We start from the raw sequence: 144,179 nt of genomic DNA on the forward strand, positions 1-144,179 counted from the left end.
CAACAAGCGAAAATATGCTTCTTTTTCTACTTCTATGGCTTATGACTGGACTGCAACCTTAAAATAAATGTTAGATATTCCTCCTGCCAGATTCAGACTCCCCAGGGGCAACAAGGCAGGATTTAAAATGGAAAGATCATCTCAAACCCTTTGAGGAAACAGCACAGCAAACCTCTTCCATCTCTCTTGGACACACACAAAATTTAGAAATAGTCAGCTAAAATGATGCCAAATAATAATCCCCAAAAACTGGAAAGGTTTGAGGGAAAGCAGGGAGGAGAGAGACATTTATTTGCTGTGAATAAGATTAGCATCTGCAGGCAGCCACGCCAGAATAAACTGCAAATCACTCTCAGGATTTTAACTGGAAAAGTTCATTGCCTATCTGTCTATCAGTATCCCAGCCTTTTCAGATTGAAACTGTTGGAGATAAAGACAAACACATTAATTAATAGCCATAGTTATATCTTGGACATATGCACTGGAAATGTTGGTCTCCAAGCATAAGCAGTTGTATTTGTACCCAGCCACAGAGGAAAGGCCCCATCCAACACTTGCAAAGAAAAATGTAATTCTGTACCTGCTGGTGTTCTTTCAGAGTATGTGCGCTGTTCTTCTCCTGGACATCCCAATTCATCTCTTTTCAGTCCTCTCCATTACTGTGCCCAACAACTCACCACCACCTAAAACCTACAGCTACTTCTGGTACAGGGTGCAAGAGAGGCATCCCAACGAGTAGCTTGGCATAACATCAGCATAGTGTTTCTGAGTTTAGATAATCACTTTTATTTTTCACTCCTGTCCTGTAATGAATATTGAACAGGCAGAGCATTGCTCTGTTCAGTAAAGCAATTTGCAAAATGCCACTGCAGAGTTCCACAGTTTGTCTTTTCAGACAGCAGGTAATGTAAAGTATTTATGAAATTGGTCATGGATGATCACCCACAGTTTCCAGCCAGGCTGAGCAAGTAGTGCTATTAAATACTGCAAGCCAAGTTTAATAAACTTACTCAAATAGAAGAAATACTTGCACATTTAATGAACAAAACCTGTTACTGCAGCCAAGAGCTTGAGGAGACCCTGGAGAATCTGAAAGGTACTTCAGCAGGACTCAGACCAGCTGTTAAACATCTGTGGCCCCTTCTTGGCCAGTGCAACAAGCTGGCCATAGACAGTTCAAGCCAATCACCCATACACAGCAGCATTCTCTTGCCTGAGATGACAGCAGCCAATCTCAATGCATGGTGCACTATACTGATTTTAGAAGCTGCTTTTTTGAACAAAAAAGCTCCCCTGGCCTGGGGCAAGTACACACAAACACAAACCAAGCACAGACATTCAAGTGGGCTCAGTGGCTGCCAGCAACAGCTTTCTGTTGCTCATGTGTGAGAAGTAAAACAAATTCAGGAACATTTTCCCACAGGCCAGCGTATATGATCTGTTTCTCATGACTTTCCCAGTAGCATCACCACCACATTTCAATCTAGAGTGGTGGTTCAGCAGTTCAGTGGTAAATCATGGATCATGAACAGCTTGCAGGCACTGGGAGGGACTCTTCCCTGATTGCTTCCCCAAAGAGCAGCCTGCAGGGCTGATGACCAGACTCCCTCTGAGCAAGGGAGAGCAGGTGTCAAATACAGCCAGGCTGCAAGGGAGCTGGCCTGCCACAGCCCAAACCCCAGGGAGCTGGAAATGCTGTCTTGCATCCCTGTGGGTGGGACCCTGCCTCATGCTTGTGCATCAGGTTTAAGCACCAGACATGCCAGACCCTACTCTTCTCCCCATGTGCTCACCCTACCTGCTGTCTCATTGGTTTTATGGCCCCTGGTCCCAGCCAGCTCTGCTTCTGTGCTGCAAATAACCAAATGGTTTTTTTGCTACCTGAAAGGAGAAAATGCAGAAAGGGAGTGAGAAAGAATTTCCTCTGTTTCTTTCTGAACAATGAGGAGCTATTTATAACACAGTGAGGCTCACTGTTGCACAAAAGCAGTGCCCTTTCCCAGCTGGCAGAGCCTCTCTAGCAAGGACAGCCTCGCAGTAGCCTGCAGGATTTCTTTTTGCCTGAGGTAGCTTAACCCAGTTTTTCATGTGGATAATGAAAATCCACAGTGGATGAGATTTGATGTGGCTGCTGTTCTCTGGGGCTCTACGCAAAGGCTGAAGCACCAGGAATGTATGAGCAGCTCCACCTTCTTAGGGCAGATTTCTGTTAAAATGGGTGGTTGCAGGACTCCCTTCCATCACTGAAAGCAAACACTTTATCTGAAGTCAAGGGAAGTTATACTTGAGGTTCAAAAGTTGCCCTTCTCTCCTGTCAGCACCTCAGGCCTGTGTGATAGAGGCAGTCAGCAGAGCATGAACTGCTCCCTAGGCAGGTGACCTAAATCCTGCTTTGCCTGAGGATGCTGAAGGACACTGACAGGGTTTGTGTGCTGCCTTCCCTCCCCTCCCCACCAGCTTAGGTGCTCCAGGGCATCCATCCCCTCAAGCTGGAGCAGTGCAACTGCTCCACAGTCCCTGGGGCTGACTAGAAATCTCCCCTAGAGAGGGACAGCCTTCAGAGGCTCTGGTGACAGGGCCACTGTCACACACACCAGATCTGTATCCCCATGGGTGCACATCTACACTGGATGGCTGAAGAGCCCAACTCTGCCCTTCCAGCAGGAGCATCTCTGGCCACACAGTGCACGAGTGTCCCAAAGAAGTGGAAAGAACCGCAGAGCTGTCGGACTCTGAGCTGCTCAAAGCAGTGGGGAGAAGATGGAATCAGGAGTGTTTTAGGAAAGAAGCATAAAGGGTCACCACAGGGGGATATTTAGGCACCTTCACACAGGCCTTGACTTTCACAGGAGGTTCCTTGGATGGACCCAAGCCTCCAAGCCAAGCTGTGGCCAAAGAACTTCACTGTAACATTGCAGCAGTGGTTGGGAAAAGGCTCAGGCTGCCAAAAGTTGGCATGGCTGCCAAAAGTTAATTAAAACAACAAAAACAAACTGGGGAAAGGGCTGTGCATATGACAGGGTTCAGCAGTCAAATCAGGTAGAGCTTGTGCTTATTACATGCGTCAGACCAAACTCCCCACAGCGACTCCTCTACCTTTCCACCTCCTCAGGGCTAATTTAAGAGCTGTTCCTCGCAGCCCATAATAATAGCGAGAAAGAAAATCAAATCCTGCTCTGCCAAAAGGAGGAAACTGGAACAAGGGAACTGGCAGTAAACTTGTCCTGCTGCCATCTCTGGCTTTCCTAAGGAAATTCATGCTCCAGGGCACCCAGTCAAAGAAAGCAGAGCTGCCAACAGGATGCACGACTCTGATCCTACCCACAAGGAAAGCCAAGTCCATCTGCTGGGAAAGGGAAGGACATTTCCCACAGATCCAACAGCAGTGGGGTGGGATGCATAGATGGACACAGAAATAGCCATCCTGCACAGACAAGCATTTTCTCTGGGAATACCTTGGGCTCAGACTGCGTCTTTTGTATGCACAATTCCCCCCACCAGAATCTTTCCTGTGAGGAGCAGGTAACCTCCCCTGCTCCACCGGAGAGCACCAGTACAATAGCAGAGCTCTTCACACAACAACAGGAGCAGTAACTCTGTTTGTGACTATCCCTGCTCTGCCTGTGCGGGCACAGGGAGCCAGGCTGACTCAATGCCTCCTCCAATACAAGTACTCAGGCAAAGCCAGAATTGAAGCAAGCAGGCTAAAGGGTCACATAGATTTGGGTTCATCCTTTGTGTCCCCATGAAATTACTTTTTATTTACCCAAATCTATATAAGTTAATGCTTTTCTTTTTCCTTTCTTTTTTTTTTTTTTTTTTTTATTCTTCCTGGAAAGTCATCCAATGGTCATTGCTACAAGGGCATTGCACACTCCTGCCAGGCTCAGCTCTGCTCCACACAGGCTGGGCACATCTTCAGCTTCACTACCAGGAAGCGTTTAATCCATACAAAGGAGCTCACAGAAGTACATTGGTACTGGCACGAGCCAAAACAGCAGCGCTGGTTCCAATTCCATAGTACAGGTGTTCCCAGGGGTAAAAGCCACCTGCCCTTTTTGTCATAATTTCTCTAACAATGGAGCCCAGGGTGCCCCACCTAGAACCAGGACCTCCTTTGTGCCAGGTGAGGATATCCAGAAGCTCTTACAAGCCCAGGCCCTGCTAATGAAGGTCAAAATGTAAATGCAGCACAAAGACTTTTGCATCCAGGCTAATTGTGAATCCCATGGCATGCTTTCAGAACTCCATATAACTTGTTTTCTTCAGAAGCTCTCAAAGACTGTCCTTAGGGACTCATGCAATGAAAACCACCAGAATGTCAAAAATGCCATCCTCTACCTAAGAGACTATTGAAAATGCAAATTCTATGGGCAGACTTCTGTGGCAGTTTTGGATAGGAATAAAATTCTTAAAATGTAGAATTTGGTCCCCAAAGATATTAAACTGCTATTCACAATAAAATACAAAATTAATTTACTAATCCTTTCTAGACTAATTTCTTCCCCATATTTCCTCAGTGTGAAAGTCTGAAATTTAAAAACTGTCTGCAGCCATTTTCCATTGTAATATAAAAATCAGCCAGAAACATATTCACATTTTATGTGAGAGGTTGAGGACACCATTTTGTAAGCAGCAAGAAAAGTAATTTGAGATGAGAGCTGGAGATGGGATTCTCCACCCAGCACATTAAATACCAGCTGCTGGCTCACTCCTTCTAGATGTGCTCACCTGAGCCATCCCAGGTATGTTCCTGGTGCTGCATTGTCTTCTCTTGCCTGCTGTGCTCCAAAGGTGTTCAGTGCATCCATGTGTTTGTCCAGCCTCAGGACACTTCAGGTGGAAAACGTGAGCCAGCATGGGCCAAAGGATTTAAGACCCCAGTAGCCAATTGCCTAAGGGAAGACAAAAGGAATGGAATTAAACCAAATAGTATTACCTCCATATGCCCTTCAAGCTCCCATCAATCTCTGGGGTAGAGACTTCCCAGGGCACATTTATACGTGTGCATGTTTTACAGCCCTGTTTCCACTGAAAGGGCTGTCATATTCATGGAGTAATTTTCAACAATATGAAGATCTGTTGTCCTAAACCTGGTACCTAGAAACATCTTTTTTTTCCTTTTTTGTCTTTTCACTCACTACTTGTAAAGAGCAGGCATGAATTAACTCCCTATCCATGTACTCCTTACTCTTCATGATCTAACCTCTTCTTGTACAGGCACCCTGCCTTTCTAGCTCAGAATGGGACAATTCTTGCTCCTTGCTGATAAAGGACTTCAGATTTAGCAGGGAAAGAAGTGGCCCCTGCCATCCACTTTGTGCCACTTGTCTTGTAATTGAGCTATGTCTGTCTTGTCTCACTTATTCCATTTCCCCCTCCTAACATTTAACCAGTATGATGTGCAAATACTTTGATTCATTCCAGCACCTAATACTGCTCTGCAAAATGGAAACCACGGAGATTCCCAGGTGGACAACCAATTTTTGGGATGTTCCCTGAGTGAATTGACAGGCCCTCGAGAGCATCAGTTCTGACCAGCTGCCTGCAAGCACTGCTTGTGGACATCTAGCAGTGTTCTCTTTGCTGATTTCATGCAGAAAAAGAAACAGCTATAGGCCCAACACTGATTTGCCTTGCCACACTGGATTTGCTGGAAGCTGAGGAAGATGTAACAGCCCTCAGGATCATTCAGAGCACTGCCTGGCTGTCCTTCTTACAAAGCCCCAAGAACAATGTGAGTGAGAAACACCAGTGGGAATCTTACACAAGTAACAATCACAGGGGTCCCATCCTATTTTTCTGGAGTTGAGAGGAGAACCTTTACCCCTCACCATCCCTCTTGTCACCCTTGAGGACAGCTCAGGGAAGAGCTGTAGCAATGTGTGAGCTGAAAAACCTGCTTTGCACCTAGTTTAAAGGCTCATTCTATAAGGGCAAAAGTAAAGAAATGACAGAATCATATTCCAGGAGCTCTGATTCTATGGTTTAAGGAGTTAAACATAATCAGCAGAGAAATGGCTGGCAGTTGAAGCTAGACATTCAGCCTGGAAGCAATTATTCATTATAAAAAACTTATTGGAAGAGCTGGCAAAAGGAGAATTAGTTCAGCTGAAGATTTACTAATTCTCAAATTCATCTGTTTCTCAAGATGTTTAAACTTCCTAAATTTTATTTTTAAAACAGAATTGTCCTAAAAACTTCTGAAAATTCAGCCAGCCTTTTACATCTGAGCTCTTGCCAGAGGTCACATCCAGACAGAAGCTGAGCACCTGGAACAGATTCCATTGCTGAAGATGGTACAGCTGATGCTGTAGGATAGCCTGATCACATCTTTCCTTAAACTATGAATTACTGACTTTGAAATACATTCTAAGCTGCAGCTCTGCATCTGCTTCTCCACACCCTCTCACTTTGCACTTCTTTCTCTTCTGCTTCACTTCTTTTTTAGATCTTTTCTACAGAGACACCAAGAAGACAGTGTGTGTGTGTGTTTTCTTTCTTTTTCTTTCAAAGCTCCTCCCATGACAGAAGCTCTGATCCTCACCAACGACCTAAAGATGTCCCCCTCTCCCAAATAACTCATTCAACAGGAAAAGTAAAATGAATGTCTTCATACAATTCTGAAACCAGCTGGGAGAGAGCCTGACACTCATCAGTATGATGAGCTCCAAAGCACAAACTTGCACACAAACCACAACCTACATGCAGGGTGCAGCATTTTCTTTCTCCAGACTGTCTTGGCCAAAGTATTACATCCTTTTCTATAGGAAAATAGGAAAAGCCCTGTCAAACACTGGCTTTATGTTGAAATCAAAACCTTGATGCAAAGCTTAAAATAGTTTTGTCTCTCTCACCCTTGTTCCTCCTCTCTTGATACTACAAGTGCTGCTGGCTTTAGATTCTCGATACTACAGGTGCTGCTGGCTTTAGATATAGCAATAAGGCTGTTTTGGCATAAGTTATTATTATTATTGTTACAATAGGCATCTCAACTGGAAGACAAACCAGAGCATCCCTTAACCTCAGTCTCTCATACAAAAATATAAGGCTTGATTTTATGGTCTAGTTAAGCCAAGCTCAAAGGGCTTTCAGCTACCAAGAGTGACAACACTTTCTATGTTTGGCTTGTTGGTAATTTTCTTTGTTTGTTTTTGCCAGCCTTCCCTATATTGTCTTATGGAAGGGGCAGAAATGCTATCCCAAGGGAGGAGAGGATCAGAATTCCTTTCCCTGCCAGCAGCAACAAATAGGCTGGTCCAGCTGAGCACAGAGCTGCCACCAGGAATCGACCCCTGATCATTTCAGAAACAACCTGCTGGACAGGGAGAGAGGTGGCATAGAAGTTGAGAAAAGTATTTTACAGGAGTGATGCTGATCACACTACCAGAGCACAACAGACCCTTCATAGTGATTTTCTAACCTTGTTTTCACCAGACTACCAAAGGTGACCTTTAATTAATATAGGTTTGACAGAAAGCTATTTGCTACTCCCGGATCCTTTTTAATTAAAGAATACCTCAAAAAGTCCTTGTATTAAAACATCTTCTGGGTAGAAATAGGAACTTGAAATCAAGCAGAAACCTCTTCCTGCATACAGAGCAGCAATCTGCTGCTGTGCTGCAAGAAATCAAGCCAAATCAAAAGGGTATTTTGCACCCATTCAGACCTCTTGGAGGGCTGTAGAGAGAACATCTGTGGACTGACTTTATTCTCAATTTTTAAGCTTGATTACTAGCAGATCTTAAAATAGCTACTGGAAGCTAAGCTGCAAATAAAATGCGCAGACTAACAAAAGCTGCAACCCTGACATTTGTGCTCATTCTGTAATCATGGCTTATTATCCCAGAGTTTTTTTCAGTGGCTTCATTCACTTGAAATGTTTCTTGAGAGGAACAAGCCTCTTGCTAGAGCAATCTGTAAGAAGCTATTGCTATGAAATTATTTGCTGTGTTTCATGCTTGAAGGAGGATACAGGTGATGCCTGTGTGCCACTCATGGCATGTAAATTCATACAGCATCTACATTTAAAATAAACCTAAGTAAGGCAAAGTGGATGTTGGTATTTGTTTTCAAAAATTAAACATCTTTAAATAAGTAAGGTTATGGCAGTAACACCCCAGAATGGAACCAGACAGTGCTCTACAGACAGTGCTCAAACAAGACAATAGTCTTTACTTCAAGAAGGTTGCAGCCTTTTTATCTCTCCCAAAATGTATCTTCCTTGCAAATACAGAAAGGCATCTTTTTGAAAAATCAGGATTTTAAATGCTTTTGTTAATCCACAAAGAGTAAAGTTTAAACATTCCCTTATAAAACCAGTATAAAGACATCTCCTTTTATGCACAGTGACAAGCAAGCAGAGAAAACCCATGCATAAAAAAATGCTAAAAAGCATGACCTGAATTTCCAGACAATGATTGGGAAACTTTTTTTCAGATCTATGCACTCAGGTAACATGGTAACAAGGGAGTTCTTGGTCAGCAGCAACGCAGAAACTTGCTGGATGTTTCATTCAGTCCTGCTTCTCGCACTAAGAAGTGAACTGAGAACTGTACACACAGGAAACATGGAAGACTCCAGGCAGAGATGTAACAGACTCCTACATTTAACACTAGATTAGATTAAAAGCTTCTATTGCCAGAAGCCCATTGTAATTATATTTAGGTAGCACCTGCCAGCTCCCAGGTGTTAAAGGCCATTTAAGATAGAGAATCTTCATTTGAATTCTCAAATTTAATCTGCAGATGGAAAACTGTTCCTTTTGTTTACTGCAGCTTGACAAGGCCTTTTTGGTTTTTGCCATTAATATTAAAGACTTCTTTCCTTGATTTAATTTAGATTTTGAAAGTCACTGACTTCTACTACACAAGAAAGTCTGTACTCTCGACTTCTTTCCCACAGGCTGTTGGGCAAAACTCTTCCCATCAGTACAATTAAAAGAGTGGAAATGTTTCATTGTTTCCTATAGATTCTCCTGCAGGTTCCACAGGCTGATCCTGCCCTTGGGGCTGACTGCAAAGCTGAGTTTCTTAGACCAGGAGCAAAGAACCCAGCCCTGTATGCTATGGAGTGAGAAAGAATGATGTACCCCAAAAGCTGACCTGTGGCATCTCGAAGGCTGCACAGAAGGTTGCAGATGAGATTTTTGGTCCCATCTCCAGCCCACTTAGCTTGCACCCCAGCTCTGCCAAGGGGATGCCAGGCCATGCCCTGTTGGCATCCCCATTTCCCCTTACGGCAGCAGGAAAACTCTCCTTTCACATCTCCTGAGTGGAATTTGCTCCCTCCCCAGCTGTCCTGATGCAGGTTCATTTGCAAACTCTCTATAAACTGGATGGTGGAGTGTTTGCCCCTTAAAAAACCTTTATCTTTAAAAAAAAGTATTTTTTGGTTTAAATACTTACAATAGGTCATCTGGTGCAGCACAGGCAGCGGAGTGCCCACCCTGCACAAGAGAGCAGGGACACCACAGGAGCCCATGAGCACAGGCACGCCGAGGGGCTGAGAGCTCAGCTGCACCAGCCCCTGGCACAGGGATTGCTGGCAGCAAAGAGGGGCTCAGCAGGAATCTCCAGAAGCTCAGGTCTAGAGGGGCAGGAGGGGGACAATATATATATGCCTTGACAATATATTTTCAGGTGACTATAGAGTCAGCATTAACTCTCTTCTCAGTGTAACACAGCTTCTAAAATAAGACAATTTCCTCAAAATTACAGTATTAAACACAAAATCTTTTCATAAATACAAATATACACCCACATATACACACTTATAGGAACTTTATGAAGCAACCAAGTGAAATGAAGTGTTTGAAAACTACTTCAACCTACAAGCTCCAGGCAGACTTTTACTGGCTTTACTCAGTTCTATTAACCAGCAGACACTTTTCTATAAAGCGTTCTTCTTTATTTAAGTTAAACAAATTTTCAAGGATGGTTTCCATCTATAAAATGAACAAGTACAAGCTCTGTACAGCAGACTTTTCAAACCAACTGAAAAAAACAGTTTCCAAACTATGTTTTGAAAATCTGCAAAATAAACAGTATCATCATTCTTGTTCTGAAGACGGTAAGAAAAGTTCTCAGGAGACTCCATCACAATTTGCTTCAAGGGCTCTTAATTTATCTTTCAAATGGATGAATTTCTTCAGCATTAAAAACCCCTAAAATCACAGTAAGTAACTTTGGCACACTGTCATGTAAACATAACAAAAGGATACCACTTCTTGTCCATTCTCTCGAAGAAAAGCACACGGCTCCTACATTAAAACCCTATGCACAACATCCATGGGGAATTACTGAAAATATATTCCAACTTTATGAATATTGTAGTCATTAATGACTGAAGCAATGGAATATGGACTTTTTTTTTTTCAATTTATTTTTACTAGAAATTCTGATTCAGAGATAAGAGGCAGGTCAATATTCAGAGTTGCAGCTGCTGATTTCAATTAGTACCACCCTCAATTAGATGAAAGCTATGAATGGAAATACCTCCATGGTTGAAGCTAAGTGGTTGGATTTTTTAACTTCCTTTTAAATTCTTTTTTCCAAAGCCCCAAACAACTGGTTTGCTGCTGAGCTCATATTTCAGCCTTTATTTCCCAAAACATGAAGGCATCTATTGCTATGTTTATAAAATATGTTCTTCAAGTTCTCAGCTAGGTTAAAAGGCTACAGGGAGAGACTAAAAGCTGAAAATAGTTTATCCACTGGCCTTTAAAACAGGCAAGTTTTGGAGAAAGTGGATTGTGGATAAGCAGAGAAAAAGTATTAATTATTTATTTAAAAAGTTAGATGATGATGGATGGGTAAAACTGGATTTGAGGGCCCCATCCAAAAGGTAAGGTACCTGCAGATCATAAATTCAGACACACCAGGTATCTGTGGGCACGGTGAAGCCACTTTGCCCATGAGAGTACCATCTCTACACCTGATGTATAGGTACAGCCAAGGGAAAATAAAAAATCAGGAATCTACTTCCAGGACAAAGAAAGAGGGGAACTGTACCAGCATACTACCGTACAGCAGATGTTTTCATCTCCTTATGATCAACCCTTATATTTTCCCAAGATCCATTTTTCCAAAACCACTTCCTGGCATTCCATGTCTGCACTAATTTTTGTCAATGCTGTCTCACTTATTAATACTTTTTTTACCTTCCTTCTCATTTTAAAAGCTCATTGAAGCATTTGCTTTTAATAAAAAAGTATATAGTCTATGCAAACATAAGAAAGGACAGGTCAAAGTTGGGGTTACCTTTGACAGCATTGTTTATAAAAATGACATCAGCTGGACTGAAGCTGCAAAATGCACAAGTTCTATGGTTAAAAACGCATAGGCTATGCAGGTATCCAGGCTGATTCCCAGAGTCAAGCCTGAATACATTCAAAAGCTACATTTAAAGAAACAAAACGGACGAAAATTCCCAGTAGGTTTATAAATTAAGCAAGTGCAATTCAGAGATATTACATAGCCACTCATCCTTGCTAATTAAAATTCAGATCTTATGCTGTTGTCAGTGGTGTTTCAATTCTAACTTATTTCTAAAACTCAAAAGGGGAGTTTGAGACAATTTTTTCCTCATCAGGGCCCAGAATAAAACTCTGCTGAACCAGTATACCTGCACAAAAGCTCTGTGCAGTTTATATAATTTTGTAACAAAGGAAGAAATATTTTAAAGACAAAGTACAGCAGAAATGATCAACACAAATATAAAGCACAGATTTAACATTATCCAGAGCACAGGTGATGAATTCCCGAGCTGGAGTAAACAATCCAAGCAATCATCTGGGCAGACGCATTGACTTCCTCTGCTATTTTTTTTTTTCTCCTCCTGAGTTTCATGATCTCCAGCAAGGGCGAAGTGTTAAGAAGTAGATCCAGTTTGCAAAGCAAAAGCATCCAGTGTTAGCATGGACATCACACCCAGCAGCATAAAATCCTCACCCTCAGAGTTTCTCTCTCCTAACACTCCAATCCAATTTCTGGTTATACATATGTCAATCACTTTGTTGATAATTATAGGATGATGAAAACTGATACAAATCATTGGGAGCTGACAATATATATACTTTCATATATTTATATTTAGAGTCCATCATAGAAAAGTTCATATTCAAATTACCAAGTACACACAGGAGAAAAAAAAAAAACTTCAAAATTACACTTCTGGTTCTGGAAATGATAAACCATGACTTCTATTCCAATGGAGTTTTCAAATAACCTTCTCCTAGTAATTTTTCCCACTCTCCCTCCCACACTGTTCCCCACAGATGTTTCTTCAGATCCTTTTGTTTACAATACGTCAGTTGTTCCTAGAGTTAGTTATCTGCTGTGCAAGTAGTAGCTGAAGACAGAAAGGAACAGCTGAAGTCTGCAGCACAATTCCTTTTTCCTGTGAAGTAATGCTCAGTGACATCTTTGCAGAGCTCCGAGTCCCCTGGATCCCTGGTGTCTGCTTCAGCACTCTGCTTTCAGATAAAGGTGGAATACTGAGGTATATAAGTTCCGTGGAAAGTTTTAAGAAATACATCAGTAAGTCAATCAAAACTTTGCCCAATGTTTTTCAGTTGAAACAGCATTTTGCTTTTAAGTCCTTCTACTGCTGCAGATTGAGTGTAAATTTCCACTGCTGTGACAAAGAAGGATTGCAGATCTCAACGGTGAGACCACCATTTTTGGCATTTCGGCTGTCTAGACAGAGGTTGCTGCCAACGTGCCTCAGTTTAGAATTGCTTTCAATTTGTTCCCATTTCTGGAAGAGAAAATACAGTTATCGACCTGGAAAAGCAGGAAAAGGAAGAATTCTACATCATGTCATTTGAAGTCTTCATAAGCTCCCCTGGTTTGTGACCAGAAATGTGTACAAACTGCAATAATAGGAGCAGTTTAGATGATTCTTGAGTATGAGCATGTAAGTTCTGGCAAGCCTTGCCAAGACAGCTGTTTTTTCTGCTAACTCTCTGCAAGACACAGAATACACCAACACATTTCCCTCTAGTTCAGAACTTCTCAAATACACTGTTCCACCCTGTTACCTGTGTGACACCTTCGATCTGAAGACAAAAATGAGAATCAAAACCCATCCACATACCACTACAATACTGAGCATAGAGAAGCAAGAAGTACATTCACTATACACAACTCTACAGAAATCCATAAATTTGTCAGACACCTTTTAATTCTACAGAAGATAAACAACCTGTGCTGTCAAAAGTTCTTTGTCCAAGATGATGTCAAGGACAGAATAAATCCCAAATACAGGATTTAAAAGAAAAAAAAGGGAGGGGGGGGGGTGGGGTGGTTTCTCTTGTATGTCTACCATATAATGCCTGTAAACCTCATCAAGAAAATCTTGCTTCCTTAGTTTCCCTCTCTGAAGAGTGGCAAGAAAATTCCTTCCTTCATCAATAAACAGTGTTTCAGTTACCTGTCTGCAAAAACAGAGATAGAGAAGCAAGGAATCTGGCAGATGATCAGAACTAATGAATAAGCAGACAGAAATTATTTGTTTTATGACTAGATCAGAAAAATGGCATGACTTTGCAAATGTGATTTTCCTCAGGCATGGGAAATAGTTACAATACCGCATTGATAAAAATGAATTTAAGGATTTCTGGTGCTGGTATAAACAGGCCACAACTGAAAAGGAGAGCCAAACCACATTCTTCTGAGAAACAGAATGCATAATATTCTAACTTCACTGAGTGAGACCTTTCAAAAAGACATTCTGGAACATACAAACTCTTTCAGAAGACACAAGAAGTAGTTAAGCACTGTTACATATCAATGGGTGAAATCTTTACATAAGTCTCTGTTGGGATAAAGCTTACTCTGCCTTTATGACATCATGAATCCTAGCTTCACACACAGACAACAGTAAAAGTCGAGCCTATAGAAGATATGACAGATCACCAGTGCATTGTTTATTCACCGCCCTTGTTTTCCACACTGTTTGCAGAGTGCAATCATGACATACTAACCTGTCTGCTGTCGTTTTCCCTACAGCCCTGAAGTTTTATTAGTGAACCAGGAGCTCTGTCCACAACAGTAAGGCACAAATCCATGTGTTTCACTGACTTGTCCTTTGTTAAGGCCCATTCCTACAAAAAGGAAGAAACAAAAAATGTACAAAATAGTGTATGTTAACAAGTGCTACCTCTGCATATACAGCACAGGTTAAAATCCTGCAAACAGCTGTGTACGAGCATTAGAACAGTTCATAGTTTCCCACAGGGTAGGAGATGAAAAGTCCTTTTCAAACAGTAATTCGAATTGCTTTGGTGTCCCCGCATCAGCTCAGGGCTGAGCTGGCTGTTTGCTCCCTCTGCTGGCTTGGCACAGCTGCTGCGGGCAGTCACACAGGGCCTCGTGCAAGATATTCCTCCAAATGCTTATTTAGTTAGATATTTGTTTTTGTATGTGTGTGTGTATTTAACTTTTCTCTTTCTTCTCTGTGAAAGGATTTTTACATTTGTAAATAGATGTATAAAAAATTATATACATAAAAACCCTAAAAACTTTGTCTGCACACCACTGGCCACTCTGCCCATACACTCAACAAAGCACATGGACCACAGTGAGGAAACCAGCAGTTCTTAATACAATAAAGACCACCAGAAAGCAATACACAAAAGGGATAGAGAGGATGTTCCTTCCCATCCAAGGCATGATGTACAACAATCTCTGTTAAATGTCTTTAAATATGCCACTCTAAAATAGAGAGCAAAGAGAAGCCGTTCTGTATGTACTGCTGCCCAGCTTGTTTGATCTCAGCATCTTTTCACACAGAGCCTGATCTTGCACTGATGTTCACTCTCTCCATATGCCCCTCTCCTTTCAAGTTCAGTCTCCAGGGTCCACACTGGTCTCCATTTGTCTAACTATACTTTGAGGAAAGAAGGCACTTGATTAAAGCCAGGCTAATGATCCAAATCATACTTATAAACTACTTAAAATGGCATTAGCTTCTCTCAAGCAACTAAAAGAGGATTTAGAGTTGTATAATACAAAACCTTAGACATACAGGGCCAAGACTGTATGTTAAGTAACATTTAAATGTTATTTTGCATGTAATTAGTGTTTCAGAAATAAAATAAATGTATAATTACTGTTAAACTCAGCAGATTTAAAAATTATTAAATCTCTTTGGGAAGAGATGTTCAGAACACTATCTGAATTTTCAACCCAAGAGATTACAAGTAATCACAATCATAGAGGTCCCAAGCCACTGGATGAGTACTATATTCTGCAAGTACCAGAACGATGACAACTGTGGAAAACAAAGCAAAGCCAGGACAAATCTGTGAATCCCTTTATTTGTCTTCCAAACTCTTAAGCTGATAACGTCTCCTTTTACTCTCAGTATGTTAAACTAAGATGACAGTGAAATTACTTGTCTTCTCAGTTCTGTCCAGTTTGTAAGATGTCAACAAGAACCGTTAATATATAATAAAATATTAATAGCCACCTTTTTTAGCCACAACTAAAGGAATTAAGGAATTACAAATAGCCCCAAACTCTTCCCTGATAAGATCTATAGTGAAAACTGACAGTTGAAAATACTACCAGGGATGTAGTGAAACTTGCATCTAAGAACCCTGTAGTCAGAGCCTTGAAATGATTGCTTTTATACATCTTCACCCTTCTTCAAAAGGCTGTATGTGCCCCAGCCTCAACAGAAATTATGCAAGAAGTTAAAATAAGTCACAGTACAGCTGCTTCATAAAAGCTCCAAGCTCTGTTGCTGAAAACATCTACATTATGCTCCTTCACGTTACAAGACAGTGTATAGATACTTTCCTCCACTGATCAGTAACTATTTCTATAATGGAGATAAGATGGAACAAGTTCCACTACACCAGAGGAGAAGAAAAATTGCAAGCAGTGTATATGCTCAGGGCACAGGCTGGAAATTGGATAGCTTTATGCAAAAATCGAAATATCTGAGAAAAATCTGTGTCAAATCAGAAATAAAAAGTTAGTAGATAAACTAACCTGAAACCTTCCCCTTGAACCTAAGTGCATTTGGTTTTATCTTTAGCTCTTTATCACAACCCTGCATATTTGCATATTCTCAAGAACACCACAAGCACACCTCAGCCCTCTGGAGGTGCACAACTATCACTGAGTTCTACCAACCTGGGGGAGGGGAGAGCAGGAAGGGGGCAGAAATCCCATTTTTACTTAGGTTTTGCATTTTATGTTGTGTTGAACACAAGACAGAGTACAATCTTCAAGTTATAGAAAATTTCCACAGACTATAATATCAGAGTGCCTTTAACTCCCAAAAAAAACTCCTGGTAAGAATAAGGTGCAAAACACGAAGGACAGATCTAAAGATTATGGTTTGTTCCTTGTCCTTCTCCTCCCATGCTGTTATTTCTTTTCAACCCTATATGAGTTCTGCTTGGACATAAAACCTGGTTTTGACCCATTCTGCCTCTTAACCTGTCAGAACATCCTCCCAAATGTATTTGTTCAGAGCAAGTACATAGTGGCTTGTCAAGTCAGTGCCACAGAAAAAACCACATACTTAGAAATAAGAGGGTCAGCTTCAGGGGAGGGGAGTCTGAAAGAGGAAGATAACTGTGTATCTACAAAGAATACACAACATCAGCAGAAAATTCTAAGATTTGTCCTCCAAGGCACTTGTGACACATCCACCCTTTCTCCCAAAAACCCAACTGTGGTTTCTGAAAAGACGAGGGTACTTTCATAAGGTAATTTAACAAGCCTCCACAGATAAACTCTCGTTATTGACAGGAAAAGCAGGCATTTCTCACATCTTGATTTGAATGAATTGTTATCATACATCTTCCAGGAAATTACTTCATTTTAGGCTTTATCTTATTTTAGGTTTTTCCCCTTCTAATTTATATTAGAGCAAACTTCTGACACTCATTTGAGTGTAGTTTTTAACTGGTCAGCTTTCTATTATATCAGCTGTACTTGACACATTAATATTACATTTAATTTAAAGTCAGGTTTAATCTGACAAGGATTTAGTGACAAAGCAGCACACAAAGCAGTGAGAACCTCTGTGTGTATTTCATTAATGATAACTAAGTCACAACTGCATAAATAGATTCTTTGAAATAATTAATGCTCTCATTTAAAGATCTGACACATTTACAATTAGCTTAGGAGTAGGATTAAAAAGGATTTGTTAAAATACTCCCTTTACTGTGAGTGAACGCTTAGGTACTGCTGTTTTCTAGAAGAGCCAAATGGGGATTTATGACAGATTTTTTTTATACTCCACTATTGCAAACTGTAAATGACTAACAGTGCAGCACAGCAAAGCATTCCTTTATTTTGCTGACCTTAGGACATATGCTTAATGCAACACAAATATATTTGTAAGTAAAAATTGCCCCCCAAAAAATAAAACACACCATTTCATTGAAAAAAAAGCTTTCTATGCAAGTACAAAACCCCTGGGAAGGAAGCTATAGCCTCTAGTGCAAAGGCAAATATTAATAGTGACAAAGGAAGGGGATAACATGATGCTCACTGAATGAATTTCTGGGCTCAGATTCTAATCCTGAAAATGCAAAATTATATTTGAGGGAGAAGCTTTTTAGAGCCTATCTGTAACAATAACTGATGTGCTGGTTTAGCTGCATCTTTCCCTTATCAATACACAGTAACTGCTTGAGTTTAAAACTTTAGCTTCACTTTCCTTGGTTTAAGACTTACTATAGAAAACAAAATGAATGGCATACAGACCTGGTTTCCCCCGGCATTATGACATTCATAAACTCCAACAACACCATCTGCAAAATGGCCCAAAGTGTCAAGGCAATTGGTACCCTGCTGCAAAGCCCCAAAGGCTATATCTTGATGATCAGGTACCCTAAAACAAAACCAAAAATATCTGCTTGATTCAGTTCAGGGTTTGTTTGGGAGGTTTTTCTTTTTTTTTTTTAACTCCCCATTTATAAAAATACTCAGTATTTTTAAGATGAGAGGTTAAGAATGAGTGATGACTCTCATCTGGAAATCTCAATCATCTTTTGAGGGGAGGCAATTATCTAATCATGAACTGATCAAGCATGAGTAAACTTGCAAGCTTACCACACACAGTACCAGAAGACTTGTACCAGAGAAGGAGGATGAACATGCAAACTTGGCACAAAAATCAAAGATTACTTATCATTTAAAGTGACTCAAAGCTTAATGTTATCAATTAGCTCATCAAATCCTTTTGTCTTTTCAGGCAACTTAGCTTGAGGCAGAAATAGGACACACTACATGTTTCTCAGACTGTTTTTACTGAAATGCTAAAAAGGGGTTAGGAATTTGAAAAAAAATATCCAAGTTTTTCTGATATCTATTATCTAATGGTTGCACATAAAGTACACTCCTAGCATGGTAACACCTAGGCAAGTCCATTCAGCAAAGTACATTTATGGGTAGAGCCCATGAGTTCATGTTGAACAGTAAAACAAGAGCATATCAGAGCCTTTAAAAACTTCAGACTATGAGTATCATAATTCAACCCAGCAGAATGAACACATGAGGTATGACAGAACAAGACAGCATTACATATAAGTAATGCTTACAGTAGCACACTTTCCAGGCGAGACATTTTTTCTCACAGATTAAACAAAACCAAATATCCCTGTTACTTTTAAGAGAAAATAAAGGAAAAATTACTTCCTCAGTATCATCCTGGTTTATGAGACTCATTAGTAGGTATGGTTTTTCACATGTTGCACTGGGGTTGTAGTAGCTGGTGCTGCTTTTGCATCTCAAGCCTGTATGTCACTAGCAGTTACTTGGCACCACTGACATGAAGTGGCCCCAGCAAAAAAAAACCTCAAGTATTTTTACACCACTAGACCACCAATATTAGGTTAACAGGTTAGTCAGATCTGACCAACATACTTCTTAATGGATTATTTAACCAAAATCTTTCTATCCTTTCAAAAGGTATTTCTTTTTGAGGATTTCTCATTAGCTAGGATGTGTTCACGTTACAAAAACTGTTATCAGTGTCATCCCTTGCTTTCCCCTTCCCAGAAGTCAGTGATTAGTCAGTGACAAGAAAAAAGGAGACAAGAAAGGAGACTCAGTTCCTCAGAGCCTTAGACATCTACCCTTGTCTGCCAAACACACAAGACCCTCTTGTCTTGGCTGAATGTCATCATTTGCACCACAATGAGATTCACTCTCCTCACTTAACTAGGCATGTGCTTAGGTATAGGCGAAAGTTTTAAAGGGATGACAACAGGATACAGAATATGTGCTTTTGAGCAAATGGCTTGTGTAGGAGACTAACTTCAAGCTCACATAAGTTCAGTCCTTTGGACACTGTTCTCTAAAATCCTGCATCTGTAGTTGCTGTAAGTAGAAAAAGCAGCTAAGTAGGCAAAAATTCCTCTTTAGGAACAGAATTAATTAAAAAAGCAAATAAACCTGCATGAGGCATTGAATTCACAGATAAAGTAAAATGCATCCTTTACATCCAAGGATGGAGAAAGAGAAATCAATGATTTCTGGGGAGGGCAAAAAAGAAAACTCCATATGAACTCTGTTTCAGCCAAAACTCACCGTAACTCAGGATAAACATTTTCAAGATACCACTTAAAGGGTTTGCAGCTAAGTCTCTTTCTGAGCTCCATTCGGCTTTGAATACTAGAGGAGAAAAAAAGGAGTTTTCAGAGTCAGGCTGTTGTCTTCATATATTTTATAGAATACACAGAAAACTCAAGAACAGTAGAACTGTAGAAATGTACATTAAAGAGACAACATCAGATTTAGCACTGCTTTCACCTCAGAAGGTGCTATGTCATGAAGAATAAATAATTATTAGGCAAAGAAGCACTTGTGACTTACTTGCCATAAGGTACATTCCTGGCTGAAGGCACTGCTGCGTAATAGAAATTTTTATATTCATCCATCCAGACTTCTGCTGCCCTGCGTGTATTTCTAGGGATAATCACATGAAACACATGGGTTATATTTTCTCTAGGTGCAATTAAGCCATCCAATTTTTCTCAGATTGATTTTAACCCTTCCCAGTATTACACAGTCAGTTGCCTCAAGTCAGGCAGCAGACTCCCTATGAAAGACCCAAGTAGTAGAAAACCATTAGAGTAACATAACAGAAATCAATGCATTTATAATGAAATTTATATCTTTTCCACATTCATCACAATTTATATCTCATCCACATTCTGGTTTACATCCAGAATTTAACATATCTTTCGGTTCTTTCTACAAACTTCATGGAATTTATTAGGCAGATGTTTGGTTGATCTTTTTATAAGAGTAAATTAACAGAAGATAAAGTCAGTGAGTGCTGACCTAGATAAAGCAAGCTAATTGGAAACAAAATCTTAACAACTAGCAATATTTAAAAATGTCTTTTACATTTTTGAGAACAAATATGCTAACACCGACAAGATATTTTCACTCTTCATCCTATTCCTACCAGTAAATCATTCAAAGTTCTGAAAAGACACAAGTTGTTAAAATACTTAAGGCTATGAAACAAACAAGTCTTCTGTAGCAGAGGTAAAAGGAAAGGTTTTAAAATCTGAGAGAGATTGATTATTCTAATAAATGTGTAAAAAACCCTAATCCAAATGTTTTCCTTCTAATCATACATCTCTAACTAAAATTCCTGTATTTATGTAACTGGTGTCTTTAAATTTTTTTTGGACTGCAACAGGGTCCAATGGCTCTTTCCCTCCCCTGGCTTCCATGTAAATCTCATTTACTTCTATTGTTCATCATTTTATGTTTTGAAAAGTAACTCTTATTTCACTTGCAACTGCCATGCTCTGAAGCTTATTTTATATTCGGCAGAAAGTTCACCCAAAGCAACTGGAATGAACTCATTAAGCCAATAACCTCTCTAATATGACTTTCCAATTCAAAAGACAAAGCATAATCAGGATTAAGTCAGGAGGCTTGACAGACCTGAATAATTTTTTGTTTGAGGACTGATTTTTTTCTTGCAAAGATTCCTTTAATTTTTTTGTAAGCAAATTCCTACTAGATTCATATTAGGAGCTACATGAGTATATCTTCACCTGCAGTCTCTCAGGCCTATATGAATATCAGTCACTCAGTCCCTCCTGTCTGCTCAGCAACCAGCTTGGCTGCCCACAGGCCAAACAGATTTTGGTGGTGAGACAGGAACTACGTGGTTACCAGGGTTTAATGACTCCAAAGGCACTTTAAAAGCCAGAATGCTTGCTTGTATCTGACTGCCTATACTCATGGATGAAGAACAGCTCAGGCTTCGTGTCACACCAATATGGGCACTGTGTAGATGCTGGGAACTGCCTGAATTAGCAAGGCCCCAAAGAACTCAGGGTGCTGGGGAACACAGCATGGGGTGCACTTAATGTCGAGCCAATTATGAAACAGAGCACTGAGAGGTGAGAGGCAGCTTTGCTTGGAGCAGAATGGAGCCTGCAAGGCTCACTGGCTCGCTGGAGTGCTGTGTTACGGCAGCACTGGTCACACAAATCCTGGCAGACACAACCTGTCCCTGCCCACAGCACACAGCCAGTGTGATGTGGTCTCCCCTCTCACAAAACAGGACTGCCAGTCTCTCATCCAAAATGACAACCTGTTTGGGCTGCCAAAAGGCAGTGCATACTGACTAGCCAGCTAAAATAGAGGAGTCCAGAACAAGCTGCCTACAGCCAAGAGACAGACTATGGCATAAGCCAACACGTCCCAACTGCACCACCAGCACAGATTCCTTGCACCAAGTTCCTTAGCATCATGGTCCCACACACACGTCTATTATAACACCTGTATTACAAGGATATCCTACTACCTAAGGTTTCTCATTCTCTCATTGTTAAAATTGATTTTAAGGCATCCCATTATAGGCATCCCATTATATTGATTTGACATCCAAGAAAGCTATTTACAGTACAAGAAAAACAGTATCTTGGCAACACCCCAAAGATGGAAAAGCTTCAGGAGCAGGCAAACTGCACAGTATATTCATACATCTATTCACTTTTATTAACCATAGTTCTTGTTATGACACTGTCATTTCAAAACCTCATTAAACTACACCAGTTGCATTCTAAGCTTACATAATGCAGTTTAAAAGGTAAAGCTTTCAATCCTCCTGATGCGTGCTATAAATGTTGGAACAGAGATGTGATGTAGTGAGGACATTTCATTGCCAGCTTTTGTTTTCACATAAGTACTATTATTCATTTTTCACTGCAGCATAAAATATGTATTTCAAAGAATGGGAAAAAAGAGAAAAAATACTGGAGTGCTTACTATACTGAAAAAAAAAAACAGGACAGTGACTTTATTTTAGCAGATAGTAAATTCATTAAAGTCACCTTGGTGGCATAACCAGTACGGAAGGGAAGAACTACATCCTAAGGAGATTCCTCAGTTTAAAGTGAATCGCAAGTCCAAAAATATCAGCAGCTTAAAACATTCTTATGAATTTAAGTACATCTGCACTCTGTGTTGCTTCATGTTACAGTTTGGGCTCCACATCCCTCCAAGTGTAAATAAACAATTTTATTTCCAGCCCTTGGCCCACAGAACCTTTCTCCAAGACTTGTACTTCTGAGCACTTGTACTCCAGCCCTCTGAGCACCAAGTTCAAACCTCTAAACCAAAATCTAAAATGAACCTTCAGCTACAACTGATACAGCCTTGCTCAGAATGCCCTCAGTACATTCAGGCAATACTTCCATCCATATTAAGTCAAAAACTACTATGACCATGCTGTCCATAACACTTCATAGAAGAGAAACTGAGGAAAAGCTCAGTATTTCATGGCTACCAACAGAAAAATTAACATGCATATAAATCTAAGCCTCTAAAACTGCAATTTTTTAGGTCTATTGAAAATGTATTTTTAAACATAGCACAGGAAAGGCAAATATTATAGAGGATCAAGTTGCCAACAGACAGGCATAAATACTGAAATCAGTCTCTGTAATCATTTGTGTCTCACATGCTGATCATGTATTAATGAAAAGCAAGCAAAGCATATTTATAACTTAAGTCTATTCTGGCTATTAGTGAACAATGGAACTGTTTATACAAAATAAAGCTTTACAGTTTTGAAAATAAAAGCTTCTTTAAAATCAAAAACACACAATATTGATGAAATGCCAAGCAAAGCATTTCCTTATTTTCCAGATTGTCAGATTCTGTGTCCACCAAAAGTTTCCCCTCTTTCAGCTCTCAGGTTCTTCTCTCAACCTACATAGCTGACTCAAAGTCATTAGTTTGTTCTTAACTAATATTTTACCATGATAGATAATACTGCAATATTTTTTAAAGACAAGATCCCTAAAATGAAATTACTGCCACCTGCTGATCATCTGAGGAAATCCAAACCATTACTATTCAGCACTTACCTTGCAAACACAGTACCACTCCCTCCGGGAAACGTGTAAGGATGTTGTTTACGGAATACATGACCCACTCTGCTGCAAGGGATGATTTCTAGGCTCCCACCACATTGCCAAACTCTGAATGAGATCTCTGAAATAAAAACAGGAATGAAAGACCAACATCATAAAATACTGTTAGCTTGTATTATATTTACAGAGAAGGCTTTTAGTGATTGTTGTTGAGAAGATCAAGCATGACAGTTTTTTAAAATAAATTCTAGGATAAGCAAAGGCATACATCTAAAGCATTTAAGATTCTACAAGCCTAACAGAAATAAACATACTATCTTGGAAGTAAAATGTGTCTCTTATCTTAAGTTACCAGTGTTGCCCAAATCCATAATTCCTCCTGCAATTTGCCAGTGAGTTACGTATATGCGCTTTATCTGAACAGCAAACAATAGTAGGTACATTTAACAAATAAATTAATGACCTAGTTTGTAACAAAAATTTTCAGCTGAAAATAGAATAACTGAAGATAAGTGAAATCAAGGCAAACTAAAATAACCAATAGATTTGAGCTGTTAACTTATTACATCAGATATACAAACACTCCCAAACAGTGGAAGGAGTTATATCAAATCAATGTTGACTTGAGGATAGACCAAATAAAAACATAGCTTCTGTAAATGGAAGGTTATGGACAGTACACCTCTAAGCCAAACTAATGATATGAGACAGCTAGTGATGAGACAAAGGTCTAAAACTTTTCTCAACTGACTTCTGATGGCAGAAGTCACCTGGAGACATAACTTTTCCACAATAATTCCAAGTCAGTGCAGTGAGAAAGGTGTTTCCAGCAGCACTGTTTGAATTTTGATGATTCCCCCTTTAGTGCAACAGCTGCTACAAAATAGCCTTAGTTTCAAGCCTCTTCATAACCATGTGTCTTCATAACCAGTGTCTTTACATAGGTTTAAAAAAAAAAAAAAGCAGCTCTAAATTAAAGTCAATGTCTATCTTTTATGACAAACTAAGTGGCGTGCCTTCTTCCCTCAGAAGCTGTCCTCCACATACACAGAATACATAGAAGTAATAACAGTAGAATTACTTCAAAAACTAAATATGAAAAACATAGAACAAACATAAAACTCCACAACCACAAGTTAGAGAACATGTTGTCTTGATTGCATGTCCAGCAAAAACTTTAAAAAGTATAGAAGTGTTGCAGAGGATAGATAGATATGATTGTTATCTTAGCTAGCCGAATGTCACTTCTACCCTTGGATGAATCCTGGAGTGAAATGGACTGTTCCATCCCACCCTGCAAAAGATTGTGGCTCATCCCGCACCTCTGTACCTGCCCCTAAAACAGAGTCTGTAACCCCAATGGCCCATGCCTTGTCCCAGCCCACCTGGGAGCCCCTGATAGAGCTATACTTGAGAGTAAAGAGGCCTGACAAGCATGCACATTGAATTTTAAACTGCACATCACAGATTTCCAGTTATCTGGTGCATGTGTCATTTATTGCCAATTAAATCATATTTTTACTCATCTTCAATTAGTCTGACAGCTAGGAAGAAACCATTAGCTGCCTTCTGCCTGTTTTTCAGGCACCCCTAAGTCTCCATCTTCTTCCCAAGGGGAAGGAACTGAATACAGCAGGAACAACACAAACATCTCTTGGCATCCTTGAGAGAGGAGCTGTTGTTTGTGCCCTTTCCTGCTATCAAGGCCTCAATTATCAAAGCATAAAAGTAGTTGCTAAGTGTTCAGAAAAAAACTCAGTAGCTTAAGAACATGCTTGTAACTAATCAAGTATTTAAGCGCTCAAGTGGCAAAAGTGGTTTTCAGAGTGAAAAGAGTATTGCTGCATTAAATTTATCCAATGACTTTCCAGGACATTTAAAAAATGAAAAATTATTATGTTTACATAAATACAATTTAGCAATATACAGTCAAAGAAGCAAGACAACAGACATAGAATGGAACTGCTCAAAATACCCATAGGGTTTCTTTGAGTACTGCACAGGATGGCCAGAGACAGGACTGTAGGAACGCCACTTCCAACTTTTCAGTGTGTTACAGCAGCGTTAAACATTTGCTTACTTTGTCTCCACACAGCAGACATTTCCTTGTAGGCCAAGCATATGCTTAATGCATATGCAGGTTTCAGTAACTCAAAATACTCGTGGGTTTTTACAAGTTCAAGGTATTTCAGGATTTTGCAGCTAGCATGTGCAGTAGAGAAGCTTCTATACTTAGAAGCATAAAACACACTACTTGGAATGTCTGAGATGCATCTCTACCCCGAAAAACTAGACTAATGACAAACTGGAATTCTTGAGGAGGTGTAAAATTCTGTTCTTTTCAAATATTTCTTGTTTTAAAACAAGTATACTGGCCTTAACTAGAGAAAGCCTTTGCATAATGCTGTAATGCAAATAGCCAGAAAAACCTACTAATGACAGATTTAACCACCAGGTCAAAGGAGAATGGCTAAAGCACAAGTTTCTCAGCCCCTTCTCCCTCTTGCCTAAATCCCACTCATGTCAACATCTGAAAATAAGGACTTACAGAAAAATGCCTTCTCAATCATTAATATCTCATAGGGCTAAAGAAGGTATATAAAACTACAAAATTTACTAAGTTTAGATGCCAGGCAGAATACTTCTGGCAAAAGTTGAGAAACACATAATTCTTCAGCCAGCTAAGTTAATTGATTTATTAAGGTGTATGTAATAACATTGAATTCATTCTCCTGCATTCCACTTTTCATGATTAAATTAAGCAACATCTAAAAAACATGCCTTCAACTGTCAACATTTAAACATTATTATATTTAATTGTCTATCTACAGCCTGCAATTTTTTCACCAGCCAACTTCCATTACAAAAAAAGTCACTGCTCAATGAGCCAATACTTTTATTCCCTCATAGTTAGCATATAATTTTTTGTTTGTTATAATTCTTTAATTTAAATATATGTTTTGGATTTTGCCAATAAAGTGTATGAAATTTAAATGCTATTTTTAACCCTCTTTGTACAAAATCAGGAAAACCATGACTCCTTGACAATAAATGAAATTATGAGAACTGCTTTCTTTCAAGGTTGATCAGAAGGTAAATAATACACATACCTAGGTTTTCACCACCCCAAACATCCATCATCATGTCATATTTCCCTAGTTCTTCAAAATAGGATTTGTCCATCACAAATAATCCACCAGCTATCATGGGTGTCCTAAAAAAAACAAGAAAAATTAAATTAGTTACATGAACATGGGGGTAATTATTATTTGTACATCAAGATTAATACTTCTTGAAAAAACTGGCGATGTTTTTGAATGCAACTTATTTTGCATCTATCACTTCAGATGTTGTTTGCACACATTCCTATAGCCATGACCACCTTCTGAGGCAGCTTCCAAATTTCTGTTTGGCTCACAAGTCACATAAAGGGTAGCAATTTGTGCCAGCAATAGAACATTAAAACTGATGATGTATTTTTAGCCCTCAAAACTTACCAACTTTAAACAGAGTGACATCTACTTTTTCTTAAGGATAAGCAATTAACTAGTGTGTTTTAAATGATTTTTTAAATACCATTTACTTCTGAGAATCTCATAATGCTCCATAGATATTAATGAAATTTCCATTTTGATGTAAGATATAGTGAAGATATTCTTTCAGACTCAAGATGATTTCTAACTTTGTTTAGTTGTAAACTACAACCAATTTGAGAAATGGTGGTACAGACATACTTTATGGGAGCAACTGGATTTCCTTGTCGTGCTCTTCTTTGCTCTGGTGTCATGTAATCCCACTTGAATACAAGATTCCAGTCAAAGCCTTCAAGAAGAAAAGTAGGATGTTAAAATTACTGTGGTCATCATTCAAGTTGTAGTAACAATATTTACTAAAAACACCAGGAATTGTAATTAAAATTAAAAACTTAAACTTGTGCACAATTCTGAGTAGAAAGTAAACAAGGAGGAGTCCAGATGAAAGGTAGAGAAAAAAGAGTAAATATCAACCACCAAATAACTTCAGCTCTCATCTTCATCTATTTCATGAAATCGGAAACCCAAGTGGCTTCCTTACATCAAATAGAAAAGATCATATTATGATCTTCCAGCCATTACAAATGCTCCCAACAATCATTACTGAATAACTACATTTCCACTCTTTAGCAGTGATCTCATATTTACATTTACACAGGCTTTATGCAGTATTCTTGGAGGTACTCTAACAGCAAGAGCTCTCCAACATCAAGGTCACAACAAGTTATGCAGGTTCCACTATTCTTGTAAACATTCATTGAATTTCATACTAGAGCACCAAAATCTTAATTTCCTTATGCATATACATGTGAGTGTGAATACACATTAACAACTGGTCTGGGCCTGTTGTGAGTTAAGCACAGAAGCACAAAGATCACTAGAACAGACAAGATCAATAGGTCACCTATAGCAGCTTTCTACGTTAGAGCCATTAAATTACCTCTTTTAGGCAATGATACAGAGCTGGTAGGACAAACTTCCTATAGGAAACACTTCCATGACAATTTTTGTGCTGGGTTATGCTCACAATCATGAGCATCTATTAAAAAACTGCACAAGACCCATACTGCACCTAGCAAATCAGCCTAGTACACTCTGCCTGCTGCCAAACACATTTAGAGCCTATGAGGTCATGTAATGAATGATTTCCAGATTTCTGGTGCACAGATGTCAACAGTTTTCATTCTCCAGTATAAAGATAAACCGATTACTTTGCAGAGAAGTGGAGAAAAAAGGTAATGTAAACAGACAACAATTACAGCCCTACAAACTGCCTGTCTGCAACCATAAAGGTACATAGCAATGACTGATGTAGGAAGTTAAAAACTCTGCAGTTTTCACTTTAACTCACGAGATACAAATCACACACAATACAGAAATTACCCTGAACAGTCTTTACAGCATGTATGGCAGATCCTTCTCTCCATGTTAGAGTATTTCATGAAGCACTGCACTGTAAAAATGAAAGACTGTCAAACTACTCTAAAACTCCAAGTAGCAAAACTGAAAAATGGCTACAACCCACAGTACTGCAAAGCCTCCAGCATGAAGAGTAAAATGAGTTCCAATAATTCCAAGCAGTTAAAAAGCCACATTTCATCCTAGATAGCCAGCAAAATTACATGCATCTGGGAGAAGTTGAAAAACGCACTGTTCTCCAGCAGCAGCAGCGCGAGAGAGACAGTTACTGTGTACTCCAGTGAACACAAGGGGTCTCTTTCGGAACACAGCACTCTCACAAACTGAACAAGTGTATAAAGTCTCTACCTATTCAAAACTGGTTTTCCGTCTCCATTTTCACAGACTCTGGGAAAAATCTGCACTCAATGAGATAGCATCAGTAACTCTGTTAAAAGGAGTATTTTTAAACACAGAGCATGTCCAGTATGAAACTCTATCCGGTATAAACTGCATCACAGGCATGCTCTAAATTATTAGCTCTCAGTTAACTACAGCTTGTTCCAGTAATTGTGGCGTTTCTCAGGGTGGCATAAACAGTTTTGGAAACCCTCCCTTAAAAAAACAACAACAACAAAAAACAACAACAACAAAAAAAACCCAAACCAACAACAAAACAAAAAAAAAACCAACATAACCAAATAAAGAACCTGTAACATTAAATGCATAGATTTAGTTTTGGCCAGACTTGAGAATTACTTTAGACTCATCCACTTAGGAAAAAAGGGTGTACCATTTGCAAAGTTGCTTGTCTTGGGCAATTAAGTTATTTCAAGACAGACCAGGCACAAATGCTGTGCCAGCTGTTTCAACTCTCCATGCTTCAGCCACACAGACACTGTACCTAAAGTTGAAAGCATAGCTCGCTTTCCATGTTTAGACTTGGCCCCAGTGAAAGTGTCCTGTGGTGCCAAATGCTTTATTGCCTCTAACATGGCAGTCTGCCTTTGGGAACTGACAAGAAATATATTATTTATATTTTAACTAACGCTCAAATAGCTTGGCACATTAATATCTGTAAATTTCTATTAAAGCTAAAAAAAAGACAGTTTCTCAGTCCTCAATCAGAAGCATGCAGGATTTGTGCACCTTAAAAAAATTGAAAAACCTCAATTTCTCATTGTGTACAAAAGGAAAAAATGAGTACTAAAAAGTAATAGATAAATGAATGAATTAGGAAACAGATTCAAAAAAGCATGAAGGGCAGTAGTGAGACTCAATCCTCTCCCACTTCACTTGGGAAGAATTTAGCATGAACCCAGCAGCAACCAATCTAAGGCTTCAAAGAAAGTATTCCTCCTCCTCCTGCAGACAAAAATAAAAACCATATAATGGTATCAGGATTTCTGCAGTTAGTATTTAATGAATAGATTGGGTAAAGGCCTTAAGGTTTAATAATGCTGGCACACACAATAGCGCAGAACTATACATTAGCACACTGTGAATATATGCACCATAGGTGTCATTTCAAAACATTAATTAAAAGGATATAAAATCTCTCACCTCCAGGTTGCTGGTGAACTTGTAGCATATGCAACATTATGCAAATATTGTTTTTATTTTAGTTCACTGCAACAACCTAGGTGACCAGTCAGAGACTAGAATCTAAAAGAATAGACTGGAAACTACTTTTTCCTTCCTCACTCCAGGAAATCCATTCAGAAAAAGATAGGACACTGTGAGAACAGCACTCTAATTTCTATATTGTGGCTCATTTTACATCTTTTATGCAGCCAGTTCGGTTTCCAGGGTTTTGGGAACAATTATTTGCAAATAATACTTTAAAAAAGGGGATAAGTGGGTAGAGAATATCTATTTTAAATATTAGAGTCTTGTTAGCACTGAAAAAAGTTGTAAAAATCTGTAATAAGTAAAGAGTTTAGCATGTATTTTCCCCCTGAGAATAACTGAGAATAAGAATTTTTTAATTTATTCTTATTTAGGGCTTTAAAAGTCTTTTTTTTGCTATTTGCTGTCAATACTATACACTTCCCAGACATATTGAAACTGTAGTACTTCTCAGTTTAACAGGGGATATTTTTAATTGCAAAGTTATAAGCACTACTAATGTTCACAGCCACATGTGTTTTCACAATTACAGATCATGGCTAACAAACACTAAATTTTTTTAAACACATTCCAAAGCCTTCTGCTTATTCAGAAGAGTTTATTTTTTTTAAGGAAACCAGCATCTTGAAAAAAAACTCATAGACACTGCATTGTTGATGGACTTCTAAACTAGTGAGCAATTAAAGCCTGTGTTATCTAAAAAGAGAACCATAAGCTCTAGCTATTAGCTTTTTCTGACATATTTACACAACCCTAAAACCTTGGAGCAAGTCTTGCATATTGGTAAAAGGCAGCATAAACTCATAAGAATTAGTATAATAAAGACGAACTTTTAAAGCAGAGAACAATAAGGGCAATTAAAACCCAAGCCAAGAAGCAAGTGACGTATGGAACTTGAAACTATCTAGGAAAAGGAAGAACAGTATGTTAATTGCCCATTCCACAACTGCAGTGATTATGAGCTTTGATTCTTGATGGGTTTTTTAAAGTCTGAATTCCAGTACAGGTACATACCGCCTTTTAAATCAGCTGACGCCCCCACGTACTGGAAGTTGTCCATATTAATTACATCAATAATAGGAGACACAACTCTGGTCTTGTCCTAAAATAAACGTTAGAAAGTAATATTGAAATAATGAAATCAATATATAAAGGTTCAGGCAGGATGTGATGTTGAACAGTTCAGCAGGATTTCATTAGCATGTCTCCCCAGCTCTCCCCCTACATCCAAAGAGCCCGTGTTGTGAATAGCACTGCTCTGCACTATTTCAGAGAGCAGAAACCTTACGATATGACTGGAAATCCTCTTTCTATTCTAGACTACTTTCATTCAGTAACCCCTGTCGTCTGACTTGCTCTTGAAGAGGGCAGCAAACTTGTGGTTCTAAAGGCAGTCAAGCAAACAGCCCTTCCATGCTTACTTTTAAACCCAATGCAAAGAAAAGCATCCAGACAATTCATGTTTTTCACAGCAAGTCTCCAGCCATGCAGTGGACTACAGCCTTCTTATTGCAACCTTTAAAGGACACTTAGGCTCTTCTGCAATCAGAAAGGTCTTAGGTTAATGCCAATCCATTTCACACCAGAAGAATCACACTTCAATTACTGATACTCAGATAAGAAAGAGAACCTAAAAAACACCTCATGGATACTATTAATCTCCAGCAGTTAAGATACCAGTGGTACAGATAAATACAGTCCTCTATCCAACCATGGTCTCGTATACTATTCTGAGCAATGTTAATTATTTTAGTTGATGTTTTTGCCAAAATAGTTTAAGAACAAAAATCTTTCCAACAACTCTACATGCATTATCCAGCAGAATCACAAGACCTCAGTGTTCTAAAATAAGACTCATCTACTGTTAGAAATGAAGTATGATGGTTAAGCCAGTCTGTCTCCATGACTGATTGCTTGAATTCAAAATAAAAGTTTGGAGCTGCACAATTTAATATCATTCGGAGAACAGATAACTTCAGAACAACATATCATCAAATCTGTGAATATTAAAAAAAAATGTTTTGAACAAACAGGAGATATTTTGGTAACTCCCATTCTAGAGAAACTGTTCTCATGGTTAAAAGAAATACAGCCTAAACATCTGAATTTTAGGAATTTATTTTATAAGTATGTCTTGAAACAACACCACATATATTCTAAACAGTGGTTCAAGCAATGTATCCCCCTTACTAACCTATTATACAGAACAGATTGGAACCAAATTAGTATGAAAATAGCTTGAGGTCATAAGAAGAGACTTAAAAGCAGCTTAGACAAATGCTTTGCTTGGTCCAATAAGAACCTTTAACACCCATTTTCTTTTTATTGAATCTTAACTATTCAATCTCTGCTGATTTTAAATAAGCCCTAATTACATAAATGGCATCTACTACGTCATTCTGCCTGAGTGAGCAAAAGGTCATGAATTTCTGTATCATCCAAAAGGAGAATTCAAGCAAACCCAAGAGAATTCAAGCTGAAGACTAAGTGAAAAGCTGAAGACACACTGCTTTTCCCATTTCCTTTATTATCACTGCAGCTATGCCACGCAGGCCAAAAATCTGCTTTTATGAGAAATGTAATATAACACCTAATCTGGTGTCCTACTAAGAATTCATTTGTTTGGTCTAAAGCAAACTAGAAATATAAACAAAACAAAGGCAAACCTGCCATATTCTCCCTTCAATCACATCTTTAGCTCCTGTTTCTGCTAGTGATAGCCTCAAGCCCATGTTTGCAACAGCAAGCAAGGCACAGTTTTGCTAACTGTGTAGTACTTGGGAGGCAGTTACAATTTACTGCACCTTCACTGCAAAGTCCTGTGTGTGTGTACACCTTCCTACATCACTGAAATGCTTTAGATGTACCCATGCCCTTATTTTAGGCATTCTATATATAGTTATAGAATTAGGAAACTCCCTTAAATAACGACTGATGAGACCAAAGGTAGACCTGTCCAGTTATTCACAGTATACCTATGAGCATAAAATACAAAAATGAAAACAGCCTTCCTTTCTTTCTCATTTATTCCTTAGCTGAAATGGAGACAGCTTATACATCCATGCCCCTCTCTAAAAGTATTTTTGAAGAAGATCTGTTTTTTTCAAATGGCTCTACTTAGCCAGGTTGAACCTAGTAATAAGAGCTGCCCAAGTTATCAGGCACATTAGGCAGAGCTTCATGTAGGCTTCAGTTTATCTCCACCAAGCTGCATAAGCAGGTAGCATGTTGTCTCTATACATCTGGCCTTTTACTGCTGGTCTGATTATTTCTATCAATATCAGTGCAACACCACACTAACACTACTTACTAAAACTAAAATATTTACACAACTTCCAGTTGTTTCTCTGACAGCCAAATACCCAGGCAAAAGGCAATCAGTCCGATATATAACCCTCACACTGTTGGCTTGGAAATGTGCTGCCCTTCTGTGACTTGAAATTACAGGATTTGCTCAACAGCAAAGCAGAAAAAGGCTTTGTACATTCTTGAGGTGATGCTTTGCAGAGCATTAGAAAGTTGTTAATGCACAGACTGCTGAAAGAGAGCTTGTGGGACTCCAAATTACAGAGTTCACTCATTTAAAAGACTAAGAAGCAGCTGGTCCCTTTAATCACACCATGGATAAATAAGTACCTTGCTTTAGAATAATTTAATGTAGAAAATCTTTTGCCTTCTAATGGAAGGCACCACTGGAAAGCCATGTATTTCTTGGTGAAGATAATGAAAAGAAATAGCCTGCAAACACTGCAAGTCTCTAGCACCTGAAAATTTGTAGCAAACCACAATCTTGACAACTTATAAGGAAGTTATGAATACTCTAGAGAGTTAGACTGTATATATTGTTCTCATAAACAATGAAAAATTATCCTCGAGATTCTGTGTTCATTGCTCCCCCCTTCTAAAGTCTCAAGATACTTCAAAGATTCAATTTCACAACACTCTCTTAGGAGAAAATATAAATATTTTCCTTTTAGCATTGTGTCAGTTAAAAGTGGACTCAAAGTAAAAAAAAAAAAAAAAAATTGAGACAGACATGGAAAAGCAAATCTCACTTAATCTTAGTTATTTCTTCCTTTTAAGATCATCCTTCCTAAAAAAAGTACCTTCCTAAATGTGATAGAGAATTCACTGCAACACTATGAAAACAGATTAGTTCAGTTCTGCACCAGAATCTTTCAATTTATTTTTCTCATACAATTGCTGAATTCTAAGAACAGAATGTCAAAGTGTTAAGAAATTTGAAAAGGAAAAAGCCAAGCAGACGAATGCCTATAAAATTGCTTGTAGTTATAGATGCTTTCAGGACTGTGTGTACTTATTACTATGCTGACATTTTTGAGGAATCAAAGGGTTAACCTCCACTCTCTCATTTAATCACATTCACACACAAAACAAGTCTAGAGGGCATGAAAGGTAGCCTTAAGAATCAAGCAGAAAACCACTCTCCAGGAAGGAGCAAAAGCTAACCAGCTCTAGTATCTATAGGAGTGTATATATACTCATGTAACCAGCTCTAGGTTACATGAGTATCTATACACATTCTGAACTCTAAAGCAGTCACCTTGTGTGTAGGTTGCTTCTGCATTGAGCTTTTGATCAAATTGCTGTAGGAAAGCCCCTAGAAGAATCAGACCCCCTCCAGAAATGCTAAGCAAACATGGCTCCTGAAAAAAGGAAGATATCCTAACCAGGAAACCATCTTATAGAAGAAAACCATGGGATGGATCATGCTTCAGTTCAGGAGCAAAGCTGGGTATCTCAGGTGTCAGAGGCAGAGCTTTCTAAAGTGGCTATAGCCCATCGGATAGAGTACTGCAGAACTGACTTGATTCAGACCATTTCTTGGAAGCTGTAAATTCTTATATTGTAACACACAAAACTAATCTCCTAAAAATCCAAGAGACATAAATACCAAGTGGGCAATTCTGGAACAGAAAGAAAAGAAAAAAGAACAAAACACACTTTCCACCAGATATATAATAGATGCTGCTGCCCATCAGAAAACACAGTATTCATGAACAGGAGCCCAGACCTGAAAAAAGTTACCAGTGAGGCCAGCGCAGAAAAGAGTTCATGTCTATTCAGCTTCTTGTCACTGAGACTATCAAAAAATGCTGCCAATTAACATTAACTAACATATACTGTCTGCCCTGTGAGCTGAATTAATCCATTTAGAATAACAAAAAGCTATCATATACAATATATAAACACTAACCTGGCCTTAATTATTTGGACAACCAGAAAACTTAAAAGCTGCTTTTTCAATACCCATAGCTGTTGGCTGGGAATCTTTGCAGATGAGAGTTAAATGGAATTCTATATTCATTATTTATTTAACAGTACATCAATCTTAAGAATAGAAACATATATTCATACAGCTGAAAACTATTCAGTGGCACACAATTAGTGTGTACTATGGTGACAATTGGAAGCAGCGAGTTTTGAAGGATCTAATAATTCACATGCCACTAAAATGTAGCTGCTGCAAAAAGCAAAATATGCACCAGCTTCTCCAACTTAATACACTCCATGCAATGATGGATCTTCACAAAAGTGCCAGCAATTTAATAAGAGGTTTTACATTCTGTTACAATGAAAAGGGTAACACTTTTTCAAATTCCATATCAGTTTCAGAAAGATAAATGAGTATGCCCAGCAAAGAGTCATGCAGAAGAGAAATGGGAAAATTACCAAGTAACTGTCTTACCAAATGTAGGGTTTTACTGACCAAAATGACCACTTCACTTCTTATTTCTTGAATAAATAGATGCTTCAAATTGTTTACACAAAAGGCCTGAAAACAGTTCCCATGTCCTAGAATTCATTAGTGCTTTAGCTGCAAGCATTCTCCACTTCTTTTAGAGATATATTTTATGCTTTCAAGTTTATTTTCCTAGTTAATAATTACAGAGAAATTTCCCCAACCCTTCTGAAGCTGCAACACTTTAAATGGGTAAATAAAATATAAGGAAGTGCTATGGTACCCGTGCTCAAGGGCTTTGTAGGCTCTAGGTACTTTAACAGTGTCTAGGTTTGAGCTGATTACTTATTTCTACTCCAAAACAGGATTTCAACTGCTGATGTGTCCTGGGCAACTTGCAGCATTTCTGGAACACCCAGTAAATATAACAGGTTATGGCCAATTTTATGAGGTTCAACAAGGCAAAGTGCCATGTTCTGCACTCGGGTCACAATTTCATGCAATACCATGGACTGGGGATGCTGATTGACATCAGCTGAATGTGACCCAGCATGTGCCCAGGAGGCCAAGGTCAATTGCATCCTGGCCTGGATCAGCAACAGTGTGGCCATCAGGACCAGGGAAGTGATCATCCCTTTGTATTTGGCACTGCTGGCCACACCCCGAATCTTGCATCCCATTCTGGGCTCCTCACTCCAAGATGTAGAGGTGCTGGCATGTGTCCAAAGAAGAGTAATGGGGAGCTATGAAGGGGCTGGAACACAAGCCTTCTGAGGAGGAGCTGAGAGTGTTTAGCCTGGAGAGAGGAGGCTCAGGGGAGAGTTTATGAGTCTGTACAATTACCTCACAAAAGGTTGCAGCAAGGTGGGGATCAGTCTCTTCTTAGCATAGGGAAGAGGAAGTAGCCTCAAGTTACATCACAGAGATTTGCATTGGGTATTAGGAAAAATTTATTCACTGAAAGAGTGGTCACGCATGGGAACAGACTATGCAGGGAAGTGGAGTGGTCACAGTCCCTGGAGATATTTATTTAAGAGATGTGTAGATGTGGCACTTCAGGGACATGATTCAATAATGGGCTTGGGTAACAGCTGGACTCAATGATCTTAAATGTCATTTCCAACCTATATGATTTTATGATTCTAAATGCACCATAGAGCCAAACGGAATAAAGAAAATCAGTCATCAATTGATAGCTTCTTCATTGGCATGCTGAGTGTACGGGGTTTACTTCCTCCTCTCTCCCCCTTTTTGGGGAATGCAAAGGAAAGCATAAGGCAGATAAGTGAAGAACTGGACATTAACCAGAGTACCTTAGCAAAACCATTTTGATCAGAAGCATTTTGGAACCAAACCTTTCCTGGAAGACTAGCTTTCCAGAAAGGGAATGCAATTAAGAAAGAATAAAAACCCTGTTGTCTTGAGTGTTTCTCAGTGCTTTTCTGGAATCACACTTCATTTAATTTCCACTTCAACCGAGTTCTTCCAGAGCAAGTTAAGAAGTATAACCAACCCCTGGAGAAAACAGTATAGTTTCACTCTCAATCTTCTCAATTGCTTTTCCAGGACAGAGACTAAGCATCATTTTCATAGATGCTGAGAGCCTCTAGTTCCTGCTAGTTTCCATGAGAATTTTGGTTTCACAAGTCATCTGCTCTCCTATTATCACACTGAATCTTAATGAGGTATAAAGATTCAGATAAACTCAATCACATCAAGATGATACTGGTAGAGGAGAATCATACTCTGCTCTAAAGATTTTCAGCTTACTGAGGCATCCCCAAAGAACTAAGGAAGCACATATATGAATTACTTGCAAAGATAATAAATACTCACATTTTATGTTCCTGTGTTCACAGATTAAATGAACAAAAATATGTTTTAATCAGAGAACACTCCAATCATCTCCATCATCTTAAATCAGGGAAAAAGCTTCCTTAGGAAAATGAATAAAATTAATCTAGTATAAACCAGATGGCTTTAAAATTTAAAAGCTGCTTCTTCAGGAAATTACTTTACAACTCTTTACTAACCTCAGCTACTCTTTCCAAAAGCGGTTCCAGCCAGTGTTCATTGCACTCACAGTGACTATCCAGGAAGGTCAACACTTTGGCTTGTGCTGCATCTGCCCCTCTGACACGGGAGCGCATGAGGCCTGAGAAGTAAAGATAAACTGTTTTGAGTACTTCCTGGGGAAAACAATCAACAGTAGCGAGAAACTACTGCATTCTAAGTTAGTAATTAGTTAAATTACTCGGACAGAGCAAATATACATGCTCCATTATCCAAATCAGACACTTGTTAAGAATTCAGTGAAATGACTTCACACCAAACAGCCGGCAAGCGCCCAACCTACTGACTCTACAGGTTTCCATCCAATTTAAGCAGAAGAAGCAAAGTGCCTTTTTCAAAACAAGTGATACACAAATACAGATGAGTCTGCATTACTCTAAGTGGTTGACACCAACAAATCTTAGTTAAAATTGGACCTGAAAACATGTCTCCTGAAGTTTTACTATACAACTAAGGAAAGCACCATCGTTAATTAACTTACCCTCCCCACCTTTTTGCCATCCCCCCATCTTAGTACCTACCAGAGTCTGTACACTCTTCTATGAACTTCAAGAAATAACCATGCTTCATTAATTCCCATCTGAGAGCCTTACCCCAACCCACTTCTCTTTCCTCTGTGACTACAGCCATTCTCTTGTTTTGCTGTTTGTTTGGGGTTTGTCTGTTCTGAACAGATATCTTTAGGATGAAACTTCTGACAAAACCAAAAGGTTCTTCTCTTCTCTTCTCTTCTCTTCTCTTCTCTTCTCTTCTCTTCTCTTCTCTTCTCTTCTCTTCTCTTCTCTTCTCTTCTCTTCTCTTCTCTTCTCTTCGTCTTGATTACATAGATACCCTCACTGATTTACCCTGTTCCTTTCCTTCCTTTTCTTTTACTATTTATTCACTGGATGACCTCAACAACCCTTAGTTCCTTGCTATATGTAAACACATAGCAAGCTTCTTCCCATTCCTTTGCAAATTTTCTCCATACTTTTTTCTACGACTGTTCAAAAATTAATTGATTTCTTTTTGTCATGCAAGACCAAAGCCAAGTCTAGCTTTGTTTTTTTCTTTCTTGATTGTTTCCCACTAAATGTGTTCTGGTTTGTTTGGGCATTTCCCCTCCTCCAACTGAAATACTGTACTCCTCCTTTTACAAAATAAATATGCAAAACATGACTGTGCCAACAGAATACAAGTTGCTTAAGAGGAAAAGCGTTTTTGCTCCAACCAACATTCAATAACAGCCCCATCAAGCTCCTTTTCCTATCTCTTATTTCAAGTGTGAGCACAATTCCAGATACATGTTGTGCAATGGCTCTCCAACATTTTACATTTTATCTGTGGCACACTGTCATCTAACTGTACCTCACTGACTTAGTGCTGGTGTCTTAATTTCAGCCTTTGAATCCATTCTGTTCAGTTTTTTCCACATCAAACCATTCCTCAAGCACTATTGCTATACTTTCTTTTTTTAACTTCTCAAATTCCTCCCCCCAGAGCTTATTATTTCTAAATAATATTGTTGAAGAGCTTACTGTCTTACTCCAATTCTATAGAAAACATACAATAGTGTTTCTAATTTCAGAGTTTAAAAAAAATGTATGTGAGCGCTTTGGTCATTGAGTCCTCCACAATCAAATTCAGGCTTACGACAAATAGAGCTGAAAAGGTTCCACTGAACATTTATTCTGTGGACTACCACACCCTCAAACGCATCTGTTCCCATAACAAACTCTGGTACTAGAGATGAGACTAAGAGCTACTAATATTTATTTCTGAAAGAAAGGCAGTTAGTGTCCTCTTCACTGACACCATCTCTTCAACTTTTGCTTTAAAACACCTTGCTTTCCTCTATTGTTCATACTACTTAGTATGAACAAGCACCCTACACATTGGTTAATTTCACCAATTCTCTTGCATTTTAATTTGTATGTGTAATATTTAATCTTAATCTCACAAAGATACAAACTAATACTCTGTCTTCTATCTGCAAACAATTGTTCTCTTCTGATATAATAGATTTGTCAACTTATATTTAATTTTCGAAGATACTGATGTACATTCCTAAGCATGTATCTGCATATGCATTGCAAATTAATATTTAAAATTACTAAAAGAAGCAAACATGAAAAATATGTTAATTCATTCTGGTTTTTCCCTCTACTGCTATCTCCATATTCAAGTGATACACTGAAAAATGACATTAACATACTCAGAACCTGGCAACCATGGCAAGTCATAAAAACCCTGCTTTCCTAATAAGCCTTTGTTCACAAGTATATTCCAAACAGAATATTTAAACACTAAGAACCCATCAGTTATTGCACTAACTTTAACTATGGGGCAACACATGTTTTGTGCATGTCGTTTCCAGTTCCTGACAATCTAATGATTCCAGCTCTTCCCCAGGCCAGGCCAGCAGTCTAGAAGATACAGCTTATAAAAATTAACAAGCACATATGTACTAATTCAGTCAGCTATTTCAGCTGTCAAATCTCAGTTATTATTTCAAACAGCTGTAGAATAACAGTTGCCTGTATCTAATACTTTAAACTCCACTGTCAGCAAACTGCTGACTGAAGGGCTCAGTGATGTGAGACCACAATTTACACAGCAACGTAGAATAAAACATATGTAAGACAGATTTGTTACAGGGCATGTTGGCTTCAGAAAAACCAGCATATTTGGTCTCAGCCCTCCTGGCTGCTCAAACCCTCAAGTCAAAGCAAATTGTTTGTCCTGCTGTCCATCAACTAAATCCATAAAATGATATCGAATAAGGGAACCAGCAAAAAAAGAGGACCATTTTTAAACTGCTTCATTTCATACATTTTACAGTGAGACCTTGTGTACTATGGAAGCAGCTTAACTAAGGATTCAGTGCAGGAAGAGAAAGGAAAGGTTGAAGATTAAATGCAATCCCTGAAAGAAGCTCACACTGTAAAAGCCAACAATGGGCAATTGTACACAGAACAATATGGAAACAATCACAATTACTCTTTTTACTACACAATTACATTTTTTTATTCCTTCTATTAGTAAATTTATAAAGTGAAGATCTCTCTTCCAATAAGGAAAGTAAAGCAGAATGTTCCTTTAAAAGACTTGATGAAAACTAACAGATAAGGCAGCATAGTGGAATTTGTATCTTAGTTCCTTAAAATTAAGCCTACCTTCTCGCCGATCATTTCGAAGAACCCGTACCTTTTCAATTTTTCCCAAGAGAGCCCCATCATCAGCTTTAAAACAAAACAATAATAAGTTTAAGAATTTAAAAAATAAAGAAAAAAAGTCAAGTGATGAGAACCAGTTTTGCATCCAACACTGTATACCAGAAGAGAGGCCATCTTCAAAGAAAGCAAAAGCTTTGTAGGTGAAAATGTTTGTGGTCATAATTAGTTACTCATCAGAAATAAAGAAAAGTCACCAGGCTAAGAAATCACTACCTTCACCATGTTACTTAAAGCTAGCTTAATTTTATGGTCTTGAAATAGTTTTATTTAACTATTTTCTCTTTGCTTACTTTAGACAGTTTCTACATTGCATAGAGAGAAAAAACTTCCATAAGATTAAATAAACTGCTTTGCCTATAAGAAAGCTCACTTTCTAACCAATGACCTAAGCTAGTATTAGTAAAAGTATTAATGCAAATATATACATTAGCTTCTTCTAAGAAATATTACTCTGAGGTCCACTTCCATTGTTTAAACTTCTATCATGATACACTAGTAACTACAAGACATTGACTTATTTTAGATCCAGTAATATTTTTTCTGAGAGACTGACGGAGACAGGCATTCATTTAAAATGACACTACAAAAACATTTGTTGCAAGCACCATGGATTTTATTTTTACTTAAGATAATGTAATATGAAAAGGCTCTTTTTAAAGATACACTCTTATTATTTCCTGTTAGATGAAGGACAAGATACACTGGAAATATTTATAGAGACTTCACATTTCCACAATGACAGATATGAAAGAGTTAAGAACTGGTTTTGGCAGAGCCTCTACAAACTCCTTTCCGTGTGTTCTATTCTCAACTGAGTCACCTATCAGCATCAGGAAATCTTACCAGAATAAGCACAGTACGGTAGGATCCTGTAAAAGTACTTACGATCATTACTGTAGTCATCCACTAGTATGATTTCCTTAATAAGATGTGATGGACTTTTTTTAAGGACACTGAAAGAGATCAAAACAAAAAAGCATTCCAGCAGTGTTAATTTTCCATAATGTCAGAAAAGCAGTTACTTAGTTAAGTTGCAGTAGAACCTAGCCCAGATTGTTACTTTCAATAACAGCTGTTGGCCTGTTCTTACAAAAAGCACGAAGAGGCACATGTATAATTTTGTGTGTTCCTTCTTCCTCACTTCCCTACCTTGCCCACCCCCACTATTCCAGCCCCCAGAAATCAGTGCATTAGACAATGTCCAACATGGAACTCTTGCAGATATCTTTCAGTCAAACATCACCTGGGAATCCATCTACCCTGACTTTTTCTTGGAACAGCCAGCCTTCAATCATCATCTGATAATCAGTCCCATACTTTCATGCATTTTAGTTAAGGTGAGCAATTTTTTTTAACATCACTATTTCAGGATGTAACAACTGAATATCTCCATGAAATTAAAACTTACCACTTCCTCTGCAAATAGTTCAGAATAGTTCAATAATGGGTTGTTACTTGCCTTTCTTATCACAAGCTGACAGAAATGAATGGCCTTAAAGAAAAATTAGGCTCTCTCATGCATACCTGACAACAGTTCGAAGTAAAGCAGATCTTGCTTCATTATGAAAGGTGATCACCACACTAGTGGCTGGCAAGTCTATCCGCCATTGTTTCCTTTGGCACCTGAAAGAAAAAATACCTTATCATTTCAATGCAACTTTTACATCCCAGGCTTTGTAGATGGCCTTCACTGCAAAGTAATTGTCTATTAAACTTATAGACATGCTGCCTAAGAAGAAAATAGCTTGTTTTCAAGTGAGATTATAATCAACCTGTCTTTTGACACTTTTGGCAGCTGTTTTAGTACACGAAAGACTAAAAAGTCAGTGGCAGATATGGGCAGGTTCAGACAAGTCACCAGACCATCATCATTGCATTATGTCAAATGTCTTTTGTGCAGCTGAGTATGAAACCAGAGCCCTTCTTTTACACTAAAAGCATTCAATACATCCAAGGAAATATACATATTTTCAATGAAAATGCACAGGTTCACAGGCTACCACATGTTTCTTCTTTAGAATGGCATGTGTCCACTTCTCCCTTTATTTTTAAAGCTCCTGTAACATCCTGGCCTTGCTCATAGATAAAACTAGTTTTCTAATCTAATCAGAACTTGTAAGGATCATAACATTCAGAATTTGAAAGACAGAGCTAGCTGTGACAATGCTAAGCCAACTAAACACAGAACCATACCCTTTCAAACAATAAAGACAAATATTCCATCTATGTCAACTCATTTTTCATCACTTCTAGAAAATTCAAGTTAATACAATAAGCAAAAATAAGTAAATCCCAAAATGCTTCCTTCAGGACTACATACAGTTAAGCTGTTTAGTCTAATAAAATAAACCTAAAAAATATACTATGCTCATTGCATTAGAAACTAACAGCTCTAGAAAACAACATATATTGAGGTTATGCCAAAAGCATTACAATGTGACAAGTCACCATACTGATTGCCATTTGTACAGTGACACATACCAGAGATGCATTTCTTCCATATCCTTTAATTAAGGGTAGAGTTTTAACAGGCTAGCTGTCTTCAGAAAGAATAAACCCAACTAGCATACACCTGTAGCAAATTCAGTGATTTGTTTCAGTACTTATTTCAGCAATTAAATTTCTGTACTCTGCAGTATTAATCAGACCAGTTTTTAAGAGAAGTCTGCCACCCACACTTCTAAAACTAGGCTTCTGCCTGTAAAAAAGCCCACTCCACACCTGATTAAACATCTGCAACATGCACCATAAACAATGCAACCTCCAACAGTTTGGAATTAGAGAGCAAGCAGTAATCTGCTTCTTCCCCGACCCACCCTATGACAACCCAAAAACCTGTGGTATTTTTGATACAACACAATCATAGTGTCACACACATTACTGCCTGCATGAAACAAAACATTATCATGCTGCAATGACCTAACTTGGCTCTTAACAAAAACAGAGTCTATGCCAAGCCTGCAACGGCTGTGTCAGATTAGCAGGGCTGTCTCTGGCTTTGTGGTGGGCGTACAAGATGGCTTTGTCACTAGTGCCCAGCGTGGAACGAAGAAATCTCAAATGCCTGTGTTCCTGAAAAATAAAGAGCAGTTTCTCTAGTGTGAGCTTCTGGCAATTCATCTAGACAGCTAAAAGACGTGCAATTATTAAACTCCAAAGTCTGCAGTGTCAAAGAAGATATTCTTTATCCTGCTAGCTTTCAAATTACCCACAGAGGACAGCACTACTGTGCACACAGTTATCGCACAAAGCACTTGCATTAGAATAATTAAAAAGTCACATTAAACTTATATTGATCTTCTTGCAGAAGAGAGTACTTGAGCCAGATCACATATTAGGGGGAATTACTCAAGGCAATGAAGCCTCTCAATTTTAAGAAAACTACTGTGTATTTCTGAAGGAGAAATAAGACTTCTAGACATCCAAATAAAACTGGAGGAATGTTTCACCAAGTATTACTGTTTTCAGCTCTTCATAAATCCCTGCTTTAACTGACTCAGTACCAGTCTTCCTCCTACTATACTGTGTCAACAGGGCCACAGTTAAAATTCAAACCAAAGAAACAATGTCATTATTTTTGGCACAAAGATTAAACTTTGTCTCCTCAAGCTACAGCACTTCAATTTTACATGCAGAGTAAAAAAATACATTTAATTAAGATAGAACTTGAACTGAAAATTTCAATCAAGATCTTAAATGTTTAACATAGGTCAGTAAAATCAGTTAAAACATGAAAAGTACATTTGTTCCCCTAGAGATTTGGACTGGTTCATTTAATTAACAATTTTTCCCAAAACCTCTGTGATTTGTTTGAAATCACTTTTTTACAGAAATATGCATTTTAACCAGTGCAAGGAGAACATTCACTTTAACTGGTACTAAAGATACAAGAAAGTTTGTTTCTTCTCTACTTAAGAATAAAACTTGAGTGTGAGGTCAAAAGCTTCTAATAGGTGCCAAATGACAAAGAAAACATCTTAGTGCAGCTATAGTACTTGACCGTAATTCCTAAAAATCATCACAACACCTCAATTAGAAGATGTGATCAGAAATCACTAGTCCAAAGCATACATGGGAAACACTGGTTCACAAAAACCACAAAGTATTTAATCCTTCATCCCACTTGGGAAAGTATTTTACACTGACAGAAGGACAGCTCTACAAGGTTGCTATTACAACTGTGACACACACTTGTCACTTTCTGGATCTCCAAAATCTCCCATGAAACGAAAGGAAACACAGCAGTTTCTTAAGACACTGTAAGTGGTAGTTGTGAGCATCAGCTGGAGTGAGAATCCATGTTCCTGCTGAGTTCTCTCCACTTCCTTTCTTATGTTGTATCTGCCTGTTTTTCCCTTCTTCCTTTTGTTTAAAACAAAGGCAAGCAGCTAAAACAAGTGAACCAGAAGCGTCTGGTGGTACTGCTGGCAGGCTTTCATAAAAAACATGAGGAAAACTTTCGTCTTCCTGCTTGTAAAAGTTTGTATGATGTAAAAAAAGACTTAACAATATAGTATTAAAAGATGCATAGTTACACTCACATCTACTTATCTAATGCAGAATCCTGATAAACTGCTTCTAAACAGTCTAGAAAATTTCAGCAATTAAAAAATTTTGCTATGTAATTTTTTAGTCAATGAGCCTCTTGGACGCATCAATACAACTAATAACAAGTTACTTAAGAAGAAACAAAGTATTTCCTCACCCAGGCTTCTTTCCTTAAAGAAGATTGCAACAGCTACACAAGAGATCTTAATCTAAACCCAGTTGCCTTCAATTTTATTAGAAACGAACATGCTTCGAAGCATCTCGTGCTCAGATATTCTTCTTCCTACGGCCATTGCTTTTGTTCTTTCCATTGCACACTTCTCAGAAAATATTTCATGCAGCTTTTTCAGCTTTTGCAGTGAAAGTTCTTCCCAAAATAGAATAAAAATTAAATGCAACATGGTAGGGAACTCATTACAAACAGCTTGTAAGAATGATTGCTTCAGTTTGTTGTCTTAAAAGATGACTATCCACTGATAGGCACTTAAATCTGCTCCATGGCACACACTACGTAATAATCCTAGCTCAGATATAGCCTTTCCCCAGTAACATTTCTCTCTGTGATCTTTTTCAGCTCTGTTTAGTGGAAACACTTAAGCAAGTCAGCATATAATAACAAGATTAACAGTTAAAAGAAAACATGGCCATTGCAATATAATTTATCTCTGGACATCTTTCTTATTTAAGTTATTCTCATCGGGCAGCCTTTGTCTTTAGAGATGTGCCCCCTTCCCTCCCCAAGGTTATTAGGTATCTAAAAAATTCCAAATTCAGCATATCTGAATCATAAAAACTTCCAAAATTTGATAGTTGAGTTTGATCTCTTGGAAAAGAATACCTGACTTAAAAAGTTAGACTACATTTCTTGTGGAAAAAAAAGTATACACTATGAAGAAAACTCAGAAGTAATTTTAAACTCCTCAGTACACCACCACTGGCATTGTACTTTTCACTGCCTTCTTGGCAACAAGTGAAACACCAGATTCTTCCTACTTTGGCATGCAATTAACAACAAATTACTTGCTTTACTCCATCTACAAATACTTTGCATAAAGAAACCTAACACTATTATACAGAAAGAAACAAATACTTTGCATAAAGAAACCTGACACTATTATAGAAGAGATTTCAAAAACTACTGAGTTTCTATACAAATCTTCTTCACTAGACCATTTGTGATTAAAGAGCTTTATGGGAGAAAATAGGAACCTTCCTTTTCTCTCCTCTTCTGGTGTCTTTTTCAGCTTCTTCTACTTACAAATATGTGAATGTACATTCATCCTAACTTCAGAATTAGTTAAGCAAATTAACCACACGGTTGGCTGATTTTATGTCTCAAGACTGGATTGCCTAGTTTTTAAAACCAAACCTGGTTTTCTATTTTCAATTTATGAAGTCCTAATGAGCAACCTTTTTTTAAGCAAGACTCATAGGAAGCTATTAAATCATTTTTAAAATGAAGGTCTCCTCTAGCCAGTAGTAAACAATATCTTTCCTTACTGTGAAGTGTACTGTTTCCTGAGACTGCACAAGCAGCCTGAAGTATAATTCCGTCCTATGTTTACCAGGGTGTGAATAAATTGATTTCTTTAGGTTTGGAGTTGACAATCATCACATACAAACAGAATCACAGAGTGACTGAAATCCAAAGTGGCCCTGGAGATCTCTGAGCCTGAATTCCCTCAAAGCAGTGCCTGCTACAGCAGGCTCTGCACTGGGCTTTGAATATCCCTAAGCCTGGAGACTTCATACCCTCTCTGGGCAACCTGCTCCACTGTTTGATCATCCTCAATGTGAAAGAGACTTAAAAATGTAGAAACCAAGATAAACAGGAATAAAGAAAGATTGAAATGCAGCACCAGTTTGGATATATAATACACACTGATGGAAGTCCCGGAAACAGAAAAACTGGAATAAGTTTGAATAACTTAACCCACTGTTCAAGGATCAGGGAGTTACTGTAACTGTCCTTTCTACAGCTGAACTGTTTCAGAAAACACAGCTCAAAAGCAATACATACAGAAAGGCTAATCCAAGCCAGCATGGCTCAGTTTGGTACTTACTGATCATGCCTAGTGTCAGGAATGCTTCGGTCCATCCGCAGTTTGTCACTTTCCACCTGATTGAACTTATTCCGTGCGTAGGGATCCTGGCCCGATCGCACCACAGTAGCACCAACATAGGCATCCTGATCAAAGTCTTGCCACCGAACTTTTCCTACAGCAGAAAAAGGGGAAAATATCCAGTTCAATATTCATGATTTAAGGAACAACATTCAGTAATCCAAACACAATTGATGAAAATTAAGTAATTAAACTTCAACAGTACTGTTAACAGTGTAATATCAAAACTCACTTTTGCATATAAAATTTGTCTAGACTATCCTAAAATTAGTATCAAATTTTTAAAACAATGCAAAGAATCTGCAGAAATATGAATACCAAGCTTCACTGCCACAAGGATTCAGAAGTTTGCCTATATTAACTGAAAATAAACAAAATACTGATTTAAGGGTGCATAGCTCTGTCTGTGACACCTTTGATCTTTGACTCCAGACTCTAATACTACTTTGCAGTAACAATTCTCCTGTCTATTACATCAGGCCATAAGAGACTACTAGTCAACATATGAAATGAAAAAAGTCATAATCCTACTTCTAGTTTCAACCCTTCCAGCTTCTGATAGCTCTTTCTTTCAACCTGTGACACTTTCCACTCCCTTTAATACTCAAACAGGCTACTTAAGGCCACTGGGAAAGTATAAAGTTTGGTCCAGAATACATAAACATTTAAAAAAAGGGAAACAAGAACTGCTGGAAGATGCAAAATTGGCTGATCTAACCCTAGAAACAAAATTTGTAGACACTTCTATTAAGCAGAAAAAAAACCTGAGAAGATCTGGCAGAAACCAAGTTAAATAAGCCAGGCTCTTCAACTTTTGGCAATTTATTTCTCAATATATATACAAAGTAAAGGCTTTGCCAAAAAGGTATACATAGGTAACCAGTCTTGTTTCCCTTCTCCAAACAGAAGCTAAGTTAAGGTAGGCCAAAGGATACAGAAAAAAGGCACCAATAGCAAAGAGCTTATACTGTACCTGGAGAGCCTATGACTGAAAAAGAAAAATCATACTTCACATGTTCCTGGAGATGGAAGCTGCCAGCTGCTTAAAAGAAAGCTTGCCTTGGTTAGTTCTTTCTGCAAGAACTCGTAGTATTTCAGATGTCTGGCCAAGACATATTTATAAGTAAAACACAAAGATTCACAGAAGTGAAGCAAAGCCTGTGATCCTATCTCATCAGTAGTTGTTCCTTGTTACAAGTTAAACTTTTTCAATTGTGTAAAATATTCAAATTCAATTTTTGTTTTTCTGTATGCTTTAGTATGTCAATTGTAGCGATATATGAAATCTCATTGATGAGAAACAGTTAAGCATCAAAAGAAGTTTATGGAAGCATTCACATGAAACGAAGATTCCTTAACACTTTATTTTCCTAACTCATCCTCAAGGCATGAGGATTTCACTCAAACAAAATAAAAATCACATTGCTCTGTTATTTTTCAGCATGTGACAAATACTGAGCAAGCATGAGGAAAAAAATAAAGTACACCAGCAGGACAGTTAGGAAAATCTGCCAAATCAAAAGCTAGGAAAAAACCTAAAAAAGTATGAACCTTGGCTGAATCTTCAGTCAAAATAACAGTCCCAAGGTGGCTTTTCTGCTGCCTGCCAACATCATCCACCAAGAGAAATAAACTACTTTTTCACCAGAGGCTTTTACAGTATCTCAAACCTACTGAAGGACAATACAAACACACTAGCATAGAACCACACTCCCTATTGTTTTATCTCAAAGGAGCAGTGAAGCAGGTAAGATTTAAGGATGCTGAAGCTATAAGAACAGGGAAGTACATGTTGCTAAAATAATCCTAGCACTTTCAAAATACAAAGAATTATTACAATCAGAACAACTGCAGTGTTTTATGGCTTTCACTGATGAATGTTTTATGGCTAGGGATCTTTCATCACAAATCTTACTGCAATACCTGGAGGTAGTGTCTCCATACTTTGTGCCTTGTCCTCCACATCATTGCCACGCACTTCTTTCCTTTTGGGGTCAATATCATTTGGGTCCTCCTGAAAAAAAGTACATAATCTTTAAAATAATCTTAATTTAGTTTTGTGTCTTCTAAGTACACTAGGTTTTCCAGATTTTAAACATAGAGTGGTCCAAGAAAGCAAGGATTTTAAGACAAATATTAATTATTCTATCCATTACTTGGAAAACACAACAAAAATTGAGTCAGACTTTTGAAATTAATTTATGTAAAAATTCTTCTTTGAAAAAAAAAGGAAATTTATTAGGATTATGGAATTCTTTATTTAATCAGTTATGTTCCAAGGAGCTACATGGGCAAAAAGGTTAAGCAACACCTGAAGTAAGCCCTGCTCTAACAAGCAACAGCCTAAACAGAAAGTTATTTGAAAAGAGAAATCAGGTAATCTAGCAATCCATAATGGCAGCCTTACTATTGGAAAAATACTTCCAAAATATTTTCATGTGTTAATTTCACTGGCATTTATTCTGGGCTTCACAGGCAACTGTGCTGGATTTGTGATTGAAAAGATATTGATGATTTAGATGGGTGAGGGGCAAATAGTTTCACCAACGTCCTCCTCCAATTTCCAGCATTTATTCTGAACCTGAAATCTCATTTTCATTTCAACAGGGAAAGAAATAAAACCCCAACCACCACACTTTTTCATTCTCATTACCACAGAAATACAAAATAAGAAGCTTGAATTACCCCATTATGCATTTGGAAGAAGTGGAGAAGAAGCTAACTTTAGAACAAAAAGAAACTAACAACTGCATGGACTGTATGCCAATTTGCACACTACACTTAGCCAACTGATTTAAATGCCATCAGCTTCTGTTGTTCTTGCACACTTGCCAAAAGAAATTCCATTTCCTTTTCTAAATCTGCACCAAAGGAGTTCCATACTGGGACTATCCTGAGAAAGGCAAGACCTTTACTACAAAATACAAGAAGATACAACACTATGCCTATACTAATCACTGAGTGCACTGAAGCCAAGCAGTGCAGAACAGTTCTCATTTCTTACAGAGTCTCCAGAGCAGGGTGATGGTGTATGAAGTGCATACTGGAAAATGTCTCTGCTATCCCAGCTCCTAAGCCACATTTGGGAAATCTTTGATGGAAGAGTAAGTAGTTGGAACAGGCCTAAGTTATGCTGGGGAACATTTCAACCACAAATGATACCATTTCAGCTTGTCCCCAGGCATCTCAGAACTTTCCAATGTAAATTCAGCTTAAGTTTCTTAAGTGCTAAGTTGGCACTAATATTTAGAAATATGTTGAAAAAAGGCAACAGATTTCTAAAATACTGAAATTAATAACTAAATACAGATGCCTTTTTTTTTTTTTTTTCCTGAGAAATACAGCTAAATCAGTTAAAAACTGAGTACTACTAATGCATGCTTTTCATAGCATCATGAATCAAGGATCCCTGAGAGAAGGAATTTTAACAGGTTCTTATATCATCATGTTGGCACATGCTTTGGGCTACTGGGCCTTGTGGACATTAATTGATACCTCTGCTTAGAGAAAGCTTTAGGACAACAACAAAAAAATAACACAGAAAACCCACAGCAACACAAAAACACACTCCTAAAACCACACAACATACTTCAAGAAAATGTTTATGACTCATACTGATGGGGGAAATCATATGTCACTGTGCACTGAATCCCACCAGCACAGTGAAACAGATACTTTGTGTGTTTTGAGAAACTTGTATTTCACTCATTTGGCTTTGTGCACCATTCTAAAGACACTACAGAAACACTGAAATCCAAGTATCAACTGTATCTGCTTCAATTAAGATCTTTACTATTCCAGATGACTGTAATGAGTCTAAAAAACATGTAAGTTGAAAAATAAATGCAAAACACCTGGTAAACAGTAGTAATAATATAATGTAAGAGTTTCTCCTGTAACTAAACAAACTATTGAGTGCTTCCTCACTGTCCCACTCCCTTTAAATCTTTGGGGTAAAATTCTGCTTTCCCATTAATCCTTCTCAGTAAGGTGCATGTGCCATTGTGAATAATTATTTATCAAATTCTTCCACTTTGGATTCTGTTGCTGTTGTGTTTTGGTTTTTATAAAATAAGCATAAACTACCAAAAGTAAAGTTAGATTCAGAAACCTTATAGTTAAATGCTATTTGAATTCTTATAAATTTGACCTGTTCAGAGAACTGCTTGGTAGAGGCTACAGACATTTCGAGGTGAGCCAAGCTACCAGGATGAAAGTTGCCACTGCATATTGCTTGATGCTCACCTTGCCTCCTATGACTCCTTTACAGAACATATTGTGATGGGAGAGTATGGGGCATTAAGGGATATTTACCTTGAACTTTGTGCCCTAGATTGTGCCCTAGGACTTTGTAGCTCTAAAATCAGCAACTTAATTATAACTGATACTCTGGTGTAAGCACTAACTTCCATCTAATTAAGGCTTTGGAAGATACATGTGGAAACCCCTACCTTCTAGGTGCAAACATGATGTTATACCCTTTAGCGAGAACTTGAGAGCACAAAAAGAGATAAAAGCAGTTATTGAAGCCATAGGCATAAACACAACCAGTTTCTTTATATCATTGATTGCAAAGTGCTTCAGCATGGTAATTTGGTGCTATATAGGAATCAATCATATGGTCAAATGGCATTACCATGTTGCCGTCACCACAGACAGAATTGCTTCTTCAGCTTGCCTTGAGTGAAACAAAATCCCAACTTCTAATGTGATCTTAAAAAGTCACTTGCTTTTGAGGAGCAATCTTCTTGGTAGAAGACAATGCTGGCACTGAAAAAACTCATTCATACTTAAGCTAAGCTTAAGGGAAGATTAAAAGAAACTTAAACTGCTTAAAAGGAGGCACAGATCTTTAATCATGAGAGCACAAGAGGGGATTAAATAAATAAAAATTAAAAAGGTACTGTATTTTTCTACATTAAAATACCACTAATACTTTAAAATAATATTTTTCTGACATTTTTAAAAAGACCTGGCAATTTCAGGTTACAACTCGGTATGAAAGTGCACATGGATAACCACTTCAAAGTTATTGAAAAATAAAAAGGTAGCTGCCAATTAGCAGAGACATTAACCACAAATTAGATGCACACAGTGGTGTTCTCACCACTAGAATAAAACCTCTGTGGCCATTGTTCATGCAGTTATTTTCTTAGGCCAGGACATATATCAACAAGAAAATAAATGCACACCAACTAAAATGCAAGTGTTGCAGGGATTTGGCATATTTTAATTTTATACATCATGTCACTGCTAATTCCCACTAATTTCTGATTCAGCAGTAGAAGATGTGCAAAAAAACAAAACTGCAACCTTTCAAGTCCATTCAGTGGGAAATATTGCAATGGTACTAGGGTAATAGCATAAATGTACATTAAACGTAATTTTTAAATTCAATTCTCTAAATACCTTTGCTATTCTTAAAGCTCTGAAACTGAGGGATGTACATTTACTTACTATTTCGTTAAAATATTCCTTGCAGCAATAACCTTGCACAATTAACTATGGTAAATTGACTAATCTGAAGGTGGAGTGGATGTTTTTTAGGCTGATTAATCACTGAGTTGCTGCAACATTTCTTTCAGGACACTGTAACCTCTGCATGCCTCAGAAAGCCCACATCTACTGACAAACCTTGCTATTACAGCTCACTTTTCTTTTCCTGCTCAACTCACTCACTCCAGTATGACTAGCTGGAAGACTGAACTTGAGATATGCTGAAGATGCAACACCAAGCTTTTTTGAGTCTAGTTTCTGAGAACTAGACTCAAAAAAGCTGTTTCAGGAAATGATTAGTTACACATTTGCAGCTGCTCTGCTGCAGGGGAAGGATGAGGTAGCTCAAATTCAAAGCAGGATACAAACATTTTCCACAGCATTTCTACATATATACAACAAGACATGATTGTATTCCATGAGAAATTTAAGAGTACTCAACTTGAGTTTAGAAAGCTGTAATTATACACAGATGTACATTAGTGGATAATTTCATTACCATTATTTAAATCTTCCAGACCACTTCCCTTGAGTTTTGGTATATTTGTATGCATTGAATATTGTATTCCTTACAAGCATTGCAAAGCAATTTTTCATCAGTTCTTACTTCATTTGGCATTAAAACCAATTTTAAACTGTTCCAAGTCCCTAGGTATTGCTTCTATATAAAAAAATTAAAACCACACTTAAAACTACTACTATTTTTCTTATTTTTGTCTCACAATACTTTTTTTTTCCTTTTAATTATAGTTTCAAGTATCACGGATTTGACATTTAACTGCTACAAACTAGATCTCATTATAGCAGAGATTTCAACCCCACAGTGGCTTCCTATCAAGAGAACAACTTAACAACATGAAACATCCTTAGATACCTTAAGATATCACACAGACCTTACAAGTAGCAACTCAACACAGATCTCCGAAAAGCTCTTGAGTTTGGAAATATCTCAAGAGGGAGCTGACTGTGCTCTCAATACCATCCATTCCTCTCACAGGCAACCCAGATGCTGAACAGCATGCAACATTTGGGTACAAGAGTCAGCTGGGAGTTGTGTGGTACCCGGTCAGGTAGACACTCAGAGAAAATAATCGAGAAATGGATCTTTATTGAACAAAATACATGTTAAGGCTTAATATCTGTTTCAGAACTTGTTTTTAGGTGAGGGCTACTGCAGACAGATTTTCTTCTAGTGGTGATTTTCTAAGAGGAAAGTGAATACTGGCAGCACCTTCAAAGAGCAGCATTTGATCCAGCTGGCCTCACAGAAGGCTGTGCTGCATCCAGCAGTACAGATCAGTCACACCAACTGATGGGTTTGGAAGGGTGTTCTCACTACAAGACAACTCCCCTCAGGACTTCATACACTTCTGTTCTGACCACATAATTGGGACCAGTCACACAGAAGCACTTCCATGTAGTGTGGAGCAGCACTTGGCATTGCAACAGTGTAATGCCTGCCGAAGTTTACATCCCTAAACCAAGCATAAAGGCTCCTCCTAAGAAAAAGACTCAGGGACAATCTGACAACTGACAAAGACACTGACACACTAAACCCAAGTTTCTTTGCTGCTGCTTAGTATATCCCTCTGTATTCAGTATGTGCCCTTCCCCCCACCGCAATTAGGTTCACAATCTTTTAATTACCCATGACATTAGCACACAAGCTCTGAAGCACCAGTTCCTTCCAATGCAGAAGGACCTTCAGCACAGTCCAGTGCCCAGCCTGATTTCTGACCCAGCACTCACTCACTGCCTCCCAAGCAGTCTCCAGAAACACAACTCCAGTCTCTTGCTGCAGTAAATGAATCCAGCTTTCCTGTGTGCCAGGCAAGCACTCTAGCAATTTAATGTAATTACATTATGGGGTATCCACTTCTTCCCTTCTCAGCAAAAGCATTTTGTACAAAACAGAGATAAAGTATCCTCTGAAAATGCCTGGAATGTTGCTTCTTACAGAAAAGACAAGCAGAAAATATCCCATAAACAAATGTTAACTTCCTCTGACTGACAACCTGCTTAGTATACTAAAGCAGACATTTCCAAGCACACCAAGAAGTGAAGTATAAACACTGAAAAACTATATACTTTGCAATATTTGATTATCACTGTTAGTGTCCAAAATTATTACAGCAAAGATTATTTCATTTTCATTCTTACTCCTTTACTCAGTATAAGTAAATTGCTGTCAAATGTACATTCTTTTCATCTATTTGAGTACTCAGCATGAAAATAGAAGCTTCCAGCAGGAGGAACACACACAGCCCTCATAAGAACATTTTACGGTCTCAAAAAAAAAAAAAAAAAAAAAACCAAAACCAAACAAAAAAAAAAAACCACCCAGGGAAAAGCATCAAGATTTTACCTTGATAGCTCCATATATAGGACATGTGTTTAGATATACTCTGTTAATACAGTCAAAACATTTTGAAAATGGCAATTACTATAAGCTTTACTCTCTAGACAAAATTAAATGCCTGTGTGTCCTACCATCTCTGTAAATGTTACCTTTATTTAGTGCAAAGTGCATATTTTATAGCTTAGAAGCACTATCTAAAGTACTAAAACAACTATAAAACATGGCATTTTCTAAACCTAGAATGGGATTAAACAAAAATAATTCTTTATCTGAGGTTTCTGGATACATATTCTCAGAGGAAAGTCTGATCCAGCTTTGCAGTTGAAGATTTGTACAGCAATTGGGAACAACTGGCAATTCTGATTCAGCTATTTCTGGGCACAATAGACCTACTCAGCTGACAAAAGCCAAGGAGCAACAGAAAACCCCAGGAAGGACAGGTCAGACTATTCAAGAACTAAGTATATATAAGCTATCAAATATGAAGATTTGCATGCAAGTACATTTTAGGTTATCTTCAAATTTTCATTAGTTCCCTAAAAATAATAGCATGACTTCTCTCCCAAATACCCACATTGGTTTAACACACACTGGATTAACTGATCAACCCACAAATGCTATACAATTTTTGACTGTATTTCAGCATTTTACAAAACAATAAATTTTTTTCTCTAAATACCTGTCAATAAATTAAAAAAAAAACAAACCCCCAACACTCTTACATCTTGATGAGAATTCAGGTACCCAGCTCCAGGTGACCTCTAATAAACCATGTTTCCTTTTGCCTCAAAACTTCTTCCACTCTAGTGATAAATGTCAAAACTAAGTGGGACAACCTTATCACCTACCAGAAAAGCAGAGAATTAAACATTATTTGCCTTACAAAATTGACAATCTAATGAATCACCAGAAAGAGGAAACAAAAACCAGAAAAGGCTTCACTGTTTTTTCTAAGATCGCTCAATCCTCATGATTCATGAAGCTGCATAAATGTACAAGGATAGATGGCAAGAAGAGAGGGGAGGGAAGAAAAGTAGGAGAAACATATAAGGGTACTGGGACTGATAGAAGGGTATAATCTCAAGTGCACCAGTAGCTTTGAAAGCAAGACACTAAGAATGGCAGCAGATCACAAACAGGATCCAGTATTTCCTGTAAAATTTATCATGTCTCAAAAAAACCTCACTTGTTTGCACTACCTGACACAAATTATGAAAATGAAAGATTTCAATAGCACAGGCATTTTTAAGTCTCCACCTCTATACATCTGAATGAAACAGTAAGAAAATTGCTCACCAGCAATACAAGAACCAGATGCAGCAAAAATGAAGAAGCAAAGAATCCCCATAACTTTTACATGCATCTTGAAGCACAGAACAGAAATGGAAAGCAGTTGGAACAAAATCATTTTAGCTCAATTTTATTTTATAAATATTTAAACCTGCAAATGTAACTGAGATCAAAAGGATCTCAGAAATGCAATTATATCTAAAGCAAAAACTGCTGTGGCAGTCACATCTACAGTTTGTTAGCAAAGGGGAAAGGTGGCTATTATACCAAAACAACATAGAAATTGTTAAACCAAGAAAACAATCTTGCACTAAGGAAAAAGAAAGGAAAAAAAAAACAACATGCAGTTAACAAGTTGAATGTTTTGCTGGATGAGATCTGTAGAGCTATAATGTAATAACACAACACAACATAACACCACATTTTTTCTACCATAATGGAAGGTTACTACAGACATAAGGAAAGTGAAGATAGACTGGGAAAAACAAATTAAAGTTGCTGTGTCTTGGAAATTTTCTGTAGAATGCAAGAGCATTGTGTTGGTCTCTAAGAAAACAATAGGAGGAAAAAAAGCAAGACTGATAAAAAAATCTTGATTTTTTTTTTAAATGGAAAAAGATTAATCTTTAGATTCAGAAATCAAGGCATTGAAAAACAAGGAAACTATTTCCTTCTACCTCTTTCAAGCAGATCATCTTTGAACACAAAGAGATGGAATAAGTACCAGGAGTCTGAAAAATTACTTAGTAACTCCTCTAATTAAATTACCTTCAGAGAAAGTTTGTGCTTGACAGATGACTTCTGCCTTCCATAACTCTCTGCATGTTTTCCCTGTATCCCAACACTAGGATTTATGATCAGGTCTCCGCAGCTCTGGACACATGACACAGTACACACAATATCACTTTTCAGCATGTGTTTACCTGTGGATTTTTGCAAAAATAAAAAAATACTGTCCACAGCTAGTGTAAAGTTTTATTCCTGTTCAAAAATTCTGACAGAAAATCTTATCTATTAATGCATTAAACATTAAAGGCTCCATACTACAAAAATCACACAGATGATTGCCAATAACATCTTTGATTTTTACCAGATCCAGACAGCATCATTCATCTACAGTAGTCTAGACTACTAAATCAAAACTTCATCCCATAATGAAACAAATGCCTACCACAAACAAAACAAGCAGTGTGGAAGACAGACCCCTACACCAGAAGGAAGAAATACTAATCCCTCCTGAGATAACAGACATCTATACTTCAAATTTTTTCTGCCAAACTTCAGTATTAAGACTTCCTCCTGAAGCAGGCAATGCAGATCTTTGTATCTTTCCTCAACACAAAACTGAACAAAACTGATTATTTTTTTGAAAGACACCATTCTGTAATAAGGCACCAACTGGAAAAGAAAAAGGTTGGAGGTTCTTTGTCTATTGAGGTTAACACTCAAACTAATGCTATTAAGGAAGCTAATGTTAGAGCACCCTATAAGTAAAATTTTGACCACACACAGACCCAGAGCTTCAAGGCAGGAAATCAGGCACTTTGCCTTGCTGTTCCTCACACACAGCACTGCCTTTCCTCCAATCTGGGCTGCATTAGTTTGTCTGTACTCTCAGAAAAAGTAGTCCTTCAAGCTAGGATACTGTTAGTCCAGCCCTGAGCCAAGGCAGGTTGTAAGACACATAGCAAAGCAGTAATTCCAGGCAAATTTTATAGCAAGAGTATAAATTGATCTCTTTAGCTACAATTTAGGTCCTATGTGCAAAGCATTCAATATTCCCACTGTGTATCAGATATATCTATCATACCTGGGAGCACATAAAGTTAACAATACACAAACTTATTCATGATAAAAACCAAGGGAAAAAAAGACTAGAAAAGTCTGGGCAATTTACCAAGGCACTCAAGGAATTTTGCACACTTGCAAGCAGCAAAGTGACTTCACACTATGCAGGCACAGTGGAGTTAATCTCATTCTAAAGAGAGATAGAAAACCTCCTCCTGGATGCTAAGGCCTAACAAGAAAAGGTTGGGGGCTCTAGTCAGCTGAAGTTATGGCCTATTCATCTGCAGTCTCTCAGAGGAGAGGTCACCAACTGTGCACCTTTAGTGATGATCTCACAACCTCCACAAAGAGCCCTTATCATAGAGACTGATGTAAAAGGGGGACAGCCAGAATTAAAGCCTGATCCAAGTATGATGGCTAAGCCAAGTGCAGTGCAGAATGCTTTTGTGCTGCTCTCAAACCTACCAAAATATGATAAAGTCTCGGAATTTAACAACTCAAAAGACTCCAATATGAAAAATTAATCCAACCCAGACTCAGCTTTCAGGTTGCCTAACTCAAGCTATTAGAAACTTCCCAGGCAAAATTTAAACCATTCTGCAGAACTTTGTGAGCTACCCTTCTCTAGAATACCTTCAAACACATGGAATATCAACCTTAAGTTCAAAACACATCAAAAGATGAGATCAAAACCATCATCTAGTTTGGAAGTCATGATTTGTATATAACAGACAAGAGCAAAATGTCACTCCTATCACCTAGTGTTTTCACAACACATACTTCCCCACTATTTTTAACACTGAGCTCTCTGCCTCTTCTCACTACATATGACCATATACTGACATTTGTCTGCCCTAAGAAGGCAAGAAAATAAAAGGATTTGAGGAGAGACTCCTTGTACTCATATATGATGTGCATGCATATATAGATACACACAAAAACATACACACATGCATATACAGTTAATCACAGACTTACTTTGTACTAGAAAACTAGGGGTAAGCACAGGGTAAAAGACCAAGTATACTTTCAAAAGTAGAATGAATTTAAACTTCCACTAGATGATATAAGAAAAAATACAATTAATTGGTCTCTAGCAAGAGAGAGAAGAGTTGAACTCAATCACAGCACAAGAGCAAATAACAAAATTAAGAGATACATTACCAAAAAGAAGACAACAAAACAAAACCTAAGGAGCAACAAGAATTCGCAAAACTTAAGGAAAACAGTAGTAATAACCATCTTGAACCCAAGCCACAGCAGCATTCTCAATTTTAGCTGGTAGAATATATAGTAATAGGGATTAGAAAAGTCCTTAAAGATAAGACAGATGATAAAATATTTAGAGAATAAGAAACAAGTCGTTCATCAAACTTGGAGGAATTCAAAGTACATGAGTCAATGTCCTATCTTTTCAATTACTTGCTTTGAACAGTGTGGATAAATAAAGTGGGTACAGTCAATTGGCTTGACTTTTTAGACCAGTCACACTATCAAAAAAATTAGAGCCAACAGGTTTTAGAATCCCACACATTGGTCTAATGCCTCACCCCATTTTGCTTTTATTTTGGGGGAAAAAAGCACCAAAATATTGAGCCATCGCACACAAGTTGAGCTTCACAAACTGAGAATTAGAGAAGTAATTTGTAGCACATTTCTTACACAGACTAATAACTCAAAAGCTATTTCTAGACTAATGAGTAAATATGATCTGTCAAAATTCCTTATATTTTAATTCACATACGCATATTGATAATTGAATTGCAGCCTAGATGCACTTTTATAATAATTTAATATTTCAGTTAAGATTACAATGGCTAACAGAACTACACAAGCAGAAGCATTTATAAACTAAGGCCATGAGAAATTAGCTTTCTAATCTTAACCCACAAGGAGCTACAAATATTTAAATTCACAATACAGCCTTTCCTTCAGGGATGTCATAATCTGATCTGCCCTTATCTGCTACATTGTCCATTGTCTTTCATACAGCTCATCAAAGATGACACACTGAAGTCTATTTTGAATTGAGCAACAGTTCCAAAAGCAGAACGAAGAGGACTAATAAGAAAGGAAATAACAGGATAGTCCATCAAAAGAATTTTCTGGGTCAGGAGGAAGGCCTAATATAAAGCCTCACACACACACACACGTGAAACCAGAAAAAAACCTGAAACTTCCTAGAGAAAATGAAGAAAAACTTCAGAACTACCAAGTAACAATTCAGAGTCTCTCTTTGACACTTAATTCTCACTACTGGATACATATATTTTAGATAACAGCAGCTTTAAAAGGTTTATTATTAAACATATAGATCCCTTGAAAACTCATTTATTTTTCACTTGCAGGAAAGCACGGATAAAGACAGAGACATAGATTAGATCACCTGCTGTCATAGTGTGTGTTATTCTGTTGATAGGTATTATCCACAAATTGAGATTAAAGCTGAAAAAAGTGCTAAAGAAAATCCGGAAAGAGACAATCCCCTAAATTTACACAAACACATAAAGGAACATTTACAAACAATTTAAGAAGGGAGAAATACACCTTAACTTCTCCAGTTACTGAATGTTTCTTTCTAAAAGCCAATCATCTGGTAACTTTTTACCAGCCCCAAGCTTGATGTCGCCAGCCTTCTTTTTCTTCCTTTTCCACAAATGTACCCACACTCCTTCCCTCAAAAAGGATTAATCAATCCTTAAAACCAGAGTAGAATTCCTTGATGCTCAAACTGATCAAGTACCATTGAATCAAGCAAACAGGAGTAGGCTACAGCAATTGTCTCTGATATTGCTTTTGAAAGTCACTAGCTGTATTTCTTCAACCTAACATCACAACCTGTTCCAATCCTGTCCCTTTCCCAAAACATTTTGAACTGCCAGCATTATAAAAAGGAGTTGCTTACCATGAGCATTAGCTGAAAAATCTATACATGATAATTCCAGGTGGTTGTATTCTGTTAAACACTCTTTTCCTGTTTTCTGCTACTGCTTAAGAGCCACATACAGAGAAATTACCAATTTTAAAGTCTCTCATACTTGTGATCCCCTTAATCATCAGCATTTAGGGCAAAACACTCAAAACCAGCTATATATCTAGTGCTCACCATTTGTTGCAAGGGGACATTTATAAATAATGCTGAGATTATAAAGAGGCAGCAGCTAAGCGTTCTTACACACAGAAAAATGGCCAAGAGTTTCCCTTCACAGGCAAACAAATACAATAAATTGGTTTGGAATACTTGTAGCACTAAATTATTGTGCTTATTTTTGTATCAGCTGCTTTCATTACTACCAAGAGAATTCTGTTTTCTGGTTGAGTTAGTGAAAACAACTGTCCCATTGCTAAAGATGAAAGAGATGAATTGTCAGTCATAAGTAGGAACTTAAAATTTTGGAATTATATTTAAAGTAGATGAAAAACAATAATAAAATGAATATTTGTTAAAATCCACAATCTAAAATGAGAGCCATAGGTTTTCTCTTAAGGAAAAACATTTTAAGTAAATTGCTTGTTAATCAGACTATTGGTTTAAATTCACTTCAGATACAGTAATAGGAACATCTTATTCAATGCACAGCTAAAAACAACAACTTGGAGAATGATCTTGGTTCAATCCTTGGTTAAAGTCAGCCTGAAGCAGTGCACAGAGACAGGTTTATTGATTATTTTTGGACACAGGAAGATCTTGCATTTATGAAATCAACCTGCTTGAGGCAAAGATAAACTTACAGAGAAACTCATACACTGAAGTTTATACTACACTTGAATGGAAGATATTGATTCTGTCTTAACCATCAGTTCATTCCTTTGACTACAAACCACTGCTGCTAGCCTCACTGAAGACAAATAACACAATTCAAGTTTTAGATTTTCAAATATTCTTTCATATTGCTTTTCAGAAATATTTTAACTAATAATTAAATTGGATTTATGGAATAATGAGGTAGCCTTTACACTACTGTAAATAAAAAGCAGAGTGGACTTTTTAAGCCTAGGATACAAAGTTTTATCAACTATTATACAAGACTTATCTATTGAATATAGTATTTGGAAATATTGCCCTGGTCACCACACTTTCAGCTTTGTGGATTGCAAACAGCATCTTTTATTTCTTAGTGTCCCTTTATATAGGGATGAACCTATGCCTGCATCTTCTCACTTACAACTTGAAAATGTTAAAGTAGTACATTTTTCTTATCCTGTTTAATGTATATTTCTTAGCCCAGTTTTCCTGCACATGTTGCATTCCACAGGGTGTCTGGATTAAAACAGTTTACTGTTTTTTGGGGTTTTTTTTTAATTCACTTCTCTATATAGAATGATTCAAATTAAAAGAGGAACAGTAATTCTTATTTCACTATATACTCTGTTTTCTTTCTTGCCTGCCTTTGCAACAAAAAATACACAGTACTTCTCAAGCCGTTTACCTATTTGATTGCAATTCTTAGGAATAATTTTGGGAAGCACCTACCTCTACAACCAATAGAATCTCAGCCATATCAAGAAGGGGGAATATGTGATGCAAGGAAATAATACAAAAGGTCATCTGGAGAATATAAGCTATCAATCCTCAGATGACATATTAAAAGGACTCTCTTCTGAACAAAATATAACACTTCTGCTTTTTAAGCAATTATTCCTTTGTATCTACTTAGATCCGGCCAGGTTAAATTACAGGAAAATTCGCAGTGAGGGCAAAGATAAATCAATTTGAGGAAAAAAAATGCAGAATGTGCACAACTAAAGCAGAGTCAATAGACTTTTCAGAAGAAAGGGGCTCATCTGGAACTCTCAAGGGATAGGGAAAAGAGAATATAATATGCTGTTTACTCACAAAACCCAAACACATGCAACTTATGGGAGAAAAAAACAAACAAAAAACCCCAAACCTGTGTACTCAGGTTTAATAATGGAAAAGAAAAGCATCTTGGGATTACTTCTACCATAACTTCCTGGAAAAAAGCAGAGATCATAAGTAATCGTTGTCCAAAATAAAAGAAACCCAGTGCTTTGCACCAGCAGGATCAAGAAAAAATAAATCTGCTCTGAAGTCCAAAATTAATCTGAATCATGAATATCTACAAGCTATATAACAGTATGAATAATACATAGTCCAGATGAGAGAAAGTAAATATTAGTTCTCTTAACAAAATCATTCCTTAGGAGATGAAATAAAAGATTGGCTATTTTTACTTAGCTAAGTTCTCACATTTTCATCTCCTTAAAAGTGGAACTTCATCCCTGATGACAATGCATTTTCTTGGCAAAGTTCAGTATGACCTTAAGACCTTCCAGCTTTTTAAAAACTGTACTGAAATCTTGTAGCCTTTTGACAATAAGCTGGCTTTATTGCCAGTCAAAGACTAGCATTAATTTATGTAGCTTGGGTAAAAAAATACAGTGCATAAAGCAGGAAATGAAATACAGTGTATGCAACATAGCTCAGGGAACACAAATGAGAGATCTACTGGAAGAAAAATAACACCTTGCCCCTCCATCCTATTGATAAACTAGACATGTCTGCTTTTCAATAAAGGAATAAATTAAAATCAGTTTTCCCTGCTCTCATATCAGACTTTTTGCAGTTTTCATTCTTAATCGGCTTTCTACGCTGGTTCAGCACACAGAAGGATATTCTTACACATGTGCATTGACAATATGTTTAGTTACAGCTGAGAAACTGTTCCAAAAGCTTATTTCTAATGAGTTTTATATATCTAATTCTGAATACACAGAAGAATAAACCCAGTTTTGTCACATGCACAATGCTACCAAAAGATCAGCCTTTTCCAATAGCAATCAACTCAGCCAGCAAGAACTACAGACACACAGGATAAAAGCTAAGGAGCAGAGCTGGTGGACACAGATCATTTCTGTCCAGGTGCTCTTCATCAGGGATCTACAGAACAGAGAATAAAGGAGAGCCCTGCTTTGACAGAGCTCAGCTCTTCTAGCAGTGACTCAAAACTATCAGAGAATACTTTGAAGATAAGCTTCTCATCCTTCCATCAAAATATCTATTAATCTCTTTCTGAGTGCCAATAGAGCACCACTTTCCAGCTTTTGTTTTCATTTTCCACTGAAGACACTTGCAAGGATTTTAAAGCAGCCATTTCATTAGAGTCTGGAATCCAAGGCATGCAGTTATGTTAGCTATGACCCAGGCAAAAATTGTGAAGCTCAAGAGCATGCAGGCACTGGCATGTGAACCCAGATGTTCAACAAAAGGTGTTTTGCTACACCAACTACACTAATATTTTCATGTGGCAGAGCTAGCAAAGCTGAAGGCACACCACAGCAAAAATATCTGGATAATGTCCTGCAAGGGCATGGTCCAGTCAAGGTAGCAAGTAGGGTTGAGCCATCAAAAGGAGAATCTGGTCATGAGAAAAGCCACCTTGACTGCTCAGAGATCTTAGAACTAAAGGAATTTGTGCCCTGAAAGGCTTCACTCCTGTTTTTCTAGACACTGGAAAATCTACTAAATCTGATATACCAGGCTGACCTGAAAACAATATGCAAGACATATTAAAAAGTACATAAGGGAACTAAATTTTCTGGTAATAAATTCACTTGCATTTTTGTGATCCCTGCTGACCCCAAAGAAAGGATCTATTTTCTCAACAATGTTAACTTCTACACCAAAATTGCCCTGAATAAATTATATAATTTAACAAAATAAAAAAACCCCACCAAAAAAAAAAAAAAAAAATTCACAAACCCATACCTTTCCTGAAACCTTTCAAACACACAAGAAAAAGGGAAACAAAAGATGAGCAAACCCAAACCACAATACATATTTAACACTTTTTAAAAGTACAAAACTTTGAAACATGCCATTTTTTCGAGGTGCCTAATGCTTAAGAGCATGTAATGATATGGGAGGGGAATGGTTTTAAACTGGAAAGGGTAGGTCGAGATGCAATACTAAGAAGACATACTTTCCTGTGAGGGAAATGAGGCACTGGCTTAGCCTGCCTGAAAAGCTGTGGATGGCCCATCCCTTGAATTGTTCCTGGCCAGGCTGGATGGGGCTTTGAGCAATCTGGTGTAGTAGGAGGTGTCCTTGCCCATGGCAGGAGAGTTGGAACATGATGATCTTTAAGGACTCTTCCAACCCAAACTGTGCTATGACTGTATGATTTTTACAGGTAAACTTTCAAACAGGTCTAACTTGCAATACAAGTAAGGTGTGAACTTTTATAACAAAACAAAAATCTCTTAGCAACAAATTAGATTTCTATCATATGATCTCTGTGTAAAAGTAAAACCAGATTTCACCTCAAAAGCCTACCTTTCCAGAAGCTAACACAGGCTATGGGAAATTGGACCAATATGACAAAGAAGGTATTTCTACTTTTCCACTGGTCTCCCATGGTACTTAGATACAACCAAATACCATTGCAGAAGCATAAAAATGTCCCCAGCCAACAACAAAAAAAGCAAACAAAAAAACAAACAAAAAAAAAAAACCCACAGAAAAAAAAAAATTACCAAAAAACATAGCCCTTTCATAGGGAGGAGAGCTTCCAGGGAGAGAATAGAACATGAAATAGCTGTTCTGGCAATCAATATTTCTCTTATCCTAGAAAAACACATTGCATGTCATCCATCTTAAAAATGTATTAATAAAGAAATTAAATTCTAGAATCCTCAGGCTGCCAAATTTCATTGCAGTGCAAGAAAACTAAGTGTGGCTTTCTCTTCCTCCTACTCATGATCTTATAAAGTTCTTGCATTAGTCTTCCAATGACTCACATACAAGCAAACAAATTTTCATCTTTTAAATAGTTTTTAATGAAATTACCACTGATAAGGTTTACATAGAAGCAAACAAAAAGAAAAAGGGCTTTATCAAAATCAGATAGAAAAAACAAAAAAAAAAGTGCTAACCCTAAAGTTTCTGTGTGAATGCTTATCTGTGGGTTGATAGCAGTCCTGTTCTGAGTAATACTTAAATATTAAGAATCATAATAAGGATTTAATAAGAGTACATTAGATATGTGCCTAGGTCTACCAATTAAGGTGCGGTTTTCTAAGACAACTCTGCTTTCAGATGACTGAAGAATAACCTGGCAAATCTGTGAGAATTCTATAATTTAATACATTAAAATATTACCTACTAACACTCTTTTTCCATCTTGAGAAGGTGACTGTAAACAAAAGGATTTTCAACTTCTGTTTTTAAACTCTTGGAGGAATGTATACTGTAGACATTACTCACACTACCTAAAAGATAAAGGTAATAGAACACTACAGAACAGTCAAATATTCAGCAGCAGCTACAGCTAGCTTTTCCATGCAGTTAACATATTCTGGCCCATTCACTTTCTCAGCCTTGGTTAAATCAAGAATTTAAGCTTTTCTTTATGAAATGTTTTCAACATTGAAGTCTACACACACAGAGTTTAGTATTATATTCAGAGTTTTTCCTAGTTCTTTTTTAAATGAAGAAGAGCTATTCCTAACAATTTGTTTGTAAGAGAATTTTAAGCCTTCAGAATAAAGGCACAACACCCATGTGCTGCAACATGATTCATACCTTTCTGAAGCATTAACTGAAGAAAGAGAGCTGAATTAAACTGGTCAATCTGCCAGCACAAATAAGAACTTGAATAAATGGAAGTTTTCCTTTTAACTCAGAAGGCTGTGTTAAGGGCAGAATTCACTTCAGTGCCTCCACAATGACCTGCAAAAGAACTATATGCAGAGTTCATGGCTCACTGCTTGGCCCTGGGCTACCTCCTGCACCACGCAGAAGTTGGCACCACCCACCTGCTCAGAGCTGCCAGCTGAGCCGTGCACTCTGCCAGAAAGCCATTATTCTGTGGATTCAGAAAAGTCTGGAGGAAAGAGCAACTGATAATCAACTATACCTTAAAAACAACTTGAAAAGCAGCAAGCACACTAGACGTCATCACTCTTCTCCAGACATATTTTCCACCATTAATTTACTGCAGTCACAAAAAGTATTGGGTTTTGCTTCACTGCTGCATTTAGCAGGCTCAAATCAATTATGTGCAGTTTTGATGACATTTAACTGTTAAAAAACCAAAGTGTCTGGACATCCTTGCCCCACTGGTGTTTGCTGTGCATCCAGTCCCTTTGTTGTAAGGCCATTCACAGCAAACACAACTTGAGCCTCATCTCTGATCAGCCCATCAGCCACATCAGCAATAGATGACTTGTTATAAAATACACTTTCTAACTGCAATAAATGCAACTGACAAATATGCCTGAAAACCAGGCAACCCTTCACTTCCCTGTGATGCATGGCCTGTGGAATGCCTCACTTTTTGGCACACAAGTGAGTATCTAATTAAATGGCATAAAAAGCAGAAGAGATTAACAGACAGTTTTGCCATCCATCTCACACTGTACAGCATGGGTTCTTACTTCAAACAAAACATGTCTCAGCAAGAGAAGAAATACTCAATTTCTCTTAATTTGCATGACTAGAGTCAAAGGCACCTAAGGACTGATTAGGCCCTATCTCCTTGAAATACTTAAATACAAAGCTACCTCGTTAATCTTCTGATTAGATTCATACACACCCTTATTTTCATTTTAAATGGAGAAACAATCCCAGAATGAGTGTGTGATAACAAAGACAAGCCATTTGTCAAACATCCAAAATTATTATTTTGGAAACAAATAGACCTGTGCAATTTGATTTGATTTCATTTAGCAAGTGCTATAAGCCAAGCAATGTGATACTAATTAGTTCACACTGACAACGAAAGAATTTCCCAGTTACTCTAAAGATGACTTTTTGGAAATCAACCTTTATTTGGCCAAAAGTTCACACAATTAAGATCCTGCAAATGTAGAGAAAGGTACAGGAAAGATAAAATTTGCATTACAGTAATTCATTTACTATTTTAACAGCTGTAGAGTACTTTTAGAAAACAGAAGTCACTGTTTCACATGATTATTAGTTCTCTGCAATAACTAATGATTTAAGGATGTGGAAAGGGTTAGCCTCATTTTTAAGTAACTTTATTCCATGCCACAGCATTTCTTGTAAAGATTGTAATGTCAAAAACAGAGAACTCAGATACAGTGAAGATAGTAGGCAAGTCCCCAGGTAAGAAAAAAAAAATTAAGTTAGTTAAGAATCTCTTCAATATTACATAGCTGAAGACAAAAAAGTTAACTAGAAGTCAATTGAGACATTTCCATCTTATTTTACAAAAGCAATCCTCCACAAACCTCTACATTCCTTCCCTCCCCATCAACAATTTATCTGCACAAAACTGAGCCTTAATCAAACTTTTTTTGACTGAGATTCAGTGAAGCCTAAAAAAATTAACTATCTGGCTTACTTTATCATAGCAAAAACATTAAGGTAGAGGACTTTGACAAAAACAAGTAACAGAGTTTAAGAAACATCCTACAGCCGGGCTCTTGAGGAAGAGAAGTCATTCAGGAAGGAGGCAGCTATTACAGTAGAACTATAACAATTCTTCCACTTTAAAATAATAAATTGATATGAATAATAATTGGAACAGGGGAAGGGAAAAAAGTCAAACTTTGGTTTATCACTACAGAAACACACACTAACAAAAAACAGTGCATTTTCTTCATCAATACAAAAAAAGATACTTTGACAGTTAGAGGGAGGAAAAAAAATGAAAAATCTCTCAAATATGCCATCTATTAGACCTATTTGGTATAAGTTTTAAGATAAAACTTACATAAAGGCATTTCAAACCCTACTCTGCCAGCGGATTGGATTTACATTTATCATGTAAAAGCAGATCTTTCACATAAAACTCGTTACAGAGATGCATGTAGTTAAAAGTCTGTCATCATTAATTGGTAACAGGATTCTGAGCACTTAAGAGCCACCTAATTGCTAAAGCAATATTGGAGATTAGTACTATGACATTTCTAATAACTTCCACTTCTACAGAGATGCTTTGGGGAAAATCTCTCTCTGTGGTGCCTTTAGAGTAATTCAAAATCCTCATGACTATAAGGAACAGAATGAAAAAAAAAAATCAGAAAATACCACAGATTCATGAGACATAGCTCTCCAGCCCAGAAATGCTGAGCTGTTTCATACACTGTTTTAACTCCATAAAAATGCATCCAGCATCTAAAAAGGTACAAAATACCTTAAATCTATCACTACCATGCTTCTACAAAGAAACTCTCAAGAGCCACTGGAATATTACAATATTTGCTATAGGTTTCAGTACCGATCAAAAATAAGTTCCTGAATACAACTTTTTTCTCTTGTAGGCACAAGTGAAGAAAGTTGCAAGTGAAACACAATTTCCCCCTCTACATTCATACATTTCAAGAAGCACTTTTGCAAGAAGGTAACTAGAATTCACAGAGAAACATTTTATCCTTGGCCCCCTGAGTCTTCAAAAACAACCAAGCTCCTTCCCAGTTTAAATTACAGAAAGAAGCCTTGTCTTAATTGATCAGTCATTATCTGAACAAATGTTTTCATAATCACAAATCCACACCGCTGCAGACTTCACAACTTCAGGAGATACAAATGCCAAAGGATATCCCTAACTAAACAACTTGCAATAGAACAGCAAAAAATTAGACACAATGAGTTTTCCAAGTGAAACTTTGCTTGAGTGAAAATCTTTTAAAAGTCAACCCAGAAAAAAGGACTGGTTGCAAGACTGCTCTGTGCCCTCAAAGTTTTTCTTAAATTTTGTTCTTAAATGAGAGAACAAAGGATGCAACTCCAGATTCTTTTAGTCTCTGATTTATTGAAGGACATCAACTATTGTCACACTTTAGTAGAAGGCATAGGTGTGGTAAAGGAAAAATAGTATTAAAAATAGAGCACCTTCACATTAAGGAATAGGAAACATTTTTCTTCATTCAACTGTAAAGGTAGAAGTAATTTCTCCCCTCACTGAACTGATATAGCCTGTGTGCATCTTTTTCTCTGATAACCTGAACTGTCAAGCTCTGTGTTGAATATCCAGGGTCTGCTTGGGCTATAACACTAATTACACAGTAGGAAAACACTCATGTTTCTCACATATTCAACTTTTGAAAGGCTTTTTTTCCATCCAGATAATTTGATATTCATTAGAAGTCACATCTTCCATTATTCAGCCTGTTCAAATTCACTTTCAAAACTATAATTTTGAAGCTAGCAACCTCAAAAATGTCCCTAACTTCTTTAAAGCATCATGGAACTGGCATGCTGGTTTAAAAAAAAAAAAAAAAAGTATGTTTACACCAAGCTGTGATCACAAAGATCTACGTATAATTTGTGGGAAATAAAGTATGAAGGTGTAACAACATAGGAAACCAACACAAGGAAGACCAAATATTAGGAAAATTTGCCTTTTGATATTTAATCTTTTTTGGCATGTAGTTTGTGCCAATTTTCAAGTACTCAGACAAACTAAGAAGGACATGCAAAAGATGACATAAAAGCTTGAATTTTAGCCAAAGCAATGATCACACAAAGAAAAAGATATTCAATTTATGCTGATTTTTCATATTAATTTGCACTGTTGACCATTTCCTCCTCACACCATTATTATCAAAGAAATCCTAATTCCTCTAGAAATTTATTTCCTACAGACCTTATTCTCCAAAGAAATTTAGAAGGCACAGAACAAGCCTATAGCAACATGCATTTAAACAGGTAGGTACATCTCTATTTTAGAGTCATTTTCAGCTAGGAACACTGTCCAGATCAGATGCTATCTCCTCTCAAATTTCTCAAATAGCAGCAAACCAGTAGTAACAGGAATATCACATCAAATGAAGGCAGAGTCAAGATGTTTTTCAACTTCCTTCATGACTGTCAGACATGACATTAATCCCCCCTTAAAGACAGTTTTTCAGGAGTTAATAGAAAGCAAATTTACAGTGAAGCATCACTGTTGCAGTCCCAATATTCTTGTTCAAAACCTCCCCAAACACCATAGAAAGATGAACTTAATTATTTGAAGTATGTCATTATTACTTATCTGAGAAACTACATAACCTAGGAAAATCTGGCAACAAAAACAAGTGACAGTTTTAAATTAGTGACCTTTTTGCAGCATCCTGAAGAAAACATTTCCTTCCCCTGTTCAGAGAGAATTGAAGCTCAGATGAAGGCTACACCTGCTACCAGAGGCTAGAGAAACTGTACTGCCTGGGAAGCCTTTTGTAGCCCCAGCAGGCACAAGGTAACAATAAAACCTGTTTCTTCCCAGAAACACAGTCCAGGATCAGAACCACTAAACCTTTGTTTAGCATTGTGATTGTTAAGAGACTTTTCAAAAACATTAAGAACTGTTAAGACTCACTGAAGTTGGGAAGGGAATGATCAGGAAACTGACTGAACACAGATGCCTGTACACCCAGTGTGCTATGCAACACAACTTACCCATCAAGGGGAGGGTGCTCTATATCTATTTACCAGACTTTTTGCCTGCAGCAAAAGAACAGAGGTGAATGGATAAAGTGGTTAAGGACATAAGAAATTGAAGACAAGAAGCTCAAACGGAAATAGCTGTAATAGTAATGTAAAGAAGTTGCAATACACTGCACCAACTGTAACATTCCTGTCAGAAATCATCAAGTTCAGAGGTCCCATCTAAAATACCTCAGCTGCATGTTCCACCCAGTTGCATGCTCCAATTCTGGTTTTAATTGACAGTAAAGTTTCAAAACTCATTCAAACAAAACTAGTGTGCAGGGGAAAATACACATTTGATTTCACTCACAAATCACATTTTAATCATCAAAACCACTTTGAGAAAGTGGCAGATCTGTACATGACTGGCTATACTGATTTGTTTGCTGATGACAAAGAAGTGCAGTTCTGAAACAGCAAAAACAAGACAACCTCTCATATGAAACCAACCTGCCTAGTACATTAAACAAAAAAAAAAGTTATTGATATGATTTCAAAAGAAAGCCATTAAGGAACATTAGACGTATTCATCCTTTCAGCCAGATTTCTTCCACATCTAATACAGGGCCATTAAAAGTTGCACAAGGCTCTAAGGGTTGTAGCAAAGCTTCAGAGGGAACACTGGCAGTGCCTGTTTCCTGGGCAGCACACACAGAAGTGCCAATTGCACAGTCAGGAGGCTCTTTATAATGAAACACTAAAAAACCCCACATTTAGAACAGGCCCACACATTTTATATAGTCATCACAGAAACACACAGCAAGCTGTATCTCTAAATCAATTTCAAGAACAATCAATACTCCTCTAACACACCAGGCAGGCTAGATAAGTAAAGTTTTATTTTCAAAATTGCTTGTGAGTGTGCTTTATAGCAAAACCAAAAAGCCAGAACCAAGGTCTGCTTCAGTACTACGAATAATTTTTCTGTGGTCACTCTGCCATGAAATCACTATAATCTCTCTATTTTCTGAGTCAACTAAAGAAGTATTATCACAAGAAGTGCCAAGAATATTTTGCCTTATCTAAAATTACAATCCTATATATTCACAGTAAGTAAAGAAGTATTTTAAATCTGCAAAGCTACACGTGATAATTTTTTTAAAACTGTTACAGGAATTTTATGGGATATTGAGTTTGTACTTCTTATAAAAAGATTCTAGTATGGTAACTAACTGTACTGCACAAAAAACACTGATGATTGAATCTCTATAAAACCTCCTTGGAGTTTAGGAGAACTAGAGGTACATCTTCAGCGATTTATATCTTAATTCTTGAAAATCCATGCCAAGTTGACAGATAGAACATCACAGAAGTATACCAACAAAAGTGGTATACATTGTTACCCTCTACTTCTCTAGGGACTCAGATATACAACCAGCTATGCCAGCTGGCACACCAAAAAGCAAGCCTTATACTCTAAAATGCAGAAGAGCATCACCAGAATTTCATCCTCTTCTAGATTTATGGTTAGTGTTTCAGGATATCCTTCATGTTTCCTGCAATTTCCATAGATAGTTGCTTTCTATAACAAATTGCAATGCAATTATCTTGCTAACTTACAACTAGAGATCTCATTTACAGATGCTCCACATTGGAACTTTTTACAGTGCTTTGTGAAATGTAACTGAACTTTCTATTCTCTGAATTCAGACTGCAAAGATCCAGCAGAAAACACAACTTTGCTATCCTGGACTCCAGCAAAAGAAGCATAGAAGTGGCTGGCAGGTATAAGAACCACTGTACAGGCAAATAGGCCGAGTAAGTAGCACCATTTCAAGTCAGCTAATCCTACAGTTCCTGAAGTTCAAGGAGGCAAATCACTGTGATTCAGATTGTTTTCACTTTTGCTTAGACAGCCTTCAAGCAATGTTTTTGTGTCTTAAAATATAGGCTGGAGGAAGATAACTATAACTAGAACAAGAATTTGCACTTTCTAAAGCAGGTTTTTGTCAGCAAAAATCTAAAGCACTACAATCAGTCAACATTTAATTATCCCTTGCATGCAAGAAATGAAGATGTAATCAAGAATGATTAGAAAAATTGCAACTCCAAGTTGTGCAGGCTAACACTGGCACTACCTTAGACAAAGCTCAGGCTTGTAATTTCATACAATTTAGTGCTAGGACTTTCTGAAGACAAACAAACACAAAATAAAGTAGGCCATGCTCCTTTCTCCATGTAAATTTGTTAGGGTTATACACCCATATCCTGATTGCTGAAGAAAAAACATACAAATGCAGAAAAAAGCCATCACAGCCAACACACAAGAGCTACACTCAGGGAATTTGTTAGTCATTGAGGTATTTAAAGATAGGGAGTTTAGTGCTCAGGGCATGGTTAAGTGGCAGACTTGGCAGTGGTGCATTAAGAGTTCAACTCACTGATCTTCAAGGTCTTTTCCAACCTAAATAATACTGTGGTTCTATGAAATCAAGCATTCAGTAAGCAGATTACAGCTCATTGAAAACATTAACAATGAGGTAATAGATGTGCCTCACACCAGCTGCATTTACAATAGAAATTCAGCATGCCAAAGGGAACAAACACACCAGCAAATATTTTAGAAGTAAGCTGAGGTGAAGTTTTAGAAGTGAATTAACATTTTGACTTATTTACATTTCCAAAAAAGTGATGATAAAAAACAGGTGTTTGGTCTACCCACTGTCACTTTAAAGGCACAAAATGAAAAATAACATGCTTAAATTCATTCTATAATCTACCCTCTTTTTGCTAAGACCCATCTGCTCCTACAGCTCTACAGTGCCCACTCCCTGTGCTCTGCCAACTCTTTTCTCCTAAAGCAGAGCAACTATTCCTACTGTGCTGTATTGGTAGACTTTGGTATACATCCTTACATATTTTCTTCTTCTGCCCTTCTTCAACCCTTACTGTTTTGTTTTGGGGTTATTTTTAGCTTTTCTGTTCCCTTTCACAATTCTGCTTTCCTACCTCTTTGCTTTATGGGCTGCAGAACAGCTGAGTCTAGAGCAACCTCTCTAGCGAAAGTACTCAGCAGTACTGCCCAGTAAATTCTCTTCTGCTAAGTACTGATACACAGTAATCGAGATCACATAAACCAATTAAAGTTAATAAAAGTCTTAAAAGAGGACTCCTGCAAGAAGCCCAGACTCACACCTGAGCTAGACTGCTTTAAGTTAGACTGACATTCACAGGGTAAACAGAAAATGGTTTCCTTATCACTACCGCTACCAGACTTTATAGACCAAAAAAACGGGCACTGGCTCAAAACTCTTAGGTAACCTACAGCTTAGAGACATATTGAAAGGCAACCAAACTTTAACAGTGAGTCAGAGAAGACATGGCCACTTCTCTAGCATGTTGTCTAATAACGCAGTTATTACACAAAAGGCCTCACAAAGATTTATTGGACCTCTACCAAGACTAGTAACTGTGTTATAGCAATGGTGCTAAACAGCGCACTTCTATTTCCTCAAAATGTGAAGGTAAACACATCTGTTTAGATTTTACATGCACACACTGCTTCAATTTCTGAATGAAACAGCAGTGATAACTAAGAGGTTTTAACATGTGTGCTCATACATTTTTACTGCAGACAGTATCAAGTCATTAGGGGTCCATGGTCATACTACTAATGATAAAGAAGCCCCTTTTTTTCCCAGTCATAGTTTCCGTATTTAACACAAGCTGGTGCATTTTACTACAATGTAAATGTGCTTATGAACTGTGCACTGGATTTTTTGACTACCCTCTTGCTTTATTATCTTTCCACAGTTTTAAGTAATATTATTAGTTTCTACTCAAAGAGCTGGACAAACAGAAAATTAAAACATGACTATGCCATCATATGGCATTTTACAGTACTGTTATATGATAAAAGGGAGAAGGCAGAAGAGACAAGAGTAGAGTTGAGCCTGAAAAGAAGGGAGGGGTGGGGAAAGGTGATTTTAGTTTTTGTTCTCAATTCTCACTATCATAATCTGTTATCAGGCAATAAATCAATTTCCCTAAGTTGAGCTTGCTTTGCCAGTGATAGCAATTGTGCAGTGATCTTCCTGTCCTTATCGCAACCAACAAACTTTTCATTCTGTTTTCTCACCATCCGGATGAAGATGGGGAGTGATAGAGCAGCTTGGTAGGCACCTTGTGGCCAATTAAGTTAATCCACCACACTGAGCACAGCTGAATGAAGTGCTATAGTCATGCACTCAACTTGCAAATGAATAGCCATCAAACATTCTTGGTGCTTCCAGAATCTCCTTTCTAACCTGTGGTGTAGTGTATTTTTCACACAGTAATGTCGTACAAATGCAGTCTTATCATGGCTAGAGAGTAAAATCTTCCTGACAGTGTAAGCCACATGCACAAAACCATATTGTAATCCACCCTAATGTGGTGGAGAACAGCAAAGCATATCCTACTCACCTCAGAGAGCCAAGGCTGACAATACACGGCCATTCAGGAGCAGGAAGAGCAGGTCTAATTTCCATTGCAACACAGATACACTGCTGTGTTTCCAAGGTGCTAGTTATTTCTGCTGCAGTGATTCCATGGGCTTGCACTCTACTGTAGTTGTGAATTCACCCCATAGTCCTTTTGACAGAAAATCTCACAGACCACACGGTCCAACATGCACAAAGCAATTATTTTGACTTACTTCCATCTACAACAGCCTTTTTCAATGGCACTCACTAGGATATTTCTAGCTCTGAGTTCACAGTCTATCAATATTCCAGCATAGATCCAAAAATCAAGAATTGTCGCATTACAAGAAAAAATATCTTCACAAAGAGTAAACACTGAGAAAATAACTGCATGATTTTAATAGGCTATACTTATTACTGTAGAATACTGCAAAACCAAAGAAGAAAGGGTATTTACATGCCTGGCTGTGAGGCTTTCTTCTTCACTACTTGCCTTTTAGATGTAAAGCAAAGGAGCTTCCAGCATAACACAGAATCATTAAGTTCATCAAGTTGTCCATAGACTTGTTCTTTGGAGTCTGATTAGACAGATTAACTGTGAGAAGCTACCTATCACACTGCCTACCCTAAAAGCAGGGAAGAGATGGAAGCCTAGATTGCCTAGGAAGGAAGTCATTGTACTTTTAGAAGTACCAAAATACCTTCACTATTAGTTGACAGATTCAGCCTTTCAATTTTAAAATTTACTACTTGGCTTTTTAAAAGTTCCTTAAAATACTATTGTGCTACAACCACACAGCGTCTCTCACCCCTTAAGAAGAGATGTTGATACTTGCATGCATAAACACACTCTGTCATGCACAGCTGTCTGAGCAAGACACACTGGGAAAACTAGTACCTAAGAGTCCAACACCAGACTTCCTTTTTAATTCAGTAACACCCCTCTTCAGACTCTTCTCATTATGTTCTCCCTTCTCTGCAAGAAAGGCTACAAAGATTTATAGCTAAAAATCTGTTAAAAATAAATCAATTCAATCAAATCAGCTCTTCTAAGCACATTCTTAAAAAAACTCCAATAGTTAAAATTATCAAAACAATTCAAGTATTAAACACAGGAGCACCTGTGTTCAACACAAGAATTCCATTCTCCTAAACACATGTTCTTCCTGAGAAATTAAATTCCTGAAAGCAGGAAAACCTGCTTTTTCTCCTTTATAAGCAACTTCCATGAAAGTTTGTGCAGAATTAGAAAGCTTTGGGTCTTGAAACAACTTCTAGAATGACTGCTTTTGAAGCTGGTGCTAGCTTGACAATTAAGCATTACATTTCCCAAAACTTCAAGGCAAGGACCATTCCATCAAAAGTCTGAAGCCACCAGATTCACTGAACTAGCCAATCAGCAATTACAGTGAATTGAGCATATTTGAAATCTGCCTCTTAACAAAATAATTATGTCAGTTTACTTGCTTTCTACACAAATTGAGACCACTTATTCACCCATTTGACAGATAAGTGCCCATGCAGTACTTCATAAGACTTGCTTTCTGATCAGAAAACAAACTACTCAAAAGTATAGCAACACTACTATTATGGCAATGGGAAGGAAAGACTGCACAAAAAATTTAACTTTTCCACTGGAAAATCGCTCTAAATTGACAAAAAAAAACCCTTACAAGCAGTCACATGGTTAGAGTAACAAAAAACCCTTAAGAGCAGTCATGTGGTCAGAGGGAGCAAAGGCAGGCAAGAATTACTGTGTTGCTGTTAAAAAAAAAAAAAAGCCACTGAATGGATTGCTTTTTTCCTTTATCAGAAAAACACTTACATTGGCTTTGCCAAAATACAAAAATGTATAGCTTACAACCAAAAATGTTAAAAGCAGATTTTAAATTCCAGAAACAACTCTGAACTACTTATAACAGTATTTCAACTTCTGAATCTAGCTGTTGACATGCAGCTTCAAGGGATGAATTTGAGGGGGTTTCTGTACTGTTGTAATTTCTACCCATACATACATGTCGATCATCTGCAGCAGTAAAGCATATTTCCCTGCAGCTCATATATTGTACTCTTGTCATCAATACATATCAATATGTGCAAATCCCAGATGTGAAAAGCAGAAATATTAATTTTTCTATCCCTCTCAGTAAATACAAACTCATGCGTTTTAAAGTCAGTCCTTCAAACAAAGCAACTGACAATATCACCAAGGCAGGAGAATTTTCAAAGAAAAATATTGAGGGTTATATCTATTTTATGGGACAAATATCTTAAAATGTGCAGAACAAAGATGGTTAATTTTGAATGCAACTAAAATAAAGAAGTAGCTACATTATCACTCTTAAAAACAAATCCCCAAGCCTTTGGAGATACGCCATGCCACACAAACACACAAACTCCAAGATTGCTGCTGCAGCAGATTTCTTCGGAAAAAGAAAACCCACAATGAAAACAGATCCAGATCTGGCAGAAACTCTTCCTCAAAATGTCCTTGTGAAGCCATCTTTAAGTTAACCTTCTTTCAATGTCTTTGAAAAAAATTCATACCCAAGATCACTTTGAAACATCAAATCACCTAATGTGGCAAACTGAAGCACTGCCTTCCACCCTTCCACCACTCAACACATTCTCACACAGAATATTTGGGGGTTTTTTAAGACCTTTATATTCCTTGGGTTCTGCTTACCATCAGCATAGCATAACACCTTCTCACCTGCAGGAAAACAATCATGTTATTTTCCTTTTTTCTGAACTTCCCCCTCTCACACCAATTTGAGGATTCACTCTAAACAAGAGGGGCTTAAAATTATTCTTGTTTTATTACAAAGTTTCCATAACTCCCTCCTCAGAGGGTACTAAGTCTGCACTAGGGGTCAAAAACATCAACAGACAAGAAAGGGAACTGTATAACAGGAACTACACAGGTACTTAGTTGCAGCAGCCTAACATCTGGAAGAGAGGAAGGGAGAAAACAACGGTCAAAAGGGACAACATGGTTACCTGACACAAAGAAAGCTAATCAGCACAGGAGGAAAACCCACTCAGCAACCTTTGATAAACCTCATCAAAGCTCCCTTCCTGGAGCAGAGCTGATGATGCAGCCTGGTACAAGAACAAACTAATCATCTGAACGCTGAACTGAATGTTTTTCAGTATAATGTTGAAAATAAACATTAATTTTAAGTTTAGTAGCCTCTGTACAACTTCTGTATAGTGATTCAAAGAAAGCCTACTAAACCCTACTTGAATTTCAGGCATTTGGCTACACACTGAAATTTGTTTATAGTGACAACTGTATGTAGAAGATGCTGTCCAATCTCTGCAGAAGAAAGACTTTGTTATACAGAACAACATGCTCCATCAAGAGCTACCAGGAGCTACTTGATCTCCCAAAGGTTATCAGTCTCTAACTGCCAAGGAAACGAATAGCGTATATTAAGATTTCATTCCTCTTGGTTTGCACTGCAGACTGAGGAAAGGAAAAAGGAGGGGGGAAAGAAAGGACTGTCACATTTTTAATTAAGTCCACTTATGCATTAATCATGAGCATATGGTCATGGTATTATGTCATCAAATAGTTGAGTAACAGTGCATTTCCTCGAACAGACAAAAATAAAACACAAATTACCTGTACACATAGATTTTATTCTACTTCCTCAGTTCTTTGCAGAGGAAATTATTAAAAAGTCCTTATCCTTGTGACATTTCAGGTCAACATTTCTCTGGTCTGGAACACATGTTCAACTACAACTGTATAATAACTCAAGATGAAAAAAACAAGGTGTTGGTCAGCAGCCTTATGCAGAAAATTGAAGGCTCCAACAGCACTTTTGCTTCAAACTGTAGCCCAGAGTAAATGGTGATTTTTTTTTTAAAATGAGGTATTTTGCTACTCCCAAAAAAGAAACAAGCTCCAGCATATCTAGGAAGTCTTAAATTGTAAACAGTACAATGGCAAAAATATCACAAGCAGATTAAATTAGCTTTTATTTATAAGACATAATACTTTCCACTTTCACTCAAGCAGACAGTTTATAAAGTAAAATAACATGCTTACATCAAACGGCAAAAATATTTTGGAAAAATGGGGCCTATTATTTCTTGTTGCAATAGAAGAAATCTCCATTACAATTTATTTTACAGTAACATGACAAGACAGGTTTTAAGAAACAAAGGTGGACAGAGAGGAATGCTGAACATGCAACACATTCCAAATCAGTGCATCTCTAAAAAGGCAGCTGCAAAATAGAGCCTTGGCAGCTTAACATTGTTGTGAAATAAACAGCTTCTCTCAATGAGCAATCCAAGCATACCACTGAAGTAGAATTTGAGAAAAACCACATTGCAAAAATAGCAAACAAGTTAAAATTTTTAAATACCCAAGCCCAGCAAAAAAACTACATTGTCAATTTAACTTCCCTTTCATAATGGCAGATAATCCTCAAAACACCTTTGATCTCTTTGGAAATAAGCTGAAGTGCAACATGAAGATAGGCATTGACACTCCTAGAGCCAGTGCCTATGGATAGCAGCAGTGATGGCCCAAGCAGAAAGGAAGACTGAAAAACAAGTTCAGCGCCAACTAGTTTGTACCACACAAAAACACTGAATACAGTGGAGGCCACAGGCAATCCATGCTGCAGAATCTGATGCACTGCCAGCCAAAAGTTACTGTCTGTTCTCTAAGAGCCATCAGTGCAAAAAAAAAGACATACTCTAGCTTTAAAGATAACCTAAATCTAGTATTTCAAAAGCTGGAGTCACAGTGATGGTTACAGAGTAAACTGACCCTTCTTTTAAGAGATTTTCAACCCCTTATTTTTGCCAGTTTAAGCTGTAACTTCAGTTGTGAGTTCTCCCAAGCAGATGAGTATTTCCAACAGTCTTCGTAACATCATTAGTGGCTACACAAACCCCAGATTATTACAGATAATTGTGACTTGAAAGTTTCTTGGAAATATATCCATCAAAAGTGGGTACAATCAAAATGACCTGGAGTCCTAGGATCATACACTATGACTATCATATCTTAGCTTAGATTTGAACACTCGTACACAACATATTTAATTTCTCTCTATACATGCCATACTTCAGAGCTGACAAAAAAGACACCATAATACCATGACAGACATGGTTTCCATTTCTAGAAGCCTCCTTCTCTGCTAATGCAAATCTGAAGGCAGTTGACAGTCTGAGAAAACCCAGTTGTTATTATTAAAATCCAAACGTGACTGAAAAAGAAATTAATCAGTTGTATTGTCAAGAAGTGACAGAATGGTCAAGCAGAAGGATACAAGAGCCCAAACAACCAAACAAATGTGAAGAGAATGGCTTTCCACTCACGTTTGGTCTGAATAGAAAATAACTGCTTTTGCCTGCAAGCAAACTTGGTAAATAGGTATACTGAACAGCCCAGTCTGAAACTGCTTTGCTATTCTTAGCACAAAGACTATCGTTTTGTAAAAGTGAAAGCTAAGAGTATTTAATAGAATAATTAAAATTATATATTGCTCCCATTAATACAAATGAACATCAAAAAAACTCTGCAGCATGGTTTTCTCCCCAGATTTTCTTGAGTTCAACTGGATTTGACTCTCATGCAGAGTGCAGATAATGCAAGCATGATTTTATACTAACAGTAAGATTAGTAAAAAACCATTTGCTCTCTTAGGGCTTGTGGTGATTTTCTGAGATAGGCTACATATCTTTAAAATCCCTTTCTCTTTTTTTGACCTGCACCTTATCTTCAACACATTACTTCCTTCTCTATACAGGATGCACCGTTGGCAACTGATGAAAATTATGTACAACAGCTACTGAGCCTTTAAAACAAAGTAGCAGCCTGTATAATTCTCTCCCCCTTTTATGTTGCAGAGCACAAGTAAAATGTCAGTGTGTGCCAGATACTATTAAAATTACTAGATTCCTGCAGCCCTTCTTCCTTCAGAGAAACACTGGGTTTGGGCATTAAAAATAGAAGCAGTCAGTTCCTAGCTTAAATTACTTACTGAAATATTGAGTTTTCTTTTCATATTCTACCAGGATGCAACCATTTAATTCTTAAATCTAAGCTCTCAAGAGCTCTAGTTAGTGGAAAATAATCAAGATTCCATCTAACTTTTTCTTTTTAAGCTCTTGGTTAGACGGTAGATTTCCCAAGAATACTTCTTATACTATATTCTTTATTGCATGGTAGGAATATGCCATGTCAGTATCAGTAGCTTTCCATTCTTGCATGGGAAAAGAATGAGCAATTTATTTACACAGTACTTAAATTTCAACTATGATATGAAGAGCAAAGCTGTTAGAGATTCAAACACATACCCAAGACCACAGCACAGAAACTAGGTAAATACAACCAATACTATTTTTGCTGTACATATTCAGTCCTCAAGGGAGTAAGAGGGCAGGGTATGTTAAAGTCACCTCTCTTATTTGAATTGGTGTAACAGCTAGAACGGCACTTCCAGAAAAACCAGGCAGAATTAAGTAAACAGTTGAAAAACTACACAGTGCTGCATGTGAGATAGGATACCAGCCTAAAGTATCAAGGGGATTAATCTACAGGTTAACAGACATGAAGACCACATACTTATGCATGCTGGCACTCAAAGAAAGAGGAGGAATGTAGTCCCTACCATGTTATGCTTCTATTCCGAGAGTACAATTGGAACAATTCCCATCTCACCAGTAGTTCTATCCATTCTAATACCATTGCAGTAACTGGAAAGCACTGCTGTTCACTGCCAGACCTGGGAAAGCTTTGTTTTCTCCCTTCCAACTCAGGATATTCTGTGGAAGAAAAGAATCAAGTGCTTGATCATTGTACTGGGGCAAATAATAGCACTCAGGCATGCAGTAACAATTCTGACTTCCAAAACCAGAAGGTAAGCCAGTATTAGCACTTCCTATCATTCCACTGCCATTTTTCTTCACTGTTTGTATAATGGCAAAAAGCCATTCAAATACAGGAGGAAAAAACTACTACGTAATTATTGTCTTAAACTGATAAGCCAGAAAAAGAAGCCTAAACCATGTCACAAGAAAGCAAACATGCTGCCATCACAGCTGCTACAGCCTACTGCCAGTAAGAGTATGAGAACAGTCTAAATGAAAACATCATGCAGTTTCCAGAACAGCAACTGACATACTTCCAATAAAACTCTCCCAATGGAGACTCTTCTTCCTCCAGCTGACAAAAGAATTCAGTGCTAGAAATTTGATATCCACAAGTCCTAGCTGACCACAAAAAGCTTTTGAATTATTCTGATAAGATGCTTATGTGAAATCAGGTTTTCCAGATTGATCATTTAATATTCCCCCTCTATCACCTTCCTCCAGGGTAGGGAGTGCAGAACACAAATGCAGACAAATATCTTCAACTCATTTGATATCAAGCTGCATTACTGCAAAGTTCATAAACCCAGCAAGGATACTGTATGAGATACATGCTCAGTATTGTATGACAAACAGCAGCAAACAAATTATCTGTATCAACAAAAAGGCCACTGTCTTTAGTTAAAAACAAAAAAAAAACCCAAAACGCTGAGAACAAAAGCCACACACACACACATTTTGCTGGAATAAGTTCTTCATCTATCTTAATTTGTATAATAAAATAGAATCTCTAAAACCTGTCTTAACTAATTACGCTTAAAAAACACAAAAAACATACACCATGTGCCATGATATTCTGACATAGCATTGTAACACTACAAGAGGAAAGTGACACAGTCATATAGGTATGGATAAACTATATAAATATATAGCTAGCAATAAACTCAAACAAAAAAGTATTAATAATCAAAGTCTACTACACACATTTGTTTTGCATATATTAACAAGTGCTTACAGTCTTAAACTCAGATAATGTCAGTGTTTCTCTGGAATATTTCATAAGAAATTGCCTTCTTAAGTACAATGGAGCTCTAAGCTCTACCAGTCACAACTTTTTAAAGATGACAATGTGTTAGAAAACTATCAAGTACCTACACCCACCAGCATCCAACACCTTGCTTATTCAACATTACAAACTGCCTTTCATCACAAACTGGGTGTACTAAAACCAATACTTCTTAACATGGTTTTTAAAGTTTCTACAAGATTTTACCAAATAATTTAAGTGAAAGTTCCCTTTAAAAAAAAAAATCTTCAAAGCACAATTGAGAAAGCAATCAGTTTTTGCATCAATTTTCTTCCATACTTCTACACTGGAAACTTATGTCAGAAAATAGGATAACAATATCATGAGATGACAGCCACAATCACAATTCATTTGAACAAAAACCATGACATTTCTGAACTGTTGCCTGAGTCTGAGCTGTAAGCTGCTCTTGGAAATAAACATTAAAATATCACAATTCTAAACCAAACTGAACGTGTGTGAACTGAGGGTTTCAGAAGTGGTCAGCATCAACCACACTAAGATTAGACACTAGACATGGTTCCCTGCATAGCCTGACTACTGTACCAGCTCCAGATCCATACTCTAGTAAGCTCAGCAAGAAGCACGAGGTCCCATTGTACTGCAGTGCTGAAGACTGAAAAGCTTGAGCTATCTTTTCCATATAACCTGGGACATTATAATTTCTTGAAGTCCATTCAATTACTGAGACTTAATCAATAAAAGCCAATTATCCAATAAAGTTTGCTGAGCATAAAACGGGTCTGGTTTTGAGCAAAAGGCCACAGAAAAAGATAATCACATGAGAATTTCTACCATATGACCACAGCTAACATTCACACTCAGGTATCTAAATCCTACTGGGAATAAGCCCTTTTCTAACTTCACGGTGTAGAAATAACCTGTTAAGACCATTCAGTGTTTGGCACAATAGAACCAGTACTCTGGACAGTGCTACAACACGAACAACATTCAAAATGGTGGTATCTTTTCACCATTCTTTCCAATACACTTGAACAATGTTTACAACATCCAAGTTTACCAAGAAAAAGATTACTTATACAAAAACAACCTAGCAAATGTACTCTGAAACTGTCAAAATATTTTCTATATGCCTAATTAAAAGAAAAACTAATGATCAAATCTAAAACATTTGCAACTACTAGGGAACAATGAAAACAACAAAAAAATTTTTTTTAAGTCACTCACCATGATAATCCACATGTATAGAATCAGGTTTTGCCCAAGTTTCTGGCTCTTAGAATTGCAAGCACATGAGAGAGAACATTAAATGATTGCAGGCTGATTTTAACACCTTGATTTTCTCACTATTGTTCCCAGGATGCAAGTGGCATTAGTTATCTCAGTAGGTAACTGAGATAGATTTTTAAGCAAATAGCTTTTTCTTTGTATAAAGACAGATATTTTAGTTTTAGGCTAACATGAACATCAAAATCAATCTCTTGCTTATTTTTACTAGAAAATATTCAGAAAGTATTGGGAATAACAGAGAAATTGTACCTAAACAAGATATACTACATTCTTACCAAGGCTTTCAGAAACCATATAGCCATGATAGCCATTGCAGAGAAGTCTTTCAAAATTAATTTTTTTTTATTCTCTGATCAGTGTACATTTTGCCCTGACATATCTAAGTCTTGTGAAAACTCAGGGGTGGTATCAACAATCTGTCAGTCAGTTCAATATTTCCCTAAGAATCGACCAGGCTAAACAACACATGTACTTATATCTCTATAGGGAAAGAAGTGTTCTCAAAAAAGTGCCTTCAGACATCTTTTTGCAGTACAAGTAAGTCAAGTCTCTCCCTCACTTTTTGAACATTAAGCATGAAAGCTAAGAATGTAAAGAAGTGCTGATGTTTGCTAGGCCACTGTCTGCTACTTTTAATTTAAATACTTCTTTCAGACTCCAAATGCCTTTTAATTGTCAAGACCTGTAAATTCTAAATCTACTTATTAACAGAAAGCACACAGTTAGCATATGTGGTAGGGACATCGTCTTTGTTAGACATCTATCAGTTTAAGAGGTTTTAAGAATGAATCTCTGCTCTTTTAGGAATCAAACTCCAAGTTTCTCACCAGGTCCTTACAGCACTTGCTATAATTACTGTTCACCCACAGCACTTTCAGAGTACAGTAAAAGAAAGGTATACACTGTGTCAGTGGGACAAAAAAGAATATTTCCTTAACTAAAACTTTGAAAAGTAGTCAATAACAGTGTGTATGTGTTGTAACTACTGCACATGGTAGAATAGTCACTTTGTGTTTGTTAGGCTAAATGACATAGTACATCTTCATTTCAGTGACTGCTGGCAAAACAATGCATTGTGTTGCAAGAGCACAAGTCAGAGGACTAAAGACCAGCCCCTATTTGCTCCACTCGGATAATGCCAAGGCTGCAATTGATGGATGGTCTGTCACAGTAACCGGAGGGACTTTGGCATTCCACTGTAGCAGGAGCCACACCACCACCCATAACAAGAACTTATTACACTGTCTGGACAACATATGCAGACCTAATTTTGTGACACACTGACACACTCCAGCAGAGAGATTCCGCAGTTTCATCACCCCCCACACTCTTGATAGGCACACATACCAGAGCAGCAGTTTGGCCATAGGGATGTTTCCCAATATTGGAACAATACAACCTCTAAGTATCTAGGCTGGTCCACCATTAGCCAGGAGCAGTTTGCTACCAAACGAACTTTTATGAGGACAAAACTTTCCTTCTCCTTACCTAGGTCCCAAGAGAATCAAAGTGTACTTGAGTGAACAGACTATTCCATTTCACATAAGAGAAGCAAGAAAAGAAAAACCAAGCAACTCAAAAACCTTCACATCACCGAAGCATATATCCATTATATACACATACTTGTATATTTATTCACCATCTGTAAACCAACAGGCCAGATACATAAAATTTATTTTAGTAATAAATTTCAGCTATGCTCATATCTCCAGGGTGGCTAAACATTTGGAACTTAATACAAGGAGAAAAGATTTTCTGCTCATAAAATCATAGCTCTTTGAGAATTCATATACAATAGCATTAGCTGGGTGCCAATTCTTTGCAGTATTTCCTTGGCCAAAGTCCTTTTGTTTGAGCAGATCTGTTGCTCAGTACAGGAGGTCCACTGCACTTTGATAATGCTTGAACTCAGCAGAATCTCTAGTTATTCTCTGCTTCCCTTAATAAAGCGCACAGGTTTTATGACAATTTTACAACTTCAGAAAAGTTATTAAGAACTGAACTTGCAACCTTTTCAATAGGCTCTTTTTTTTCCATACAAGACCACAGCTATAAAGAAGAGAAATCCAAATTAGTGCCTTTGATGTGCACTACATAGCAATTTTGAAAATATATGGAATGGTCTAAAATTCAAACTTGCTGCTCTTTTACTGTCCTGTTCTTTTCCCATTTGAATTTCATAAGCAAAGCTCAAAACTAACACCTTTCTGCATGGTCCCTTTACACAAATGTGTTCCTGTCAGTTGATGGAGCTATTTGAACTAGCACATTTTAACTTGTTTAAATGGCAATATAGGTACCCTGAGCAACTAACAAAACCAGTATATAAAAAAGAGATAGCAGGGAAAATAAAACCATTTAGACAGATTAAAAGTGAAACAAGGAAAACAAAATAGTCCTGGTAGTAATTTTAGCAGGCTACACTGGAAGCCAGTCTTATTAACAAGTTACCTTGATTTTGCAGAAGAAAAACAGCTTTTAACATTCAAGGTGACAGATCCAAGAAAAACAAACAAATAAACAAACAAAATCCTATCTATAAGCCAAATATAAGTTTAAAATATTCTATATTCCAATAGGGAATTCAGGTTATAGAAAAGAAAACACACGATGATTTTTTTATACTTTCTTGATCATTAATGACTTCATGCGACACAATAAATAGGCCTGCTTAATTCATTGTAAGAACACATGGCAAATGAACATTTAAGTGAATGACAACTAAACATGTACTCTGGATATGTCAGTAAGATACAGGTATACAGAATTAAGAACTTAATTCTCCAAGTAATGGAGGAAAAGGAAAAAACACCAGACATTTAAGTATCTTCACATCCACTTATCAGAAAAGGTCCTCTACATGAAGATTCCTGTGGAAGATCTTTATGGACTTAGAGGAAACATGAAATGGTTCAATTTCTAGTGTTAGCTAGATTCTCTTATGCCATATCTTCAAAATCCTAAACACACAAACCAAACATTTTGATGTGGACGCCTAACTTTTTTTCCCCATCTTCCTGCCTCAATACATCCCTTATTCCTTTGAAAGTTTATATGAAAGGGAAAAGCAGAGGAGAAGAGGGCACCTTACTTAATCCAAAACAAACAGCATGAAAGACTGCATCCAGGTTTTAAAATTTATATAGCTTAATATACCACCACTTCGCATTACATGATGGCAATATGTAATTTTAACAACCTGCTTAACGTTTCCTTCTGTAACACCCACACTGATATTCCATTTCCACAATATCCTGATATATTCGGGCAATGACATTCAGCCCCATATTCCTGAAAAAATTGCAAATGCCTCACTGCTTCCTGCAGATTCATTTTTAGAATTCAAGTTATTTTCCAACACATGGCATTGCCAACATATTAGCAATACACATCTTCTCCTAAATCCTAATAAAAACCCCATTTAGTCACAATTTTACTGTTGCACAGGGAGTTAAAAACTGTTTGTACACCACCTGGCTATATATTGCTTTGCACCACTATAACTTAAACACTGTCAAGAGTAGGTTATATAAGAAAAGTAAGTGGACCAAATCAACTTAAAACAAAACATTTCCACTGACTTAATTTGAGCAGTTTACATTCACAGGACCAACTGCATTCTAATGTTTTCTTTTCAACCTGATTTAACTTAGCTAAAACTACTGTATATTAAATTATTTATAAATTATATGTAGCTACCAAATGCCAAGCAAACTCATTTTCTAGGCTGCCTGGTAGAATTATTTTTAAACAGCTTCTAAGCATGCAAGAAGGGTCACTCCACTGGGACACCAAGCACCATTACAAAGGGGTCTTTTTTATTCTGTAGTAGAGTATCATTGTAAAAAGCTTTCCAGCAGACAGTACCACTTCTCTCCTCTGACATACCATCATCTCAACCAAACAGTACCAGCTATACACAAACACTTAGATAACACATCACATTTAAAAGCTGAAAAGGACAGGCAAGTCAAAAGAGGAAAAAAATAATAGCATTTTCAAGGAAAAAGTGTAGAGTGCTCATGTAATTTTGAAGACTAAGAATTAAGTTTGCTAAGATTTGATTACACCATTTATATTTTTATTCTAGGCTGGTCTAAAGAATAAGTGAGGTAGAATCATTGAGATGAATCTTGTAATTTTTTTTTTTCACTTCACATGAAGTCATATTGTGCCCTTTGTAAATTAGAAAAGAAGTGCTATTCTACCACTTTTTATGTTTTATCTTTGCAAGTGTCCAGAATACATGGAAAAAACTGACTGGCATTTATTTGAAGATAACCTCAAATCACAAGACTGATGGGACAAAAACAGGTAAGGCATATGCACAATTACTTAGTGGACTACCTAACTTTTAAAATGTATCTGTCAAAGGACATCACTACAACTTACAACCTTTGTACACAGAGATCTCAGAAAGCAGCAAACCACAGCAGCAACAGAGTAACACAGAAACACAGCAAAATACTACAATACCCACATGAAAGGGAAAAATAATGGGGAAAGGTGTTTAACTACCCCATTTGGTATTAAACCACCAGAGAAGTCATTCTGTTTTCTCCAATCCCTTCTATCTATGGCCCTGCTCTACTTCTGCATTTATGAAACAAGCTGCTAACAGTAATCCAAGAGCCATAGCATTTGTATCAGTCATCAGTTTCTAACCTAGCAGGTTGCAGGGGACAATACAAGTCTTCTAGCAAATAACTAATTTCTCAGTGTCAACAAACAAAACTCCCTCCATGAAGCACTTAAAAAAGGAGAGGAAAAGAGAATAGCCCAATACAGCTACAGATCTAAAGAGGCTGCACAGAATTTGCAATAGACCACCTTTTCATTGCACCCAAAGTTAAGTTTTATGAAGTAATCCATAAAAATAAATGGCTGAATTGCCAAGACAGTAATTTAGTAAATTGACATATGTTAGATTAAGAAAATATACATGTATGACATTTACATTCTAGTGAGAGGACAGATTTATTATTAAAGTGCCTAGATATTTAATCTCTTTCCCATTTATTACAGAATCATATAAAAGAAAGATCTATTAGCAGAAACTGGTACCTGTTATAGAGAGAAACATCATTTTCTATCTCCCTGCACTTCTAGGAAGTGAATTATACACAAAAGGACAGATGACTATGTGACTTTTTTAACATGTGGTATCTTTACTTATCTCAAGATCAAGGTATCAGAAATCACATTCAATGTCACAACACATAAGGGACTAAAGTTACATTAAAAATGATGCTGCAAAAGTAAACAGTGTTGATAAATTGGAGCAGGCAATGCCTTCCTGTGATAAAACCAACAGAGTTAAGTGGTTACTTTTAACCCCTTTGTTTCACATACCTCAAGAGAAACACTCAAGTTGCACATAAACAGGTTAATAAACTTAACACACTTTTCCTTTCCTCCTTACTTAAACCATTAAAAAAAAAAAAAAAATTAGGTACACTAAATCTGTAGTTTATGCAGAAAGAGAGGAAGTGTTATATGTGCCATTACATACAATGTCAATAAAAGCCTCCTTTACCAGTAACTGAAATAGTAGAGAGGTCCCAAAGAAAACAAAACTCAAGGAAAAGAAAGCTTTGTCTATGCTGAAAGGAGTTATTTTAAAGTTTTATCCATACAGATAAAGAACTTACAAGGCTTGCTTCTTTTTTCCCTGCTTTACCCAGTGATTAAGACATTTTTAATCAGTCACATACTCAATATGAAGCATCGCCCTTTACCTCCAGCTTTATTTCACCTCAGCTGGCTGCAGTCCAGTCATCTATCTAAAGTATGCTCCAAAATAAAGAAAAACAAAAGCAAAACAAACAAAAGGGAAGGAAAGGGAAAACTAGCACTATGTACAGGATAACCAGTTCAACAGGAAAAGCCTGCCTCCTTGTGGCTCAACTAGCCCTAAATTAGATTTCTCCAGTTCCTTCCATTACACCCAGTAAATCTAGTGAGCCACGAGAGTAACAGCCTTCTAGTTCATGGCAGTTTGGGGTTTTGGTTTTCAGGGGCGTGGAGTTGATGTAAACAAAAAACGTTTCTAAATGTAGAACTACCTATGAAAGTGATCCAATCACTCCTTACCAAAACACTGCTTTTAGCCTTCTCCTCTAGACAGGGTGGAAAATGATAGATATTCCACTTAAAAACAACTGAGATTCTTTACATGGCAACAAATGCAAAAGCTTGTCAGCCCTCTGGCACCTAAATCCGGAAGGTTACAAACCTAGGTTCAGCTGTGGCTTACCCTTGCAGGCCTCTCTGGATGTCATAGCTTTCACCAGTAAATCCCCATTCTGCCCACAGATCTCCTTCTGGGGATGCCTCTGAGGATTTCCCTCTTGGCAGCAGCAAAGCATTTTTGGCACTTTCAACAAGATGTAGACCTTCCTTTGTCCAGCCTGAAGGGCTCAATTACATGGAGCTACTTTCTTAATGCCTAGAAGACCAAGTTCTTTAGAAATCAGCTGGAGTTTTTGGCTGGTTTTGGTGTGGGGTTTTGTTGTATTGAGTTTTTTAATTTCTTTTTGATGTCAACCCAGTCACTCTATTGTGCAAGAGCTTAGTGGTTCAACAACTTAAAATCTGTGTGACAAATATACAAATTCACACCAGTCAAAGGAGGGGATCACATCAGGAAGACTTTGGCTTTCTAACCATCTTGGAGAAGCTGCCCCATTTTTATGCAAGTGTGAGACAGAGAGTATGAACTACTTTTGCTGTGGCTTAGGAGATTTATCCATGAAAAGAAGGGAACTTCCAGTCTCTACTCCAAAGGCTTTTTAATATAAAACACATTTAATGAACATAAAAGTAGACCACATTTTTTTTCAGTCTTACAATTATTAGGCTTTCAACTTGCTCTTTTCTCTGTCACAGCCTCTGTATGGGAATCATTTCTCTAACCTTTAGACATGTGAATCAGATTCACTCTTTCCAATCTACAACTCGGTGATCCAGCTGGAAAGGAGTCAACTGAACATGGCTCTTTCCTATTCACAAAAATTTTGATTGGAGAATTACTGGAGGGAAGAAAGGGGAAAAAGAACCCCAAAATATTTCTGTCCCCTTCAAGCATATCTTGAAGGAAAGGCTTTGATTTTACCCTTTTCTTCTTTTCAAGCAAATAATTAAAAAAAAAAATAGTTGTACACACCAAATTCCAGATGTGTAATACACCACTTCTTTCTACTACAGTTTTTATGCCTAGGCCCAGAATGAGAAGCATTGTACCTTTTTTTGGGGGGTTATTATTATTTATACATTTACCAGTGAGACATCTTGTGCTTTTAGACTTTTTCATGCCTGCTCAGACCCTACCAGGCCAATATACTACACACAGAGTGTGGACTGCACAACTCTTGAGACGGGCCAAAAACTTTATCAAGGCTGTATCATACCCTGCAATATTCAAGCAGCTTCACAGGTCTTATTAGAAAGGTTGTAAATTAAGAACCAAGACAAGCAGGAGCTTAGATTGACTCTGACACTATTCTAATGAGAAAATTAAGTCAGAAAAAATCACTCTTTTCTCTTAGTTAGGTGCACTCCTGGCAGAGGGCAAACACCTTCAACTCTGCTAAAGAGAATTGATGGTGTTCAACACATCACAGGACTGGGTGCCATATCAAACAAGTCCAGTATGTCTGAATAACATATTAGGTCTGTGTATGGCGAAAAAAAAATAATCCTTATGGAAAAACACATTTTCTGTTTGTACAACCAGATTTGTAATTAACATGCAAATTACTTACACAAATGAAGAACTATCCCCTCCTGGCTTTTGTAATTTTATAGACTGAAAACAGGAGAGACCACAATTTATTGTAAGTTGTGCTCTCCTATAAGCAACTCTGTTTCCATTATATTGAAATAGTGGGCAAGTAAAAAGGACTGTATTATGTCATACACATCAAGAAATTTACTACAGCAGGGTTTCTGCTCATAAGTTTAAGACAGTTTGTGTTTTTTTGCTTTACACCAGTGTCTGACACTAAGTTAATAAGCCTTTTATTCTAATTCAAAAGCTATTACACTACACACATCTTCCTCTACTTACATTTGCCTACCTACGCTGAAGCCTGGGATTAAATTTTATGCTTCACTAACAGAAAACAGAATCCTAAATCACCAATCCACATATAATAGTTAATTTCCCACTTATTTCTTGTGGTCACAGTACCTACTTTCTTCCTCGCCACAGCCTTCCCTTAAACTTCCATATTTTTAAATACAGCACTGGGCTTCAGCTCAGGTCTAGGAAACGTCTCATTTACTTGAAATTATTCCTTACTAAACTTTCCCAATTACCCAGACTAGTAAGGTTTACTAAATTTTGTGCAGAATGACACAAAATAATGCTACCGAAGCAAGTAACAGGTTCTCTGAGCTCTTAAAACCATCATAAAAACTGCTACTAATATCAATAATAAACAGCAACAGGTTCTAGCAGATTAAATACCAGACTCTTACTCAGAAATACTGGTTTCCTTCCTATTTTATTCTCACCAAGTCTTCTAGGTGACCTTGGGCAAATCACTACCCCCACACTGCAGTTCCCCAGCAGTAAAAATTAATTGAACAGAATTGCAAATCTGTCTGGAAACTCCAAATGTAACACACCATAAGAGTTAAAAATATATTTCCCTATCTGCAGATACATTTGCCTTGATAGCTTTTCTTTATCCCATTATACAGTATACAGCAGCAGTGTAAGATTGCTTTTACTTTCTAAATACACTCTGGTGGTTCTTCAAGAAAGGCTTTAGGCTACTGCCTTGCTTTCTATCACATGCTTGATTATTTCTGCCATTGTATCTTCTTTGAAGGACCAGGAGCTTGTATGTGGCAATATATACTCATACTTACTTGTAATATATTACAACAAAAGTCACTGTTGAACACATACCTAAGGTACAGAGAGAATTAAAAAAAGGACAGAGAGGCAATTATCAGTGAGCACTGACTCATTCTCTAAACCCTTGCTCACATAAGTAGCCATCCAAGTATTTGCTTTCACAGCCTGACACAGGAACAAGTCATCAGCATTTTTACAGGGAATAAATACACTGATGAACCAAGCTGCATCAAAGAAACATAAAAATATTCCTCTTTTTATATATCAGCTAGACCTACAAAGCACTATTTTCTTTTAACAGGAGGCAGTAATTCATTAGCAAACAACACCGTTCGAGTGTAGTGCACTTCATTCAATTGCCCTCTTGCCCTATTTTGGGTTTTTTGTAAAAAACTACATAATTATGAGATGCTTTACATCTTTCCTATTTCAAAATAGAAAACTTAAACAGCAGTTTCTAAAAGCTCTTGATTTTGCTAATCTTTATTGCAGGTGAAACACCACAAAAGAAAAAGCACTTAATTTTTCTAAGCAGGGACATTGGAAAGTGGCAACTTCGTCCAAGTCATGCCACAAAAACCCCTTCTGATTGACACAAACATGAACTGTGATGTGCTTAACTTCCAGCTGTGCTCCTGATCAATGAATTACTACAACACCTTGAAAAATCTATTTAATAACTTGATGGCCAGAATACTGAAAAATTACTCATGTATTGTCCGCAGGGAAGTTCTTGAACACTAATAACACTTGTAACATGAGCTGCTGTAAGGAGGAAGAGACAGACCTTCCACGCCATAGACACAAAACATGACAAATCCGGCAATTTCCTGGAATATTGCAAAACCGGTCGGAAAACGGTACCCTTCAGAGACAGCGCTGGCGAGAAAGGAAAGTGCGGTGCACCCGAAGGGAAAATGCATCAGCAGCTCGGATCCCCGCGTGCTCCCCAGGTGGGAACACGAGCCCGAAGGACTCCGGTGCCGGCGGGAATGCTGAAAGGGGCAGCCGCCCTGTGCCGGGAGCGGAGCGGAGCCAGGCGGGCCCCCCGCCCCGGGGCGCAGCCCTGGCCCTCCCCACCCTCCCTTCCCACACCAACTTCCCCCGGCCCGGGACGTAGCCGGCTGCAGTTGGCTCAGGAGCGACGCGACGGGGCTGAAATCGGTCTGAAGTCCACAAAGAAGCCATCTGCCCCCGGGAAGCGGGCTGGACAAGGGCGGGCGGGAAGGGGGAAGGAGCAGCCGGGGCAGTTTCACGCCGCCTGGGAGCGAGCGGTGCCGAACACATCCCCCCGGCCGCCGCTCCCGCTGCCAGCCCGAGGGCCCGCAGCGCTGCCCCCGGCCCGGCCCGCGCCGCCCCGCCGCCGGGCAGGGAGCGAGCGCACCTTCCCGGTCTGAGCTCTCACCTTCCTCCTGCCGCCGCCGCCGGCCAGCGCGGCGCTGCCGCCCGAGTACATGTAGTAGGCGATGCCCAGCACCCAGAGGAAGGCGAAGCAGAGCAGCAGCCGAGACCTGCGCCGCATCCTCCCTCCCGCGCCGCCGCCAGGCCACCAGGAAACGGCCGCCGGCAGCCGCCGCCTCCGCTCCTGCCGCCGCCGCCGCCGCGCAGGGTCAGGGGGCAGAGGGCGAGCGCCCGCCCCCCGACCAATCCCGCGCCGCCCGGCCCCGCGGGGGGCGGGCCGGCTCCGCCGCCGTCGCCATGGTTGCAGCACGCCGGGCCGCCGCCTCCGCCGCGCCCGGGCCGGGGGCTGCGCGCCCCCCGCAGGGCGGGCGCCGGCACGGCCCGGACCGGCGCCGTCCGCCCCGCCCGCGCCGGCCGCCCCCGGGCCGCCCCCGCCGGCCGCGGGTCTCCGCGGGCGCCGCCTGAGCCGGCCCGGGGGGCGGGCGGCGGGGGGGAGGCCGCTCCCCTCCCGGAGGCGGCGGGGCACCGCGGGACTGCGCCGCTGTGCGCCTCTCTACTCCTCGGAGGTGTGCCGCTCCCTCCCCGCTCATGCTGGCCGATTACACGGAGACTCTCGGTACCGCAAAAACTCCAGACTGGCCCCGGTCCGCGCCCCCCGCCTGCCGCAGCCCGAAGTGTCCGTGGCCGCGCTCCTGCAGCGGTGCGCGGCGTCCCCGCGCAGCTGGGCCGTGGGCAGCGCCCAGCGGCACCTCGGACGTGAGCGCTGCTCCGGGCTCGCAGCGGTCGGTGGTGGGTGGCCGCGCCCGCGTCCAGTGCCTCCTCCAAGGACCGCAATACAGTGCTAGTGTGTGGGTCTCACCTCCTTGGAGTTGTCTTGCTCCCCTACTCATGCTGGGTGATCACATAGAGGCTCCCTGGCTCCCAGAAATTCCAGACTGACCACAACACGAGTTGTGTCTCTGACTATTTTCAGAACGGAAAATGTGCTCTATGAAGGTGTTTTCCTTGAAGTCGCTTGAGGCAGGTAGCAAGGCAGGTCTTCATTACGCCTCAAAGATCAGAAAGCAAAGTCATGTCAGGACATGTCCACTGCCCTCTGCATGATTTTATTGAAGAGATTTTTCCATGGCCCTATGGGACACATTAAGGACCTGACAGCCCACTATCCCACTGAGGTCACATACCTGCTCCGCATGCACTTCTGAAGTCACCACTACAGCAGTGCCCAGTCTGGAAACATGGGCACCACTAATGCAGGCCTTAAGGGATTTCTGGGGGATTCTGCCTGGATCTTCCCAGAAGGGTGACCCAGTCAGGCTCTGCTCTTAGAGGCTGGTCTGTTGATATGGAGGCACTGCCTGGTAAAATGATCTTTCTACTTACCCAGTTCCACCCCTGAACACCCCAGGACAGACACTACAGTGCCGCTAGTTCACTGACTCGCATCTGCACAGCTCATGCTGCTCTTATTCCATGCCAATGAGTTTCCTGTTGTTCAGCATTTGCTGCTATCTCATCCCACTGTGAGACGTCAAGAAATGAGAACACAAAACAAGAGACGTATTCTCTAACAATTAAAAAGCACCTCTATTTCAGAGGCATAATATCAACTCAAAGGAGAACATTCCTGGTTTTGAAATGTTTTGGGTTTTTTTCATCTCACTGTGCTTTATCAATAGACTGTTTTACTCCCACGTGTTCCAACTGTACCCCACATTTCTCCTTGTCTCCATTCAAATGTCAGGCCTCTGCTAGTCCAGCCACACTAGTGGCTACACAGTCTCTGTAGCAGACTGCTCACCAGGCTGGGCCAGGATGTGGCCAGGGGGTCTGGCATAAATTCTGTTGCGTAAGCAGGAAAAGATTCAACAGCTAAAATAAATGGCATCAAAAACTCACCTGCTCACCAGCACAGTCATTCCACTGACAGTCTTGTCAAGAAGGTGAATTGTGTCAGTGTTGGCACTGGCTGGGCAGGAGTTGTCTGGCATGCAGAGATTTCAGGGGATAACTGCATACCTTCCCACCTGCCGGAGCACTGCTGGAGGGATAACATGGGTAAAAAGACAAAGGTCGGAATCCCAAATAAGTATCCATTCAGGGAGTGTAAAACAAAGAGATTGATTTCTTCAGAGCAAATGAATCTTTCAATAAACTGAGCATTATGAATTTAGTTTGGAGGGAGTTGGAGACAGACACCCAATTTGGGCAAAATACGAGTTTTGAAATCTAATAGCTAGCATCTATTTGAAGTGATGTACACTGGAGAGTATGGGCTGCCAGGGGACACATGTATCTTCTAGATAAGAGTTTTTGATTTATCCAGAGTGTGTTTGATGCAAGTGAGAGCAGTTCCTCCAAAATCACTGACTGTGACTGCATCTAAAGAGACACATGCACACACGTACACACATAAACACACCTCACTCCAAAGGTAAATTTCCGTTAGCAAGGTTTTCTATATAAGTCAGAGGACTCAGTTGCCCAAGCTTGGGAACATCCTGATAAACTCCCGTTTCTTGAGCTCTACAATGAGATGGAGAAGTAACTTTCCTGCTGCTGGGGGATTCTTTCACTGGGCAGGTCTGCTGAGGGAAAAGGGTACTTTGCATGACATATGTCCCCACAGAAAATATCATACACTTTCATGTGCTAACTGAAGCCATAATCCCATTAACTATACAAAATCTGAAGACCACTTAGTCTATAAACACCCTACAAAGCCTACAGGAACTTTTCTTGCCCTTTTCATAGTCTTAAATATCTTGGGATGGTCTTCCTGCAGCCACAGGTATTTTCAGTGATTTTAGCGATGTGCTTAGATAGATTTTTCCCTTTCCAGCAAAATTAGCCAGCCATGCATGTGCAGAAAATTCTTCCATAGCTGCAGATTTCACAAGCTTATCAAAATAATCCACTGCACATGCTCAACCACAGTTCTCAAAGGTTTTTAACTCAGTCAAATCAAAACTAATTTATTCTCAAACAAGCAAATACATGCCTACTTCAAGGAAGGCTATTTCCATGTCAGAGTTCATTTTTCATCCTTCTGCTGATAAATTACAGAAATGCTCAAAAAAGGTTGTAAGAGTCTATTTAGATCAAGAATTCTTTTTTCCACTCTTCTGATATTCTGAACTGGCTGAACCAGTTTTGTTCAAGTCTTTCCAAAATATTCACATTTGGACAAAGTCCCAGTCCGGCAGATTTCATCCTGAATCATTTATATTTCAGAGACCACAGAAAACACAGAGGTTTAGAATGGAAAATGTTACATTGATTTAACTCTAGGAAAAACTGCCTGTTCTATTACAATGCATTTGCATACAGATATCTCCTTACTTCAAAAGTCCTAACATGTTTAGTCAGCAAAGAAAAGCTGAAAAAAAAAATGCACTTCAATTAAAGGAAGGAATTCAAGAAAAATGTAAGATATTTAAAAAATATTTTTCCAGTGCATTTCAAAAGAAAATATTATCATATTTTAAAAGCAGCATTGCTAGAATGATTCATGGACTATAAATGCCTCTGTATCAAGCAGAGCCCTTTAAACAAAAGAGATCAAGCATTTGAGAGTACAAATGGGAGTGAAAATTACAGAAAGAATCATCAAAACTTTGCCTTTGATCTGCAATGCAGACTCGTAGATTTGAGGGACAGAATTGTGATCTAGTTAGCTAGGGTGTAAACCAGAGGGAACATCACTGAACTCATATGAAAGAGGGTACAAAACCAGCCACAACCTAATTTAGACAACACAAAAGTTGCTCATCCATTTGTGGAGTTACATGATCTAGTCAAAGGTGAGCAAATCCTTCTGCAGGGCAAATGGAAAGCAGTCCTCGCCTTCAGGAATAAGTGAGTCAATCTCTTACTCATGCTAGCAATCTTGTCCTTACAAAAACAAGAAGAAGGATTTTCAGATCAGGTCCAAAACACAGAAAATAGGTATAAAAGGCTTTAAAAGGAAAAAATATAACTGATCAAGATGTCAGAACCTCTTTACATGGAAGCTAAAGTGATCAGGTTCATATTACATTCTTTCAAACCTATGCAGTTATATCACAAAATAAATAATTTCTCCTCTGAGAAAGATTACTTATTAGCCTAATGTAGGGTGTTTTATAACACATAAATCACACATTGACATGAAATTTAAAATACATCTGTAGAGGATAGAGGCCTACTAATGTCTTGAAATCTTGACTCAGCACAAGCCCAGTATGTGTTTGTAGTGCTAGAATTCTGTTTGTCGTGAAAGAGCCTGATCCTGAAAACATTTATGTAAATGTTTAACTTCATTCAGTGCGTATTCCCATTGGAGTCAGTTGGACTGCTTAGACATTTAAAATTATATGCTTATGGCTGAGTACTTGAAGGACTAAAGGCTAAGTGCAGCTAGCAGGTCTGAAAATCTATGTAGGTGTTTTGCAACTCCTCATTGCATAGTGGTAACAATGAGAAACAGACTAACTCCTCAGCTAAAGACTTGGGGGTCAACATGTCCTTTCCCATCTGTTTAGATGCCAAGAACTATGTTTGTTTAATTTTTCAGCGGAGTTTCTGATGCTACCCAGAGTAGGCAGACGTGCTGGCAATATCATTAAAAAGTGGCTTACTTCCAGAAAATCTTGTTACCCTCCAAGCATGTTTTTTGAACTGTTAAAACCCCAAGCAACAATATTGTACATGCACATGATACCTTGAAAACAGTGTGTCACCGTGCCTGACCACAGGGTTTGTCAGGCAAGGTCCAAATACATTCAGGCATTGCAGAACTAAAGCTCTCTCATCCTAGACTCTGAATTTGAAAAGATAGTATGTTCTCTTTTAAAGCATAAAATAATGGCTATTTCCTCTGATAACACTGCTTTTATGCTGTTTCCACATTAGAGATTGATCAACACATTACATCATGCTATGCAGATATTATAAACACTGCACTTTCTCACATGAGTTTGAAGTATCAGCTTAAGCCCTCATGCTTCCAAGGCAAATTATCCAAATCTGGAAGCCTTTCCTCTCTATTAAATAAAGTTTAAGGTTCAACATTCCTTGGAGTAATTCAGTTCAACAAGGAGAGGAAACAGATTCTTTTCCTATGGGTGGTGAAGACAAAGAAAGAACAACTCAGCCTTTGCTCGGCCTCCCGCTAAAGATGGCAGAAGCCAGAACAAACTGCAGTCCCACTGCCAGCTATTCTTCCTGAGTCACTTTGCATGTTGGATTGAACTTCAGCAGAACAAAATAAACCTCTTGCAGCGTCTGTAGGCTGCTGATCAGATATCAAAATGTGATATGGCTCAGAAGTCTCTCTCATAGGAGAGTGATGAGAGATGAAAGAGAGACTCAGCCGTGGAGAGAGACTCGCAGAAACAACAACCTCACCTTTAATTGAAGTAATTTGACACTCCTTCACTGGAATTATCTGAATTCCGAAGGTCATAGCTGCCAGAAGTGGTAAAGAATGATGATCTACGGTCTGAGACGAGGCAGGAAATTCCATCCTTTCCTCTCAAGCAACACTATGTAGCAGTGGAGTGCAGCTGTAGTACTATAAGTAATTTGAGGCTAGGAGTAAACACTATGTGCTAATGCATAATACACAAGTCTATTTTTGAGCAACAAAGACAAATGGGAACCCATCAGACAATGGTGCTGTAATCTCAACTGGTGCTTTGTCCATTCACATTTATAATCCAGAGCAGTAAGGCTACAGCCAAGAAATTTGAGAGTATCTATGATACAAGTTTGCTACAGCAAAGCACGGAAAATGCAGCTAAATTACCCTACAATCAAATTCATAGAGATTAAGAAAAAAATTTTCCTTAGTCAAAGTGGTTTACCAAAAGCACCTCATGTCTTTACATAAAGATTTTCATAGCTAGATGTTGCATCATCATCAGCTTACCACAGGGAATGTCATAGAAAAAGAGAAAAAGAAAGAAAAAAATGTAAAGACTGAAAGAGGCATGGTAAGAGGGGAGGTGAGAGTACAAGGAAGAAACATAGGTTTTGTCTTCCAAAGCTGCTGCACCATCTGCAGTTTCTGAATTGAAAAGATTGATAAGTGGTGCAGATCACCAGCTACCCAGGATATCAGACCCATATGGCAGGGAGAACCTGATGCTTAGTGAGTGCTCAGTCTAAGTATTGTAAATGTTTCTCTTCAGTGATTGTGTATCATTCAGAAGGGCAGAGGAGAAAACTTTTCCTTGCTATACAATATTTTAGATTCAGCTGGATAGCATTTTCTTACTTCTTCCCCACTTCCCTCATATTAGGAGTTAAAGCATGTGCTTTCAGTCTAAGACATGGCAAACAGATCACCATTTCTCTGGAGAAACATTCTAATCAATGACAATGGCAAGTCACATCAGAAATGCCATCATGAACAGGCTGAATACAGCTCAGATGTCTTTGATTAATTTTTTTAATATAATTTTCCATCTTCATGCTATTGCCTCCCACTCAGGTGTACGTAGTGGAGCTCATGCCTCAAAAGTGGTGTGCTGCCCATAGCAACCTATTCCCACTGGACATAGTGCAATCTGACAGTTAGCAGTGCTGTACATCCTCTGCACCATGTGAAGGACACCAATCCCCCCACACCTGCCTAAGCACCACATCTGCTTTTTGCATTACAACAGTGGCTAAACAAATAAACCCCAGAGATATATTTTTATCAATGCTATGTATTGTACTCCTGGATATTGCTCAAGAATATTTTTCACTGTGCAATTAAGCACAGTATTTTCAGACAGCACGTATTATCAACAAATACATTAGTTTCTCATGTTCCTTTTGCATATTTGCCAATTTGCAAAATTTTGTGTTTCGATCCCTCAATCATTATAACAAATTACACAGGTCATCTCTATCACACTCAAGAATGTATTTCATACAATAGGGGAAAGAGATGTTTCTTTCAGTTCACATACTCTCCAGAAGTTACATATTGATTTCTCCCAAGTTTAATCTTTCAGTACTTTGGAACAGACAGTAAATAGGCTCACTTACCACAAGAGATGGAAATTGACCCCATTTGTAACCTTCATGACCAGTTCAGCTTCAAACCTTTATCATCATCTGCTAAAATCATGAAAGACTGTTTCTGAAAACAGGACCAAAACCAACAAACCTCAAGAAATTAGTCTTACACTCTTCCTCTTCCAACAGAAGGAGCCAGATCCACCCTCTACATAATACAACTGAACCACAATGACCTTGGCCCCAGTTCCTATCACAGAAAATAATTTGAAAGCAAAGCTTGGATTTCCCTGCAGAGACTATGTATTTTCCATTGCCTTTGTTCTTTCAAGAGTTTCAAGTAGAGGAGCAACTGTTTTCTTCCAAGGAGTTAAATGTCAAATAAAAGAACTTTCTCTCCTTGTCCTGTGAGCTGAAGGTGTGTGACTTTGTCAACTGAGGTTAATATCCCTTTTCACATTCTACCAGGCTATTGCTCACTGTTTTCTCTAGCTTTCAAAACTATATCTGTACTAAGAGACATGCCCCTTGGGGAGAAGTGGTCAAATAATGGTTTTATTTTTACTTGTAGATTAGATTTTTCCAGCACATAGGGGTGTAAATGAGGCTTCCCCTATGAAAATAACATTTCTTGCCTCAGGAATTCACTGTAAGTTCAAGACAGCAATATTTTGTTCCGTTGTAATCTCACACACACTGGTGTAAACTGTAAATTGGGAGTGAGTCTGTAGAAAGCCAGGTCATTACAACAAGTTAAATTGATGTAAGCTGAAAAAAAAGAATTGGGTTTTCCATAGAGCTCCTTCTCTTAATGAAAAATGGTAATATACAGTGGAGAAAAGAAAAGCACTTCCAGAGTCCAGCACTTCAGCATATATGTCTCACCAAAGTATCACCACTGGAAATGTAGTGCATGAAAATGCTCACTAGCCACTGTTCCAAGGGCTTTTGTGCAGCAATGGGGGGATGACAGGGGTGACAAGGGTGAAGAAGGCACAGAAAGAGAAAGAGGAAGAGGGAAAGAGAGAGGGAGGGGGAGAGAGAGAGGGAGAGGAAAAGGGAGCAGGAGAGGAAGAGGCAAGAATTGAAAAAGAGAAGACATGCCCTTCACTTGGTGATGTATGGGGATGTAGTGCTTGGGTCAGGTAGCCCAGCAATAGGGACTTGAAGCTTTTGCACTGTAGCCTCTCACACATCACTTGTTAAAGAAAGAAACCTCACACATTTTGGGAAATGCTTCCCGCTGTGATTCTGGGAATAGAAAACTGTGATGCTGAACAAGAAAAGCACTGTTTCTGGTATCATAACTTTGCAAGTAGCACTTCAACTGTATACTTTTTTTTTTTTTTGGTACTGTCTGAGTCATCCCCTCTAGATGGATGTCCCAGGACACTCTTACGGGAACAAATATCCTTGAGCGTACTGCCCCATATAAAACATTTACCAGCTATTCTCTCTGTGTCCTTGTCACAGAGGAGCTCACTAAATACTTGCCTAGGGACACAGATGTACCTGCAGAGGTACAGTGTGACAGTGGCAAGACAAATGTGCATACACTGTGCTGACCTTGACAAAAATCCTAGCAGTCAGCAGCAAGACCCTGTCTTTAACCTATACAGTCCCTGCCAAGCCTGGCAGTGCCTCACCTAAACCATTATTTGTCTGAGCCACCTGCCCTTTTAGGATCCTGAGCCATCTGCCCTTTCAGGATCCTGCATGTTACTTGTGATGGAGCAGCTGAGGCATGGAGTTCCTGCTGAGGAGAGGGCAAGGACAATGGTGGCTGGATGCTACAGACACCACCACGCCTGAAGGCAAGCATCCCATCAGGAAAAGGGCCATGGCACTACACCTCAGCCAGCCACACACATAAACAGCGCAGAGAAACGCAGTATTTAAGAAATATCTTCCAGTGCTCCCACACTTCCCCAGGACACTGTCCAGACACTGGCACAGAATTTCAGCCAGAACAAAAGGAATATCCTCAGTGCTTGAGTGTCATGGTTTTCCCTGCTTTCTGATGGGACCCTGCCAAAGGCTGAATGCAATGGGAAGCCTCAGCTACTGCAGACCCCTCTTAGCTTTTGTCTTTCTCTTTCCTGTTCCTGCTTCAGTTTTTCCGTTTCACAGATTTTGTCATTCTTCCTGACAGGCAGACTTCTTTTAAATTCAATAAAGGGCAGTGCAATTTCTTGCTTTAATTAATCACATATTTTCCGCCATGTGAGTAAATAATAATTAACCTGGCAGCTGGAGGTACCTTGGGTTAGATCATGATGCTCTGTGTTGGCTTTCCACAATGTTTCCTTGCTGTCCATGCTGCTTTCTTGGCTAGATTATTTCCAGGCATACCATGTGTTTGAGTAACAATAACAAACAGGAAAAATGAAGCAGTTCATAAGATTATTATTTTAGTTAGATTTTCAGTTCTAAAAGCCAAAAAACCATCAGCAGTCCCAATACACTCAGGAGAGCTGCTTTGTTGTTTTTTTTTTTTCCTAGTCACTAAAACATTGAGCTGTTATACAGTTATATCAAATAATTTGATAGCACACCAAACAAGTTCAGAATCCCACTGGTGCTTCAACAGCTGCATTTGATCAGCCATGAGCTCATATCATCACTCATGGAGAGAGAGAGGGGGAGGAAAGATGGGAACTTTGGATCTCAAATGCATGTCAGGGTCCCTCTGCATATGTCATTCTATTAGTTCTTGAAAAATTGTACTATGTCAATACACAGGAAAAAAGACTTGAAAGAAAAGGCCTCCAAGAGCCAGGAGAACCCAGACAGGGTTCCCACATCCCACACCCCCAGAGAAGGAAGTTTACTGGAGGAAACTTGAGGCAGTAGCTAATAGATGCTAGAGGACTTAGTGTGCTTCTGACATTCTAAGACATGCAGAACCAAAGGGCATGTACCTGAAAATATGAGAGAAGTCTGAATTTACCAGGTGGAGAGGTTTTACTTTCAAAGGCTAATAAAGTCTTTAGAGAGGAACCTTTCCAGTGTAGGAAACCCTGCTAGAGCTGTGCTTTTGTCCTGCATGCCCCATGGCAAGTGACATTATTTAGAGCTGAGAAAAGTTTGAATAAACTAATCAGTTGAGCCAAGGAGCCTTTTCAGTGTGTAATCAGTTACCTCCTTCCCATGTAAGTTCTCTGCCAAGGTTTTCCTCTGCTTCCTTGAGAAATGCACAGAAGCTTTCAGACTGGTCTTGCCACAAGCAGGGGCTTCATGGGAGAACTGGCAGCCCCAGTGAGCTAGGAACAGCAGACACAGAGCTCCCAGTCTCTGCCAGAGAGAAGTGGCTGCTCAGTCCCTCCCAGGGCTGTTCAATAGCTGTCTCTGAAACGGTCTCTGAAATGGTCTGGTCTCAGCCTCCTCAGAGTGGATGAGAGTCCACAGCACAGCTTATGATCAACATTTGCACTTGTAACAGGTACCTGTGTGAAGGGACCACAACCAAGTGCCTACACTGCTCTTAGCCCTACTGGGCTGGGATAAAAACCAGTAAAGAAGCCTTGGTAAAGCCAGCACCGATCCTGTTCCTGCTCTATGGAAAAGAAATGCAACATCGGTACAGAGGCTGTTGGCCCAGCACTATTCAGAACCATGAAATTTGCTAGAACCAGCCAAAAAATTTATAAATACAACTGGAATTTACTGTACTTTCAGTTCATTGTTCCATTTAGATCTCCAGGCGTGAAAACAATACCCTACAGAGAAAACAAAACAAAACAAAAATAAAAGCAATGAAACACTTCAAGTGAAGGCAGGGTGAATACCTTCTGGAAGTAAAAAGATATATTTTGTCAATTGATTACACAGATGGGAAAATCATACAAGCAGTGGCAAGGTTGACAGCAATTTGGGAGAACTGGAAGCATCCCAAAGGCTAAGGAAAGTATCCTCTTCATCCAATGCTTCTTGACATTTTCTCATAGACCAAGTTCACAAATTGTGCATTTCTGAGTTCAGACAAAACCTTCCAAGCTTGTCAAGAGTATGCATGCTGCAATTGCCAACCCAGAGGTGTAAGACTTCTAGCTAGAGGTACTGCCATTTCTTCTCTTTCTTTTTTTTTTTTTTTTCATGGAGATGGCTCTTGTAACATCTTGACTCCTGAGCAAGATGAATTCTGTCACTGTGCCAAGCCTTAACACTAGGCAATGGAGGGCAAAAATAAGGCTTCAGACGTGTCCCACTTATATGTCAAAATACTGCAACATTGACAAGTACTTTAGTGCTGTACATTCCCTGAATACTAAACTTCTTCTTGGTACTATCTTGTACTATACAATATGGCTTGTTTTATACTTTAGTTTGCCAGCATCTTTTTTCACTTGCAGTTAGGCTGGTAGAGGAAAAAGGCCCCTCATAAAAATTAGGAATGCATTTTCCCAATCTTTACTAAAGCAAAATAGTCACACAAACTGGGATTAGAAATCCTAGAGCTAAGATATATCCCCACCTTTTTCATCCTGAAGTGCTCTTTATCAGAGTTTAGCTCATTATTTATCTTTGCAAGGTTTAAAAGTACTATTTTATTACCTATCTCAGTATCTTCTTGCAATTCTCAGAGAAGATCGAGTGGAGAGAGCATTTATAAAATTTGCTGATGACACCAAGGTGGGAGAGGATGGAAGTAATTCATAAGATGGGATCAGAATACAAAAATATCCCAATATGTTGGAGAAATAGTCTAAAACTCTCACGACAGAATTTAGTAACAATGTATATGAAGCACTAAATGGAAAAATGAAAGATCAAATGCACAAATATAAAATGAGAAGTCATAAAAGAGTTGGAAGGGCTGGAGAAAAAAAAAGGTGTGAGAACTAGAATATGACTCAACACAAATACAAGCAAAGCAGTTAAATCTCCTAAAAGACAAAACTCATATGAGATGCATTATTACATGAGTATCAAATGCAATAGGGAAGTATTCACCTCTTCAATACACTGGTGAAGAGCCAACTAGTGCATTTGATCTAGCTCTGGGTAACTCTGTAAAAAAAAAACAATAAAAACATTAGACATTTATAGAATATAGCCTATCAGAAACACCTGTATAATTAGGTTGGTCGCTCTAGAAGCTTCACAGGGAGATTTAATAATAGTTTTCCAGTATATGAAAGACTGTCCAAGAAAGGACAACAAAAACTTACTTAGTTTGCTCAGTTTTCAGGAAAGAGTCCAGTGGATCTGGTAGGATGGCAGTTGGGTGATGAAAGAAAATTCAGAGCTGGCTAATAATTCTTAGGAACGCTTGGGACTTTGCTTGTAGAAAACTTTAGGGAGAGATCTGGCAGTCCTACTGGTATATTTTATCCCACTTGGAGCAGGGAAATTTTCTCAGTGGTTTCATACAGCTTACCAACATTCTCAATCCTATTTTATCCAAAGATCCATCCAGTTCCTTTTTGTCTGCAACAGCACCAAGTTGAAGCTGAGCTGCAGGTGCTTTTCAGACACTTCAACACTTTGGCAGTTACAAATTCAGGATCAGATACTTTTCCTTTCTCAAGTTTTTCTTGGACAAGCAGGAATCATTGTCATCATCCAATTCTGCACCATGCTTTCACATGTGCATTTTCCAGTAGTAGGAGTCCTGAGGGATTTCCATTCCCTTTTCTCTCCCTGGTGAGCTGTGTATGTTCACAGCTACATGGCGTGAGTAAACTCCAGTGGTCACACATACCCCCTTTCCAGTCACTCCTGGATCTTGCTCTGGTGTTGGACTCCACAGACAATATTTTCTAGATCACCCTGAATCTTTGTCCTCTGTGTAGCTGAAGTCAGAGAAGGTTTATTCAGGCTTCAATTGTCCATGAAGACCCTTAGAATTCAATCTCAATTGTAGGATCATCTCTGCTAAAGGCAAAGCTTGAGTTGTGGGATGCTGGGACCCCTCCAACCTGAACTATGGGTGCTGTGTGAACTGCTGCATGTGCTGTATCCCTGCCCACCAGGGCCCAGAAGATGAGGAATCCACAGCTTTACTGTTCCAGTTTACCCCCTGCAGGTTAAAGTACAGGCAGTGCCTGTGCTGCAAGAGGAAGGTACCACCATCACCTCAGCTGCTCCTGTCCTGGGGCGAGGAGCAGTGTGGGCAATGTTTGTCTTGGTCTCTACTCTCTTGTGTGCTGCTGCCAATGGTGTGGTATCAACAAGTGTGAGACAGCCTCAAATTACAAGATGCAGTTTGTCTGCTGGAGGATGGAGCAGAGCACCACACAAGATGATTTGCCTTGTTTCACTGTGGCTCTTACTTGTTCACAGCCCTAAACCCCACCCCCCTGAAATGCAATCAACTGAATAGCAGCCTCAGGCAATTGCACCTTTTTACACTTTCTAAGAGAATTACCTGCATAAAAGCTTCTGCATTTTGCTTTACTACCTCTCCACACTGATTTGGTTGTCTGTTGGAGCAGGGGGAGGATATTTTCCAGCCATAATGAAAACAATGCATGGTGATGCAAGGAAGATCTCCAGTCTGATGACATGTCTTTATTTTAGATTACTGGGGTTTTTTCAAACAAGATTTTAAGTCAGAATAAAGGAAGGCTCCTGCTAACTTGCTCTTGTTTGGCTTCTGATGCATCACCTTGAACCAAAAAAGGTCACTGCATGAATGCACTTAGGTGACTCCTAAACAAATCTCAAGAAAACTTCTGATGAGGTAGATTCACTCTTGCACCCAAATGCAGGGGCTTGTGAACACATAATTCAACCACCACAGAACCTACCCGGTGCTCCTGCCTCTCAGCAGTCATGCTCTGCAGAAACTGAAAAATTAAGATTTGTTGCCATAATGTTCTGGCACCATCCTTTCCACAGTAACATTGATTTTTCTTATTTCTCTTGGACATTCTCAGCCATCCAATTCTCCATCTACTTCACTGTCTTGCCAGATTCTTACTCCTCCTTTCTCACAGACAGGTCCTTCGCTCTGCAGAGCAACCCTCTGAGTTCACTGGTTTAACCACACTGAGCAGCAGATGTTGTGTGTAAGGACAGTAAAGTCTGGTTCGGCTTGCTTTTTACTTCTTTTACAGCCTTTCCTACAGTGTTTTCCTATCGCTAACTTCAACATTATTTTTAACTTTTTTTTACATCTTTCAGCATCTTCCCTTTTCTCCTTAGTTTCACAGGTCTTAATGTTTCTATTTCCTTTCTTCCTGTTCCACAATTCCCCCTCCCAGCTTCCCCTAAGAAAAATGAACACATGGTAAAATACTCTGTTTTTCTTATTGCTTCTCCTTTCCTTCTCTTCCAGTCCTTTCTCTAATTCTATCCCATCTTCCACTTACTTTCCTTATGACACCCGAGGATATGTTTCCTCAATTATTTTTGGATTTATTTACTTATATATTTATTGCTTTTGGCTATTGTCCTTACAGAAGCCCTCACATTTTTCACATTTCCCATCAGCTCACAGTTTTGACTCATGTTCCCTGGAGGTGGGGTAAGTTTCTGTTCCCTATCCCTCCAGCTACGAGCACACTACAAGCCAGAGTACAATTACAGCTGAAGGAACACCTAGTTTTACAATAGTTCAGTATGAAAAACAGTAGGACTAGAGCTATGCAGAGTTTAGTATGGACTAGAAAGTCTGTCCGGGATCTTAAATACTTGGAGCCTTTGCTGTGGCTCTGCTCATTGCTGTGACAAAGATACAAGGCCCAAGGGAGGTGTAAGCCCATTCTTGCACAGCGAAGTAGCTGTAAGAGGTACAGCAGGGAGCTGACAACCTCTATGAGCACGGCATGACAACCTTTAGCCACCTGTACATTTCCCCAGGCTGTGCTGCAGAATGCTCTGAGAAATGCAGAAACTCTACTGGGCTTCAAAGGGGGATATTCTTGGGGCTTTTGCAGGAGACGTGGTCCTGTCTAGAAATGACAGTGGAGAGAACTGTGCCCCCTTTTCTTATGTACCTTTCCTCACAACTCATGATACCTCAGCACATCTCTGCCAAGGGTTTGCCAAATGCCCAGGAATATAACCTTTCAGCTGCTCCCTGCAGAGCTCACAAGGAAATTCCCTTCACAAGGAAAGGGCCTTCCCCCAGACAAGTGAGACTTCCTGTAGCCTTTGGTGAACAGCATTTAGAAGTCCAAGCAGGGAGGAAGGTAATGGAGGTTAACTTTTGGCTGTGCAGAACCTCACATCACCAAATGCCCTGACTGTGTGCTATTCCCATCCAGGACAATTTTTATTTGGTGTTCAAAGGAATGAGAGAAATCTTGTGGTGTTTGCTTCCAGTAAGATACAGTAAGATAGTTTTTTCTGCATGTAAGAAGTGGTATAAAAGAAATAAGAGAAACACAATAAAAGAAAAAGCAGACTGGTGTGGTTTAGGAATAAGGTACTGGAATTCTCACTGCAGCTGATTTAAGTCCCAGTTTCTCAGCAAGGCTGGTTCCCCAACAGTGTTTGAATGTACAGTTGGCAAATGAAATAAGCTTGGTACCTAATGCACCAGGGAAAGCCTTTGATGGTAAGCCCCAAGGATAAGGGAGCGAGAGCCAGACTTGCCAGAGCGCAACGTGCCAGTTTAACTTGGCTGGGAGTCAGGCTCTGCATGCTCTTCTTACACAGTGTACAAAACCGAGCTCGCTGGCAATGCTCAGTAAATAAACAGCGATAACAAAATCTGCAGCAGGACCAAAAGGATACCCGGAAATTACTTGTGTGTGGAACTCCCTTGGACATGGCACGTTGCCTTCAGCACAGAGAAATACACTTCCACTGCAAGCTCAGAGTACAGTAGTTGTTACTTTTCACCAGTTACTGCAGTGTGATAAAAACAATCTGTGGGTGTGGTAGGTCAAATAGTATATAAATCACCAGTCAGACTACATTTAGGCCCATAAACTAAAAAGGATGGTATTCTGAAGCATTAACTATATCTGATTTTTTTCTTAGTGTACAGTCCAACCTTTGCATCTTGATGACCTACCAGACTTGTATATGGTACATCACTTGATTTTTGTGGGAGAAGTCTGAGGGAAATAAAAAGCCTGGAAAAGTGCAGAAGGCCCAAAAGTGTGTGTTGATGGAACAACAATCTATCTCAGAAATTGTCCTTCGTCTCCTGTTGTTCAAAAGTAAAAACTGCAGTGATAAAAGGGATTTTTAGTTGCTGCATACTGACATGCAGAATTTTTCTGTGGGTCTGTACTATTCTTTTGAGAGTGACTGCAGGGTACAAAAGAGTAAACTGCAGGAAGAAAATGCTGTGCAATAGCCAACAGGTAAATAATTCAGCACTATAGACAAGCAGATGAACACCAGCTGTTTCAAGCTGGTATTAAAGTATCTCAAATTGCAATTCAGTGTTTGGGATTGGAAGCTACTTGCTGTCAATTGGCATCTCAGCTATTCCCATTCAGGAACTTCGGGCAAACATTCAAGAGCCACTGCCTGGCTTAGTGCTACCAGAAACATTGCTGAGGAGAGGAATTGACCATCCCTCCAGATCAGCTTTGGATCCCCAGCTGTGACCAGAGCAGCACCAATCACAAGACATCCCCACAAATCCACCCAGGCAGATGAGCTCTGCCCTGAGCCAGCAGGACCTCTGAGCCCCTGGTGTGCACCTTGAAGGGTGATATTGATGACTTGCAGTTGTAATGGACTCAAGCTTGCCCCTGCCATAGATAGGGAATTATCTGAATTCCCACAAAATTCAGTTGGAGGCAAGATGAAACCACAGGATCATGTTGGCCCTGCTGTGATGATAAGAAAATACTGTGTGATTGTTATTAATACTATAGCTAGACAAGAATCATGCTGTCATACAAGCACCAAGGGAAAAAGTGTCTGAATCAAATACATTTAAATCATATTTAAGGGAAATCATGAAGTGCAAGAAGAAGACCTATAAGGAAGAAATTGAGAAATTAAGAGAAGGATTAGAAATTATAAGATGCTTGTGTTCTGGGCACAAGTAATTTTATCTTTAGAAGATACAATTAGGAAATACTGAAACCATGTGATTAACATCTAATAAAAATTTACTCAAAACAGTTGAACTGTACTTCACAAACAACATGAGATTTGCAGAAGATGAAATGGTATTTTTACAAATGTGTTACTGAAGTTTATTCTGGGTATAGCAGAGAGCAAGAAAAAAGGACAAAAGCTAACTGCTGGAATGGAAAATCACTCATTATCCAGTCTTGTCTTCCATCACTACATAGAGAGGAATATTTATCCCCTGTTGATCTTCTTCAGGTGATTTCTCGCCTGTTCATCCTGCTGACATAAAAGCCACCAGCTACAATATATTAATAGGTCTGGACCAGATGACATGTGTCTTAAAAATTGAGCCTTCACATCAGCAGTTAAAAACAGCTTCTCAGAAAACATCTGACAGAGGGAACAAACCTGGGATCCTCTGTATGTTAATTTTTTTCTTTCCAAAAACCCAGGCACGGGCAGAGAGGGTGTGTCATATAACCCACTCCACAGAGGTGAGTCCTTCTATTTCTGGGGTTTGCCATGACTGGAAAACAGGGCATAGCTGATATGTGTCATGGACACATCCTTCCAGTCCAGGAAGACTGTGTGGGTGAAACACAGTGCTGAAAGAAAGTTGGATCTAGGGCTTGTGGTACTTGGATTTTCAGTGTGGTGTGTAGTGTGTATTTTGAGGAGGAAGAAAATGAAAAACAGCTCCAGGTTTAGATAAAATGGACTGTAAAAAATAGAGATTTTGTGAAATGAATAACAGTCCATCCACAATTAATTTCCATTAAATATTTTGTTTTATCTGAAATAAAAGTTTGTTTCCATCTCAAATTATGTTGCATAACTAAAAAAAAAAAAAAAAAAAAAAAAAACAGGATTTTCCTAAACAAAATAAAATCATGAATACTGAAGAGGTGCTCCTCTTCATGCATGCAACCACTCTTACCCTCTGTGCATCACATAGAGGCTTACAACACAATCTTACTGGGGGCTACAGAGTTGGTTGCCAAATGCTTCCCTGTTCTGTTCTGTATGAGCAGTTACTGACTTTTCAGGGGGTGGCATTCAAATAGCTCTCTCAAACAAACATTTAATTCAAAAGTACTTAAAATATGACTCAGGTCCCCTGCTGTGATGTTCTAGATGTAGTTTCCAACAGCAAAACTGTCATTGTTCTTACCAGCCTTCTAACATTCTGCAGTGAAGATTCTTCTGTCTGAGTTGGCTGGGTTTGAACCCCATTATTTGCAGCACAGCAGTAGCAAACACTGCATTCTCGGTGTCATCCTATTGCAAGAAGAAAAATCTGTTTTATAATAGTACTGATATACATCTACATTTTAGGCAAATTTGCACAGTACTTTCAGAACTGAATTTCAGGTCTTGGTATGCTTCCAGATCACTATGTCTCTTCTGGCATTCATCAAAGTACTGCACTGTACTGACAGTCTGCCATGTCATCGTGCTAAAATACTCTAAAACTGAGGTTTAAGTACTATTTGCAAATTGAAACGTGCAAGAAGAAGCAAAAAAAGTGAACTTTCCTTGATAAACAAGGTCTGATTTTCCTTAAAATTTACTGCAGCTGGAGACAATGTGGGCAGAAGAATGTGGGTTTGTTCATGGTGCTGCCTTCAGCTGCAGGAATGTGCTCTGGGTGTGTGAAGTGATGGAGTTGAGCATGAGCCAACACTAGCACCCGCAGGCTTCTGGCTCTCACTCCCCTACTGAGGCCACCAAATGCCTCTGCTGACATGGACACAAAGGTTTTCACAGGAAAATCTTCATGGGATTGTAGAAAGGTAGGTTATTATCATGCCTCATGTCTGCCTCCAGACATCACGTGCTCTAGATGTCTTTAAATTTGGTTATCTCTGCAGCCACCTTAGGCATGGAAGACAGTCATGTTCAGGGCTTGTTGATATGGGGGCATCCAGAATAATTAAGTTGATTTATCTTTGGTAGGGGATTAGGTGATGACACATAATCAGCAGCAGATTAAACACTCTCATTCAGAAATAGAGAGCCCCTAATTCAGTTTATCTCAATTCACTCTGGAAGGGAGTTAGGGCTGTGACTGAAGTATAGGGAAGGCAGGCTTAGGTGCAGCTGCTGCTGTGCTCCCACAGATCTCCCTCAGCCATTTGGCAGGGGCTGCCAGCCCACCCAAAGTGTTGGGAAAGGAGGGGTGGGATAATCCTTCCTCACCCCCACATAGATCACAGCCCACATCCCAGGGCACCAGGTCCTTAATAGGATGTCTTGGGGTCTCTGCAGTGCCCACACCACTGCATACTGCCTTGGTCTGGATGATGAGTTCCCAGACCCATCTCTGGAAATCCCCCTTTCTCCATCCCCTTTAGATATTTCAAGAACTGAGGTTCTAACAGGGTCACATAAGAGCCCAACTGACTGATTAATCTGATGCTGAGAATGAAATACAAAGATTTGGCTTTTGAAAGTTTGCCAGCAAAAAAATGGTTCTGAAACAGGGCGACAAACCCTGCAACCTGTTTAGGTGCTAGCTAACACTGCTGCACCATGGACTCCTGCTCATCTTTAATTGTAGGTATTTCCCAGATGATGAAAATTTGTTATTAAAACTCAGGCTGCTGTGTGTTATTTACTTCATACTACATATAGAAAAAGAAGATGTATGAAGGAGTCAGTCCTCTTTATCAGGTCCTGCTATAGCACACACATGGCTTTCTCCCAGGTGGAGGCAGCCAAGGATGCAGGAAGCAAAGAGGTCTTTTGGGACCTAGCCTGGTAGCCATAAGAGCATGCCCTCCATGAGCATGCAACAACACCCTTTGCTAAAGCAGTTTCTCTTTCCCATTTTAAATCCCATCATCTGCAATAAGTAACCTCTTTAGCCCAGCTGATGCTGATGAAGTGCCATACAGAAAGTGGCTCACAGTCTGGTACATGCTCTCTCACAAGCTGCAGTTTGCTTTCATTTAAGGTTGCAGTTTGGGTTTACTTTATCCCAACCAAAAATCAGCTGCTTTGCTTCCAGACACCTGCTCAAACTCCCAGCATAAGAGCAGCGCCTGCCCCTGACTTGCCTTTTCCAGATGCTCATAGTGATGCATTGCACTGAATAATGGCAACTTTAAAAGAAATTGGAATCTCTTCAGACTTCAATTGACCTTAAATATAGGTTCTGTTTCGAAAATCCCTTCCTCAGCAAAAGTGGATGTCTGGGAGAATGGGTAATGGAATATGGAGCACTGCTGCCTCACCCTGTGCTTGGCAATTGCTGGAAATTGTTGCTGTTTGACAGCAACTTCTATGTGATTGTACACCTCTAGCAGTGATGGTCTTGAGTCCATAATTTCTGCTAGCATGCCATTAGTTAACTGGTAATGTTCCTCTCTGTCATGGCAGCTCACCCAGACAAATCAGCAGTTGAGTGAAAATCATTGTAAGCTTTTACAGTCTGAGAACTCATAGTTTGTAACTAGGCAAGTTTTTATTCATATAGATCCCAGTTATAGTCACACAGGGAAATATGACCCATAACCATTTGCAGATTATTCCTGTGACATGAATTCTCATGCCTGCTAGCAGTAAAATTCCTCTCAGAAAGATAGAGCATGAACAGGTGACTAGGGACCATCTGATAGCATTGTTTGGGGTGGCCTTACTGCTTTTGTGATATGTAGCTGTCTCTCATCTAAGTGAATGCAACCTTTATGTAGCTGTACATCACCTACTGCAAACAAGCACTCACATAAACTAACACACACACCCCCCCACACATCCCCCACACACTCTTCTGTGGTTGAATTCGAGAGCCCAGATATGCAACCTGTTTGTTTGATTTGGTAAATCTGAACAGAATAAGACTATGACTAAAGTTCAGTAAGACAAATAATCATATATCAGCCTATTCAACAATGCTGTACACTTTTTCTAAATATATATAGAATCCTTAGACAGAAAAATCCACACATATATGTGTAGAGACAGACAGGAAGATATCACCTGTTCATCCTGCTGACATAAAAGCCACGAGCTACAATATATTAATAGGTCTGGACCAGATGACGTGTCTTAAAAATTGAGCCTTCACATCAGCAGTTAAAAACAGCTTCTCAGACAACATCTGACATGTGTATGCATACATATTTACACATATATAGAATATTTCAAAACTAAAAAGGAGATTTAGTCACACAGCTCCTTGATGCTAACTCATACTTATGTCTATCTGCATACACACATGCACACTCTGCTGGTACTGTCAAAGCCATCTGCGCTTGCACTGTATAGCAGTTTTAGTCACATTTCCCAAGGATAAAAAATTAATTAAGAATTCATTCTCCTTCCACCTGCTTTCTCTCCTTGCAATCTCAAACTTTTCTGGCAGCTCCAAGCTTACCTGGAAATGGCTAGTTTCTTACAGAATCAACAAAACTATGCATTGAGACATAGGAGAAAGCTTCAATCTGTGTTGTGACTGAGGCAAAGGATGTGGTATGAACTTACCCTCACTTTAACCCACAGAATCTGCAAGAGACAGCAAATTTGAAAGTATAGAAATCTGAGGAAAATTAAATGGGAACTTTCATTCAAGAACCAGACCCAAAACAATGGGAAATCTGATTTCATTGGTTCCAGTGTTCATGGCACTGCTTTGTTTCTGTTGATCTGATGGAGGGTGTTCCTCTACCCATTTCTCTATTGGATCTTTGGCAAAAGTAATCATTCTGTACAATTCTGCTTTGACCTCTGTTTGTTAAGGTGCTGAATTACTCATTTGCAGATACATAATTTCAAATTTTGGGTGAGTGATACATACTTCTGTCAGAAGCAATTAGACCAGTACTTAACTGGAGTGGGGTGGGGGGAATATAGATAGTATAGTGATTATCTTTGGGTCTAGCAGCTGGAGAAAAATTAAACATTACAATAATATTTGATGTCTAGTTTCTTGTTCTAGATCCTCAACTTTGCTCCTTCCTGAAAGCAGAGCAGGGGGGGAAATTATGCATGACTTAGCAAAATTTGCTAAGAATGGAAAGGGAGGTTTAGAGCCCACACAAATTAGTGGCAAAATCTCAGCTGAATCAGAGATTTGTGTGTCCTGGAGGTTGTTCCAGGTGATGATGGAGAGAAGGTGGTTTCATATTTCCCAAACCTTCTCAGACTTGGGACTAAAACCCAGGCCAAGCTGGGGCAGCACAATATGAATTGACTCCTGAGCAGCACTTTCCATATCCCATACTCTTAGAAACGCAGGGGACCAGGGACTTGAGTACAGCAAGGGGCTCTGATTGTGGATCTCTAAATTTGTTTAGAGTTAGACACCTGGACTTCCAAAGACCACTCCTGGTGAAGGAAATCATGCACTTCCACACTGCGTAAACATACCCATAACCAAGGGGTTTGCACATGATGGCAAGATAGAGCTCATTGGGATTCGAGTCATCTCACTCCCATTAATCATGTTAATAATTGAAAACATATGTTCAGCTTGAAAGCACAGCAAGAGCGTCAGGCAACCCTACATGGAAGTGCATTGTTATCCAATTCTAATGATTCTCATTAACATACCTTTGCCTATCTCAAAGAGAAAACCCTCCCACCAAAATCAGGTATAGAATTTGCTGTCAACTTCATCTGTTGCAACCTGACAAAACCCTTCCACAGCCACTTGTTTCACCTTAGAAAGTCTTTTTCAGTTAAGTCTGTCCCTCCTCCCACAGTGTAAACAGTGCAGGTGCTGAGCTCTTCTATTCTGATAGTGAACTGTTTGCACAGAAAAACATTCAGGCAAGACTACCAGCTGCAGGGCTGGTCTGACCACGATCTGTGCCTCCCTCTGCAGCAACTCTGTCCCAGGGACAGGTGCCACCCACAGCCCTGCCACCACGCTTCAGCCTGATGCTGGGCTGGGGCCCCTCAGGAAGACCTTCAGATTTCCAATACCAAAAATAGCCCAAACAAGCTTAAATATTCACAGACATTGATATTGCTCTCTCATTGCTCCCATTAAAGTGAAGACAATGTTCCCATTATAAACTTGCTTTGGCAGAGCTTGCATGATGGAATCATTAAAATTAATTCCAGGTGAAAATCTGCAACGCAAATTCTAACCAGAGCAGTGAATTTCAGAGGAAACCTCACTGCCTGTAGGCAGACAATATTCTTAACATCTCAGCCTTTCCCAGCTCCTGAAACTAAAAGGGGGACCTTTTGATTTCAAAACAGAAAAGCTGAGCTCTTCTTGGGCCTGGACACACTATCAAGTTACCAGTGCAGCTCCAGAAACCACACTAAGTTCACTGTGTGTTTGAGCCCTGAGGGAAGGATGAAGAAAAGAGAGTAAGTTTGGATACAGGTGGAAGAAAATATGGATTTTTTTTCTTTTCAGATGCACTTATTCTCCCAATGTGCATATAAATCACTTCTGCTGCTATTAGTAACAGCAAAAAAATAAGCCTCTTTGGAAATGAGTTTTGCAATCCTGCAACAGGAAGGCAGGAGAGAAGGAAAAAAAAAAAGAAAGAAAAAAAAATGTAAAAGCAAGCCTTGTTTAAATATTAATAATATGGTTTACACAGACTTCAAAATCCTGACAACACTCAGGTTTAGATTGCACACTTAGTTCTCATCATCCCTTTTCTCCTCCTACACCCTTTCTCCATTGATCCATAAACTCAGTACAAGCAAATTCCTCCTACCTGGATAGAAATGCTCAGATGCTACCTCCATTTGTGCTGTTCCTTACTCAAAGGAACACAGTGCCTTGTGGGGAAGCTCTGGACAAGGAAACAGAGTGTGAAACAGAGGATCACAGATATGACATCCAACTAGTGCCACTGCTGGAAACAGGAGCCAGGGCAAGTTGGATCTCATGGCTGACCTGCTGACCAGCAGAGCAGAGAGGATCTCCTGACCTTTTTTCCTGCCTCCTGCCAAATGACTCCCCTCAGCAGGTACTGGCAAAAGCAATGCCTGTTTCTGAGCTGTACAGCAGCAGCCACATGGAGAATAAGTCTGGATCCTACTGTTGTTTCATCTGACTTGGGAAATGGGATCTTGCAGGCCCAATTGCACTGTCATCTCAATTTTGCCAATCCCAGAGCTGAATGGAGGCAATGGGAGAGGGATATTTCTGGGTGCTCTTTGGGCCTGAAGGAAGTAATCAGTGTTGAGATTTTTAAATTCTTTGCCTTCCAAGGGGTGCCCCACTGCTTTTGAAAGTGGGAGCTGCGTGCATTATGGACAGTCTTCCACAGAGTGTGAGAGCCAGCAGATGAACTCCAGGAGTATGAATGCCTACAGACCTCATCCTGCAGCTCTCAGCAGGCTGGAAGGGATTTCACCCAGGGCTTCCCTGGGGGACACTGGGGAGAGGGGCTCCCTGCATTCTCCAGCCCGCTCACTGAGGTAACCTAACCCTGCGCTGATCCGACCACTCTGGTATTTTTCATTAGAAAGTTTTGGAAAATTCTTTGGAAAATAGAGGCCAAAGCCTCAAGCAGTGTAAGTCAGTGTAAGCCCCCCCCCCCCGCCCCCCCCCCGACATGTATCACCAAGGGATCTATCACGAGAAGTTCTTGGGATTACTATTGCATAAACAAAGTGTAAAGCCTTGAGTCAGGCCCAAGAAGCTGGAATCTCAGACACCTCCATCATCCCTTCCCCAGCATTCCTACACCCCAGTATGCTCAGATCTTTCTCTGTGTGCTTTGTTCAAGCTGTCTGAGCTGCTGAGCTCCCAGTAAAGCTTTAGTGGCATGCCTGGCACAGAGGCTTTTCTCTGCTTTGAAAGTAGCAGGGAGGTTGTGCATTGACAACGAGACAGAAGATATTCTAGCTGAAAATGCATTGACAAAACACACCCTGTGTAGGTATTCACCTCACTCTCTTACTGTGATAAAATTTATTTGCCAGCAGCTACTGGTCTCCCTCACAGTGCACACAGTATCTGGATTTTAGAGGGCATGGGCTGGGAAAGGACCATCTTGGGACTCAGCCCAAACTCCAGCATTGGAGGCAATGTGGGGTGAGATCTGGGGCAGGTGGACAGTCTACTCCACCCTGCAATACTTCTCAGCGTGCCATATAAGTTCAAGTCTTATGGTAAAAGACCGAAAGTTATTCCTGTGGGAGGCTATTCCCACAGAAGGCCCTGGGAGGAGGTCTGACACCAGCCTAAGTGGTCTGGGGGAGCAAACTGTGCCTCTCTCTGCAGAGGAGGGGGAACTTAGTCACTGCAGCTGACCTGGGAGAGAAATCCCTTTTAGCCCCAAAACTGGCAAGAGGTTTATCTGAGCATGCGAGCAAAGCGTACAAGCCAGGCACTTCTGCTATCAGCTTGGAGAAAAGCCACACTAATGATCTCATGTGGAGGGGTGAGGGGTGGTGTTTTGACAGAAGGAGCAGAATTAGACCCAAATTGTTGTTTCCTCTCTGCTTTCCAAAACTCCTCTCCCTGATTAAAACCAAACTCATAGTATTCTCTTCTTCCTCACGCTAAAATTTTGGCTATGTCTTTTCTTTTCCGTGTCTGGCAAAGGACAGAACTGCAAAGGCCAAAACGTTGAGTAAAAGATTGGGTTTTTTTCCTAAGAATCTCTCTCACTACTATGGTTTATCCCAAAGCTACAAATAGTTGAACAGAGTAAAACAGTTGAGAGGGAGATGATGACTGGGACAGAGACATGGATCTGGGACATTTTTTCCCCTAACCTTGGCTGTGGTGCAATGCTTCTTCTCCTGAAGACTCTCCCTCAGGCCTGAGCCAGCCAAGCATGTGAGTTTCCTCATGAAAGTCACAGGACTACACACGCCAAAAGAAAAACGCGTGCGTAGCTGTGCTGCTGAGGCACAAGCCAAAGACCACTCTTCAGCAGAATTCTTCAGCGGAAATCAATGGGACAACACACACATTTAAAATAAAGGCATATGTTAAAATACCTTGCTGGATCAAGGACTTAACCTCTCTTTCTCACAGCAGAGCAAGCTTTTGAAAGGCTTTGAATACATTTATCTTTTTTTTTTCTTTTTTTCCCTGGCATTATTTGGAGCATCAAGACTAACTTAAATCAGTGTGTATAAAGGACAACTCTAATGGGAATGCCACAAGCCTAAGGGGATAAGGGTAATGAATGGCTAATAATTGCATTTACTAACCCCATGGCTTTCTCCATTCTTTTTCTCTTGACAGGAGGAGCTTAAACTCTTTTTAAAACTAATTTCTCCAACATCCTTGCATGGATAACACAGGAAAACAAACAAGATTCAAATCATGGCACAATCACATGTACAAGCATTTGTCCCCATTTTTGATCTTCACTTTCCCAAAGTGAGCCTGATCCTGTTTCCCATGAAGATCATAGTAAGAGCCCCCATTGACCTCAATGGAGGCAGAAAGACTAGTACACATTAATTCAATTATTCCAGCCCTCAGCATCCTTTGTTGCCTAGCTGGCTTTCTACCTGCCTACTCTTGCAGTCCTGTCTGGACAGGATTGGATTCTGTCTGCTCCTAGACCTGAAGCAGGTGGCACTTCACAGGTTACAGAAGGAAGCTGCTTCCAGGGGACCACTGACAGAGATGAAGAGAAACTACAGGTTACAATGTCACAAAACTCTCTCTTTGGATTCCTTCCAGTTAAGGGCATTTTCAGGAGATTCCATATTAATGTGACATCAGGTTGGCATGTGTATCTCTGCGAGGCAACCTGCGTGTTCAGAGGCACAAAGAGTTTTGCACTGGGTACAGATCTCAGGGGCTTGAAGACACCACTACCACCCCCAGCAGATCCCAACCCACTTTACTGTCTGGGTCTCACAGCTTTTCCATGGCTGCTCCAATATTTCACAGGGATCGGGGCAGGGCCATCAGGCTCAGTCAGTGACAGCTCTTTGTGTCAGCTGAGCGAGCCACAGTCAGGTGGGAGTCTGACACGGGGTGGAGAAGCCAAGCCTGGCTTTGCACTGCAGTTCTACTTGTGAAAGTACAGGTGATAGTGTCTTTCCATGTCTCTGTTTTATTCCCCCCAGTAAGCCACTCTACAGCACGCCTTGAAATAAGACCAGTCTTGCTTTCTCCTAATACAGGGTGACACACATGGCACAAGTCAGATCCCTGTATGAGAGCTGAGAAGCCTTTTTAGATTAAATTATTTCTCTTTGCAGATATCCTTGGGGTTTGCTGCATTTCCTTTTGTCCCTTTATCATTTGATTGATTTCTTTTCTTTATGCTGCATCTGACATTTTGTTCAGGGTTGCAGTAAGGAGCAACAATTTATGATGATGAATTATGGATTAAAAGAAAGGTTGGGCTATTTTGGAATCACTATTCAGTGTCTTCTGCAGGGACAAAGGAATTCCAGAATTAATTTTCCAGTTATCTGTGTTGTAGAAGAGGGAGAAGGAAGAGAGGGAGGAGAAAGCAAGCCAGAAGGATGTGAAGGCGGGAAGGGAAGGGAAGGGAAGGGAAGGGAAGGGAAGGGAAGGGAAGGGAAGGGAAGGGAAGGGAAGGGAAGGGAAGGGAAGGGAAGGGAAGGGAAGGGAAGGGAAGGGAAGGGAAGGGAAGGGAAGGGAAGGGAAGGGAAGGGAAGGGAAGGGAAGGGAAGGGAAGGGAAGGGAAGGGAAGGGAAGGGAAGGGAAGGGAAGGGAAGGGAAGGGAAGGGAAGGGAAGGGAAGGGAAGGGAAGGGAAGGGAAGGGAAGGGAAGGGAAGGGAAGGGAAGGGAAGGGAAGGGAGAACAAAAGAAATACAATTTTTCCTGTTTGGAGCATGAGAAACTAGTCCACTCTCTGAGTTTTCTCTACTATGCTTTCCAGGGTACATTCTGAAACCCATGAGCAATTTTAGTTGTGCTTGCAAAAGTAGTCCCTTGAATCTTCTGGGAGATACTCACAGGAGCATAAGCCACCCAGCAGTTGGGAGGGTTGCAGAAGGCTGTCTTTCACTACCATAACTGAGTTTCCTAAACTATGAAATAACCCATGGGGGGCTCCATTGGAAATTTACTTAAAGCCAGTAACAAATATTTTCTCAAGTACTCTGAGCAATATCTGTATAAATGCTCCCTCACTTGGCTGGAAGATTAGGGGAAGAACATTTGCAATTTTTGTTACTTAACTTCAGCTTTTAATTAATTAATAACAGGGAGAGCTTCTGGGCTGGAAGTATGGGGGAGCTTCTGTCATGGAGTAAAAATTGCCATCTCCTTACACTGAAATTTATTGAGCTCAGACAAAGATGTCCTTCAAGATCTTAGAGGGAGGAAAGTGCTTTATAAGAATATGATGGTGACATTGCAACAGCTGGATTTTGGAGCAAAATCTTACTCTCCCTATTAGATAGCTTAATATCAATTTGGTTTGTTAATAAACTCTCAGCAATATACTCATTTCACGCTCCACTCCCCCTGTTTCTGTGACCCTGGCAATGCAGGCGTCAGACAGACAGAGTTGTGACCAGCCAACTCCCCCCTGCCTGCCCCTACAGCTAATCTCAGCTGAATGGTTTCATTACATGACATGTTAGTGCACCAGAAGAGCTGGAAAGGCTGAGTGCTTCTCTAGGTGTACACAATGTAAAATCATTAGGCTGCTTAGGAAGCTTCCCAAAAGCTTTCTGTCAGCAGTTAGATGGCAATTACAGAATTAACTGGATCAGGCCAGGTCTCCTCCTTGCTGACCCAAATCCTGCCAACAAGGGGATACCATTTCAATGGAAAAAAGGTATCACCAGTCAGAGGAATAATATGAACATGAATAGCACATGGGAAGCATTTAACAGCTATCACAGCACTCACCTAACACCCTGCAAGTTTGAGTACTGCTTGGAGCAAGCTGAGGTCAACAGACCTGCCAATGACACTTGTATTGCCCTTTCTCTGCAAAGCATGTGGCTGAATAAAACTGTGAGGGGACGAACTTTCAGTTGCTTGTCCTGATGGGGCAAAGGCAGCAATGCCTGAGGGATGGCAAGGGGAGCTCTGGGGCACCCCACCTGCCTGCCTTCCCCACTGCCAGGGACTGTGTTGCTAGCAGAGGATGCTGGAGGCAGGAGGTGAGTCTTCCTGGCCTGTGGTTCACACAAAGCAGAGAGGTCCTCCTAAGAACTGCTTGGGGGTTTTGAGGAAGGACCCCACTTCAGTTTACTCTTTTCAGTCTCTATCCCTGATCTCCCTGCATTCCAGTCACTGCCAGCCCACTGTCTCTCCCACTCTGATGGCACAACTAATGGAGCTACTCTGGTCATGAGCATACTAATCCTAGCCAGATGTGTCTCCGAGTGATTACAAGCCAGACACAGCTTGTGATTTCATACTGGGCCACACACTTGCTGGGCTATTGCTGTCACTTCACTCTCACAGGCTAACCATCATCTTTCCCTGAACCATAACATGCATAAACCAGTATAATGGATAACCTCCTTTCCTAGCTTTTCAATCTTTCCTTGTCCTCTCTAGGCCTGGTCCTTTTGCACCAACTATCTTTCTTTCCAACATCATATCCCAAAGTTCCCTGTGCTCCCTGTGCTCTGCTTTTCCTTGTACCTCTGCCCCATTCCTTCTCAATGCTTTCCCTTGCTGCTTTTCCAGAAGCACTCTGGGATGCTGCTTCCCACACCAATTTGGTGCCATCTGTCTTGTCTCCTCCAGCCTCTTGAGCATCTTTCTCACTACCTCTTCAGCTCTTTAGAGTAACAGGATGAAAATCTCAAGGTCCACTAGCTGGTCTTCCTCCAAATTTGTCACTGTTATGGGTCTTTTTCACTCATATTTTTCTGCAATGCTTTTACCTGCACTTTGTGTGTCACCTGGAAAGGTCCTGAGGCATCCACATCTGGAATACCAAACTCAGCTCATACATAGAGTAAATGCAGACAGCCAGAACTATTTACCTGGTCCACAGGTAAAAAGGTAAAAGGTACCAGCCTGCCCCTGGTACCTTTTCTCTTGGGAGTGGCCAAGAAGGACTTTCCCAGCAGCCATCAGGGCAGCTGCAGCAGACAGTGCATTTCTGTCTGCCTGCTCTGAAGGCATTTCTCAGAAAAAGAGTGGTGGAGATCAGGCAGCAGTCCTGCCCTGAGCTCCCCAGGAATGACAAGAACATCATGGGCAGCATTCACAACCATATGGTTGGAGGGACCCTGCAGTCATCAAGTCTCACCATTTGCTAGACTTGCAGTGTTCCTGACAGATGTTTGTATGATCTGCTCTTGGATTGCTGGGGCTGGGGACTGCTCCCTGTCCCCAAGCAGCAGCACAGGACCTGTGCTGTCCAATGCACTAATGAGGGGTTGGGATTTAGAGTGCTAGACTGTATGGTGCATGGGCAGGAAATCCAGACAGATAGAAGAGAAATGGGTCTGGCATCCAGCCCACCCTGACACCAGAATGACATCATGGCCCACCAAGCTGGAAAGTTTGGGCTTGCTGCTCTCTATTTTTCTAGGCAAGAGCTTGTTAAGTGTTTTTACACTCTTTGCTGATGCAAAGAGCCATGTGAGTTAGGGAAAATGGTTAAAATATTCATCTCTGGTTTGTTCCATGAGGGAAAATCCATCATTTTACATTTTTACATGTTTTCTTTCATACTTACTCCTTCCAAAGGGAGAATGAAAATAAATAAATAAATAAAAAGACTAACAGTTGGGGGACATTAAAATAAAGCAGATTTTTCTTCTAATCAAATCCCAAAACTAAAAACAACCTTTTTTTAAAAAAATCAAAATCCAAAACTGAAAAATACTAAAGAATCCATCTTTGTTTCTTGAGGGGGATTTTTTTTGCCAAAGTACACTATTTGTCTCTGTATGGCATTCATAATAACTGCATGTGTTGCTTTGTGCTGGTAACAGACTCACTCATCAGCCAGCTCATCTGGGTGGGCACACCAAGCCTCCCAAGAGGCACCTTTTCAGCAGGTGAAAGACATGACAGTGCAGAGATTATGAGCAGGGTCTAAAAAGAAGGGTAGACAGTCCACAAGGAAGACTGGATAATGTGTGTAGCTACTCCTCCTGCCAGCATGCATCTGTCTTGTAAATATGGAAATGAACTCTTTGACACTCCAATTTTTATTCTTACATACAGTAAAAAATAAAAGAAAATCAATTGGCAATCCATAGAGCTGCTAAAAGGGCAGCTGTGAAGAAGGACAGGGTTTGAACAACTCAGCACCTAAAATAATGAGCATCTTAGAAAAATATAACCAGCAAGAATGCAGACAGTACTGCTGTCCAGGCTGCAGCTGAGTCCTGTCTGAGGGAAAACAATGAATGTTAAGTTCATTTTTCAGTCCTCTCCACCACTGTTCTGGGTGTTAACAAAGTGTCCTGGAAGGGAAAACAGTGCCAGGGAAAATTCTCTCCCTATTGTCCAGCTCAGTATCTGCTGGCTGTCACCTGACTCAGGCACCTCAAACACCTGGGCATCTCAAATTTCTGACCTTACCAGAATATCAATGCCACCCAGAGAGACTCCCAAAGCCACCTGGGGACCAGGTTTTCTCTGGTGCTGCCAGAGGAGTCCTCCAGTTCCTAAGGCACTCTCAGGTAGAGCAGTGCCTGGGAACCCTGGACCACTCCAGGTCACCAGCTGCAGCTATGGCACATTATCCAAGGGCACCTAAATTTTCTCTAAACATCCATATGGGACTTACTGGATCAAGTCCAGTGGTTTCCAAGTCCCCTAAAGCAGTATGGGCAGGTTAAGTTGGGTGCCTATGCAAATCAATGCAGAGCTGGAGATTGAGATATTTCATTTTCACTGTGAGTTAGATTTTCTAAATTTGTATGTAAAGTGCCCTACACACATTTGATGATACACAGACAATCATTTTAAAGCCAATTAATCTCCTCATCCCACATCAGGTACCTTCTAGTCACCACACAAAATTTCATATTCTCTGTATAAAAAATGTATGGCAACAGACTTGCCTGCCACATGCCTGCAGAGATAATTAAATGTTGATGCCAGAAAATATGAAGCTGGAGGTTGGCAAAATTTCTCTATGCCTTTTCATCCCTGGCTTTTGAGTTCATGCAAAAGGAAAATGGGAGTTTGGCAATGACAAGTGATTTAAGGGAGTCTATGGGAACTGTTTTTTCTGTGAGCAGAAAGGGAAGATTTCATTAATCATTTTATCTGCCAAGGCACTGCACTAACTTATGCATAGCCACGAATTTTGCTCAGCGTGTGATATTATACTACACGATTGCTGGTGGGTTTTTTTGTAAAATATGTTTTAGCTTATTGAGTTGCTGTACCAAATCATTCACTTCTCTGTTTTCACCCTCCTTTTTTAATACACATCACCTGCCATATATTATGTAAAGGCTCTCCCCATCTCACACACCACAAAGCAGAGGTGTAAATCCAAACATGAAGAAACAGAGAAAGGAACCAAAGTGAATATAAACATAAACCGGACACTGTCACAAGCCATGAGCAGAAAATACAGGATGAGTTTTAAAAGTCCTGATGGTTAGAAAATGGCCTGTTTCAGGTGCACACTTTGGGGCAGAGGTGGGTCTTGTGCAGAAGAAACCGATCACAGCAGAACCAATCCCTTCTCTGGACACCAGCCCCATGGTTTCTGGCCAACATCTTTGTTCACCACCTGCTCCATCCAGCCTCTTTGGAGAAGACAGGGAAGCAATATTGTTGGATGCAGCACAGGAACAAGAGGTTACTGTCTACACACACACATGTGTTGGCATGATCTTGATATTTATTTTCCTCTCCCTCCTTGTCCTGATGTTCTTAGTCTTGCTGGATTTCATCAGCTCTCTTGCCAATTGTATTTTTTGTAATTTCACTTGTTTTCCTCACATTTCCTCTTCCATGTGCTTTTGGCGACCTCAGCATCATTCCTGGACTCCCCATGCTTCCTTTTTTAATTGCTGCCACTGCTCTTGGCTTCTCCCTGCAGCTCCCTTCTTCCTGCATTGTGCAGCTGAGAAGGTGTGAGCAGCTTCTAATCCCTCCTTTTCCTCTTTCCTGAACAGTCACAGCTCTCAGACAAGGATGCTGCTTTCTTTGCACATCTACTTATTCTACCTGCCTGTGAATAGCCTTCTCTGCTTTATACACAGGGATTGAGGACATGGAAATGATATATTTTTGCTGTTCAGATATCATTAGGGACATGATTTGGCAAGGGATTTACAGGCAAGTCTTAATGACTGTTCTAAATCAGACTGCAAGATTCCACCTTCCTCCTTATCCTTTATCTTGGCTGGTCCATCACTCGCAGTGCAGGCAGCTGCTGCATTTCTTTCCTGTCCCGTCAGCTGGGAAGTCTTCTATGTCCTTCCTTCATGCCTTGGGGCTCCAAGGCTCTCCACCTAGTTCAACAGTCTTTTCTTTCTGAATCATGTATTTTACATAATATGATTAAATTGGCCAGTGAGGATCTTACAGTGTTCCTCATCATCTCACATCTCTTTTGGTCTAATACATCCATTTCCCTGGCTAAAGCAATCATTATCCTTCAGCAGGGACAGTGTTGCAGAGACCCACATCTCCTGCCTATATGCCTGGTGCATCACTATTGCTATGATGACTGTTGTTCCTTTATCTCATTCTGCTGTCTGGGTAGGTTTTATCATGAAAAGGTAAATCATTCAGGGCAAGGACTTCCTTTTTGTTTTGTCCTTGCACAGCATGTAGCACAGTGGGGTTTCAGTCCACAGTCAGAGTCTCAAAGCACTATTGCTAAGCAAAGTGATAAAAAGATAAATAAACCAAAAGTGGCAGTAGGTGTAAGCAGTCTGGTTTAGTTTGCCTCTTGTGCTCTCACACATGTGGTCAAAACTGAATGATAGTGCTGTTGCCAGTGAGAAGATTTACAAGACCTAGTAACTAGCAGCAGGGACAGCAAAATACTGGATACTGGTGTACACAGCCACCAGATGTGGAGTATTTACATAATAAATTCACACAGATTAAAAAACCCACCAGGTACCTCTCTGATTATTGTATTCAACAGGCTGCTCACAGCTGGGTTCATATAATCTCAGATGTCTTTCTAAGATTGTAGTCAGTGAAAAAGGCTACCCTTACTTTGACTACAGACTACAATTTGCCACAATAAATCTCTTCTGTCAGCACCATTCCTGTAGATCTGCTAAAAATTATGAAAAAACAGAAATATTGTTTTATGAAATAGAGCAAGGTCATGTTTATTTGACCGAGTTTGAAGTGGAGCTCTTCTCCTTTTTCCTCAAATACTTTTCATTTTCCTGGATTTTGCCTCAACCACTTTTTTTAACCAAATATCATTTCCCATTAAATTATACATTTGTAAGAATTTGATTGAGATGTCTGATGATGCAGAAAAAAAATTGCACTGTGCTCAGTCCACTCTCTTTTTCCTGCTCCTAACCAGTGGCTCAAGGGGAAGACAGCAGTCCTTTTTGCTCATCCAGCAGCCTTCAACAGGAGTGCCAGAGGTGTTTGGTGTCAGATGCCAGATGTTTCCTTCCTGAAAGGTGGTTGTAGTCAGGTGGGGGTTGGTCTCATTCTCCAGGCAGCAACAGAACCAGAGGACACAGTCTCAAGCATCAAGAAAAATGCAAGTTGGATATGGGGAAGAAGTTTTTACAGAAATGATGATAAAGTTCTGGAATGGTCTGCCCGGGGAGGTGATAGAATCACCATCCCTGGATGTGCTTAAAAAAAGATTGGATGTGGCACTCAGTTACATGGTTTAGTTGAAATGTTAGGGATGGGTTGAACTCGATGATCTTTAAGGTCTCTTCCAACCTTGTGATTCTGTGAATTCTGTGAATTCTGTTGCCTCATGACACCATCCAGGATGCAGCATATGGTAGGAAAAAATGTAGGGGGAAAAGGAGGAGGGAAAGACAGGAGGAAGAAAGGTGTCTTTTGACGTCAGTAAATATTTGAAGTAAGTATAAGATTGATTTTGCAATCTATCTACATATGAATCCATTACCGGATGTGGCTTGTTTGGTTTTCATCTGCCAAATCCAACAAATGCTATCATGGTGGAATTTGGCCATACTTCCAGGATTCCAGTAAAAAAACGATGGTCTAACTGTGGGTACTGAAAAACATAACAGCACAGCAATCTTCAGAGTTTATAGGAAGAAACATGAGTAACATTAGAGCGTTATGAGAAAAAGAGGGGGAAATGCAACCAATAAGAAAGTGTATAAATATTTATAGAAAGGAAATGTCATCATTAAAGAAAGGAAATGTCATCAGCATAGTGAAGGAATGAAAACTGCAGAAAAATAATAGGTCAATAAATAGAGCTCTTGGGAGAAATAAAAAGCCAACTGGATGTTTTCCTAGTCCCTGAATTAGCTAAAAACAAACCTGTAGAGGATACCTGTGGATACTGAGTCCAAACCAGAGAGTATTGAGATTAATGAGAGACTGCAAAAGAGCTTCTCCTGTAGGATACAGACATAAAGTACCAGACAAGTATGAGTTAATCCACAGTTAATATTGGAGATTAGGGATCAAACAGTTGGGCCATAAACTGTACATTCTGAGAGAATTATTTATTAATCATGAGTCAGGAGAGTTTCTTGAAAGGCAAATGATATCAGACAGATGTGGGTTTTCTCTACAAAGTACCTTTCTTTTGGAAAGATGAGGTAAAAAATTGAAACATATTTTCAGTAAACTTCAGATCACACAGATGTGACAGCCAGGGGTGGCCTTGGAAAGCATGACCTGAAGGATACCCCTGGCTCATTCAGAGGTCATAGTTCAGTGTTATCAGTTCTGATTTTCTCATTGATAATAAAGAATGATGAAGAATGATGGTGAATTAAAAAGTAAAAATGTGATAAAAAATTTGGTGGGCTATAGAATTAATTTCAGATCAAGTTCCAGATTATTTCTACAAAAAAAAAAAATCTTAAGTAAGAGGATGCTGGGGTGAAACATATTTTTTTTGCAATAATTGATAAATTGAAGTACTTTCTCTGTCAAAAAACAGCTACTTTTGGAGCCATGGTACTACTGATTTTGATATAAGAATAATGTGCAAAGCATATTTGGAAGTGATATTAAAACAGAGTTGTTAAGAGACATTCAATACTGTATGTCTTAATTAGTACAGTAACATGAGCAACAATAAAAGGCTCTGAGTTACAAATTAACAGCCATCACACCAGTCTTGCTTTTGCTGCCACAAATTGGAAGCATTTCTAATGAAATAATAAAAAACCCCCCGCTGATATAAAACACACACATATGTGTGTATGCCGCTTGGTTTTGTATGATTATATAATTAGGGAACATAGTATCCCCTCAAGGATATAAAAAAGAAAACTGTAACCTTAATTATGGCATTTTTAATTCCTTTTTGCAAACTGAATAATTATCTTCTAGTTAGTTTTGTTTTAAGGGAAAGTAATGACAGGAGTTAATGAGTTGCAGACAAGCAAGCACATACAGAATGGGCCTTTAAGAAAAGCAGGAAGGGACAAGACAAACTGCAACCCTCTCAGTGATGTTGTATGTTTTAGCAAGAATTTCTAATTGAGGTCATTTCACTCACCAGAATTAGAACAGCAGCCAAGGGGAAGACAGAATATGTATCTAAATAATTTAAGGAGGATTATTTTACAGAGAGAGCAATCAGGAGGTGACACAGATATGCAGCAGAAATTGAGAGGTCAGACCATGCCGATGTGAGCAAAATCCTACCATCCACACAGACTTTAACTGATGTATGCTTGAGGTTAGCCAAGAACCCAGAGTACTGTGGGGAGCAAAGAATTTGTCAACCATCACATTTTTCTTGCAGTCTGGCTGTGCAGGGCTGTTTGTATTCTATTGATCTCTGGGAATGCTTTTGCCCTTTGGCACACGTTTTCCACATTTACAGGCCATAAAAACCAGATAGAGTCATAAGCCATGTAAATGTTGTTATAGAAATGGTATTTTTCATAAAATCAGAAAAGATAATTCAAAGTCACACTTTCCAACCAGTTTTGTGATTGAGAAATGCCTTCTCTGTCAGCAAGCTCCCCACATCAGAAAGAGAACATGCGAGAAACATTTCAAATGGCAGAAAACTTTCATTAAGGAGACTTCACCTTTCACACCTAGTCCAAACACTCTACCCAGAAAGGCTGGTAAAGTTATATTTCTTCTTACCTGTGTGAAGTCACTGTCAAACAATTATTGTGCAATCTTGAAAGGCTTACCTGAAAAAATAAAAACTATATCAAATTGGATTAACTTTTCTCATGGCTGGTGAAAGAATGTTTGTGGTTTACACAGCCATGAAACTATATGAGAAACTAATATCCCTCAAAACTCATGAAAAAGATTTGTGAAATTTCATTATGAAACTTAGTACTTGTTTATTTTTGGCTTTCATTTAGACCACTCCAACCACCCTTAACATGTTATGCATCATGTTATCTCCATTTGAGAGCACCTAAATGTAGGCTAGGAAAGAGTTCACACAGACTGTCTGCAAACCCAGCAAGAGAGTTTGGAACCATGAACTGGTGGGGAGTATCCTTCCCTTGGTTTCCCTGCTGTGGTGTCCGGACAATGCTGCCTCCTGTTAACTCCTTATGCACACACACACAGCACAGACAGGTGCAAACACTGAAAAGAAGGGTCCTCTCTCTCAAAGAATGGCTCATTGAGCCCAAACAACTTCGCATTTAGACTTCAGCCTTCTTGGCTTCCACCCAGTGCCTGCATCCAAAGAGCTGGGAGCCCAAATCAATATTGCCTGTAACTTCTCAGCTTGGCAATTGCACACACAACAAACAGGCACTTTGTGTGCTTCTGCAGAAAGAAACAATCCTGCACCACTGAAGAACATTTCTTCTGCCTTTCATTCTTTGATTCAATTGAATCCTAGCTTTGTCCCTTATTGCTGCTACAGAAATAACTGAGACAGAAGTGCTGTCTAGCAGTCCAAGCAGGAAAAACAAGCTAAAGTACAAAATTACCATCCTAATCCTAACATAATTTGCTTGGTCAAATCTGAATCCATCTCCCTTCAAAGTCAGAGAGCCTTTGTAGATGGTGAGGAATTAGGCTGGGCAATAAGGATCTCTGCTTACTATCAGTTTGCAAGCTAACTGCATTTAAAGTTATCTGAAATAAATTATTAAAATCATCAATGATAATGTTCTGGCTGAGCCTAAAAAGAAGGAAGCGTGAAGTAGTGAAGGAGGCAGCTCATTTATACAGAGCAATCCAGAAAGTTCATAACGTAGGAGCCAGATTGTGTCTGTAGGAAGAAAGAACACAGTGATACATAAAAGCTGGACAACAGGACACTGAAAAGGATGAGGATGATCAGCCTGAGCACACAGCTTAACATCCTATGCAGCAGTATGGCTATGCAGCTAACATGAGAAAATACCAAGGAGGTGGAGGAATCCTTTGTAAAAATCCAGTGGAACACTCACAGAAATACTGTGCCCATTTCAGAGCCCCATGGAAATGTGTTTGTGTGCAGGAGGGGTCGATGGGCCAGTTTGGTCTGCTGAGGTGTTCATGCGCTAATTCTGGAAGGTCTGTAAAAGAGCACAAAAAAAGTAGGCATATGTAAAATTTTAAAAGTCCATTTACTGAATAAAGTGAAAATTGCTTTTATGGAATGACCTCCTGTATAAAAGAGCTTTATATGCTTCTATGGCAACAAAGAGTCTGCAAGAAATCTTAGGAAGCAGCTAGATGTCTAGGAACTCCTGGTGTTAAAAAGAGTGGATCTTAGCTCAAAATGGAACTTTGTAGCTGCAGCTCAAACTGTTGGATCCTGTAGGGTAAGGAGCCCTCCAGGATCAGATTTCTGTTCCTGGTGTAGCTATGTAGGCTATGGTCAAGTCTCTTCTGGGGTTGCTGTTACTCAAAGCAGCATCCCCTTTCTGGAAGTGAAGTCTACTCGTGTTCTCCCTACAAGAACCACTTCAATTTTGGCTGTACTAAAGTACACAGTATTTGCAGGCTCCCACTGTAAGAAGTAATTTGTCTTAATGGTGTGCCATCATTATTCTCTCTCCCCAGCCTTCAATAATATCTGTAGATTTGCTTTTAAGATATCCATACAGCCAAGGGTTAGACAGCACAGGTCAAGAAAGCCAAGGGTTCCCTACTAAATATAGCCCTATACTCAACAGCAGGTTTTAGACCTAGTATGTTACCATATTTTTAATATGACTTGTTATTTGGAATAATTGTCAATTAAAAAATATGTATTACAGTATCAAATACCTTAGACAAATATGAATAAATTGTTCCAAACAACTCTGCCACCAAACAAATAGATGTGGTGCCATGACGATACTGAACAATTTGTTTCCCTTAAGGCTAAAGTGATCACTGTGAAATGTAGTTATTTTTTTATTTTTTTGCCTTTTTGTTAATGAGATTGCACTATTTTGCTCCAGCTCACTGTCTATGTCAGGCTGATATGTCTATAATTAACCAATATCTGAATCTTCTTTTTCTCTAGGAAAGCCTTTCTTGCATTCCCATGATTTACCAACTTTAATAGCCCACACATCTCCTCATCCAGCTCTTTAAAGTTCTTACTGCATCCAGACCTACTGGTTAAAAACAGCCGGCTTATTAGCTCTGCATAATGCCAAGTTACTGTTGGAAGGGAACAGATTTCATCTTCACCCTCTGTGAATTCTTCATGCAGACTTTTCAAAAAAACACTTGGAACAACAAGATGTATTGAAACTATTTGACATTTCTACATTAAAAACATGCTTTTATAGACTAGAATCATTGTTGGGATTTTTTTTTTTTTTTTTTTTTTTTTGTATTACCAGACATAGTCAAATCTTTCTTTTATTGCCAGTGGCCCTCTTACCTTAGGTGTTTTCTTGGTGTCTTGTCACTTCATTAAGATTTTTTCTGGTTTTCCATCCTTCTAATTTATATTCTTTACTGTCTCCTTTCCCTCTGTGTGTGTGTGCATTTGTATTCAGCTACATTTGCCTATTTCAAGCCAGTCTGGTTTTTCTTACCAATACATTTTTTCTCTTGGGGAGCTATGTAGCTTTGGGGCATGTAGTAAGCAACTGTATAAAAATCCCAATTACATTTCCCATTTTAAGACCATGAGAACAGCTGGAAAGAGTGCAATCAAAGGCCCTCCAAAGTGACCCTCCAGCAGCAGCCAGCTTACCTGGAGCACAAACAACAGAGCAGCACAAACACCAGTAGCACCTCCCTGTACCTCCCCTCCAACCCCTCCAGACCCTGCATGTCCTCCCAGGCTGCCATTGGAGGCCTTTACTGGATCTTTCTTCCCTTCCTTTGCCTGGTTGCTTCTGGAATATATATAGACTTTTAGCAGCCACACAGGCCACGTGGCAGGAAACATCAAAGTGTGTGAGAGGGCAGAAGAAGCACCTCTTTTTGTTCACTATGTCCTTTCATTCAGTGCCTCCCTTGTAATTGCACTCAGTCATTGCCTTCTCTGCCTCATTTTCAGTTGCATTCTGCCACCTCCCCTCCTCAATCAACTTTTTTCCAAGCTGGCAAAGTCTAGTCCATTTAATCACTCCATGAATGAAAGTGTTTTCACTGTATCTGTGATCATTCTTGTCCCGCTCTGAACTTTTATACTTCTTCCCCAAACTTTTCTAGCTCTTCTTTACTCATTTGGAGTTGCAGGGAAACAAAACTACTGTGATGTGTTGCATTTCAAATTGTTTCTATAGGATTACTTGGCTTTTAAATGTAATTGACATCAGGAAACTGGGTTTTTAAACTACTAAGCTTTCTATGTTGCTGACTTGGATTTTAGCTTCTGTGAATGTAATAGGGACACTCAAGCCGCCACCCCTGCATGTCAGAACAAGGCAAGTTTCAGCTCTGTGCCCAGTGCCCCTTCTTTCTGAGTTAGTGACTCATTCAGAGCTATATGAGGCTGAATGCAGTCCCCCAGACAGGGAACTGCCAGATATGGGTTTTGGCAATTTTAAGGAAATTTTGTGCATGCCTAAGAAAAACTAAAACCAGAAAAGGTTCCAGTGGAAGCTGCAAGAATAATCCAAGATGGGACAACCAGGCTTTATAGTAAAAGATGAAGAAAGCTTAGTGCTTTTAGCTTATTCAAGAGAAGACAAAAGGTGACTTGATCCTGACTTACAAACCATTATGAAAGGGATTTCTGGTGGCAGATGGATCTGTAATCTGGTGATGTAAAGGCATAATAAGATTCCATGTCTGAAAGCTAAAAGATTAGAAACAAGAAAAAAATGTTAGCAACAGGGTAATTATCCAAACAGCTTAAAGGGATGTACTGGATTCTGTAACACATAATGTTTTCAAACCATAATTAGCTGTCTTTTTAAAAGATGTGCTGTTGCTCAAGCAAAAATTACAGTCTCCATGCAGAAATAATCAGAACAGAGGTTTTTAGCCTGCATTAAGCTACAGGTCAACCTAGATGGTCTTAATTACCCCCTTGGCCTCAAGATCTATGAATCTAGAAAAGTGGAGATAATGGCATGTGTTTAACTATCAGTGTTTTGAACGAGAAAAACTGGGAGAATCATGCACAGTAAATAATTCATTCTACACATTCAAGCCAATTTTTTGCTCATAACATATCTAGGGACAGATCATTAACTCTTAAATCTATTTCTCAAATATGACAGACAGCTATCTTGCCCAATATTTGACTTAGAGCTTGTAAGCTGTGCTGCCTAATTGGTTAGCTAACAGAAAATGGGCCAGTTCACCTCTGTGATTGATTAACATGAAGGCAAAGCAGACATGCATATTTAAACATTTCAAATTCAGTTTGGGTGCCCATATATAGGAACATTATTTCGAAATCCTTTTCTTTTAATCAAGCTCCACCATGTTTCCTCATGGTGACTGAGGAGTAGGCAGAAACAAATGTGTAAGCACCACTTAAAGCAGATTCAATTATTTTAAATGTTAAGGTCTAATAAATCCACAGTCACAACACTGTGTTGCTCATCAGTCATACAGGTCTAGGCCTAAAGATGCATTTTGTTTTGAAAATTAACAAAGTTCCTAGCCCCTTGCTTATACAGTAGGCATACAGTGAGCTAGGGGCTAATGTAATCAAAACAGCAAACACTGAAGATATCAGGTATTAAAAAGATTGTCTTTATTTAATGCAGGTTGATATTCAGGGGAGGCAATATAACATACAGGGAGAGAAAACAGGAGCAGGGGAAACTCACTTGATTTTCAGTTAAATACTACAAAAATCAAGGCTAGAGTGTTAAGATAGGGTAACCACAAAGAGAAACATTGAAACATCCGTTAAAGAAAAACATCTATTTCAAAGCAGAACCACTTTTGCTAATGAAACCCATTTCAATTATTTTACGACTGTGCAAAGACATCCCTGGTGGTGTTGAGGTGCATCTGAGAGTGGTCCAATGTAGAAAGAGCAGGGTTTCTCCAGGACTGGGGGACCATCAAGTCAAGCCTGTGATGCTGGACCCCAAAGGGAAGGCACAGCAAAAGCAAAGATCTGGCTGCTCTTTTAGGAACATGAAACAAACACGGCACCTATTGAACAAAGTTTTATTACCAAGCCTAGCAACCTGTGCTTGTTACCCCTCTGCCTCTCCACCCAGCACACACACCATCCAGCATAGTCCCCACACAGGGCTCATCCTGCAGCCAGAACCCCTCTGCATCAGCTCCCAGGCAGTGAGGCTAGGCCATGGCAGTGGCAGGGATGCTCCATCCTCACCGAATTCCGAGGGCCTACTAGCAACCTGGACCGTCAAAATGTGAATAAAAACTTGTTCCCCCTCCAAGTGCCAAGTCCTTGCTGTCTCAGGCACATGCACCGCCCTGCCAGGAGCTGCAATCCTGACGTGCACAGACACAGCTGAGGTCATGAAAGCACAGGGGAGTACCCAGACTGCCAGCAAGCTTTTACAGCCCACAGCAAAGCCTGTGCTTCTGCAGCATCAGACTTCCCAGGCCACCCTGGAGTAGCAGCAGTGTGGGCAGCACAGCACGTGCTGTTTTCCAGCAGCAGCGTGCAGATATTCCTCGCAGGAGCCGAATGCCGCAGATGATTACAGCAGCGCAGTCAAGGGCGATTAACAGCTGTTAGCCTGCAGTGAGCCTGTGAAATGAGCACAGTTTATATTACACAGAGACTTCAGGGAGCAGTGGGGAAAACTGTGGCAGGCAGGAGGGATTAACTGCCCGTGTCAGGGGCCATTTCATTTTTCACCTGTTAGATGGCTTTCCTATTACGTCTCCAGCCTGATGTGGCAATTACGCTTGTTCTATGCCTCCAGTTCAACGCCAAATTGGAGGAAATATATGGCTGCCCTAATTCCATGCACTTTCTAATGGGAGATGTAACATCAGTTATCACACTGCTCACTTCTGCCAGCTCCTGGGGGAAGTGGTACCCCCTGATGCCTGGTAAAAATGTGATGGTTTGGACCAGACTAATCTCTGCTCTGTTCGTATCAAGAGCTGTAAGAGCATCTGTGCTCCTGGAGTCACACTGTGGTACACGAACAAGAAATAATGCAAATTTCCCTTTTTGCAACCCATGAAAACAAACTTCTGAGTCATAAAACCTTTGAGATAACTGAGAAATACACATGCAGGGCAATGTTCAGCCAGCTGAGCACACCTCCTGCTGTCCTGTCTCGTAGTCAGGCAGGCTGCCTTAATGTCTCTCCAGTCACAGTAGCACACAGGCCACATATCTCAGCTACTTCCTGGTGTTTGGGACATACAACATCCAGGTGTCTGACCCATCGTTGTTGGAGCCTGTCCTTGCAGAAGGAAGCTGCATTTACAACTGCTGAAAACCACTGATGCCAGCAAAATCCTTCCTGTTGTCTCCAGCGACAGCATGAGGGCAGGCACATACCCCCAAAAAAGGTCTGTCTGCCCTTGCCCAGCAAGAAGAGCACTTACTGGCAGGTTTGCAGCCTGTTTACAGCCCATGCAATCTTGCAGCACTGGCAGTAAATACACAGGCTGTCAGGTCACACTTTAACTTATTGCAGTCTGAGCAAAATATATGACAAAAATAATGCCCAGGGCTCATTCTGCCTTCACCAGTGGTGTAAAAGTGCTAAATTTTTCAAAATTGATTCAATCCTAGACATGACCTGGACAATTATAAGTAATGCTGCCTCTAAGGAAACAGTCTAATTTTTTCCCAGTTGTGATCCAACCCCACTGCAGGCTGCAGATGTCAAAGGATTTTTGTGTTGCAGAAAGGGGACTGGGTGCCTTCATTCAAATAATTGGAGTGGAGTTGGCCATGGCAAGCAGAAATTTAGATCCATGTCCAGTCGAGGTCCACTGCAGAAACTCCTTCTTTCCAGTTCTCCCTTCACTTTCCTGAAGTTAACACAGATGGTCTAACAGGCCAAAAATGGGCCCTGGGAAAAGTCACCTCTCCCTCTCTTGCTCTCCCACCCTTTGTCCTTCATTTTCTTCCCTGGTGCTGACTCAGACCTTCAAAGCCTGTCTGAGCCCTTTTAAAACCACAAGGCTAGAGAGAGATGGCAGTAAAAAAATTCATGAAAGTTCATGGCTTCATTTTAGAGATTTTGAAGGGTTGTTGCACATCAGTGGCTGGACAGAGATGCTCAGGTATAGCTCACTTGGGATCTGTTTATCTACAAAAACAAGCATGCTATTCCCACCAGCTGCTGTGTGAAGGCCGAGGAAATTGAAGAGAGGAATGCAATACCTGTTCTTTGATTAGTGTGGTTTGTACATCAAGGTTTTATTAGCTTTTATTGCCCCATTGACTGCTGCCTGCCACTGCCTCACACTTGCCTCTTCTCTAACAGCCCCTCTGCTCACTCTGGTTTCCTTCCTCTTTGAGTGAACCTCTTTATTGCCAGCTCCAGCGAGATGATAAAATTTGGCATCTGTTGCTGGAAGTTCAGGTTTATTAGATCTGTTAAAAAATAATCTTTAATTCCGTAATGTGCACAGGGCTGGGTAACGACGGGGAAGCAGAAGGGGCAGCCCCAGGGTCCCTGTGCATGCACTGGGCCAACACAGGGGGCAATTACCATGGGGTGAGCAGAAAGAGGGCCTGGGAGGTGATTTACAGGCTGGCTGTAACACACATCTCTCCACCTACCTGTCCATGCATACTTGCCATGTCTACAGATACATGTTCCAGATATGCATACTCATCTCAGACAATTTCATGCCTTACTCAGTGCCCATGCCTTCTTTCAAGTGCTATTATTTCATTTATTACCCTTATCTTGGTCATTGTGCCAAAGCCTTTGAAGGCCAAGGTCAGGACTAGGTCATCTCTGTGATCTTTCCCTTTCTTCTAACCCCAAGCCACTCTTAGTCCAGTGTCTGTGAGTACTTCATGAGGTTTTGTGGTACACATGAGGGTACTTCATGAGGTTTTGTGCCTTCTCCTGCTAGTCTTACATTGAGCTGTTTTTCCTGTGTGCCTGCATTTAGGCTTCTGCCTTCTACTGAGCTGTGGAGAGCTCTTGGCACTCCTCCACAGGGGTCTGCCTCACCTCAATGGACTTCACCATCAAAACTAGTTAAATGCTAAAATAAATACCTCCAACTTCAGCCTGTTGAGATCTTGATTTTTTTCTTTTCACAGGTCCATACAAAAAGGTGTGCATAGAGCAGGTCTCTAATGTGGGAAAAAAACAATTTTTCTTCTTCCGTTGCCCTCCAGCAATTAAAACCTGGAAGAACTGGGATATTTCTGGCATGTTTCTCTCCAGTGTGCCCAGATATGTGCTATGATACTGAAAAGCTGCATTAAACTTTTCACATCAGGAAAAAATGTGTTCCAAAATGTCCTGAGAATGTCGAAATGAGAGATAATCACAGAAAGCGCTTTAAACTTTACACAGAGTGGTCAATGTTGGCAATTTGCATAATAACCCTGGGAAATAATCTATTATGCTTCATGACAGCATCAATAATTACATACTAGAGCTGGTCATTACAAGAGTTAACCACTGATTAATTAGTCTGTTTATATTAAAAAACAAGGTTGGCTTCAGTAACTAATAAATTGCCTGTGTACAGCTGTTACCAAAAAGATCTCTTGTTAGAAAATTGATTAGGTAATTTTTAAATTGTTTTAATTAAATTTCAGTAATTAGACTCCCCAAACTTATTTCCCTCTTTTTATGGAATGGGGAAGAAATAAACAGGCACCGAGTACATAGAGGTGATACGAGGCAACAAAAGTATGATTGGAAACCTATAGGAAAACAAATATCTATTGCAATCCTCTTGTCCTCCTAAAAGCTTGTAGGAATCTAGAGAAAATTAGATTTTAATTTTATTTTATTTACTTTGCCTTGTGGAGGCTTGGTGCCTACTTCACTCAACTTGGTGAATTCATAATAGGGACAGAAATGCTCAAACCGGTAAATCTTTCTGCGCTCACTCCATTTATTATGCAAGATATTAGCCAGCCAAGCGATGCTACGGGGGGCAGTTTACAGCTTAATCATAAAGTCTCATGGCTTCACAGTGCCAGCTCCTCTCTGGAAAGTTGCTGTTGGTCTTTTTCTGATTTCCTCTAAGGGAGCCTTAGCCTGTCCTCACCCTGAGCTTAGCAGGAAGCAGAGGGAGGGGACACTGTGCTTGCAAAAGGGGACCAGCACCCACGGTGGCATCAAGAAGGGTACCTTCCCTGAACCAGATTTAATGTTGACAGTGTGACAGATCTAACAAAGCTTGGCAGGAAAGAGAGAGAAAAGTTCTTTTGTTCCTGGAAATTCAGTTATAGGGGGGTTGCTGTAAAGGGCCTCCTTAATAAGTTGCCACTTTCTCCATTATCAGTCATTACTGTGCAGCCTGCTCTTAAAGAGGGCTCTTGAGTTTCCATTGCACAGGGCTTCTGCATTGTCTCCACTACCCATAAGGTTGCTTTGCTAATGACTTCATTGATCCATACCTTTGCATGGTTCAATATGCTATTTTCTGCCACACTACAGTGGTGTGGAGCTTAGCTTCATGACAGAGCCATGAAGGCTCTAAGACAAAGACTAAGACAGAAGCCACTAAGATTTGCTGAAATACAGTTGTTTGACAGTATCCTGGCCAAGATTCAGCCCTTAACATATTTGCAGACTTCAGTTCTAGAAAGGCAGTAAAAGAACAAAGACAGAAAATCAGAAAAGCACGAATAATCGCATTCTGTTATCGTCCAAAGCATTAACTACCTGCAGCACATCTAAAATACAGACATATATATACACACACATACCTACCTTGCCTAGTATGAAAACAAAACCACCTAATCCATAAATTCACATCAAAAGTTTCTTCCCTTACAAGACATTCAATTACATTCAATTTATATCCATAATCCACCTGTGTGGCTCTGCTAATAACACTTCTTAGAGCCATTTTTCCTTCCTCTTAAGAAAATGCAATTGCTTTTTAATTGAAGAACAGTCTCATTGGGGAATGGAAAACCCAGAGTTATATTCCCTGGAGATTTCAAAGCGTGCAATACAATCCCTAGCAGTGAGCAGTGTAAATGTGGATCTACTTAATCCCTGTTAATCCCTGAGTTTTTGAGCACACTGGTGTTGCAACATTTGCACCTCCCAGCTGAGGCGTCCTTGAGTAGACAGATGTGAATATATCAGAAAAAAGTATGGATGGGTTCAGAGCGAGAAAGGAGAAGGACACTCCAGGAGAAAAGATGAAGGATGCCTGTGCACAGGTGTTTGCTCCCTTGCAAGGGGAAAATCTCCACTTGTCCTTTTCAGCCACTCATTGGGAATCACTGGTGAGTGATTCCTGATCTTTATTTTCCCTTCAGTGATTAGTCCTGGTGAGAAGCCCCTGATTTTCATGATCCCATGTCTGAGAAGAAAACTTTTTTTTCTATTGGACACAGACCTTGCCTCATGGTCTGGACTGCCAGGGAGCTGGAGTGTGATGGACTGGTGATGAATTTGATGCAATTTCCCACCAGTAACCTTGCTGCGGCTGTTTTCAGCTTGTGTTAGTTGGCACCTACCTCTGGGGCTTTCAGCATAGCTTCCCCATCATGTCCAGCACATCCTCCCCTAGCAGCAGTGCCAAGCCCCTGACTTGAAGGAAGAACACTCACTGGAAATGATCCCTTCCAGCAGAAGAGAAGAGATAGGAAAGGTGGGAGGAGGTGCCACTGAGATCTGTGATGGCATCAACAGACTCACAGAGCTGCTGACATGGCCAGCCAAGCCTCTCACAGGACACCCAGAGCCTCCCACAGATACTTTTACCCTCCCTCTGGCTCCTAGTTATCCTTCTGTACACAGCACCATGGGTAATCCGTGTCTCATTCCGCCTTCATTATTAGGCTGCCTTGCAAATGCTTGTTCTTATCGATCCCATTTTCCAGACCTTTTTCTAACACCCCTGCCTCCAGGCAGCCTATTAGACCTCACACAGAAGCTGTCTAGACAAATTTAGAAAAACTTGGAAAGCAC

The 144,179-nt window shown here is 39.4% G+C and overlaps 1 protein-coding gene across 1 annotated transcript; it reads right to left on the reverse strand.

Annotated features, from left to right (window-relative positions):
- Positions 1-9,887: 9,887 nt before the first annotated feature.
- Positions 9,888-95,985, reverse strand: GALNT2 (polypeptide N-acetylgalactosaminyltransferase 2). Its single transcript, XM_021527143.2, has 16 exons — positions 95,785-95,985; positions 49,527-49,617; positions 47,544-47,697; positions 42,457-42,555; positions 41,818-41,885; positions 40,873-40,938; positions 37,678-37,799; positions 30,955-31,042; positions 27,115-27,202; positions 26,491-26,594; positions 23,375-23,501; positions 19,848-19,940; positions 19,563-19,646; positions 17,736-17,862; positions 13,988-14,107; positions 9,888-12,759 (listed from the first exon to the last, which is right to left on the reverse strand). Exons 1-16 carry the CDS (start codon positions 95,899-95,901, stop codon positions 12,604-12,606), a joined length of 1,704 nt encoding a protein of 567 aa, XP_021382818.1. The 5' UTR covers positions 95,902-95,985; the 3' UTR covers positions 9,888-12,603.
- Between the last annotated feature and the right edge of the window lie 48,194 nt (positions 95,986-144,179).

Source organism: Lonchura striata, chromosome 3 (genome assembly GCF_046129695.1).
Source record: "Lonchura striata isolate bLonStr1 chromosome 3, bLonStr1.mat, whole genome shotgun sequence".
Taxonomy (NCBI): Eukaryota; Metazoa; Chordata; class Aves; order Passeriformes; family Estrildidae; genus Lonchura; species Lonchura striata.

Excerpts from the sequence above, each read along its gene's own strand:
- GALNT2 (XM_021527143.2), bottom strand. The coding sequence starts at position 95,901 with ATGCGGCGCAGGTCTCGGCTGCTGCTCTGCTTCGCCTTCCTCTGGGTG. Across the intron at positions 41,886-42,456 it reads TTACTTCGAACTGTTGTCAG|TGTCCTTAAAAAAAGTCCAT; the intron begins GTATGCATGAGA and ends GATCTCTTTCAG. Across the intron at positions 26,595-27,114 it reads AATCCAGTTGCTCCCATAAA|GACACCCATGATAGCTGGTG; the intron begins GTATGTCTGTAC and ends TGTTTTTTTTAG.